This window comes from Chelonoidis abingdonii, chromosome 1 (assembly GCF_003597395.2).
Source record: "Chelonoidis abingdonii isolate Lonesome George chromosome 1, CheloAbing_2.0, whole genome shotgun sequence".
Classification (NCBI taxonomy): Eukaryota; Metazoa; Chordata; order Testudines; family Testudinidae; genus Chelonoidis; species Chelonoidis abingdonii.
In genome coordinates this window covers 112,193,629-112,332,540 of record NC_133769.1, presented here as the reverse complement: position 1 = coordinate 112,332,540, position 138,912 = coordinate 112,193,629, and the positions used below count along the sequence as shown (strand labels likewise).

General features: G+C 41.5%; 1 protein-coding gene across 1 annotated transcript; it reads right to left on the bottom strand.

Annotated features, from left to right (window-relative positions):
* Positions 1-22,934: 22,934 nt before the first annotated feature.
* On the bottom strand, positions 22,935-87,802 carry MTPN (myotrophin). The gene is made up of 4 exons (XM_032796142.2): positions 87,472-87,802; positions 61,154-61,267; positions 59,776-59,859; positions 22,935-26,332 (listed from the first exon to the last, which is right to left on the bottom strand). The coding sequence occupies exons 1-4, from the start codon at positions 87,541-87,543 to the stop codon at positions 26,246-26,248; spliced, it is 357 nt and encodes a 118-aa protein (XP_032652033.1). The 5' UTR covers positions 87,544-87,802; the 3' UTR covers positions 22,935-26,245.
* Between the last annotated feature and the right edge of the window lie 51,110 nt (positions 87,803-138,912).

The window sequence follows — 138,912 nt, the reverse complement described above, 5'->3', positions numbered from 1 at the left end:
GCGGGAAGGGGGATGCCCAGAGCTGAGGCAGCAGGGGGTGCAGGTGGGGGGGGAGAGCCCAGGGCTGAGGCAGCAGGGGGGTGCAGGGGGGAGTCCAGAGCTGGGGTGGGGACAGCCACATTTTATTTTGCTTGGGGCGGCAAAAAACCTAGAGTCGGCCCTGCTTAGAGCAGCTGTGGAGAAGAACTGAATTCTAAGTTTTAACTGGAACAAGATGTATGCATAACAGCTCAGTAGCTACAGGTCCTTATCTTTGTAACCTTCACTAGCCTGTCCCTTACTGTCTCCACCTATTGCTGTAACTCTGAGTTGTTGCAGCATGCTTATCATTAGAGCGTAAGCTCTGTGGGACAGTGAGTGTGTTCTTCTATGTATCTGGAAAACTCCAAGCCTTAGTACGTTCCGTGGCTGACCCGTGCTAGCAGACTCAGGCTCAGGCTTGTGGGGCTGTCTAATTGTGGTGCAGACTCTCTGACTTGGGCTGTAGCCTGAGCTCTGGGACCCTCCCACCTAGCAGGGGCTTAGAACCTGGGCTTCAGCTCAGGCCCAAACCTCTGCACTGCAATTAAGCAGTGCCATAGCTTGAGCCCAAGTCAGTTGGTACAGGCCAGCCCCTGATGTCTAATTGCAATGTAGGGATACCTTCTGAGTGCTACCAAAATATTACTAATAAAGAGATATAGCAGAGATTATTCTTGTAGCAACAGATCATCACTGGGGTCACAATGCAGAGGAAATCCTTCTATATTTGCTACTGGTTTGAGCTCTTTAAGAAAATAATCAATAGATCTGGGATATAGAGGAGAGATCTGCAGAGGTTTATGAAACTGCTATCATCTTGTCACATCTGAAAGTTGCTCCAAAATATGTAAGGAGCATGAAACCTTTCAGGCACGGTCTCTGCGTATTGTCCATCCCATTAGGATTTTTCAACTTCTGCAGATAAGTCTTATAACCATTACTCTCACTTACACTGGAAAGCAATATGCAGAAAAAAGTGGGCTTATGATGGGCATGCACTTAAGAGATTTCAGGTAGTAAACCGAGCTATTAAGATATTTTCCCATGTACTTGTTCAACAAGTATTGTCCAAACTGTGAACATTTGAATTGAGATGACAAGAAAACTACAATACTTGTCTTCCTGAGCAAGTGAAAGTAGCAATGGAATTTGAAGTTGTCATCTAACCTCTGAACAAGAAGAGATCTGTATTAGCATTTCAAAAGGCCAAATGAAGCACAGATTGCAAAGACATTTCTTGAGCATATAGATATTTAATGTTATAGTGGGTTATGAGCCTGATTTTCTAAATCCTGGGAGCCGTGGGCAGCAAGCTTATATGAGCATATAGTTATCACCAACAGTTATGTTGTGCATATTAAGCAGGATTTTACATGCAGAGATAGTCTGCACACACAAGCTCAGTAGCTACACATATAAAATTAATCAAGCGACAGAACACATTTTACATTTTTTCATGATCCTGCATCGGTGCTAACACGAAGGGTAAGTGCCACAGAAGTGATGATGTAATTAAGGGGAAGGTATGCTAAGTCTCCAATGCTTGTAACTAGAGCCACTTTAACTCATAGATATTAAGGGCCAAATTCTGCCCTTACATACCATACAACCCCACTGAAGGGCATGTGTGCCTGCACCTCTTGTAAGTCAGGGCAGAAAATAAAGATTAGTTATTGCCAAGGAATAACTAGACAAACACTTCCCTGGGCCTTTCTGGAAACTTGACCATGATCTCTCTCTCTCTCTCCCCCCTGCCTCTCATGCTCGATTTAAGTACTATTCTCTGTGTGTTGACTTGCCACAACTCATGTCTGCCCTATGGTGCTCTTTATCTCATCTCTGATGTTTCCTTTTTCTGAAGTACAAAGCTTCCAAGGTTTCTTGGCTGTAGGTAGGAGACATTGATTTTGATAGCCTCCTTTTCAGTGAGGCTGTCATGTTGCTTTCCAGTACTGTAGGTAGATTAACTAAGTGGTGAGTATCAAGTATCATAAGTGGGTATTCACCCACGAAAGCTCACGCTCCAAAACCTCTGTTAGTCTATAAGGTGCCACAGGATTCTCTGCTGCTTTTGTTAAGTGGTGAGTGTCTTTCATTATTTAATGCCCAAATGTGTCTCTTTTAATGTTATTTACTTAGTATGTAAAGAGGACAAAAGGGGATAGCTCTGCTATTTTAGAAGAATGACACTGTGTGTTACTTTGAGAAGAAAGAGATTCTTATCCAGAAGACTCAGTGTGAGCAGCCTGTGCTCTTTCTATCCTCCTCAACATGGTCAGTTGTAAACATTTTCCTATTCTAACAGTTCTCAGTAGATTGGTTATGTTTTCCATTAGGAATACTGAGGGAGCCTGGACAAATTTACACGTATTACAAAAATGAGAACCATGTTGAGTAAAGTCTCAGCCACCTACAGAAAAACCTGAGAAAGGGGATAAATTTTAGAATGGATTCAGCAGAACAAAAGATTTAGAATGTGTCATGAATTAAGCATGCCTTAGCACAAGGCCCTCCTTTTTAAAAATCAAGGTGCTCTCAGATGTAGCCGCGCAGCTGCTCTTAATTGTTGCAATATAAAACAAGGAGAGAAACAGTCACTAAGATATTCACGATCCAAACAATTTGGGCTTTAGAGGTCAAAATCAAATCTACTGAATTGCACCCAGAAACAAGTTGTAAGCCTGTGCAGACCCACTGAGAACAGGTGCAATAGGATCCCTATGGCTAACACTTCTAGGTAAGCAGACTGCTACATTCTGCAGCAGCTGAAGTTTTGGTACTTTTCAGATATAGTCACAGGTGTAGCATATTACATTATTCTAGGATTGCTTCAGATAGGATTAATGAACCAGCATGCACATGAAAAGAGGAAAAAAATGTCAATAACGAAACAAAAATTTCTCAGCTATCTAAAAAAACTAGACAGGATAGAGCACTAGAAAATACATTGTATGAAACAATCCTGCAGCAGCAGGAAGATATGAATCGTAGACTATCAGGGTTGGAAGAGACTTCACGAGGTCATCTAGTTCAATCCCCTGCTCAAAACAGGACCAATCCCCAACTAAATCATGTCCCACCAGGACTATTTTCAAGCTCTACACCTTAAAACCTCTAAGGAAGGAGATTCCACCACCTCCCTAGGTAACGCATTCCAGTGCTTCACTACTCTCTGAGTGAAAAAGTTTTTTCCTAATATCCACCTAAACCTCCCTGCACTGCAACTTGAGACCCATTACTTCCTTGTTTCTGTCATCTGTACCACTGAGAACAGTCTAGATCCATCCTCTTTGGAACCCCCTTTCAGGTAGTTGAAAGCAGCTATCAAATCCCCCCTCATTCTTCTCTTCTGCAGACTAAACAATCCCCCAGCCTCTTGTCATAAGTCATGTGTTCCAGCCCCCTAATCATTTTTGCTGCTCTCCGCTGGACTCTTTCCAATTTTTCCACATCCTTCTTGTAGAGTGGGGCTCAAAACTGGACACAGTAGTCCAGATGAGGCCTCACCGATGTCGAATAGAGGGGAATGATCACATCCCTCGATCTCCTGGCAATGCCCCTACTTATACAGCCCAAAATGCCGTTACCCTTCTTGGCAACAAGGGCACACTGTCAACTCATATCCAGTTTCTCATCCGATGTAACTCAGGTCCTTTTCTGCAGAACTGCTGCCTAGCCATTCGGTCCCTAGTCTGTAGCAGTACATGGGATTCTTCCGTCCTAAGTGCAGGACTCTGCACTTGTCCCTATCTGTATTCCATACCTCCATATGCATGTATTCCATGCACCTGAGTCCAGAAATTCTAATATCAGTGTGGCTGGCTGGCACATGAACAGTAGATCTTGTGCTCCCACTCAGGAGCATATGAAGCAGTGCAGGCTGATGCCTCTCCAGTTCCTCTTCTTGCTATGAATCCAACAGGATCTGAAGCAGAAGTGACGGAGGGTGGATAGTGGAATACAGGTAGAGACCACACATCTCAAAAGAACTCTGCCAGTTACAGGTAAGTAATCTCCATTTTTAACTTCAAGTACTGGTCCCTATATGTACTCCACACATGAGCGATGGAAAAGCAGTGTTCAGACTGAAGGGGAGTGTGAGGAAGCCAACAGGAAAGATGCTTGTGACATTGCACTTTGCACTGCTGCATCTGCAGTAGTGGCCTGAACTTGCATGTAATGTCTAGGGAACATGTGGATGGAGCTCCAGGTGGCCTCTTTGCATATGTCTATTATTAGAATGTCCTGCAGGTATGCTGCAGAGGAGGCTTGTTCCCTGACTCCATCAGGAGGGAGTATGCCTGATAATCTATAGTGCTTGATGCACTTATAAATCCACTTAGAGATTCTTTGAGAGGATGTTGCTTGACCTCATGACCATTCTGCTATGGCATGAAAAACTCTCGATAATTTTCTCATTGATGAGGTCCTTTGCAGGTAGAATGCCAAGGGACATCTGACGCTGAGGGAATTAAGTCTTTCCCTTCAGCAAAAATGTGAAGTTTTAGAAAAAAGGGCAGGTAAGTGGATACTCTGGTTGATATGGAATTCAGAAAAAACCTTGTGGAGGAATTTAAGATGGAGGCAAAGGGATACCTTTTCCCTGTGAAAAAATGTATAAGAAGGATCTGCCATGAAGGCTCCCAGCTCACTCACTCTCCTGGCTGAAGTGATAGCAACTAAAAATGCAACTTTCTTGGATAGGTGAGACATGGAGTACATTGCTAAGAGTTCAAATGGTCATCTGGTGAGAAAAGTGTTGGCAGAATGAGATTGAGATTCCATTGAGGTGTAGGGTTTTACCACTGGTGGAACAGTCCTGACTAGGCCCCTCATGAATCTTACTGTAGTCGGATGTTCTGTTTCCACTCACCCATCTATGAAAGGGAGGAAGGCACTAATCGCTTTGAAGTGGACCCACAGTGAGTTAATTGAAAGGCCTGAGTTTTTTAGAGACAGGACAATCTAAAATGTCCAGAATACCTGCAGTGTCTGAAGACTGATTATGTTGCACCCAGGCAGAGAAATGTCTCCATTTAGCCAGGTTGCAGGTCCTAGTTGAATCTTTTCTACTTTGGGTAAAAATAGCTTCCATTGCTGCTGAACAGCAGCATGCTATTTCTGATGCCATCCAAATCCTAGGCTATAAGATGAAGCAAGTGTGGGTTGGGGTGTCTGATTCTGCCCTTCTCCTGAGTTAGGAGGTCCAGGAAGGGGTAGATCCTGATGGGAGGGAGGGCAAACACTTTCAGGAGTGCTGAGAAGCAAAACTGCCTGAGTCAGTTGGGTGCTAGGAGATTGACTATGGCCCCATCGTGATGGATCTTTCTCGGTAGCAGCAAAATGGGAGAAAAGGCATATCTGAGATAGTTTGTTCATGACAATAGGAAAGTGGCACCCTGGGACCTGTGGCCCATAGCTGATCTGGAGCACTACAGGGGAAGTTTTCTGTTTGTTTGAGATGCAAAGATATTCCATTGAAGTAGTATCACTGACAAGGTTGATGTCAAAAGATCTAGCAGCCACAGAAATACTAGTATTGGTTGTTGTGGGGATTGAGAAAGATTTATAGATATTTTTATCATTCCTTTAGAAGAAAAGAAGCGTTTGCCACAGTTGAATCTAGTTTTGCCCCAATAAATAGGATTCAACTCACTTCTCACAATTTATCTGTAATCCTGGACTGGCAAAAAGGAAACATTTGATTTACATGTATTCACCCACGAAAGCTTATGCTCCAATACATGTTAGTCTATAAGGTGCCACAGGACCCTGTCACTTTTTGCTGGCTTATGCATTTATTAAGTGATCATCCAGGTATGGGCACACAAACATCTCCTGCCTTCTTAGAATTTTGTAAATACCCTGGAGGTACTGTGGACAATGCAAAAGGGATGTCAAATCTGAGACATTGCTGCGTTCCCAGGTGACTAAATTGTAGAATTCTTCCTCTTATTACAAGGAAAGAATTATTATAAGGCTTCTTCCTCTGTTCTTGATACTGAAAGCATGATACTGAGGTTGATCATATTTCTCTTCTGGCACTGGTGAGGAAACAACATAGAAGGAACCAGATATTGTTTTTGATAGCTAGACATTGGAGCTGTAACTAATCTCTTATTCATACTAAAGAAGACTAGATAAATAGCTGTAAATCTAACAGTTTTCATCTTTTCTAATGTTTCATCCATCTCTACATTAAATAAACCTTCCCCTTCAAAAGGAAGGTCTTCTAATCCTTATCTTTGTCTCATAAGGTGCACCGACTGAGCCATGCATGCCTCCTTAGAAATGATGGCTCAAGCTATTTACCGTAGGTGAACCATCTGAGAAGTCAAATGCTGCTCTGAGTTAGTGTTTGGCAACATTCTGCCCTTCCATGAGTAGAGCATTCACTAATCTGTTTAGCTTCTGTGGTAGTGTATTTAGGAATAAAATCTTTCCCTACAGATGGTATTGGTATCTTGCTATGAGTACCTCATAATTTGAAATACATGTGGCTAAAGTAGTAGAAGAAAACATTTTCCTCTCAAAGGCATCTAGTCTTTTCCCTTTGTTGTCAGATGGACTGGAATGCAGCGGAGCACCTTTTGACATCTGTAAAGCTGCTTGTGCTACTAATTAATTTGGAGACAGGTGGATAAGGAACACCGCCAGACCATCCTCAGGAAATTAATACAATTTATCAGCCTTTTTCAATTAAGGTTAAGATGATGAAGAATTTTCCAGACTCTTTGCTGGTTGACACAATTCTTCCAATAATGGAAGTATAACCTTTTGTCCAGAAGCTGCTCCAAGAATATGAAAAATTGGATGAGATTTCTCAATTGAAACTGAGGGAATAGCCAGTCTCTTTCCTTTATGATCTATTAACTCATGAAATGCCACTGCATCTTCTGAAGGTGATGAAGCTGACTTACCTCCCACATTTTTATCTGGGGATGTCATTCCTACCCAGTCTGAATCCGACTCCTACAACCCCATTAATTCCTCCTCTTCTGCCAAAAAATCCTTTCCTGCTATAAGAGTTAGCAGGGCTCACACATTTTATCAGAGCCCTAGCCTTTTGTAGAAAAGTTACTCCAGAGGTAAGAAGCAGGAATGGGGACAAAATGGAGATGATGCAGCTGCCTTTTATAGTCTTTTGGCATGTGGCTTGTACTTCCTTTGTCCTGAACACAGGCTTTACACCACATGGCATGGAAGCCTTAGAGTCCTCTGTCCACAGGCATACTACATGCCTTGCTGACTCATAAGGTGTCTTCCCTGGTTCCTTTCAACGAGCCATCAAACAGGCTAGGCAATGTTGATGCCAATCAGTGTGGGGGTGTCACCCAGAAACACACCACAAGGTTGGAAATACAGATATACCCTACACATCTATAACTCATAATACAAAGGTGATACAAATGTATAAACAAGATCATAATACTTGGCAAATTATAACATTTTTGCAGATACCTCATATGGCATATCTGGTCAGATTTCTTGCAATTTTATAATATTGGCATTATGATATTGTTAACGTATCCCACATATTCCATATAGTGTAACACCTTTAAATTCAGTTGCTGTACCTTGTCTCTGTACCCACTTGAAGAAGCCCTTTTTCCATATGCTGGGAATTCTTGATAAAGAACGGGAGAAAGCCACTGAGGCCATTGCAGCCAATGTAGTATTTGCCAATCAGGCCAAGACCCCATGTTTAGATCTGGATGCATATATATCTTTGTATGAATCAGAGAAATGCAGATATCTCTGTCCATAATACTCCTTCTGCTGGTCCAATCTACAAATCAAATTTCTTTCTCTGATCCCAAGCTGTACTCAGTTCAGACAGAACCAGAGACGGCAGTACCCTTGGCTGAAAAGGGAAATTGGAGAAAAATTCTTCTCTGGGAATCCAGAAAGAGTTATTGGTGGTGGAGGAAGAGGAGAAATTTTAAAATCCTCTAAATGTCCTTTTCCTTCTGAAGACAAAAAAATTTTGTCTGTTGGAGTACATTCTCTTCTTGCTCCATTAATTCAACTGACTCATTGCCTGGCAGAACTGAGATCAGGTTCGATCTATGAATTTGTGCCTGAACTATTATCCACTGTGGTGCTATGCTATCAGTAACCAGTTCTGTAGTATTCTCTCATCTCACCAATTCCTTACATCTCTTTTCTGGAACTTGCTCATCCAGATCAGAGAAGAACCGATCTAAGGAAGAAGGTTTCCTCATCTTCCCAAGAGGATGTATATTGCGACTCGGCTCCTTAAACGTATCTTGTAAAGATACATTTTTCACCTGTAGATTGGCTGTTTTAAAAAGAGACCGACACCACAGAGGGATAATTACCCACATCTGTCTTGGCAGCAGCCTTTATTAAGAGGATTAACTCTAGACGGAGGCTGACACCTTAGAGGTTCTCTTTTTATAGACCTTGTCACTGGACCTCTTAGAATTTGATGAAGACAATTTATCTTTCTTCTCAGTGGACCTCTCTAGAGTATATGATGGTCTATGGATTGTCCTAGGACCTTGTCCTCTGCCAGTTCCAGATGATTTCACCAACAATGCCTCTTAACATAATTGCTTGGAATCTATTGTGTCTTTCTTTGCTCTCCATGTAAGTGTAGCACAAACTTGGAGGGCAAATGCACTTCACCTAAACATGATTGGCACCTGTCATGTGTATCATATCAGGACCACCACTGGACAAGATACACCTCTTTTGAAATCATGTTTCTTCTTTGGTTCCATTACATATTAGCTAATTATAATATTAAACAACCTATAATACTACAGACATCTCATAATTAAGATTTAAATCATGGATCTGGAAGGATTCCAGAGCTCCACACAAGAAGTTCATCTGATTGAATTTAGAAGAAACTGAAGCATCTGGAGTGCAATACCCCTTTTATACCCTTGCCCTGGAACGCTCCACGTTCTTGGAGGGGGAAAGAGATGAGGGAGGCGCAGGAGTGCTCCAATGGCTATTGCTAGTTAAAGCTCTACTATTCAAGCTGCACTAGTCTGGAGCATCCCATGAGTGGGAATATGCGGAGGACACTTGAAGGAGCCCAGTGGTGCTGCCTGTGGGGAGGGGGGGCGGCTTCCCCGCTCGTTCGTTCCCTCCCTTCTCCAGCCACCATCCCCCAACCCCCCCCCAGCAGCACTCCTCCGGCCGTGCCCCCAATGGCAGCTCCCAGAATTGTGGCCATGGGGGGTGGTGCTGTGCTGCACACAGCCACCTGCACACCCCCTGCATCAAACAGGAGCTGCCCTAGGTAAGTGCTCTGTACCTCCTGCCTGCCCCAACCCTGAGCCTCCTCCCGCACCCTCACCTTGAGTGCCTTCCCACACCCTAACTCCCTCCCAGACCCCACACCCCCACCCTGAGCCCCCTCCCAGACCCTAACTCCCTTCCAGACCCACACCCCACGCTGAGCATTCTCCTGGACCCTAACCCTAATCCAGACCTTCAAATCACTGTGTTAAACCAAGATTTTCAGAAATAATGAAGCATATTCAATCACATTGCTCTCATTAAAAAATATTAATAATTTTTGAGAGAGCAAAAAGGTTTTTTGTACCGTTAAATAAAATACAATAAACATTTTAAAAATATTGTTTCTTTCATCTCTATCTCATCCTTTTTTAATTTCTATTTTTTGTATGTTTTATAAGGTACATTATATGTTAGTATAGTACTACTGTACATGTATATAACTTATACAAAAATAAATATACATATATTGGGGGTGCCTGCTCAAAAAAATGTTACTGATAGGGGTGCGCGATCAAAAAAGTTTGGAGACCACTGCCCTAGAGACATAGGAGAATACTGTAGCTTTGCTTAGGAATCTTTCCAGTAATGGGAATGTTAGTGTTCATGTTCCTGCTTTAAGCTGGGCTTAGAACTGAGCCATCAGCCTGGTTAGACAACAACCAGTGAGTTCCAGGATTCAATTTGCTGTGGAATTGTACTATTTAATGATAGTTCTTGCAAGCCCCCATGGTTGTCAAGATAACCTTCAAACTGGACTGAAGGTGAACTGATGCAGAGCTGTCTTCCTGAGGCAGCCTGAAACAATGATTGCTCCATACACCTCAATGCGTCATTGACTCAGTTTGACATGTCAGCTCTGTCACTGTTGGTCATTTAAGCCAAAACATCCAGCTACAACCCCAAACTGCATCCTGTGCCTTTGCAGGTACCAGAACCCAATCTGCCAAATCCTCCTCCCAAAACTCCTACAGTCTAGTTCTCTTTTGTCTGTACAGACATCTGCAGTACTTAGAAAACTGCAAAGGTAGAGACTGAGATGGGTCACAAGGGAGCAGGCTCTGAGTCTCTGGCGATAAGGGCGAGGTTGGTTATTAAGAGTAGAAGGGTGCGTGTTATGAAGTGGACGGAAGCTTTTCAGCTGGGATGTATTCCTGGCAGGGATGTGACTGCCTTCTTTGGGTACCTTCCTTCAGGGTGCATTCAGCCCAGCCCCACTGGCACATACACGGAGGCTGGTGGGCTCTGTGGTGAGAAGGGTTACACTGTGTGCTCCTCCCCCAGGTTTGACTGGCCCTTGGTTTCTCGTTCCTCAAGCCACCTGAGGATGAGGGCTCAGCAGAGCCACCGTACTCCACACCAGAGGCCAGGGTTAGCCTGGCTGTGCTCCACTGGGACACCTGGCTGGCCTGTCAAGGCAACATGAACTAGGTCCTCCCACGTGGGAGGAGAATTGTAGCAATCTGGGGTCTGTGTAATGAGACGAGGAAGGGCAAAAGGAGGCCTCAGGAAGGTGCAGGTTGGGCTCCCCAGTATTGCCAGTAGCTGCATGGATCATTGAGGAGAACAAAACAATCAAGGACCGAGCAGTGTCCATCCAAGGCGAAAAGTGCCTGCTGCCGAAATGTTACTCTAGTGATGGACAAGGAGAACTGTGGGGGCAGCTCACGGACCGTGGACCAGACCAATCTGAACAGGAGTGGCCTCTAATGCACACCTGCCACAGTGAGCCTGCCCTTCACATACCGTAGCTGTTGTGCAAACGCAGTCTGATCCGGATTCAAATCCCCGAGCAGCATTGCTCCCCAATAGACCAGCCAGTGTTAGGAAATGGCAGGTACTGCGGCAAGCCGTGCTTGTTTTGAGAGTCTCCTAGCTGAAGCCTGTAAAAATCCATCTTCCTGGATTTAGTCTTATAGAAACTATTGAGTTATTTTTCTTCAGAATCTTGCAAATTAGGGAAACATAAACTGTGTTAATGACCTGATAAGGACGGATTTGGATGCTTTCCCAAGGAACAGCAACGCACATGAAGCGTATGTTTGAATTTGGATGTTCAATGTGGATCAGAGCAATCTCTTGCATGCACCTGCACCCCCATCCATCCCACCCCCATCGCTCTGGAAAGCAAATTGTTGCCTTTCAGGCTTTTCACAACTATGCAGAAATGAAGGACTGGAGAATGCTTGTAAATAAGGAGTGCAACAGGGGTGGAGTGCTGATGATTGCAGGCTGGGTTAACATGAGCATGCACTGCCATTCCTGGCTTCGAGGATTGACTGCTTCTGATACTGAGCCTGTTAGCCTGGCTCATTCACATCATAGGTGCATTTCCCAGTCCAGACTGGAGGTGGTGGGATCACACTGTGCAGCACTGATTGGGTTTGACTTTCAGCTCCTTTTTGCATTGAACAGATGGGAGTGCTCTCTGCTACACTGCCTCAAGCTATGAGACTGACAGCTCAAGGCCAGTGGAGTTATCATGTGCTGACAGTTCTTTAATCTGCCAAGAGAGAGAATGAGGCCTAGTGGTACAGAGCAGAGGAATGGGAATCAGGAGACCTGTTGCCTTTATGACCTAGGGCAGGTCATTCCCTGTTTGGTGCCTTGGTCTCCCCTGGACAATGGGGATGATAGCTCAGTGGTTTGAGCATTGGCCTGCTAAACCCAGGGTTGTGAGTTCAATCCCTGAAGGGGGGCCATTTGGGGATTGGTCCTGCCTTGAGCAGGGGGTTGGACTAGATGATCTCTTGAGGTCCCTTCCAACCCAAATATTTGCTTTCTTCTGGCACTTATCCAGAGTTCCAAGACTTATTGAAAAAAATCAACATTGATGTTCAAGAGAGCTCCTGAGCCAGCTTTTTAAAGTCTTGGATGGAAGTTAACTGGACTGGTTGATGTAAAAATGTGCTCTTGTCCATCTTCCAGTTTAGAGTAAAGGCTCACACAAGGACAGACTCATTCTGGATGTAATGCATGGCTGCGCAGATGGTGTTGACAGAAGGGCTTTGTCTTCCTCAACCATGGGACGCACATTCCATGAAGGAGGATTGCTGGGAAAAGGATGAGGTGTACCTGATGAAAGGGAAGGGCATCTTCCAGCTTTCCAACCGAGTGAGTGTTTTAACTAGGTTCAAAGGGGGAAGCTGACAAAAGCCCTGCAGATAAGTATAAAAAGGTGACCTTTACAGAGGGCTGGAATTTTTTGGGCGGGATTAGGGGGGTAGAGGAATGTAAAACTGTAAGGGTCATAGAAGCAACAAGAGAGAATATAGTGGGGAATCTGCTAAAATCTTCAATATCTATACACATGCTCAAAGGGTATGGGGAATAAAGAGGAAGAACAGGGAGTCTGGACAAAGCATTTATACAAGAAATATCCAAAACACAAGACCTGGTCGTAATGGGGGACTTTAACTATCCAAACATCTGTTGGAAATGTAATACAATAAAGCATAAGATGTACAATAAGTTCATGGAATATGTTGGGTAAGCTTCTTGTTTCAGAAGATGGAGAAAGTAACCACGGAGGCAAACATTTTAGATTTGATTCTGACTAACACAGAGGAATTAGTTGCAATTTGAGTGAAAGTGATCATGAAATGATGACTTTCATGATTCTAAGGAAAGGAAAGAATGAGAGCATCAGAATAAAGGACAATGGACTTCAAAAAAGCAGACTTACAACTGGTAGGTAGCCCCCATGTGAACGAAATCTAAGGAGAAAAGCAGATGAGGAGAGCTAGTAGTTTCTGGAAGAAACAATATAAAAAGGCACACAAGCAAACTATCTCAATATAAAGGAAAGATAAGAAGAAGAAGAAGAAGCCAGTGTGGCTGCATCAGAAACTTTTAAATTAAATGAAAATCAAACAGGAGTCCTACAAAAAGTGGACAAATTGCTAAAGGTGAATACAAATTGCTAAGATGAGTACAAAAGAATAGTGCAAGCATATAGAGGCAACATCAAAGACAGGCACAAAATGAGTGACACCTAGCAAGAGCCATAAAAGGCAATAAGAAGAGTTCCTATAAATACATTAGGAGCAAGAAGGATGAAGGAAAGTGTAGATCCACTACTTATTGGAGAAGAAGAGCTTATAATGGACACAAAGGAGGCTGAGGTGTTTCATGCCCATTTTGCTTCAGTGTTCATTAAATGTTAATTGTCACCAGATGTTTAACTTTATTAATATTGAAAACAAGAGAGAAGGGATGCAAGACAGAATAGGAAAAAACAAGTTAAAGAATATTTAGATAAAAGTTAGATGTATTCAAGTCAGCAGAACCTGACAAAGTTCTTTTTAAGGTGCTTAGGGGGCTAGCTGAAACTATCTCAGAACCACTAGCTATTATCTTTGAGAACTCATGGAGGATGGGTGAGATCCCAGAGGACTGGAGAAGAGCAAACACAGTACCTACCTTTAAAAGGGAGAACAAAGAGGAGCCAAGGAATTACAGACCAGTCAGTCTAACTTAGTTCTGGAAAGATACTAGAACAGATTATTAATCAATTTGTAAACCCAGGAAAATAAGGTTATAAGGAATAGCCAGCATGAACATCAAAAACATGTAATGCCAGACCAACCCAACTTCTCTCTTTGATAGAAGACATGATATATCTTGATTTAGAATCATAGGTTATTAGGTTTGGAAGAGATCTCAGAAGATCTAGTCCAACCCTCTGCTCAAAGCAGGACCAATCCTCAAATTGCTTCCTCAAGGATTGAGCTTGCAACCCTGGGGTTAACAAGCCAATGCTCAAACTGCTGAGCTATCCCTCCCCCCAAGGCTCTTGAAACAGGCCCACATGAGATCATGAGCAAACTAAGGAAATGTAGTCTAGATGAAAATAGTATAAAGGGGAATGCACACATGTTGAAAGACCATACTCAAAGCAGTTATCAATGGTTTACAGTCAAACTGGGAGGAAATATTTAGTGGGCTTTAGCTGAGGTATGTCCTGGGTCCAGCACTACAAAATGGGGAATAACTGATTAGACAACAGTAATATGCTAGGATGTATTAACAGGAGAATTGTACATAAGACACTGGAGGCAATTATTCTGCTCTATTTTACATTGATGAGGCCTCAGCTGGAAAAGTGTCCAGTTTTTGGTGCCACACTTTATTCTCCATGTCCACTGAAAGCAGAATAAGTAGTAGTAATCAGCTTGATCTGCAGCAAAGGAGATTTAGGTTAGATATTAAGAGGGCTGGGGGACTATAAGGATAGCTACATACTGGAACAGGATACCAAGAGAGATTGTAGAATTACTGTGATGGAGGATTTTTTAAGAACTAGTTAGGCAAACACCTGCCAGGGATGGTATATTTGGTCCTGCATCAGCACAAGGGGCTGGACTAGATGATCTCTTAAGGTTTCTTTTAGCCCTCTATTTCTATAATTTGGTTATTTCCCTCCTTAAAAAAAGCACATCCTCCTTTTAATACCATTTTATTTTATACTCACAGGCATTACAGAAGAGATTGTTTCAATGCTTTTGCTTTTACCCATTTCAAAGATATTGATTCCTCCCTGTCCATCTCCAAGGTTTTTTTTTTCCCTGCGTACAGTAACTCCTCACTTAAAGTCATCCTGGTTAATGTTGTTACGTTGCTGATCAACTAGAGAACATGCTCATTTAAAGTTGTGCAATGCTCTCTTATAACGTTGTTTGGCAGCTGCCTGCTTTGTCCACTGCTTGCAGAAAGAGCAGCCCGTTGCAGCTAGCTCCTGGGGAGTTGGAACCAGGGTGGACCAGCTGCCCCCATAGCAGCTCCCCGGTGCGGCAGATGGCCAGCAGGCTATCAATTGCTGGAAGTTCAGCTGTCCCTCCTCCCACTGCCATGTGCTGCTCCTGCCCTCTGCCTTGGAGCTGCTCTCAGAAGCCTCCTGCTTGCTGTGCTGGGGAGGGAAGAGGGCTAATGTCAGGATGTTCCCCTCTCCTCTGATCCTGCCCCTCTGCTTACCCCATCTCTATAGAGCGGTGGGGAGGCAGGGACCAACACAACAGGGCTCAGGACAGAGGGAGCTTGCATGCAGCAGCTGCTGTCTCAACTTGCTCATCTACTTGAAAGGGCAGTGTACTTAGAGTGGCGTCAGCGTATTTAAAGGAGAAATGTGCAACTCTCTCTCTCTCATACACAGCATGTCTCTGTCTGTGTGCCATGCTCTCTTCCCTCCCTCCATTTCTGCTGCCTTGTAGAGTGTGAGGCTACATTAACAATATGTTAACCCTTGAGGGCTCACCCAAGTAGTAGTTCATCATTTAGCAGTAAGGCATTCCATGGCAAATATCCCACCCTCTGACTCCACCACCTCAAGCAAGTTTCACAATCGTCATTGCTGTGTATAGTATTCAATTTTTTGTTTAAAACTTATATACACTCACACACACACCCTTTTCTACATTGATATAACGCTATCCTTGAGAGTCAAAAAATCTTACTGCTTTATAGGTGAAACATTGTTATATTGAACTTGCTTTGATCCACTGGAGTGTGCAGCCCCACCTCCCCGGAGCACTGCTTTACCGCGTTATATCCAAATTCATGTTATATTGGGCGGCATTATATCGAGGTAGTAGTGTGTGTGTGTGTGTATATATATCTTTAGTCTGGTGAAAAAAATTTCCCCGGACCCTAACCCCCCCCCCACCATTTACATTAATTCTTATGGGGAAATTGGATTTGCTTAACATCGTTTCACTTAAAGTTGCATTTTTCAGGAACATAACTACAACGTTAAGCAGGAGTTAGTGTAGTTTAATATCAGTATTTATTTGCTTGTACAATATTAACATCATTGTTTAAACATGCTATATCTAGAACTAGCTGCTGCTGCTAAATTAGAAGGTGTTTTTCTGAAGTCTTCTAGTGTACAGTATCTGGTCTGTCCAGTATCAATTCTACAAGCATGATTTAAATATTTTGTCCTGTCGTTAATCTATGCAACCAGTTAACCACCTGTGGAAGGGTCTACTATTTGCATAGTAATTAAAGTCTCAAAAAGAGATGGAAGCAAATAATGGACTCATGAAGTTTCATACAATCCTCTTACACCCAGATAAAGTTGCACCCTTAGACTGAAAACCACTTCCAAGAAATATTCACAAACTGTTTTAAGTGTTAATCCTTATTTTGAAGCCCTTCGTTAACACTGTGGTTTGCTTTATTTTAGTGTAAGTACCAATGAGTATGGTAGAATTGATTGTGTGTTAATTTTACTGGGCAATTTTATATGTAGGACAAGGCTGAACCTTATGTGAGCATCCTTTAACTTCAAAGGACATGAGAAAAATCCCAGACTGTCTGTAGAACAAGAAAGACAAACTTTCAAGGACAGATACATATTTCTAATACTAAAATCCAAAAAGTAGCAGTAAAACTGACCAGACACAACTCTAACAGAAACATTAATGATCAATTACCTCTGATCCATAATTCAAATGGTTTTCTACAGCAGCTGAACAAAATCTAATTGAGGCTTCAGAAAGTAAAAGCATCAGTATTGGTAAATATTTTCCCAGCCAGAAAAGCAAGCATTGTGCATTTATCAGATATAATTTTAGATGCAATTCTGAAATGATTTCTTCTAATTTCTCCCTCAAGGAGATGGAAAGGGGTGGGGGGAAGGCATAAAGGAGTGGTGCATCCCATATTATGAGGAATGCATCTTCCATGGAGCAGTGTCCCAGTCCTGCTCTGGAACAGAATTGAGGGAAGTGGGTGTTGTGCTGTGTGGCAAAAAAGTCTATGGTGGGGTATCCCCATCAACTGAAGAAGGGCTGAACTGCTCGCATAACCAGTTTTGTGATTATGGAAGAACCTCCTGATCATTGGGTCCATGGTGGTATTCTAGTGTCCAAGGAGAGAGACTGCTGAAATGACTGCGTCAGATACACCAGTTTCACAATTTGATTGCCTCTGAGCATAAAGAGTGGGACCTCACTCCACCCTGCCTGTTGATGTAATACATGCAGGCGAGATTGTCTGGTGTGTCTGTGATGGTACGATGTTTGAGTAGAGGGAAGAAATGCCAGGTGGTGTGGACCGCACGTAATTCTAGGGGATTGAGGTGGAGTGTGGATTTGGTGAATGATCATCTGCCGTGTATCATGTGATCATGGAGATGCGCTCCCCAACTGATTAGAGAAGCATTGGTTGTTAGAATCATGGTCAGTGTTGGTTGGAGGAAAGGAACTCCAATACAGATCTTGTTGGGCTGTGTCCACCAAAGTACTGAATCCTTGACTTTCACTGGCATAGATAAGAGCTTGTGGAGGCCGTGTTTGTGGGGGAGATAACTGTACAGAGTCATGCCTGAAGACATTGCATGTGTAGTCTTACATGCCTGACCATAAAAGTGGCTGCTGCGGCCTAGAAGTTGGAGGCACATTCTAGCAGAGATCTGGGGGTAGATCCATACATTGGATACCAAATCTACTATAACTGAGAATCTGTGAGGTGGTAGGAAGGCTCTGGCTTGTATAGCATCCAACTGTGAGCCGATGAATTCCAGTTGTACTGGCACTGAAGTAGACTTTTCTAGGTTCACAAGGAAGCCTAGCTTTGTGAACAGGTCTATTGTTATGTGGACAGCTTGGAAAGCATCAATCTTGGATGGGACCTTGAGGAAACAGTTGTCCGAGTACGAAAAAATGACTCCTTTTTTCCTAAGGTAGGCAACGACTACCACAAGGATCTTGGAGAACACCTGAGGTGCAGTGGATAGTCCAAAAGGCAGCACCTCGTACTGCTAATAGTTGTTGCTCATGACAAATTGGAGAAATCGCCTGTGGGCAGGGTGTACTTTAATAAGAAAATATGCTTCCAGTGCTGGGATACTAGCGGAGAGGGTGACCTTCTTGAAGCATTTCAGTTTGACAAACTTGTTTCAATTGCAAAGGTCCAGGATGTCACCAGCCACCAGAATTCTTATGGACCAAGAAATAGTGGCAGTAGAAGGCCTGTCCCATGTGCTGTGAAGGGACCAATTCTATAGCTCTCAGTCGCAGATGATGATTTATTTCTCCCATAGAATGCAACTGTAATAGGGGTCCCTGAAAAGGGATGGGGGGAGTGGCAGGGCAGGATGGATTATCCTTCCTTGATTATCTCTAGAACCCATCTGTCCAAGGTGATTAGTCTCCAAGATGAGAAAAACTGAGCTAGTCAGTCACCAAACGGGTGGAATGTTTAAAATGGAGGGAATGACTGGAATAAGGGGAAGCTTCTTGGGGCTTCCACCACACCTTCAAAATTGTTGCTTTGGTGGGGGTGCATAAGAGGTAGCGAGCTGTCTACGTTTGCTAGGAGGACTTTGCCTTCAGCCCTTGTACCGGTGGGGTTCAACCCTGATGGAGAAGGGAGAAGTGTAGGTCTCTGGCTTTCCTCCCTGGGAGGGTTCCCAAACTATGCACTGTACATGGCCCAAGGGTCCCAATATGGCCAGTGTGGAGGGAATGGAACATGTGGTTGCATCTATGGTGGCTCATGCCAAGATTATGGACCAGATGTGGAGTGTGAGGATGAGTGTGAGGATGATTTGCCTGGTAGATGAGGGAGCAATAGAGCCCCTCCTCTTCCTCCTCATTGCTAGGTAAGAAAGGTGCCATCCTTGGCGGAGAAAGGGAGGAGTGGTGAGAGTCCAAAGAGGAGTGTGAAAGCATGGGGAGGTTATGTCAAAGAAGTGGAGACTCAGGAGTGTCATATACCAGCCAGTCTTTAGGGTATCTATGGTTTTGTGGAGGGGAAAAAGCATTATCAGTGCCAGGGTATGACTCAATGTTGAAGGGAGGGTGCATTTCACTGAAGTATCTGTAGATGGCACCAGAGACTTGCAGATAACAGCCAGTAATGACAGTTTCGTCAGTTTTGGAAAAGACGCCTGTGCTCGCACCTTTATTGGTGCCATAGTTCCTGAAGTAAGCCTGTCTTGTTTCCCAGAGGTGGGAAACGGTGCCGATGATGACCAGTTAGGATCGCTAATTTCTTCATGCTGGTACCAGAGGTACCCAGACAGGCTCTAGAGCTGTAGTCCACTGGCAGACAATGCAACAGACCAACTCAGGGATAGTGTTCTGGTGGGCTGTGCCTCACAGTGTGAGGAAGGGGCCTGTTTGAGTAAGAAAGAGAAGACTCTCTCTCTTTGAGTGATGTTGGGACTGAGGATTGGCAGATGACCTGCAGAGTGTGAGGGCCTCTCTAGGGAAGAGTCTGGGCCCAGGTCTGTTGCCAGTCACAGCAATTTCTCCCCAAGTAGAAGTTTTAATCTCTGTCTTTTCTGGCTTTGGGTTTCAGGCCAAGGCAGTGGGAAAACTTTTGTGGGACATATCCCTCTTCCAGGCAGCAAATACACTGTGGGTGGCCTCCGTTACCGGGAGGGGGCCCTGTAAGAAACACACCTCTTAAACCCAGGGGCTCCAGGCATAAATGTGAAGGAAAAAGCTTCCTAAGCAGGAATGGTGGGAAATGGAAACCAAACCTATGAAATAACTGAAAGTAAAGTTAAAAAAATTATATAAAAAAATTATATACATATATACACATACATATAAATGTGTCTTCTTTGTTATCTAACTACACTATACTAACAGGTAAGGCATTTAGTAAAGGAATAGGAGAAGTGGGCTCTGCTGCGGATTCTGTCCCAGACCAAAGGCAGTAAAGAAGGAACTGGGGGCGGTCAGACCGCACAGTGTTTTTTATATGTCCCACTCACCGTGCAGGGCGGGGAGATGGGGTGGGGGGGAAGAGTTCACATGTGCCAACCGACGGGCACTGCTGATGAAGATCTCCTGTCCCCAGTGCAAGGGACGCTGCCATACCTATAAGTGGAGCACTCAGGGACATTGCTCTAAGAGCAGCTATGGTACTTCTTAATAAAATATTTTGTTCTTAAATCCACATGACCACATGGGGCTTCTTTTTTAACTCAAGTTCTGAGGTAAATTTAGCAAGTAAAGTGAGTTATATACCCCTTTATAAGGAATCCACATATGCTGCAGCTGAATTATAAGAATTTGCTTGGCACTAGTGGAAGGCCACTGAGGCTAAAAGTTAAATGTGGATTATGTACAAACTAACTCCTTTCTGCCCTCAACCCCATGCCAGACACTTTTTATCCTCCCATCTGCATATACCATACCCAATACTTTGTTCAAGGAAAAAAGCAGTTGGTGAAGGAAAAGTGGTCATATTAATCTGAAATATTCTACTATTAGTGCAAGAGTATTGAGGGAATGTTTTTAGAAGTTAAATATGCCATTGTACAAATTCTCTCCTTCCTCACATTGTGCCATAAAGGGACAACCAGGGATTCGTAGCGTGTGCACATGAGAGAGAGAGCAGGTTTCAGGGGGCTGCCAAGCAGGGCCAGTGTTAAGACTCACTGGGGCCCAGGGCAGAAAGCCAAAGCTGTACCACAGGGGGATGAAATCCCCAGGCTGCAGTTGAAATCTGAGCAATGTAGCTTCGTAGGGCCCCCTGGGCCATGATGCCCAGGCAATTCCCTACTTGCTATCCCTTAACACTGGCCCTGGCTTTTATATACAGAAAGACAGTTGTGGCACAGCTGGGCCATGGAGTTTTTATAGCATGTTGGAGGGGGCCCTCAAGGAAAAAGGTTGAGAAACTGCCGTATAATGAACAAGAGTACTTGTGGCACCTTAGAGACTAACAAATAAATAAATAAATTTGTTAGTCTCTAAGGTGCCACAAGTACTCCTGTTCATTACATAGATACAGACTAACACGGCTGCTACTCTGAAATCTGCCATAAAATATGGGCCAGTAACTTGGCTGCTGTCCTCCCCAAAGGTGGTTGTATTTTGCTAGTGTAGAGTAGAAAAGCACTTTGGGTTGACCAGCACTATACGTTAAAATTAACTTCCACTAACAGTGCCCTTTCAAAATATTAGTTACCAGCATAAAAATACCCTTTGTGTTATCCTCTTTGGATGTACTTATGTATGTTTATTCAGAAAATGAGGTTCTGTCTTCCTTAGCCAAGTGGAAATAGGCTGACGTGAGTTAAGCTTCTGCAAGTTATCTTATAAACATCATCTGAATGTCAAATGATTGCATATATACCCATACAATTATGAATTGTCACTGGCAGTTGCACCATTTGAACTTCTTTGGAACACTGACAATGTGTGATGAATAGGTCCCACGTGCATTTACCACTTTTTACGAAGCAAGCTGTGCATACAGAATTAGCAGATAAGTTTATGATTTCAAAATTGAAAACTACAAAAAAAATCCAAATCTAAGGGAAGCTTCTCATTTTGGAATACTAGTTTGTCCCTTATAATGAAATACAATATCGTTATAAAAAATATAAGAAATACCACTCTGTACCATAAGTTATTTCTTTTAAAATATGTGCATTTAAAAACTGAATTTGTTTTGGACAAAATTTAAATGAGACCTAGATTTCTCCTACTACAAGGAACAGTATTAACTACTAAAATTATGTGTGTTATCAGTGCTTTCTTATAAAGATATAGAAATCAATACTAAATGTGAAGTTATACGCAACATCTACATACATTCCAGCTATACCTAAATGAAGTCTTCACTCAAATGTTCCAGACAATAAAGTTGAGGAAGGAAGGAACTGCATTACTCTTGAAGGACAATTGAGGCAGGAAAAGTTTGTTTTTCTCCAAGGTCCTTTTAATCCACTCTAGAAGGCAATCTACAGTAAACGGATTTCAGGGACAGCAAGCCTTTAGTACCATGCATTACTATCTAACAGGGAAAGTACAGGCTCTGAGAGCAAAGGATTAATAAATAACATTTCTTTCAAAGTGGGCATTGATCTAGTTTGGAAAGTACACTTGCACTTTGTTTCCTTATCAGTCTCCAGTTCCGTGTATTTATTAACATTCCTTTTAATCTCTTAAATTCTGAGATGTTACAAAACGTGAAGTGGAATATATTTGCCTTTCAGGCAAATAAGAGTTGAAGACAGTGCAAATGTAAGCATTCCATTAAAGCAGCAAATTTCAATATGACAAATTGTTTATTGACCAGTGAAAGTCTATGGGAGTCTCCATGTTCATTCAGTCCCAAATTTTTTTTGGGGGGGGGGGGGGGGGGGAGTGGGATGGTGCTTTGGGGAGAGAAAGAGAAGGGGTAGAAGAGACAGCATTTATGTGCTCTAAATGATACATAGCTAATATTAAGACTAGTGGTCAGTCAAGAGCAAAACTGGTTTCTCAGGCCATGTCTACACTACCAGCTAAATTGGCTGCTGTGATCAATGCAGTGATGTCCATTTAGCAGGTCTGGTGAAAATGCTAAATTGATGGGAGAGGACTCTCCTCTGGAAGTCTGCACTCCACATCCTTGAGAGGTGGAAGCTGTGTCGATGGGAGAGAATCTCCCATTGACACAGTGCAGCGCAGACACCGCTGTAAATAGACTTAAGTTACATCAACTAGCGTAACTTAGATCGATTTACAGCATTCACGTAAACCAGCCTTCAGATTTGTCCACATTATTGTATTAATATCTGCACAGTGCCAGTTAAACTGAACTACTAGAGCTCAACAGCTATGTAGGTATGAGCAGAGATTAACAGAAAATACACATAGGAAGAGCGTGTAGGGAAATAAAGTTGCAGATTCTTCTGTAGCACAATTCAAGTTTATTTCATTCATTCATTCTTGCAACAAACTTAAAAACACAGTATCATTTAGCATTCTGATGTCCATGAACCATGATAACGATACACCCAACTGTGTCAAACTAACTACACTGGTGAAAAGAGGAAGTTAAATATCAAAATGCACAAAGCATTAATTTTCTTCCATCACTGCGTAGAAAGATATGATTGTTTCTTCATTTACAAAATATAATTAAGACAGTTTATTTTGCAATTTTGCATGCAACACTGCAATTGCTTGAACTAGGACACTCCACTCTTACCAGCCTCTTCTACAGACAAACTAATGCATTCAATATTGTATTAAAGGAGGAGGAAGCTCAATTTAAGTCTCAAGCATTTATTTTAAATAAGGAAGAGGAGCAGAGGATGTAAAATCCAAGATACATTTTAGTTTTAAAAAACATTCAAGCCAAATTTGAAAGGGAGAACAATAAAAACTATGTGGATTTCCAAATGTCAAAGCAAACTGGAAATGCATACAAGATAAAGTCTTTGTGTTTGACTGTTCTACAGTTTCCTGTGCGTAAAAGAATTTAAAGTTTGACAACTTCACCCATCGAAGGGCTAGAGAGAGAAACAGGTAGCCAGGCAGTTTCTCACATAATGTAGATGAAAAGGAAGTGAATGAACAAACCTATTGTCCATGCACAAAACAGAAAGATTAAAGTGTTTAATATTTCTTAAAACTTGGACAAAAATGACAACCCTTTATGTAGTGCAAAAAGCAAACAAGTTTTTCTTCTTTAGTAAAAACATACATTTAAATATCATCCTTTAACTATTCTGGCAAAGTGGCTTGGATTCATACTATAATCAAATTAAACACACTCTTGTCTTGTTAGAGTGTTTGCAGTTTTGTTTTTTTTTTAATGTGAAATAGGTCAAGAAAAATTCAAGTGTTTACATAATTGTAGGAAATGAAGGCTAAATAGCCTCCACTGTACCACCAGAAGAACTAGTACAAAGAAGGTTCAAATGATCCAGTGCTACAATTAGGATCACTTAGTAGGAGACGGAGAGGCTAAGGCAAAGAGAAAAGGACAACAGGAGGTTATCTTATGGTCAGATACACAATTTGTTGACACTACTCACTACAAACTTGAATTTTTTAAAAAAAGATTTCAAATTGCAGTTTTCTGGACTAGTTTATTTTAATATCATAAATAAAGACTAGTTTATGCCAACATAGAACTAATTACTTCAGTGATATCTTACAGAAAGTCAGAATTTGTATTCAGAGTCCACACTATCATAATAAGATGATAGTCCAGCATTGACTAGAGACAGATTACAGAGTTTTTATTTAAAGACTTAATAAAAAAGTTAGTCAAATGTGCTAATTTATTTACCAGTTACCTGGTGATTGATTACAGTTTTAAAAACATATTTAATCTTTCCACTCTTCTTTGCCATCCATACCTCCCATAAATCCAAGAAACCCATCAATAAATGGCTCATTAGTTTCTCATTGGCCAGAAGGACTGTTTCTGATTTTTTTATCCTGTGGGAATGCTGCATATAACTAACTTGGTTTGTTCTCATTTTACATTCTAAATACAGGGTTGTTTATAATTGAAGTACATTCAATTTTATGCAACATGGTTAAAACATGAACCCAAAATGTCTCACTATATATTTATCCAGATGGCAATCACCAAATACTATATTGCTCACCCTCCTGATATCACGTCAATTCCAGACATGAGAAATCAAGATTTGCTTGTTTTGTTTAAACATTCTGCATTAAACATGATGAACCTTTTTTGCATGTTACCATAATGCCTGAAAGCTGCATATACTGACATCCCAAAGGTAAATATATTTTTATATAATGTATGCCTTTTTAAAAAAAAGGTATTGTGAATTGTTTGAGTGAGCTGGTATGTGTCTAATGCAAATTAAAGATGAAAATCAAAAGCTCAGATTTTCATGGGAGGAATGGGGTGGGAATCCTTTGTTACAATCTTAAATCTGCTTCCATTAGTTATCCATTCTACTGCTGTAATATTTACTGGTATGTTAACTTCCAGATGAAAATTAAATATATTTGCAGAACATACATGCTTTAGGAATGTAGCAGGAGCTTCAGAAGCAGCCTATTGCTCTCCATGAACTCATGACATTAAAAAAGCCCCTTTTCAGCCAGTTGATGAGGAATCTTGGGAAATTCATTGGGGGGTGGGGGAGAACATCTTACCTTTTCTCTGGTGGTAGTTACAGATTTCAGTGAAACTGTATTTAAGTCTTCCTTTTCCTGACAGTAGAATATAGAAAGCTCTTCATATAACTATTTTTTGAAACTATAGCAAAAAACATTTAGCAACTTTGATATTTGTTTCTAGTGAGAATATCTAAATAATTACCAGCAGCACTAAGTTTAAATCATTTAAAGGTAGCAGAGAAATTCTTCTTGCGTACCAGAGGGCCTGGAGCTTTCACCATATGTGCCTATATCGTTTACATTGACATGGTAAATGAGGAAATTCCAACTGACAGCCCAAAAGGGTAAACTGCAGAGACATTTCTTATCAGACCCCAAAATATTACAAGTCAGATTGGTCAGCCCCGGACTGGAACACATGGGGGCGGGGGGGAGTGAGAGGGAAATCCCAAAGTTCAATCCTCCCAAGGTACCTTGGCAGGTCTTTTGGAATAGAACAAAGTCTTGCCTAAACTGATCTTTTCTGATTTACAAGGAGTCAAAAAAGGTTAGTGTGGCATCTGATTAGTCAAGGTGGAGATAGCTCCTTTAACTAGTATCAGAAGTCTTCAGAATTTCAACATATGCTTTAAAGCAGAAGGATATAGCTCTCAAGAGATAAGCAATCCAGCTACCTCAATTACTACATTTTAGATCATGGCAGACACTAAGAGCATTGGACTACTGCCTCTTAGTTAGCATTTTAGAGTACTTAATACAGTACTTTTGTCTAAATTGATCTTTCAACACAAAACTTAATAGAACTAACCAGGGAGGCATACAACCAAATTTTTAAGTGCATGTTCTTTCTTCCTCCTGCAGAAGTTTGTTTTTGCTAGAAATGGAAAAAAGATCGTGCATGAAACAAATCCTGGAGGACACTGATTATATAGATTTCCATTCTCTCCAAATGGATTATCTTTTTGATAGAGACCCTTAATTAGTTAGATTCATTGAGAATTCTCCTCATCCCAAAGTATTTAGCTGAAGAAGCTGGAAGATATAGAGTGACAGACAAGCAGCAGTGTGAGGCCACAGAAAAGACATTAGTTATATCAGTCCATCTGTCACTGAAGAAGAGCTTTGATTGCCTGGTTGTCAGTGGCTTCAAAGGCAGTTAGTCCATCTGGGCCTTTCACAGTCTTATCAGCACCCTGTAAAAACATGAGAAGATTTGTCACTTAATAAAGGAATTTGCATCTTGGTGTATCGGCAGCTTCTTGTGAAGGGGTTCTGGCATACTAGTAATTACTCACACTGGAGAACTGTTTTGAACAACTCACTAAAAACTGCTAACAAATTTCCTTTACATGCTGTATATTTCTCAGTTAGAAACCACAAGCCACTTAGTTTCATAGCTAAATATAGTCAGTCAATCTTTTCATTTTGAAGTACACTGAATTTGAGCTAGTACACAAAAATGGTTGCCACTCCACTTTGAATGATACAGAGTGCTGCAGAAAGTCACATTACAACTATTTTATGAATTACAGTACATACTATTTACTAACATAGCCCATTAGATATCAGAAATTGGATGAAAAACAGTGTATTTCATTATGCATTCTCTTTTTTTGTCTGTTCACATACTTGCTATGATGCAAAGTTCAATAAGTCACTATAGTTCCCCAATTTCTATGAGTTAGTAATGTTCTCCTACATTCTCAAAAATGATAAACATCTTCAAAAAGCCTACTAAGATACAATGCAGGGGAATCAATTAAACAAGATAAAAGTTAGTAAGAAATACCATCCACCATCATATCAAAATTCTCAAGAAGCCTGCTCACCAGTATGTTGCCCTAATTTTGATATATTAGGTCATTAATGATGGCCAAATGAGTTTTACACGACCCAATGCAGCTTACTATTTAAATAATGTAAAATTAAGTAAGTACTGAAATTTGGATGACAGAGGCTTTACTACCCAGCCTTCCACAATGTTCTAGGAAATGGAAACAAAGCTAATGAATGGCACTACGTGGTTTTGATGTATAAGACCCAAACGTATCACAGTTCAGAGTTTTCATCTAGTCAGTCCTAAACTAAGGAATATGAATAGGCTGTTCCACACTGCAATTCAGTGTTATTACTCATCTCACTCCCCCACCCCCTTTTCTTTTCAAGATTGTCCAATTTTCCGTCCCCTATGTCATGTCATGGCAGTAGGTGTTCATTCTATAGTTTGGCAGAGGAGGCGGCGGTGGGATGAGGTTAGGGCAGTATGGAAGATATGTTTGTTTCTAGACCTTTTAAAATGGCATTCTAAAAGCATGAAGCCATAAAAATTGGTAGAATAAAATGGGAATAACCAAAAGCAACGTTTCCAAGAAGGGAAGCAACAATACCTTTTCTTAACATATCAGGTTCACCTACACTTGCAATAGTGTGCACATCTAGCCACATCAGGACCAAAAAGAAATTAGAGGAAGCTCAAAAGAGAGCAAAAATCTCAGATCTGGAAGCAGAGATATCAGAAGAATTAGAAGTGGAATGGACCCATCTCCATTGCCTTGCACCTTGTGTAGTTAATTATACTGTACTCACTTTGCATTTTGTTTAGTCACATTGAACATGAGAGTGGACACTAAGGACAACTTATGGATAGCTTAGCTAAAATACTAAGATGACATGGTAAGTGAGCAGATTAATGGTGGAAATCCAAAAGGAAATGGAGGTGGAGTGAAAGAACTAATGGTATGAAAAGAAAAAAAAGTTATTCAGGAAAGATATTTCCTAAAAATGAGGTATGAGACTGTGAAAAAGACTCCCTTGCGAAGAGGAGGAAGACCCATTGGTAGTGACAAAGTTAGATTGGACAAGGTGCCAGGAAGTATGCTGAATGAATAGAATTACTCTGGAAATAAAAGGATTTCAGAGACTAACAGACCTTTTCCATCTTTAATTCTATTTACTAGCCCCATCTTTAATTTTAAAGACTATACTTTTTAAAATTTCATACTAAAACTATACTGATGGAAGAAAAGTATAGAAAAATACAGAATTATTGCTTCAGCTGTATCCTAGAGCAGCTATTATGCACTTGGAAACTTTTAGTTGTTTCTATTTTTTAAACAGACACAAAATCCATACATAAAACCTAAAATTCTAAAGTTCCACACTTTATTGGTATTGATGAATACAAAGACAAGTCCCAGCGCCTCATTAAGATCCTTTGTCATTAGACCACCTGTGATAATTTGGGAGTTTGTACGATTTATTAATGATATGTAAGATTATGAACTCTGCATATATTTCCACCACTCCCCTCATGTCACTAGTCACTCGAACCCTAATCTGCCACCTATACACTGGAACTTCCCCTCATCCCCCCACCCCCAGCCCTGCCTCCCCACTCTTTATGGGGCTGGCATCTCCACTTGTCCCCTGCATGTTCCTCCATACCAACCCCCCCCCTTTTTTTTTTTTTTTTTTTTTTGACAAAAGTGGGCACTTGTCCCTTTTGCTCTTGTCAGCTAATCAAGCTGGCTGGGACAGGGCTTAAAAAGGGACTGTCCTAGCCAAAACGGGACGTATGGTCATCCTACCCTTAAGTAAACTTGGATAATGGCACTCTTATTTTTGCTCTCAAATTATAATGCAACATTTTCAACTATAACACTGGCATTGTTCTGTTAATATGTTATATTCCATTGAAATTTACAGATTTCATCTCTATACTTCATAGTTCTCACTGAAGAATTTAGTTATGTGCTAATATTTTTCCTTATAACCCTCAACTGAATAGAATCGTAAGTACAGTGTTAGTTTGTTTTTATTTTTTGTTTTACATTCAGCAGGTTTGTGAAATTCATATAAAATACTCTATTACTTAAGACTAGTAGTGTTTTAAACAGCATTTTCAATTTAGCTCATACATTTTAATCTAAAACTGCAATAGCACACAATTTGCAAGACTCATTTCAATCAATCTCACACCAAGGATATGAATATCTCCGAGTGAGAACATAAAATAAGGCCCTTGCTAAAATGAAAACAAGGTTACTCACCTTTGTAACTGTTGTTCTTCGAGATGTGTTGCTCATATCCATTCTAGTAGGGTGTGCGCGCGCCGCGTGCATGTTCGTCGGATACTTTTTACCCTAGCAACACTAGGTGGGCCGGCTGGGCGCCCCCTGGAGTGGCGCCGCCAGGCGGCGATATATAGCCTGCCGGCCAACCGCTCCTTAGGTTTCCATTCTTGCCGGCTACTCCGACAGTAGGGGAAGGAGGGCGGGTTGGAATGGATATGAGCACACATCTCGAGAACAACCGTTCACAAAGGGGAGGAGTAACTTGTTTTCTCTTCCGAAGGTGTTGCTTCTATCCATTTTCTACGTAGGTGATTCCCAAGCCTTACCTAGGCGGGGGTTCGGGAGTGAGACCGTATTGCCGAAGCAAAGGACTGCTGCTACCGAATGCGGGCATCGTCTCGAGACTTGGTCAACCAGCGCATTAGTGCGAGTGTAAAAGTGTGCACGGACGACCAGGTAGCCGCCCGGATATGTCTTGGATGGGACTTGGGCCAGGAAAGCAAGACCGAGATGCCTGAGCCCGAGTAGAATGGGCGGTGATTGCGACAAGCGGGCGTGAGCCAATTCGTAGCACTCAGTCCGGATACACGAGGTACCCATGAGAAATCCTCTGGGAAGTTACGGAGACCTTTCATCGCTCTGCCACTGCTATGATAACTGAGTGCGAGCTTTTTGAAGGCTTTATCTGCTGATGTAGGAATCCAGGGGCCCGGCGGACATCTAAGGGTCAGCTGCTGGTTCCCGGCGGCAGGTGTGCCGCTTCGGAAAGAAGACCGGCAGGCAATTCTTGGTAAGATGGAATGGTGAGACGACCTTCGGAAGGAAGGCGGGTGTGGTCGTAGCTGCCCTTATCTTGTGAAAGATGGTGTACGGGTGCGGGTCTACGACCAGCCGCAGGAGTCGGATATCGTCTGGCAGAGTGAATAGCTACCGGCAAGGCGTCTTCCATGACAGTATAGTTAAGGAGCAGGTCGCTAACGGCTCAAAAGGGGCCATGAGTCTAGAGAGTTACCAGGGTCAGATCACGTAGGGAAGGAGGCTTAACCGGAGGGTAAATGTCTCTCTCCTTAAGGACCTTTGGAAACGATGGGGTGTGAAAACGTGGAGTACCAGAACTTCTCCAGGATGAAGGTGGAGATTGCGGCCAGGATGTACCCTATGAAGAGAGGGCTATGGCCCTGGCCTTGAGACTAGTAGCAAGTTAGTCCAAGACTTACAGAGACTGGACGGCAGTCGGCGACCATGGAACTCCGTGCCACACCAGATGAGAATTGCTTTCCACTTCGCGAAGATAAGTGGGCCCGCGGTAGAGGGTTTTTCCTGTACCTTAAAGGACTTGTTGGACCTCAGCTGAGGCACGCGCTCGACTCGTTCAACCGACAGGAGCATGGCTGTCAGGTGTAGGGGGCGAGGAGGTCTGGGTGACGAAGCCTGCCGAAGTCCTGTTTTATAAGTCGGGTAGAGAGGTAGTGATATTGGAGGCGCGGGAAGGTCGAAGCAGCATGGTGTACAATTACTGCCTCGGCATTGCGGGAGCGATCAGAATCATCCTGGCCTTTCCTGCGTCAGTTTGAGCAGGACCTGTGGACTAACGGGAACGGGGAACGATTACAGGAAGGCCCTTCGTCCATAGGAATGAGAAAGGCGTCCGAGAGGGAGCCCGGGGGCGGCCCTGTAGGAGCAGAAATCTGAATTTCCTGTTTTGTCCTTGAGCCGAACAGTCTATCTGGGGAAAGCCCCACCTTCGGAAGACAGAAAAAGGACGTCGGACGGATGGACACATTTTCGTGTGTCAGGAACGATACTGCTAGTGGTCCGCTGAGTATTCCGACCCCTGTGAGGAAAGAGGCTATTCAAGTCGATCGACTGGGCTATGCAAAATTCACACAGTTCTTCAGAGCTCTTGGCAAGGGGGGAAGATCGTGTTCTCCTTGTTTGTTTATATAATACCATGGCCGTGCTGTTGTCGTGAAAATGGCACACAACGGCCCTGTAGTTGCTCGCGAATGGCCTGCATGCCAAGGGACCGCCTTAGCTCCGGAACATTGATGTGGAGTTGGAGATTCTTGGAAGGACAAAGCCTTGGTTCTGCAGATGGCCCAGCGTGCGACGCCCCATCCAGGAGCAGAAGCATCCGTCGTCAGGGATACGAGGGATGAAGTCAGATGACACGTTTCGACCGGCGCACACTAGGGCGGGGGTCCAGGCACCGATTGGGGAGCCCAGCACGTGGAGACGGTATTGTGACTACCGTTTCCAGGGCATCCTTCGTGCCGAAAGCCTGACGAGCCAGAGTTGTTAGAGGCGCATGCGTAGCTCGCGTGCTTCGTGGACAAAGGTGCACGCAGCCATGGGCCAAGGAGCCGGGACGTACGGGGCAGTGGTAGTGGGGAAGGCATGAACCCTGAACGAAGAACCTTCGCTCTGAACTGTTGAGGAGGCAAGCTGGCTGTTGTCGATTCGAGTCAGCACTGCTCTATGAATTCTATTCCTGTGTTGGGAGTAGGACGGATTTTCTCGAGATTGATGATCAATTCCAGACGAGGGAAAGATCTCGATGGAACGTACATGCCCGGCTATCTTGCCTCGGAAGGGCCCCGGAATCACAGGTCGTCGAGGTAGGGAAACATGGATGTTGACGACGACGGAGGTAGGCCGCTACTCTGCCCATACACTTGCGTAAAACTCGAGGGGCTGAGGGAGGCCGAAGGTCAGAACTGCAAACTTGTAGTGACACTGTGTTCACTATGAAACGAGAAACCTCCTGTGCGGTCGGTAGATCGCAATAGTGAAATATGGTCCCTCTGTCGAGAGCAGCGTACCAATCTCCGGCGGATCGAGGGAAGGAGGGGGATGAATTGTTTTCCCAGGCTACCATGCGGAACTGAGCTTCCTGAGATACTTGTTCCAGAGCTCGCAGGTCCAAGATGGGACGGAAGGCCCTTTCGCCTTGGGAATCAGGAGTACCTGGAATAGACTTGCTCTCATGGCCTTCTGGAACCTCCTCTTGGCTCTAATGCCAGGGAGCTTTGAAAAACTTCCTGTAGGAGGGTTGGTCGTGAGAGGGGTCCCTGAAGAGGACGAGGAGGGAGGGTGGGAAGCGGAGTCGAAAGAAACTGAAGACGGTAGCCACCTTCACCGGTTGTGAGGACCCAGCGGTCTGATGTTAGCTGGGACAAGCAGGAAGGAAACGCGACGGGCGGTTGCGAAAACTGAGGTATGATCCTGGGGGAATCGGTACGGTGCTCTCGAGTGCACCTTCAAAAGCTGGTTTCGGTCCGCGGTGGTTTGGCGGGACCGGAGTGTTACCCCCTTGAGGGCCAGGACTGGGTTCTACGAGAGGTCTGCCTCTGCGCCTGGAGAAGTCTTGTCCGGCCGAGGTGGGGCGGTTTAGAAACGTTCGGGGGCTGGGGACGGAGGGCCGTCTTTGCGTTCTGCGGCGTGTGCATCCCCAGCGAGCGCATTATGAGCGATTGTCTTTAGACTTTGGAGGCGAGGGTCCGGTCTTTTGAGAAGAGAGGACCCTGGCCGTCAAAGGGGATGTGCTGTATCTTAGTGTATTGGGGACCTTGGGCGTAAGCCGGACGCTTGCAGCCCTTAAATGCGCCTCATGCGACCCTGATGCGAGAGTTCTTAGCTTCCAGAGCTCTGCCGCATCTATAGAGGCTGAGGGAGTTGCGCGCACTTCTTACCCTCCTGCATGAGCGCGAGAAACTCTTTGCGAGAGTTCCTGTGGGGCAGGTCAGTAAATTTCTCCACTGACTCAAGTGTTAAACTTAACGGCTCCGTAGGCCTGTTGATGAGCGATTCGGGCTGGAGGCCCCCCAGCGAGTAAATCGTCCTGCCCAGGAGGTCCATTTGCCTTAGCCTCTCTATACTTGGGCGCAGGTGCTTTGCTGACGGCCGCTCTCGCTCGTTGAATGATGGATCACAACAAGCAGGCGGAGGATGAACATACAGGTATTCGTCCTGTGGGGGGACATGTATTTGCGCTCACCCCTTTTTGCGTGGGGCAGCACCGAAGCCGGGGTCTGCCAGATGGTATTGGCTTGTGCCTGGAGTGGTTCCAAATAAAGGAGCGCTACCGGGTCGGGGCTCCGTGAGAGGATAGTGACCACCGAGGTCGTCACTCGGGGATTCCTCCACTGGGGTTTATGTTCAGAGCAACCGCCGTAGAAGGTCCTGGTGTTTGCCCTGAGGTCGATAAGGCGGTGGCCTGATGTGGTGTTCCGCCACAGCCTCGTCCGGGGAAGAAGAGGCGGGACTCCCGGACAGGGTCTTGAAGGGACTCTGGTCCGGTGGGATTGCGGCTTTGATCAGGGTGAAGGTGCGCCCTGTTCCTTAGTGTCGCCGGTGGTTCTGCTCCCGTGGACTCGGGTCGGTGCTCCGGTCAGAGGCAACGGAGCGAGCGAGAGGCTGGTGGTGCCCCTGTCGATGTTACGCCACGGAGTCAAAGGCCCTGCTGAGGGCTTTAGCATCCGAATCCCATTTAGACGGCCGAGTCGCCATGGGAGGGAACGGATGGCTGCGGGTTGCCGGATTTGGAGCCAAGAGGTGGGAACTTAGTATTACGGCAGGGAGTCACGTGCACGGGGTGCGGGAACGGCAGTTGGAGTCCCGCGGTGCGTGGAATGAGACCGGGATCTGCACCAGTTGTGCCGGGAGATCACCAGTGCGGGAGCCGCAGTGCGAGATCGCTACAGAACCTGCGGTGCCTGGATGGTTATATCGGTGCGGAACGCTCCATTGCGGGTGGCTCCGTGAGTGCGGTTGCCCGAGATCGGAGAACGGCGCCGTGTAAAGCCGCGACGGCGATCGGGACCGTGAGCGGTTTACCGCGAGACGTCCAGTACCGTGAGGGAACGACCGGGACTGCGAGCGGCCGCGGGTCCGGTAGCGATGGTGAGGACCGAGAGCGTCTGGGAGACCTCGATCTGGACGAAGTCCCACGGTGCCGGTGAAAAGGTCTCACGGAGAGCCGGTCTTTGCCTTAGAGATGTGGGCCCCACCGTCCGGGGGTCGAGCAGCTCGGGCTCCGTCATCGAATAAGCTGTCCGTGCGGCCGAGCAAATATCTCCGGGGGTTGAAGGCACAATGAGTCAACACGGCACGCGCGGGAGCCAAATAGCACCGGACTCGACGGCCGTCCGGGGCGGAATCACGGTTGACAGACCCTCGATGCACGGCAGGAGTCGGTGCGGGGGCTCTGTGACGGCAAGCGCTTGCTGGGGTGGCTGGTGTAGTGGTCGCAGGAGCTTACGTTCTTGCTTTCGGAGAACGGGAGCGGTGCGCAGGAGTTGGAGCCGGGAGACTGGTGGGAGGTCGTTCCTTTTAGCGGCGGAGCGCCTGTCCAGGTGCCGAGGACGGTGCTTGTTCCGGATGCGCTTTGCGGTGCTGAGGCGGTGGAAGTGAGTGCTGCCTCCAGTGAGTAACTGTTTAAGGCGAACGTCCTCTCTTTCCGGGTTCGGGGCCTTGAACGCCTTGCAAATTTTACATCGTCATGTCAGGTGGGTCGCCCAGCAACTCTTAGACAGGAATCGTGCGGATCGCTCGCTGTGGGCATCGGGTGAAACAGGCCACGCAACGATTTGAAGCACGGCGCCGGGCATTGGCCCGGTGCCGGAGGGACGGGCTAACCCAACGATCCTACACAACTAATTTACAACAACTACAACAAAAAACTATCTACTAAACTATTATTTTAAGATAAACTATATACAATTCAGAGGAAACGAGTGACATTGCTAGGGAGTGTGGAGAACAGATAAGCTGAGCTCCACAGTTCAACGGACCGACACGGGCGTAAGAAGGAACTGAGGAGCGGTTGGGCCGGCAGGGCTATATATCGGCCGCCATGGCGGCGCCACTCCAGGGGGCGCCCAGCCGGCCCACCTAGTGTTGCTAGGGTAAAAAGTATCCGACGAACGTGCACGCGGCGCGCGCACACCCTACTAGAATGGATATGAGCAAGCACTTCTTCTCGAAGAAGAAACCATGTTATAAGTTTCACACAAGCCCACACTTAGATGATTAAGAATAAGGAACATATGGCACTTGGAAGCAAACTCCTGAAGGCCTTCAATATAAATTGTACATGTTTCTTTAAACCTCCTTCCCCCCACAAAAAAATCCCAACAAGTCTAATCTCAAGATACAAAGATAACCTCTCACATACTACTTAGTGGTCTACAGTGTAGGATTTCTCCTAAAAAGGCACTTCTTAGCCCTATTCCTAGTATCATCAACTTGATGCAAAATGCCAAATAGAGAGAGGAGTGCTACATGAATTTCCAAAAGAGACAAATTTAACACTTATTTCCAATAGAAGAGGAACTGTTTAAAAGGTTTAGCTTGTGGATAGGGGCCAAGAACTCGAGTTCTAACTAATTCTGACACTAAATTGCTATGTGACATTCAGCAAACTACATTTTGTGGAACCTGAGTCTGAGGTTTAGTACTATGTCTCCAGGACAGGCAGCATAGTTAACATTTGTACATTCTTGTACTTCATTTTTAAAGCAATGTAAATTTTCCCTACCAATTGTAATTTGTGTACTGAAACAGCATGAGCAGGCCCCTCTTTCTGAGATGGACACATTTCCTAGTGAGCTGGAGTTGAAATGCTTCTTTTTTTATTTTAAATCACCACCACCAGGTCAAAGCTTTGTGAGAAGTCTGGGTCCTCTCTGACATTTTGCACCAGTTTGATAAATGGTGTTGCATGCCTTCAATGGAAGATGGGGACAATATTTGCTAGTTCTTCAAATCATTTTCCCCTCTAACCAGCATCAATGCTGTTGCCTTGGTGCAACTTGAACCAGCTACTTTTCATCCACACAGTGATCCCTAGTAGACCCTGTGACATCTTAGCTGTGGCAGTGGCTGCGTGAGTGGTGAATGAAGCACAGTTGAGTGTCATGTCATGTTGTTGGCAGCTGACTTCGTGGCATCTCACATACGATATTAAACAATGAGGGATGGCATGAATCCCTCTGAGACTCCACAAGTAAGTGCATCTAAAGTTCTCCTGGAAAGGAACTACTGGAGCCACTGCAGTGCTATGCCTACATCAGGTAGCTGGATTAGCGACACCTTGCTGTTCACTGTCGGAGGTCCAGCAAAATGAGCATGGAAATTCTGCCTATGTCCATAGCCATAAGGTCATCTTTTAGTGCCATTAGGACAGGCTGTCGTGACTCAGTCAACCCTGATTATGTTCCCAAGATATTGGCAGATGACATGCCGTAAGAGCTTGCAAGCTGTTAATTAGGTAAAGGATTAATCAGAGATATCCTCATTTTAAAAAAAGGTCAAAGTACTGGTGTGTTCAAACAATTGGGAGAATCTGACCAGTGTTTATATACATTCTGAATAAGTTATTAAAATGGTTAGTAAATATAAGCATCATTTAGCAAAATTAATTTTGCATTTGCTATAGTACACTACGTCAATACTAAAAAAGCAAACATTTACTGTATACAGAATAGACAAGAAACTGATCTGAGTTATAAAATTGTTTAATCACATGTAGGATAAAACCAACTGTGAATTACTTATGATACTACAGTCTAACAAAGGACTAGGTTGCCTAAAACAAATGCTCTGGTTTTAAGAATGGTCTCTCCACTTGACGGAAAGATTCCTGTTGTGCATTTCTGCACAATGCAAAACAGTCATAAGTTTAGGTCAAAATGCCTAAAGAAGCCAAGTTTTCAATTTTCAAAAGCCCAAAACATTTTGAAAATGAGGGCAAGGTGATTCTACAGTTTTCATTTCTTTCCCCATCTGAAGCTAACAGGTTAAAAATTTTAAGCCAGTTTTTCTGCCCTTTGGTCTATTTCACTTTTCCCTCTTTTTGAAGAAGACATTCATTCCTCACCTTCCTACTCTAACATGCTAGCAACATTAAACAAGGAGAGCATCTGTGCGCTTGTGCCCCCCAAAGATGTGCACCGCATGCCCCTTAGGGCAACAAAATGCATCTGCTGTGTACCAAAGAAGTGTTGGGGTTCCTCAAGACCTTTTCCACTCAGATCCCCATGAATTCAGTTGGACTCCAGTCTCGCAATTCAAGTTAATTTATTTGGCATACAGCACTGCGATGCTGAGTTGATAAAACCCAAGCAGAGGGGGTGGTTGTAGGGTGTACCAGACACCCAAAATTACACAGCAGATCTCTTTCTTTATATACACACTTACACATTACACTGAAAGTACTATATACATTGTAGTACATGTTATGGGATTGGCTTGGTTACTTAGTAGAAACCAATCCCTAAACAGCATGCTCTGTCCACAACACTGTCCATATATAACTTACTGTTTACCTCATCTTTATGTTCCAAACTTATTTCAATCGTTACCAGATTGTCCCACTGGGTGGTCCCTTCATCTTAGCTGGTTCAGATGTGTCCCTTAGCTCACTTACCCATTTACCTATCATAGTTAACAGAAACATTCTGTTTTCAGCCTGCTGATCTATTTACCTTCCTAATCCTGTCTTCTAAGAAATGAAGCCTCTCCCATACTTACTCACCTTAACCCAGCCTATAAGAAGTTATCTTTAGCTTGCAGCACCCAGAGACCCCAGTGGGCTAGGTGCCAACACAATGGGCAGAGTTAATATCATTTTGAAAGATTCTAGTGAAAAGTTGTGTCATTACTAGGGAACTCCACTATAAACATTCAGAATGGCAAAAAGTTTAAGTGTGCCCAACATAGTGAGACAACTGAATGATAAGTTAGAGAGGTGTCAAGCCCAAATGGTAACTAAAGTGAAGTCTGTATACATTCTGCTACTTTCCAACACATGGGACAGACATTCTGCAAAAGGTGAGAGCCAAATGGAGTGCTTTTTGAAAACGCACAACACACTTTCCTGAGATATTGGACTAAGGAAGTTCATGTTACAATAAAGCTAAGTTACTACTTCACACCACCTCAATCAGGCCAAGAACACACTTCTAGAGAAGATGAACATGACAAAACTTCAAATATAAAACACACATTTTGGAAGTGAGTAAAGTGCTAAGATTCTTTACACTATCCAGGTTCTGTACACAGTCTGGTTTTAGCAATGGAAGTAACTAGTAGATAAGGATTAATTTTACTCCAAAGTTACAATATTCAACAACTGAAGGTATTGCTATAGTTCAGTTCCCCTTTGAGGAAACGGCAGCAGGTGGCATTGAAAGATAATGCTGTTTTTAACATCCTAAGCCCTTTAATTGTACAACAGCTGGAAAATGTGCCTATTAAATGTAAGAATAAAACAAGAGTGAAGTCGTTAAAGCAATAGTAAGACCAAATGCATTTGTCTTTTATACTTTAGTTTTGGTACAGAAGTGCAGTTGCTTTGTAATTATTTTTATGTAGAACAATAAAACTGAAGTAAAGTGTGGTAAACAGACACAAGACTGACAGTGCAGTTTTCAGGACTGGATAGTATCTGAAAGGCTCTGTTGGACTCCCTGAACCCTTTGTAGAGTTTAGAATATTGTCGGGGAAAAGGGGGGGTTATTTTCCCTAACAATATGAATCCCTACAAATCTGCATGAATTTTGTCACCTGAAAAGTACATGGTCTTAGACAAATCTAAGTTGGAGCTTCTGGATGTACAAATATGAAAATATTTGACATTTTAAGACTAATTAAATTTGAACTGAATCTGATTTGATAACTTGAAATATGACAACTTGAAAAACAAGTTATAAAAATTGCAAAATAAATCCCTCAAAGAATACCCTTTTCTAATAAAAAGTACTTTTAGAAAAGTGTCATACCAGTGGGACTAGAGACTGAAATTTTCTTGTGTGACTATGGAGAGGGCTGCTTGCAGGAGAGATTAATCTGTTTTGTACTGAATGCACAACAGCTGAAGATAATGCCCTTGCTTCCCCCAGCAAATGGGAAAGTGCTATTGGGTAGAGGAACAAAGGGTATGTCTACATGGTGAAAAAACAACCCATGACAGAAGTCTCAGAGCCTGGGTCACCTGACCTGGGCTCGCTGCTAAAATTTGCAGTGTAGATATTTGGGCTCAGACTGAAGCCCAGGCTCTGAGAGCTTGTGAGGGCAAATGATCTCATAGCGCGGGATCCAGCCCAAGCCCAAGCCCAAAATGTCTACATTGCAGTTTTATAACCGGGAGCTGGAGTCCCCTGAGCCAGAGTCAGCTGACCCAGGGCAGATATGCTGTGGGTCTTTTAGCGCAGTGTAGTTGTACCCCAAAAGAATACAGTTACCAAGACCGCAGCCATTCTGTTTGTATGTTGGAAGGAAGCATTAGGGCAGTAATGGTAGCACATATGCATGTCTAAGAGGGAATTTTTAAATATGTTCAAGGGCAGTAGACTTTCAGGATTCCCATGATGCCATACCAAATTACACTTGTGGTTTGGATGTTAAAACCTGTGGATTAGGAATTGGAATACTATCAATTCATTTCACACATTTGAGAGTTTTGTCACAATTAATCTGGGCAAGATTAAAGGGATTTAGCAGTGTGCTTTTATGGCTATCTACATTGACAGTGACACTGACTAAAATGTTTCCTGCACATATAATGTTCTGAGTTAATTTTGCTTAGATTTCAAACAGTTAAATGTTCTTCAGAACTGGAAGGTTAGAATTTTTGGCAAGGAAATCAAACTTTTAAATTCTGGACGAGACCAAGTCCTGAGCTCTTGTTTCTAACTGTGCAGCACCTAAGTAGTGTAAAAGACAATAAAATAAGTTTTCAGGGAAGAAACATTTAGTTTTGTATGTGGGCATACAAGTATTACTACAATGGAAAGAACACAAATAAAGGATGCCATTTGCTTCCAACAGTAAAGTAGGTTCTGAATATATTAATTTGTATTCCAGACTGAAAACAAGATGTTATATGTAAACAAGCTGAGTCAGAGTTTTAGGTTAGAAGAACCACCAGATCATCTAGCCTGACCTCCTGTCTACCACAAACCACCAACACCATCCCAACACCTGCACACTAAACCCAACCGAAACACTAGAATACACTAGAGATTAACCAAAAGGAACGACAAAACAGGGAAGTTTCTGTTAGTTTTCTCCATCGGATCTTCTGCACCAATTTCAGATGTTCCATCCCTGCTCAACAGATGGAGATTTGATTCAGAGTCGGAGATTTGCTTCCACCGACTTAAGAGGGGCAGTGAACGGGGCTGCTCTCACCCAGCTCCCTGCCGATAGCCCAGCAGCTGCCCGGGATCTGTCTGGACTCTGGATGCGGAACTCCACACCAGCCGCCCAGCTATGGGGAGCTGAGAGCGGGGTCGGAGGACAATACCAGGGCTCCCCGCAGCAAGCCTCCATGCACAGCACCACAGATCCCCGCGGGGAACCTCCAGGCAGCAGCCCAGTTGGAAGCATGGAGTGGGATGGGGAGCCTGGGGGCAGCCAGGCTCTAGCTGGAGACACCCGCCCATCCTGGTGACAACCTGGCTTTCTTGTCAATTTCACAGCTCCAGCACACAGCCATTAAATTGACAAGAATGACAGCCAAGAGTCGATGTAAGTAACGCAGTGCCTACACGGACACTGTCATCCTAACTACACCAACATAAGCCCTACGCCTTTGGTGAAGGTTTTATGTCACTGTAGTAGGGCACTTGCAATCGGCAGGAGCAAGGCTGTAGTGTGTATACAGACATAATAGCTGCCTTACATCGACCTAACTCTATAGTGCAGGCCAAGCCCCAGGAGTTGAGACTTTTCCTTCTGAGGAAAAGCACTGCCTCCTCATGCATTAAATTTTAAAATGACAAAATAAAGTTCAGGATCCAGTTGGATGAAAGAAGCTGAATCAAAAATCTTAATTGTTATTCTTATCAAGAATTCTTTCATGTCTAAATCGCATGTGAATACCTGGAACCTACAAGACAAAGGGATCTGGGCAATGCTATGTTCTGTGATGCTACAAGAGTGACCTACTGGAGCTGTCCACAAGCTGAAAGGCAGATTTGCAAAGCAGTACTCCTTCCCCACTCCCTCTGAGTCAGAGTGCAGAGTGTCATTTGTTAACTGTGAAGGAAACTTTTATTTAGAGCACTAATATTGTTTGGTATTTATTAACTGCTTTGTAACTTAGTAGTCACCTAGAACAATTACAAACCTGCAAATTCTTTAAGAGCTCTATGAAAAGACTTGCAGTAAGTCCCTTAATTTTAAATATATACGTTCTTGGGGAAATGATTTTTTTAAAGTAATAATCCAAATGGCAGTTCAAAAAGATTTAACTTGGCAGCAGCAGAACATGTTGCCCCATAAGACTCACTTTGGTACTGAGTCCCAAGACAGATTACATGAAATGCATCAGAGATGATCTGCTGGAACTCTCAAGGTCTGAGAATACTTCTTCACCTTCTGGTTAAATCATGGAGTAGCACTGAAGAAAATCAACCTCTTAAAATCTCAGAAGAAGCTATTATAGTCCCTCAGATGTTATCTTTTCTTCTGGTTAGATTAAGTGGAGTGGGGAAGAAAAAACAGGTGCTGTCTAACAAGCCTTGAAGAATTTACAGTATTTAATCCTGTTTCATTTCATCCTTAGACTTTTTTGGGGTCAGTACAGTGTTTTCATGACATGTATACTGTGCCTAGCACAATCCCTAATTGTATTTTAGTAGCTCAGAGGCCTGAAACATTTCAGACTGTGCTTCCTAATTCTCCACTGATTTTAAAACAAAATACACAAAAACTGCACTGCTGTTATCAAAAATTTTGCGCCAATTCCGATTCCCCGAACAACTGCAGTATAGTTTTAATCCATTTTTTCCTTTAATTTTCCGAACTGAAGTCAAACATTAGTTCTACATCAAATTTCTTTCTGCATTCAACAGAAATTAAATGGGTGATTTACAGTACTTCAGTTTTATCCCAATTCCATACAACTGAAGAAACATGTCTTTTTTTTTTTAAAAAAAAAAACACAAAAAACGTGGACAAGTTTACTGCTCACAAGTAAGGGATTTTTGGTGATAGTCTGAACCAAGATTAACTCAAGAAACTGCATAGGGATTGTTCATACACTTTTGCAAAGGCACTTCAACCTTACAAAGCTGCCGTTATTTGAGCCCTAAGACTTTTTGGAGTAGAAAGATCTTTGAAAAACTGGGATTCAGCCACATGCCCACATAGAAGAAAAAGGCCAAACTAATTTTCAGTTGAGACCCAACTAGGATTTAAAACTAAGCTTTGATAAGTAAACCTACTGGCTATTAATGAACTTTTTTGGACTTCAAAACAAGAGATTTTCTGTTAAATATATGTCAAAGTAGTCAGAAACAGCATTAGGGAGACAAAAGTTGCTTGCTAGGGAGTTCTTAAGTGTGCATGTCATGACTAGTGTAACTTTATTTATATGCAAATCTAGAGATTTACCACACACTTCCTGGCAAAGAAGTACAAAAAAAATTACCCTCTATTGTAGTGATACTCAGACTGAGGCTCATGAGCCTCAAGTGGTGCTTTAATGTGTCTCCTGTATCTCTTTGCAGCTCATAATATTAAAACACTGATTTAATTATTAACCAATCAAGATGCTTTTACTATGTTATTAACTGATTGTAGTTGATAAAATAATAATACCTGGTCATTTTGCTGTGAGAATATATAATTATTCTCACAGCAAGATGACTAAGTATTTTAGTATTACTGTATATTCTATATAAAAATTACTAAATATTTCCCATCATACTGCTAAATACAGTACTACAGTAAATTAAACCATGAATTTACACTACTGTGGTTCTTTTGGGTAACACTGATCACTAATTTTGCTCCTGAACGTCTGAGGTTTGAGTATCACTGCTCTGTTGGAAGGTTATTTTTAAAATTGCATCTCCGGTCATGTCTCAAACTCATTTGAAAATGCAGTCTCACAGTTAATGTTAGTTGCATACTCTGTCACAAAGGTCTTGCTGTGCCACAAAAGAGGATTATTTCAGAAGCCCAACTTTCCTTCTAAATGGGTATGACAAAGTGATAATTTATTGTGAAAACCCAAGTATGTTGACCCCCAAATTATGCACTGCAGAATGTCAAAATTGCACACTCCTACTTTAAAACTTCACATCAGTTATACTACTATCCATTGTTTAGGTATTGGACAGTATAAGACCACAATTGCCTTTTGTTAAAATAGGCAAATACAGTTCTATTTTTCCCTAGATACAACTTTTTCATATCAAAACACTAATTTAGAACATTTCTAGGAGCCTGGCATGAACCAGTGGGACTTGTATCTACTACTCTGATTAGTATTTCCTAGCCAGCTATGCTTTGCTAACAGTTTTGATGGGAAATAACCAGTGTATTAAAGAAATAAAAGAAGTGATTTTGGTAACCCACCATTTTGGTTTTGTACCAGAGAAATTGGCATTCTCCCTCAAACTCTTTTACTTTTGTAATGGACAGAAAGGAGTTTGCATACATTTAAATGTCCCCCACCACAAAGTCTAATTTTTGCCACTTAAATCTGTTTTCAAATTGCACAACTAGTTGCAAACCGAGGGGCTAGAAACACTAAAGAGTTAGTGAGTTTTGACCCTTAAAGGTTTTAGGGTTAACACAATTCAGAAGGGTTCTCAGCCCTATCTACCAGTAACCTGAAAGAAAATGTTACTTTTTTCCCTCAAGTTCAGCTTGGCAACTTCCTGAAGGTTTATCAGTGCTTGTGTTTCAAGTGATATCAGACAGGCCTGAACCATCAGAAAAAGACAACTGATCCAAAAACATTTAATGAACCCAATCTGTCAAAATCATGCCTGTTAATAGACTGCAGCCAATCACTATGATTAGTGTGACAGCAATGCCTGAGAACACTCAATCACCTGCAATCTCATAATTTTCAAAATATACCTCACATTGTTGCAAGTAATCAAACTGAGCAAATCAATTTCTACTTTGAGGAAAAACCAGTCTGAATAGAAACACAGTAAAGTGTTTCCACTGACACAAGTTCTGAAGGGCTAAGACTATGAGAAACAGACACCCCTAACTTTTACAGAAGCATGTGGCGTAGGGAAACCATGTAGAAAGGGAACAGAAACCATGCACTTCAGACTAAGTGTCTCAGTGTCATAAGCCTTACACAAGAGTTTTATCAGATTTATACTGAATCACTTTCAAATCTCACACTAAATATCAATAGGTTCTTTTGCATTTTATTTTGCACATTAAAGGAATGTAAATGTCTTGCCTCTTGTATAGATTACATATTACTTAATTGATTACATTTGACTTTCATATTACATGAAAATGCTTGTACTTATATCTTAAGATGGTGATATTATACATTGATGTATTAAACCAAAAGTTCAAAAACTTTAACCATAAGACCATGCTTCCATAACACATGAAAAACATTTTTGTTCTTCTTAAAAGGTAAGTCCAAAACTACTATAGTAAATTTTGTTCTACATTTTCATTCCCCCAGGAACTTCAGTGCAACTACATTAATAGGTCAAAGCCTGACAGAGAATGCTCCCTCAGAAGCAATGTCAGTACTGTTAAAGAATTGACCAGAAGTTACTCCTGAGGGAATTCTGCACCACTGCACATGTGAGGAATTTATGCCGCCCGCAAATTTCTTTATTTTTCTGCATAAAAATGACTTTCTGACAGAGAAGCCACAAGAGTGGTCATGGGACCCTCTCCAGCGGCATGTTTCAAGGGCTCAGGGCAGCTGGCAGAGAGGTAAGTCAGAGAGTGGGTCAGACCCAGATTTCTCCCCCTGCTGAAGGAAGCTCTGCAAACTCCCCCTCCACCCTGCTTCCTGCACCCATTGCCCCTCAGCTGCAGTGGGAGGGATCCCAGCACAGGGAGCTGCTACCCCATTCACCCAACCCCCGTCCATCCAGACCCTCTCATACCCAGACCCTCCCGCCAAGCCTCACCAACCTGCACTCAGACACCGCCCCCCAATGAGCCCCACTCCCCCTGCACCACCCAGAGAAACCATCCGCAGCCAGATCCCCACACCGCTGCATCTGGACCCCCCACTAAGTCCCCCAAACTCAAATACCCCTGCCAAGCTCTATGCCCCCTACACCCAGACCCCCCTGCTGAGCCCTAACCACCTTCACCTGAACCCCCCTCAGAGTCCCATTACCAACTGCCCTCAGACTCCCCCCTCGTCCCCCCAACAAGCCCCTCGGCATCTAGGATCCCCCTGCACCTAGACTGCCCCACAGAGAACCCTCTCAACCCACACCTAGATCCCCCAACACTAAGTCCCTCCACACTTGGATCCTGCCTTTCTGAGCCTACCTGCCCACACCTGGTGCATCTGGCATAAAGGGGAGGACCCTGGGGTGTTTCTGGGGCAGGTCCAGTCCTTGTGCTGTGTCAGCGGTGACCCTAAGTCCCTGTCCCAGGGGGAAGTGAACAGTGATCTCCTGCCTCTGTGCAACCAGTGGCCTGTGCTCCCCAATGCCATGATGAAGCCTCCATATTTATTTGATAAAAGAAATTCACAAAATTTTTCAGAATTTTAAAATATTGTGTGCATAATTTATTTTTTTGGCACAGAATGCCTCAGGAATAAGCAGCAGCAACCATAGCAGCATTAAAAGCAGCATACTTGACTAATTTCAGGCTACATCTTTTTGCTCCCAGAAAGTTCTACTTATACTCCATTTGAAATTCCACTGAGCATTTCAAGTCCATAAAGACATAAGTTCACCAACATTTCAAGCGTGTAGTTTACTGATGGTTATTCTCCAAGGCCAATCAAATGCTGCAAAATTGCTTTTCCATTCTTACCAGGGCCAACACACAATTCCAGAGATGGCTTAAACTTTATGCATATGAATAGATTCTAATAAGAAACAATGTAGAGTTAAGGCTGTATGCACTCAATACTCTATTCTCTTTGTATCTTTCCTGAATACGGGAATTCAACACCCAATGCTTAAACGTTAGAAACCAAGAAATGCAAAGTTAAGACACCATTTTCCCCACACCAACTGGCAACCTGAACTCTGTTTACAAAGTTTCTTGGTGAATTTTACAGATGATCAGAAGGCAATTCCCCACCTGTCCTGGCCCTGGAAGTAACTCTCCTCCTGAAGGTAGGGTCTGTCTGAGGAGCCTGTCAGACACGTAATTCCACTACTGGTAATCTTCAGATAGATCATAGTCAGGGGACTCAAGAGAAGCTAGATTTGGCACTTCAGCTCCTGATACAGTTTTAAGTAAACTGGAAGGGGAGTAGAAGGTGAGGACTTCCTGTTAACTGCCTCAGAAACAGCTATTATTGTGACTCAGGAAGCGTGCCAAGCCTGGTGAATCACAGGTGGTTAGCTAGTTGGAGCTGCTGCAAATGCAGCCAGAATTGCCAGAAATCAGCTCTGCCTCCCTGCCACCTCTCCCTTCCCATAACACATCAGGGACCAGGAGTGCTGGTAGGGAAAGAGTTTTCAGTTCTGTTCCTCTTGCAGAAGCTCAGGGTGCGGTTCATCAACTAAGATTTTTCCTATAAAGGAAAATATAAATAATTAAATATGTAATTTAAGGGATAAGACATTTACTTTGCTTGAATTTTAACAAAAGAATCCAAAAGGATCTAGTGATTTTGTAGTGTCTAAAATCGATAGAGCCCTTCACAGATATCCATGGATTTGCAGGGCTCTATGGGATTCTGATAAGGGCAATGGATCTTCTGAGGCCCTTCACATCTCAAATCTGATGAGGATGACTGCCTTCTAATCTTGCTTAGAATCTCCACCTCCACCAACAGTTGCAGCAAGGAGATTACTGAAGACTCAGGGCTAAAGGAGCCAAGTTCCAGGAACACTACAGAAGGGGCCCCTTGACTGCACCTCCAATATTGCTTACCCATCTGTCCTCTCCCCTCTTTCCTCCAACCACTTCCCCCAGTCAGATGAACCAACTCTGGTACATCAAACAGGGACTTAACTCAACTACAGAAAGTCTGTTAACTTGGGCAGCTGAACTGTTAACTACTCTCCTGTCAAGAGTTTCAAGGCCAGAACCCCTTTCTGTACCTACGTACCCTGGTAGGTTTGGAGCAGGCAGGGAGTTGTGAATGAAGCTACAGTTCAGCTGAGAAGGAACTGCCAGTGATCCACGGGTGAATAACTAGTAATCCATTGTTCCAAAGGTAACAAATTATTGACTTTTACAGTACCATGTACTATAGAGTCAAATGAAGTCTTCCTTCAATTGTCATTTTTATCTCTAGAATCTTACAAAAGTTTCCAGCTATTAAACATTTAAAATGTGAAAGCAGCAAAGAGTCCTGTGGCACCTCATAAACTAACAGATGTATTGGAGCATGAGCTTTCATGGGTGAATATCCACTTCGCCAGATGCGTGTCATGACACGAAAGTTCATGCTCCAATAAGTCTGTTAGTCTAGTCTATAAGGTGCCACAGAACTCTTTGCTGCTTTTACAGATCCAGACTAACACGGCTACCCCTCTGATACTTGATTTAAAATGTGCTTTATCGCACAAATGACTGTTTAAATTACTTGGAATTTCCCCCGTAAATTCTACCCTAGCTCTTAACTTACACAGCTCTTGGGGCAGATTTTTTTTTTTTTTTTGGGGGGGGGGGAAGGTGAGAGGGATTGGAGGTGGATTTTAGAGAGTAGAAAATTCTGCTTTTAATGGAAACTTAGCCACAATCTTTTCCTGTGGCTCTGCCACCAGCCACTCCATAAAACACAGCTTCTTAAGATAACCGTACCTATCTGCAAGTCTTATGACAGTTCTAGTATTTTCTGGGATGTAGTACTGTGGTTTCAGCTGTCAGCACTACCTCCAATTTATTATTATTATTAGGAAGTCAGTCTCCTCAGCAAGTGATACACAAAATAGTTGTACTATGGGCTTATAAAACAAACTAAAAATCTAGTCTGCAGGCTGCAGCTCTACACACTGTCAAGTTTCTTCTGTTGTCTCCCAGGGGACACGTTCTTATACAAGGAATAGGTATTACTTATTGAGTGGTTAACTGTCTAGTTTTTTAAAAAGAGAATCCTATAGAACATTAAGTTAAAACCAATTAAATAAAGTTTTAAATAAACTTTCGTTCTTCCTCTCCTTCATGGGCCCAGAAAAAAAAAAAATAGTTCACTAACTGATCACCTATCATATTGAGTTTCAGAGTTTTAAAGTTCAGTCAGGTTCCCAGATGCTTTAGGATTTAGGTCCATCACTGACTTTCATAACTGAAAAACAAAAACATTTAACATTAAAAACTCTTATGTCACTGACTTTACAGACTTTTTTCAGAGCAACATTTTAGTTTCCTCTTGGGTATTTACTCCTTCATCCTTTGTAGGAACAATTTAGTAAAATATCGTATTTAATCAAGATGCTCTTTTGGAAAAAAAAATTTGTTTTTCTTCTCATGACTGAAACTGGACCAGAGTACAGAACAGTTTAAGTCAGCAATTTGCTCAATTCAATCTGGAATCAGAAATCATGTTACAACCATGTAGCATTAAGTTACAGGCGTAGCAAGCAGACTTCTGCCTATGTACAAAGGCGGTATACCAGATTTCTGACCACAGGACCAGTGCTGTCCTTAGAATTTTAGGGAGGGCCAGGAAAATGTTTCTCTTGCAGCAGATGAGAGGCAAAGAAATGGAGCCCCTTATTTAACTGGAAGAGAGGACAAAGCAGAGCCAGCAGTGGGCCTCTAGGTACGTAAATGTCCGATAGCTAGAAATTTTTAATCAGGGTTAGCCATCTTTCAAACTTGGTACACTATTATATTGCCCTTGCCACCTAAAGTATGTGAGGTGAGCCAAGAGCTACATCATTAGCATTTAGCACAGTGAATCCGGTAAGCTTTTTTTAAAAAAAACTAAAATACTTGTTACTGCAAAAACCAAACACTTATGTTGTCTTGCACCTCTGTTAACCCTACTTACATTCAGCTCATCGTAATATTTTGTACATCTAACAATAGGAGCTGATAGTACTGGACAGTTGCTGTGTAAATTTCACACACAGCAGTATAACTCAATTCTGATTTACAGCTTCTGTAGATTATTCTCATCTATTTTGTCCCTCCAGAGGTTATACTGAGTTTTCCCAAGATACATGATGGCTTTAAAGAGTACACCATGTCTAATCAGGCAAAGTTTAAACTGCAGACTCTCATATATTACCCTCTAAAGAAATTGTCCGTCACAGAATATTTTCATTTAAAGAAATGCATGAAAGTTTTAAAGGGGTGGGTTGAAAAACAGCAAGAGGTAGGAAATTCAGAGGGAAGAATTAAGTTTCACTTATAATCCACCATCTTCCCCCTTGTGTCCAGGTACTGAATGCAATACAAACAATTATTTGTACGTGTCTTTTTTACTCCAACAAGGCAGGTGAAGGATCAACATTCAGCCTCAAGTCAGTTTCCCTGATTTTTAAATCAATTAATGCCAGATGCCTCCAGAAGATGAATTAATGGACAGATGTCCATGTTGTAAGTGTTCAAAAGGGACTAGATCCAAAAACTAAGTCAGCATTCATCTGATTGTAGGATTGAAAAAAGAAACAATCCACTCACAATGATTGCTAGTGAGAGAGCCAACACGAACTGGACAATTTGGAGAAAGCCTGTTTTAACAGAGGCCAAATAAAAATTCTATTGGAATGTATTGGAAGCAGTCAGCTATGATGTCCAGGAATTTTTACATCTGTGTATGCCACAGACAAGCTCAGATACTTAGCTAAATATTACAGGTAAACCCCAATTAGACATCAAGAGTTATGTATGCACATGTAGGTCGCAGTACAAATTTTACAGAAGTTTCAATTATGAGGGACAAGATAGTTTTGGATAACCCTATGTCAAGGTTCCTTCCCCACTCTGAACTTTAGAGTACAGATGTGGGGACCTGCATAGACACTTAAGCTTAATTACTAGCTTAGATCTGGTATCACTGCCACCATCCAGAATTTTCAGTGTCTGGATCACTCCCTGTCCCCCCGCAAAACCTTCCCCTCCCTGGGTAGCCTGGAGAGACTCCTTCACCGATTCCCTGGTGAGTCCAGATCCAATCCCTTGGATCTTAAAACAAGGAGAAATCAATCAATCAGGTATAAAGAAAAAGGCTTTAAATTAAAGAAAAGAAAAGTAAAAGAAAACCCTCTGGGAGAGATTAGCATACCAGCTACTCTCACAGACAACAGATTCAAAACACAGAGGATGTTCCCCTGGGCACAATTTAGTTACACAAAAAAAAACAACCCTCAAATACTCAATTTGATTCTACCTCAATTTGCATAAGACAAGTTACAAAGAAATAAACATAAACCTATTTATTTCTTTCTAAAACTTTCTACTCTGATAAGAGGCTGGTTACTTGATCTTTTCACTCCGGGTGAAACTGAAAACTCTAAACAAAGGAACAACTTCCCTTCTTCCTTTTGAAACATCTTGTTTCCCCACTGGTCCCTCTGGTCAGGTGTTAGCTAGGCTAGGTGAACTTTTTAACCCTTTACAGGTAAAAGAGGCATTAACCCTTAACCAACTGTTTATGACATCCTGCATTTGATACAATTGGGATTTTACCTGTATACACCAACTACAAACTTTGCAAGGCTCAAGGCTTCTTTTGATGTCTCCCAATGTTGCCACACTGTACTTTGATTAAAGGTGAAGTATTAAAAACCAATCGGTCCAGAATTTTTTGTCCTGCAATTTCAAGAGGCTGTCAACATTTTTGCAGTTAATCTCATCTTGATGGATCACAGTTTGAAAGCTTCTTGCTTCAATGGACCTTAACTTCTTTATACATTTAGTAGCCTATGTGAATAAGATGTGCCTAAATGCTTTTACTGCTTCCAAATAGAGTAATCTTTAAAACTGTGTTTTTATGCTCTGTGTAAGAGTTAAATCCTGCATGAGTTGAATCATTCTCCAGAATTTTAAAAGCTTTCGATTACCGTAGGTCACCTTGACTAAGCTTAACTTTCTTCTTTATAACTGCATTTTCATACTAGCATACATTTTGCACTCACTCTTTGAACAGTTCTTGGTGCACAGAATGTACTCTAAACTAGGTCTCCTCAGAATCTTATATAAAAAGTAATGTATTGACACAGTAAAAATCTCAGGTTTTAAATCAAATCTTTAGTATCCATATACTGCAGCAAGTGGTAGGAAATTAATTGGTATGGGAGCATTTATGGTTCACATGCTTCAGCACCTTTTCACTTATAAGATACTTCTTAGTTATTATTCACTTGGATTCCTTATTCTGCTTTAATTACCATAATTCAGTCACAGGTATGAAAGTGATCTATATTCTTGCTTCACTAAACTGTTAAGTCCCTTTACTTATATCAACTATCCACTTAGACACATTATTAAATGCAAAAATATTAAAGTTATGCAATGTTAAGGTAGCACAGCTCAGAGCAAAGAAGTCATTAAGAGCGTAAGTGAACATTTTAGAATGTTCACATCTTGAATAAAAATAAATATTATTTAACAAGGTAGTTAAGTTCTGATCCTTTCCCCTCCAATTTTGTATTTGACAATAGGGCTGACATTGAATGTGTGTGGAGAAAGGGGTAGGGCATATCAAGTTCTAGGAATTGAATCAACTGGGTTTCAAAAAAATCAAGCAAAAGGAGAGAGATTTTCAATCTGAATAGGCAACAGTGGCCAGGTCTACACGACGAGATAAAATCAATTTTAGATACGCAATTTCAGCTACGAGAATAGCGTAGCTGAAATCGAATATCTAAAATCGATTTACTCACCCGTCTTCACCGTGCGGGATCGATGTCCGCGGCTTGCCATGTCAAATCCGGAAATCCGTCCGTCTTGGTGGAGTTCCGGAATCGATATAAGCGCGCTCAGGGATCGATATACCCCGTCTAGATCAGATGCGATATATCGATCCCCGAGCAATCGATTGTAACGCGCCGATACGGCGCGTAGTCTAGACGTGGCCAGTAACTGAAATGTAGCATGCTGAGACAGTGAAGGGTGCAGTTAAAATACTATCTTTCCTAGCAGTAGGGTTACTAAATTTATGGAGAACTGGTCCAGAAGGCAAATCTGTCACTGTTGTTTACCTGTCCTGCTACAAGTTTACTGGTCTTCCAGCTGACATGTATACTATTCTGGAAGAAATCACCACCCATTAGGGTTATCTGGGACAGTATCAATTCTACCCCGTGTCTTCCAAGGTCTTCAAGTTTTATCCCTTTTGTAAAGTAGTGGTAAATAGGAGGTCAAAAATCCTATTTTGTGATAATATATTCAGTATTAGAAATTACTTAGAAGAAAAAGATAGAAACACTGAGTACTGCTGCTGTTTCATCCCAGCCTTGATGCATGAAAGCAGGGCTGCCCAGAGGATTCAGGGGGCTTGGGGCAAAGCAATTTTGGGGGCCCTTTCCATTAAAAAATGTTGCAATACTATAGAATACTATATTCTTGTGGGGGCCCCCGTGGGGCCCAGGGAAAATTGCCCCACTTGCCCCTCCCCACCCCCATCTGGGCAGCCCTTCATGAAAGTCTATACTTGAGCAACTGGGAAATAAATCTTTCAGCTGGGACTTAACTGCCTTCAGCTCACCCAAGGAAAAGGAATCAATTACATAGGTTTACCAGACATTTCATTTTTTGTGAAAACGTTCCCCTATGTTCAAGCTGACAGCTGAAAAAGGCCCTTCACCTCAAAAGCTAACCTTATTTCTATTTCCCACAGAACAACAACAGGTTCTGAATGCTACCTATCGGCCACTTGTATCAAAAGTTCTGTCAAAGCTATGAAGACAGGGTAGAATGGATTTCCTCCCCTCGTAAAAGAAACCACACAACAACAACAAAAAACAAAAACACAAACACACACACTCTAAATCTATGTCTTTACTATATTTGGAATTATGAAAGCTCTTTTACTTTCTTTCTGCAACATTACTTCCCTATATTTGCAGAGGCAGTTAAATACAACTCCAGCTCAGAATCCTGAATGGTTTGATGGTAGGGACACAGGGGAATCAATATCAAAGGATCTCTTTTGCAGGAGGAAATATTACACAAACCAAAATAAAAGTTGATTTTGTAATGAATGTGACAGTCTTGTTTAGCCACATACAAAAGTATAAAGCTAAGCAGACAGTCCTCTGTGGGCTCTGATGTGAAGTCTTTTAAAAGTGTTTCAAAATAAACTTAAAGCACACAGTGTCAGATCCAGCCATCATTAAGCTGGAAACTCTGCTTTGCACACTCTAAACCCCATTATGAAGGAGTCTCTCCCATTTCACAACTCCTATATATTCTTGATTCTCTGCCTGATCTATATATAGCCTGTTAAATGGCCTTCCATCCTCCAGTCATTTTTCAAAATATAAATTATTTAGCTTTAAGTTAGTCACATGCAGACTTTACTACATTAAGATTGTTTCACAGTTTAAGTAACTACACTTCAAGATCATGTGCAATTCAGACCATGGAACAGACAAAGCATGGCAATGTCACTTGGATGAGGGTCCTAAGGTGTTTAATACATTGAACAGGTCTGTCTTATCACAGAGAATACCACCTCAGACATTTAACTGATCTGGGTCAGAAAATTCAACTACAGCTGAGTCCCAATAAATGCAATATTTGAATAGATTGGTATTGGCTAATTGATGGAAGTGGGAACAGTGGCAACACTAAATTCTGCCTGAGGAACTAGAAAACTGGTGCTACTTTCCCTGAATTACTCAATTGCCTTGGGCTCGTTTATTAGAATGTAAGCATTTCAAACAGAAACAGCCAGAAAAATCTGAGGCGTATTCTGTGTATTGGAAAGCACACTATTTAAGACATTTGATCATAAAATATTAAGTTTTTTTAAGTTGTGAGCTAACACTGGCTGATGAAAACCAGTGTCTGCATAGTGTTAGGCAAAACACAGCACAGTAAGCTTTGATGAATGAGTTTCACGGTAAACTTGCTGTTTACACAAAGGTGGTATTGCAGATTTGTAATTAATCTGGAGGTACACATACAAGGTTGTAACAGCATTATGGTCATATCCAGCTTTTAGGTTATCTGTCACTGTGTAAGAACTGGTTGACATCTGCCCTCAGGACTCTAAGCATATAGTCAGAACTCTACCATACACCAGGTGGACAGTGATATAATTTATGAAAAAGCCTGACTCGGACAACAGCGAGGGTCAATGTTTAACTTGGATAAAATGCACCTGAAACTTTTGGCTAAATAAGGAAAATCTCACAGCCCATTCAGAATCATAGTAATGCAGGGCTGGAAGGGACCTCAAGAAGTCAGCATGATTCCTGCCTCAGCTCAGGCTGGATAAGTAAATCTAGACCATCCCTGACAGGTTTTTGTCCAACCTGTTCTTAAAATCCCCACTGATGAAGCTTCCACAACCTACTTTGAAAGTCTATTTCAGAGACCACCTACCCTTTAGTCAGAAAGTTTTCCTAATATCTAACCTTGCTGAAGATTAAGCTGAGTACTTCTTGTCCTATTGTTAGAGGACATGGAGATCAACCAATCACAATCCTCTTTATAACAGCCCTTAACATATTTGAAGACTTATCAGATTTCCCCCTCATTCTCCTTTTCTCAAAAAGGAACATCCCCAGCTTTTAATTTTCTCTCATAGGTCAAGTTTTTGAAATTTTATTACTCTCCTCTGGACTGGACACAATACTCCAGCTGAGATCTCATCTGTGCCAAGTAGAGTGGGACAATTACTTTCCACGTCTCATATACAACATTCCTGTCAATACACTTCAGAATAATATGAGCCTTTTTCACAGCTGCATCATACTAATGGCTCAAATTGCAAATGACTATAAACCATGAGATCCTTTCTGGCAGTACTGCCCCCTAGCAAGTTACTCCCCATTTTGCAGTTGGGTATTTGATTTTTCCTTCCTAAGTACAGTATTTTGCACTTGTTTTTAATGAATTTCATCTTGTTGAATTCAAACTAATCCTCCAATCTGTCACAGTTGTTTTGAATTCTAATCCTGTCCTCTGAAGTGCTTGCAGCCCCTCCCAGATTTGTGTCTTCTGAAGATTTTAAGGATACTCTCCACTCCGTGATCCAAGTCTAAGGAAAATATTGAATAGTAGCAGACCCAGGACTGCATCCTGCAGAACCCCAATAGAGATGCTCTCCCAGTTTGACAGCGAACCACTGATAACTACTCTGAGTACTATCTTTCAACCTGTTGTACACCCACCTTATAAAAATTGACAGAGTCCTGTGGTACCTTATAGACTAACAGAAGTATTGGGTATTCTGATGAAGTGAGTATTCACCACGAAAGCTTATGCTCCAATACTTGTTAGTCTATAAGGTCTGCCACAGGACTTTTGCTTTTCACAGATCCAGATTAACACAACTATCCCTCTGATACCCACTTTATAGTAATTTCATCTAGACTGCATTTCCCTAAGTTGTATATGAGAAGTGCTATAGTACTTCACATCAGAACAGTTTAAAAAGGAAATTAACTTGGCAGAACTACTGTGATAAAAACCAAAGACATGTAGTCTTAATATTCATGTACTCTTTTAGAATTCATATTGCATGAGCCATGATCATACTAAATTTTTTCGTTTACAGTAGTTACTTTACCTTTTCTTGGAAATAAAACAGTTGGTAATCTAAATTAGAAGCAATATATATTCCAAGCAGAATCCTTTAACACTTGTTTTTAATTAGTTTGTGAATAACCCATTAAGAGTTTTACTGCCTGGGCCAGGAAAGTCCTAACCATAATAGTTTTACCTATATACACACTCATGGAGAATTTACAATGTTAAATTGAAATTTACTTCTGAGGGCATTCTGCACCAAAAAAATTACAAATTCCACAAGCTTTAATTGTCAATGAATAAATGCACAGGCTCCAGCATGGCAGTGGGGAGCAGAGGCCACTGGTTGTACAAAGGTGGGAGATCACCCTGCAGCCTCCCCACCCCCACAACACAGACTCAGTGGTGAGACTGCACCCAACCCTGACACAGCACAAGGCCTGGGCTTACCTCAGGAACACCCTGGGGCCCTGTCCCTCGTGCACCAACTGTGGGGTAGGCGGGATCCAAGTGCGCAGGGGCTCAGTGGGAGGGATCCAGGTGTGGGGTGAGAGGATTCTGTGTGGGATAATCTGGGTGCAAGTGGCTCAGTAGAGGGAGGTCTAAGTGGGCGGGGGGGAAATGTGGATGCACAGAGGCGTGGGGGGACGAGGAGTTCCAGGTGTAGGGGCAATGGACTCTACTGGGGCTTCCAGGTGAAAAAGGTTGGGTATCAGCAGAGGGGACACTTGGTGGGATGGGGGTCAGGGTGCAGCTATTTGGGGATGAGTGGTGTGAGGATCTGGATATGGGGGCTCAGGGTGCTGCAAGGGCTGAGGTTTGTCAGGGTGAGGGTATGAGTGCAGAGAGCTCAGTGCGGGTGGTGGTCTAGGTGCAGGGGTGGGGTCTGGGTATAGAGGGGCTCTAGATGCAGAGGTTGAGATTTAGTAAGGTGAGTTTGGGTATGAAGGGCTGGGGGATTCTGGATTTACGAGGTGATCCTTGGCAGGGGTATCTGGGTATGAGGGGGTCTAGATGCATGGGGCAGCAGCTCCCTGTAAAGTGAGTCCTACCCCCACAGCAGAGAAGCAATGGAGGCAGGATGCAGGAGAGGATGCTGAGCTTCCTGAAGTTGGGGGGAGGTTGGGTCTGACATAGTCACTCTTGCAGGGGAAGAGGAAATTCTGTCCGCCCCCGGCTCCAGCCCAGCAGGGACTGGCAGCTGAACCTGGCTCAGGGTAGGAGCCACTGGGTGGGATGTCCCTAGCCTTACGGTGATTTACCTCTCTGCTGGCTGTCCTGGGTGCCTGAAACGATGTACCTGCACAGCATGGGAGTGGTGCATAACTGCTCTTGCAGCTTTCCTATGCTTCCCTGTCATAAAGTCATTTTTCTGCAGGAAAGCAAAGAAATCTGTGGGGGACATGAATTCTGTGCACAAGCAGTGGCGCAGATTTCCCCCCCCAAGAGTAGAAATTTTATAGTGAGATTCTGCAGATAAGCATTAAGCAAAATTCTAAACCAGGGTATGTGGTGGGATAAAGATTAAAAAAAAGAATATATGCTGCTGGGTGCACAGAAACACAGGAGCTTGGATTCCTGAATGGAAGGTCCATCCAGATTGCCTGTTTGGAAATCTGGGGGTTTTGAATTTGAAGGATTGTCAGTTGGTTCCTGAAAAAGATGGATCACAGAGCGGGTGGGGAGCTGGACTGTGATCAGGAAAGAAAGCACTAGGCTGGGCTCTTATAAGAGTAGGCTTTCCCTAGTGGAGTAAATAGTAGAAGGGTTAGTGAAAGCTATTGTGTTTAATCAAAGAAATTACAAATCCAGAAGCTGAAGGTGGAATTAACTGGTGGGGTTTTGAAGAGATCTGCAGGGCCTTCAAAGTAGAGTTAGGAAAAGCAGCTAAGACCCCCTGATATTTTACAGGCATGTGTCCTGAAAGGAAGCTAAAGGGTAAAAGGTTGAACAAGTTGTCATAGTATATTTTCCTCAATCTGAACCTTATAGTCCAAAATCAGGTACTAGCATGAAATCCTCTAAGCTTAATTACCAGCTTAGATCTGATACGCTGCCACCAATCAGAACTGAGTGTCTGATAACTCTGGTCTCCCCAAACCTTCCCTGGGGGGGCCCCCCCAAGACCCAGATTCCTTGAGCCTTACAACACAGGGGAATAAACCATTTCCCTTCCCTCTCCTTTCTTCCTCCCAGATCTTTCCCGCCCTGGGTACACTAGGAGAGAGAGACTGATTCAAACTCCGTGAATCTAAACAAAGGATTCCTCCTTCCCCCTCCCTTCTTTCCCTCACCCAGAGGCAACACAGATTCAAGCTCCGTGAATCTAACACAAAGAGGAATTTATCCTTCCCTTCTCCCCACCAATTCCCTGGTGAGTACAGACTCAATTCCCTTGAGCCTCAACTAGGGAAAAAATCAATCAGGTCTTAAAAAGCAAACTTTTAATAAAGAAAGAAAAAAAAAGTAAGTTCTCTCTGTAACCTAGATGTAAATATTACAGGGTCTTTCAGCTTATATAGACAATAGAAAAAAGGCTTTCTCCAGCAGAAATACAATTTAAAATACTTTTAGCCAAAACACAAAAAACTCTACCAGCCAGATACACAGTTACAAATACAGAAAAACAATTAAGACTAAACTGTCTTTCTACCTTTTTACTTACAAAACTGGGACAGAAGATTAGAGAGCCTGAAGGTATGTGTGGTCACTCTCAGAGCCTAGAGAGAACAAAGCAAAAACCCAAAAACCACAAACAAAGGCTTCCCTCCCTTGAGATTTGAAAGTATCTTGTTTCCTGATTGGTCCTCTGGTCAGGTGTTGTTTGTTAACCCTTTCCAGGTGAAAGAGACATTAACCCTTAGCTATCTGTTTATGACACAAGTGTTGAGCAAGGTATTCACCAGGAAGGGGGAGATCATAATAGCACTGTATTTTGAGACTTCATTCATTAAGTTAGTATCAGGAATAAACTTAAATGCATAAATTAAGGTTGCTCTAATAGTTTCTGAAAGTGCATCAGTTCTGTAATAATAAAATTACAGAAACTATAGGATGTCAGCAAAAAGACTGAGGGCTGGTCTACACTACAGGGGAAAATCGATCTTAGATACGCAACTTCAGCTACGTGAATAACGTAGCTGAAGTTGAAGTATCTAAGATCGAATTACTCACCGTCCTCACGGTGCAGGATCAATGTCCGCGGCTCCCCCTGTTGATTTCGCAACTCCGTTCGGGTTGGTTGAGTTCCGGAATCGTTATAAGCACATTTGGGGATCGATATATCGCGTCTCATCTAGACGCGATATATCGATCCCCAAGCAATCGATTGCTACCCGCCGATACGGCGGGTAGTGAAGACGTAGCCTGAGCCTGACAGTACATCTACATGTACAAGTCATTCAACTGAGAAAGTTGTACTCCATTTTGACAGTGATCTTAAAGGTTCAGTAAAATCACTTCTCATAATAACTAAATTCTACTGACTAAACAGATTTTCTATTTCTATTGTTACTAACACAGACTGTGGGGCTCTGGGTTCTGGATAATAATGCCCACATAAGAGTAGGGAGATCAAAAGACATTTCACAATTAAAAATATTTAGAGAAGGGAAATTTTAAACAGGACTTTTCCCCGGTCACCCTTCTAACAACTATGCTGGACTCTGAAAAAGCAACCTAGTGTTACATCTACCAAAATATGGAATGCCAAATGGTAGTCTTACAGAAAATGAGCAAACATAAGCACTCCTTTTTTTTACCTGTTCCCTTGGCCCACGTGCAGCAAGTAAGCAGCAGCAGCACCAAATGTTGGTTTCTGCATAATGAAGTGCCAGGCACTGGCCTGATGACATGAATGACTATCCTGTTCAGTTATTCTGAACGTACTTGGTCCACCTTATGATTGTTAAAGTCAGAGTACTGATCTTCATCAATGGGCAAGTTTAAGAGTTAGTACTGGGTAAACATTTAAGTCTCACCTTTGACAGAAGCAATTTCACACAAGTGACATGACCCTCATAGACTGCTGATAAGAGTGGTGTGATATGATGTTTATCCGGAGCCTGTAAAGACAGGAACGAAGACAATTATTGAAACACAAGTTCACACTTGTATTTAAAAAGGTTACACTTCAGCCTTTATGGTATGCACATTGATTTTTACTACACCGCTACCTCGATATAACGCCACCTGATATAACATGAATTTGGATATAACGCGGTAGAGCAGTGCTCCGGGATTGATGGGGGGTGCGCACTCTGGTGGATCAAAGCAAGTTCAATATAACATGGTTTCACCTATAACGCATTAAGATTTTTTGGCTCCCAAGGATAGCGTTATATTGAGGTAGAGGTGTATAATGAAAAAAGTTAACAAAAAACTAAGCCCATTTTTCAATACACCCACCCTCCTGAACAAAACAAACCAAAAAAAAAAAAAAAAGCCAGAAATTTCAAAGTTACTGTTTTAAAGAGATTTTCCTGTTGTAGATTGATAACTTTCTGGAAAGCTTTCTTGGCTCATATCTCCACAACAGCTTGGCAACAAAACATCAAGTTTGTTTTATTTGCTTTGCTGGAAAGTCCATTTAGTTTAGTTTTGTTTTTTTCTGGGGTGGAAGGGGAATAGTTAAAGCTATACTAATTCCATATTATACAGAATAGCTACAGGTTCAGAGCAAGATTTAACAGAATGAAAAGGAAAGCAGAAGAGAGAACACAAGTGAAAAGGAAGTGTCCACCTCTCCCCAATGCAAGGAAGCAAAGAAGAGAGACTTGTTTTGTAATTAACCAGTTAAGGACGTAACTTACAACTTCCTAAAGTTTGGGGGTTTTAAAGTGTGCAGAATAATTGAAGTGTACTGTTTACAGGTGCTAGCTGTAGTCCTCACAAACCTCTGGGTGAATAGGAGAGAAAAGTTTGCCTTAGCTACCACACTGTCATAACTTAAGTTTAAACAAGAATCTTCTCAAAATATAGCAATGTATAACAACTTCACAATATCTTAAACTCTCAAAAAGGCCAGATGTGACTGCTGAATCCTGGTTTTCACTGACCAAACTTAATCTGTATTTTTAATGGAAACTAGGAAACAGAACTTGATTTCTGCAGTGTGTGTAATTTACATGCTACAAAATGAATATGTAAATGTCAGTTTAAGCTTCAAGCCTGATTTGTTCTTAAAACCTTTCACTAAGTGATCTCTCAATTACATGAAATTGATATACTTCATTTGATACATTTGCCTCAGTCTTTCACAATGAGTCTTTCACAAAATGCTCTTTACACATCTAACCCAAACAATTACATGAGGCACACAACATAAGTCAAAGTCTTTCTACAATTTCCTAAACATACATTAATATCAGCTCCTTTTAATAGCAGAAATTCCAGAATCTCAAGCTGCCCACAATCTGCTGCATAGTGAAGAGGTTTCCTCCCACCTTCCAGTGTCCGGTTGACATCTTCACCCTTATAAAAACAAAGTAAAACGTGTTAGATTTCCTTATTTATGCAACATCCTTTAAAATAGAAACAGAAGGTCCAACATCTCAGAGACACTGAACAATTCACCTGCCCCCAACTCCGCAAAACATTAAGTTACTACTCAAGAAAAAACCCAAGAGACTGGAGTCCTTCCACTTTTTCAGATGTAGACAACATTCCAGAGATTAAATTGCCTTGCAGTCTATCTCCCCTCTTGTGATTGAACAACATCTATATGTCAAATACAGCAATTACTTACTTGGGGAGTTAAGTATTGAGTATTTTTAGACAAACTTAATCCAATAAATATTTGTTCTCTGAAGAAAGATAGTCTCACATTTTATCTCCCCCATCTCCCTTTGCTCTCCTCCCTCTGCATATATTTTCATGCAGCTCGATTCCCTTTTCCTATAAACCAACTGTGTAGCCTTCTAACCCTACTGCACATGCTGCTTAGCTGCCTCATTCTTTCCTCCTCTGGGCATTCTTCTGTTGGGAGATGGCAGCTCCAGTAACAGCCAAGAATGGCTCTTATTTTCACCCCCTTTTCCTTTCATATGGGCAGCTGCCATACCAATCACCCCCACTAACCAACAGAGATAGTGAGGCTAACTTGTTCTGCTTGCTTTCAGCAGCTTTTACAGGTCTCTTTACAATGAGGAGCCTGGACTCCTTTAGAAGAGTCAGCATGATATGATCAGCACCAATCTAAAATCTGAATGGCAGTTTTTGAAGTATCTTTCATTTTCTGTAAACTTAAGGATGTACTGAAAACGGCCAACCAAACCAGGATTAATCAAGGTCCTGTTAAAGGAGGGGCAAAGGTAAGTATTCACCCGTGAATTCACTAGATAAACACAAAAACTAATTATTGCAATATACCAGCTGTATTTCCCTCAGTCAATATACACCATCCAAAATAAAACCAGGTCATTGTCACCTAGCAACAACTGAAAACTTTAGACTCTAAACACTGACAGGTACCATGTGTTAAGTGAATCAGCGTGCAAATGAATTTAGCACTTGAGGGAAGATGCTGGTTTTTACAGCCTTTCTACAAATGTCCCTCAGGTGTTCACAAAAAGATACTTCAAAAGCAGCAGCAATTCAAGGTTCCATCAAAATTCCCTGCCAGTCTCTACTCCCACCATGCAAATCTCATGAAGTTCACAAAAGCATGCCCCAACTTGCTCCGCTTCCAGCAGAAGGCTGCTGAACCTCATCACCACCACCACACTGGCCTGGGAGTTCCAGAGGTCAAGTTAAACATTGCTTTGTCACTACTTTGAAGCTGTATTTAAATGCACGAACGCACATATTAACTAAAACGTTGGTTCTGTACATTGACTTCCATTTATGGGGAGTCCAGCAAACAAAATTCTCACTCTTGGGCAGTTTTGGTTACAGAGTGGCAAACAAAAGAGTTGTCTGAAACAAACTATTTTTAGAGAGTTATTTCTGAACCCTTTTACCAAATTCCAAGCAAATTTGGCAAGACAAGTTCTACTTCTGTCCCAGTTTGCCCATTTTAAGGCCAACAGAATTTGTAAATTTTAAAAGGCGGCCAAATTGGGCTTGTAATGGAACCAGTTGCAACCTCACCTGATGCTGTGCCATAATTACAGCTGGAGTATTCTGGACACATGTATCTTCAGGCACTCTAAACTGATTATTGAGTATAAAGTGCACTCTTACTTTATCCATAAACAAAGTACAAGACAAGAATATTTTCTCCTCCCTTATCTTTCCCTTGGAAAGTTTAGGCAACTAGCTTCATGGATAATCATTACACTGGATATGTCAAGGGCTTAGTAAGTTCTATAGTTAATACAAATTAGCCACACTGCTGCCAGTTTTGTCTAGCTCAGCATAAATATTCATGGTCAAAGGTATGCAAATAACTAGGATCCTCCAAAACAGAGAAAGTTAAGTTCTCCCCATTCACCTCTCTCTCTCTCTCCCCCATTCCCTTATAAAACAATGTAGTGAATGCCTTTGTATTTTTGGTAGTAACTTTGTATTTGGAGTAACTCTGGAAGAGGCTAATTTGGGATAAGACACTTCTACTGGAATGAAAACTTCTACCCATGTAGTTAACCAGGAACAAATAATTCAATAACTCCACTTCGTGGGCGAACACTAGATTAGAGCTGATATTACCCACATCAATTTAACTATCAATGGTAGCACAAATTGTATATTGTTGTACCACACCCTCAATTTGTAACAACCTGCTGCATATTGACGCGTCTCTACCTTCATATTTATTGATGATTTATACACAAGTATAACCAACTCAAATGCACTACACAATTTTGTTGATGCACAAAAAATAGAAATAAAACCACTCACCAATGTCAACACATTACTCACCTTAATCAGATCTGCTCCTTTTATATATTCATACACTTTTCAGAGAAATTGGTAAACCCACTGGAAAAAGTTCTGAGTAAAACTGTTCTTCTGATACAAGAATTAGGAGAACTTCATAAGCAACTTGTCAAAATAAGGTTATTAAAACCTTGGTAACCTTTTAAAATTATATTAATATTGAACATTTTTTATAGGTGAAGTCCTCTGTCCTTCATTGTGCCCCTCCTTTCCCCGACAGGACTCCTGAAAGCCTCAGTTCAAAACTTAACCACAAATCAAGTTCTTTCAACAATCATTCCCATTTTTCAAAATTAACAGGCCTCATTTTAGAGTTCTCCATTCTTTGAGAACAACAGTCAGCAGGTTTCTGGAATGTGGCAATCATCAAAATATATTTCAGATTGTTTATTCATTGACAAAAATGTGGCCAACAGTTTGGTTATTAAAACCGTTTAATAATACATCCCTGAGGGGGAAAATAAGTCAGGTTAGGCTGAGATTTTAGCTTTGGACAAAGTTCTGAACTGTACTAGGCAGTTCGGGAATTTATTATTCCAGCCCCCATTATTTTCATTTGAAAAGCTCCCAGGACACGCTTGTAGTATCTGCGCTTGAATAATTTTCTGATTAAGTCCAATCATTTAATTTAACTCTTCAATTCTTTTGCAGCTCAAATTGTAGAAGTGAATTAGATTTTACTGTCTTTGTCCCTACAATTCACTATGACATCAGCCTATTAAGAAGGCACAATGAGTAAGTTTAGTGATAAATTATAAATTCCAAGTCACACAAGTAAGTGATAATTTAAAAGCTCATTATTTTCCTGTTAGCCTACTAAACCACACTAGACTAATATCTTTCCATTTTGGCTCAGTGCCCTTTAAAAGTCACCAAGATGCAACTAAAAGACTGTTTATTTGGAAGCTGTGATCTTGAATAAAACTGTAAAGAAATGTTTTAACACCAACATCCAACCCCACCTGAAGTAATTAAAGGATATATTTTTTGGATTCTGGATTGCCTGTTCAAATCCTAAAAAGCAGTGTAACTTCACCTCCACATACCACCTCTTCCATTTCTCACTAATACCATCAGATGCAACAAGATGCCTGGTGACAGGAAGGGCATGATTTAGATTACTGGATAGACTAGTCCCTTCAAGGAAAGTAATATGACTTCACTGATTTACACTCAGTAAGAACAGGTTTTTTTTTTCTTAATTTAAACGACTTCCCTACAGAAAGGAATTTGAGAGGAAATAAACTGGGTAATAAATTCCAATTTATACTTCTCCCAAAAATTCCCAATCAAGATTAGAGAATTTATTTTAAATCTTCTCCACAGATCTCTGTTTAATCAGTTAGATATTCCCTGAAGTAAAATTTCAAGGAAAGCTTTCAGTGCTAAACACTGCAATTGAAATGTATTTCCAACTCCAACTCCTTTTCCACTCAACTGGTGACTGTATCAAGAAGGCCAAGGGGCAGTAATATTTGGTAAATATTGGATGAACTTTGGACATTTGATTTTAAAATTGGCACCTAAAACCTTTGAGATCTCTAATGTAAAAGCTAAGAAACCCCAAGTATTTTAAACCTTTGATTAGGGTGCACTTGTCCAACAGGAACTATAAGAAATAAATTAAAGCTACAGGTGATATCAAAATGTTTTTCTTCTGCCATTTCTCTGAATTACTAGTTATACATTAGTTGGTTTTATGCAATATATTATGTGTGGCAAATTGCCGGCACTATTATGATGGGTCTCACTCTCTCTCTTCTTTGGGGGGGGGGGGGTCAAGGCACCATTTTTTGCCCCTGAATTGGAATATTAATTGCCCCACTAGTGTCCTTGAGGAGGAGAGTGGAGAGGGAGGGACCTGGGCTCGCCCTCTACTCCAGGTCCCAGCCCTGAGGATAGTGGTGAACCACTTGAACTGGTGGTTCCTTTCCTGGGCTACTTCCCTCTCCTGCCCTTCAGCTTGTGGGGGAGCTTCCTGCCCTCCCTCTGCACAAGCAAGGTGCCCCTTACCTAGGGTCTTGGACTTCTTGGCCCACTGCAGCACTCCTCCAAACTTTCCTCTCTTTCCCTTCAAACTGTTCTCTGTTCCAACACCAATCTTCTCTGCTCCAATACAATCCTTTCTGCGCCAGCTCCCACACTGTCTGATTGAAGCAGGAGGTTTTATCATGTGACTGACTGCAGGTGCTCTAATTGGCTTCAGGTGCTCTAGTTAATCTATAGCAAACTTTCTCCCCCTTACAGGGAATAAGGCTCCCTTCTAACCCTCTCCTGCTGCCCTCTGGCCATGCTGTATCACATACGGTATATATACACATCTTATGATCGTTTCTATTAGCATTTCAAAGAACTACAAATCATATATTCCCCCTTGACCGAGCATGAGTGAAACAAAGACATTTACTGATGACAAATTTAGACTTTGAGTGGAGTAGCAGCAAATGTGGAATTTTGTATGTTGAAAATGTGGTGCAGCCAGTCTGCAGTGTACAGCGGGTGCAGGAATGGTGAAGCGTGGATGAGAGTAGAGGGTACATCTGGTGTCTTAGCTTTGTTTTATTGTAGGATATTGGTAGGCTCCTCGCCCCATACCAAGGGGGTCACACATGCCAGCTACAAAAGAATAAATCAATTTTGTCTAAAAATGGGATCTGTCACCTACACAGCATTCACAAATGTGAATAAAAAACTCATGTCCTGTGGGTGTCAGAATAGGGAGTTTGCTAAAGAATTTTCATGGATTAAGTGGCCTCTTTAATAGGCAGAGCCACTCTAGTATGTCCCGCAGAATGCAAAATATCCACTAATATGCATGGATTATCCTGGACCAGTTCAATCTGAATATGTATAGAAGTGGCTACCTTTTCATAAATTCCTGGTACATTTTATAACATCCAGTACTGGGGAGGATGGTTCCAAGACAGTGCCCTCATCTGGTGTAGAGTAAGTGTTGAGAGGAGGTACTGAGCTGGGGAGGGCTAGCTCAGTGGTTTGAGCATTGGCCTGCTAAACCCAGGGTTGCGAGTTCAATCCTTGAGGGGGCCACTTAGGGATCTGGGGCAAAAATCAGTACTTGTCCTGCTAGTGAAGGCAGGGGGCTGGACTCGATGACCTTTCAAGGTCTCTTCCAGTTCTAGGAGATAGGTATATCTCCAGTTATTATAGAGTCCATCCGCTCCGTTTCTGCTGAACATCTGTAAGAGGAGGGTCAGATTCTGGAGGGATAAGATGCCTCCGTTACTGGTGTCAGCACTCTGATAGGGATTCAGAGTAGAGTGATGTCTAGGAAAAGATGACCTTGAGTCATGGGAACAAATCCACACCCCTAAGCACCAGTGCCAACCTGACCTAAACTTGCAGTTTAAGTGCAGCTAAGTCAATGGAATAATATTTCCATCAACCTAGCTACCATCATTCAGGAACATAGACTTACTACAGTTACAGAAAAAACTTTTCTATTACAGTAGTGTGTATCTACACCAGTGGTCCCCAAATTGTGATGCATGCCCCCCTAAAACCTGCAGTGGGGCCTGGGCCACTCACATGGGGGATGGAGAAGGAGCACCATGCTTCCAGCCCTACTCCGCCCTCAGACCACCTCTGCCCCCAGCCTTGATCCTCCTCCAACCCCATTCAGCCCCCAGGCCTGCTCTGCCTCCAGGCCTGGGCCAGCACCCTTGGGGGGTGAGGGGGGTGGAAAAACATGGGGAGGGAGCACCATGCTTCCAGCCCCACTCCTAGATCAGCTCCTCCCCCAACCCCGTTAAGGCCCCAGTCCCGCTCTCTCTCAGTAGCAGAGCTGGGGGCAGCCTTGACTGTGCAGTAATAGAGAGGGGCATGGACAGATTTGGTTTATGGTATGGAGTGGCGGCACAACTGGAAAAGTTCGCGTACCACTGATCTACACTATCGTACAACACCAGCATAGCTATGATGCTATAGTTGTACTGCTGTAGCACCTGTAGTTGTAGATATGGTTTAAGTCTGCATTTTAAAAATATCTATTGTTTGTGTTGCTGCTCAGTGGTTCCACAAGCTACAACAGAATAGAAACTCGCTAGTCTAGTCAATTTTCATTGATCTCTGATTCTTGTGTCTTGTGGGTGGAGTGGAGCAAGGCAAGGAAGGAAGCAATGATACTGACAAGATCAACTCAGTTTTTAGTTGGAGTAGAAAGAAAGAACTACAAGTAATACAGGAGGTCGGTCCCCTCCACCCCTGCTTACTTCCTCTTCTACCCAGGTGCTCCTTCCCTCCTCCACCTATGGCTTGAGACATACTTTTACTCCCTAGTGGATTCTGTGCCAAAAAAATTCAAGTTTTGTCAATAAATAAATGTGGAGGCTCCAGCATGGCAGTGGGGAGCTCAGGCCACTGGCTACATGGAGGTGGAAGATCACCCTAGACATGGACTCAGCAGTAAGGCTGCACCCAACCCTGACACAGCACAGAGAGAGGGGATAGTTGGGGGAGGGGGTTCTGGACGCAGAGGCTTGTCGTGGGCAGGTTCCAGGTGCAGAGCCTTCCAGGTTCAAGTGGTTGGGGGTGTCTGGGTTCTTGGAGAGTGGGGCTTGGTGGGGTGGGGGTCTGTGTGAAGCTAGTTGAGGGTCAGTGGCATGGGGGGCTCAGAGTGGCGGGGCTCTGCAAGATGGAGGTTTGATTGCAGGGAGCTCAGTGGGGGGTGATCTGGGTGTGGGTCCGAAGGCAGGGGGGTTCCAGGTGCAGGGGTTGAGGTTCAGTGGGATGGGGTTCGGATATGGAGAGCTATGGAGGTTCTGGGTGTATCAGGTGAGGCTTGGTAGGGGTGTCTGGGTATGGGAAGTCTGGATGCACCAAGGCTGGGCAGATGGTGGAGCAGCTACCCATACAGTGATCCCCTACCCCCGCAGTAAGGAGCAATTGGAGCAAGAAGGGGAGGATGCTCAGCTTCCTGCAGCTGGGGGAAGGTTTCTGGGGGTGAGTCTGACACAACCCCAGCCACTCCTTGCAGGGGAAGAAGTTGTCCAGTGTTCTCCCATCTCTAGCCAAGACTCACAGCTGATCCTGGCGCAGGATAGGAGCAACTGGCTGGGGTGTCCCCAGCCCCATGGTGATTTCTCTCTCCACTGGCTGCTCCAGGTGCCTGAAATGATGTACCTGCACTACTGGGGGGTGGGGGGAGGTGACACTGCTCTTGCAGCTTCCCCTTTCTTCCCTGTCAGAAAGTCATTTTTCTTCAGGAAGCAAAGAAATCTGCAGGGGACATGAATTCTGCACATGCACAGTGGTGCAGAATTCCCCCAGAAGTAATAGTTTATATAGACTCTCTAATTTCTATTCCTTCTTCCTACAGAAGTGAAAGTAGTAGCAGCCTCTACCACAAGAGACAGAGTTCCGGAGGGCAGGCTCAAGAGATTAGCTGAGCAGGCAGACAAGGGGTGAGAGGAGACTGTTCAGATATGGAGAGTCAAGAAATTTATTTTTGGCAGTGAGAAGGTGAATACAAACAAGTGTTTATTGGGGTAGATTCAGAGCCTGTTTTCTCCAATTAGTTTCACTAGGCAGTACAGTTGAGGTGACTGAGGACTGAGCTGGTAGCCAGGAACTCCTAGAGTAAATCCACACCGGAAGATTGCATACCTATTTGCAAACAACCACCACCCAGATGTTCACATAGTGTAGCAACAGTATAAGTGCTAGTACTCAGGTCTAAGGCATTTTTATTATGTCAGAAGCAGGTAAGACCCACACTATCCTCACACTTATGCCTGGACTGAAAAACAGGCATGGTATTTTCTTGGTTAATACAAGGCCTTGAATTCCCAAGAAAATGGACAAGTTAAAATACTTGGCCTATCTCTGTGAATCTTGCCTGCCTTCCAAAAGCATTGCCTAATAAATAAAAATTCAACTTTAAATTAAAAAAAAAAAGAAAAAAGAAAAGAGCATTGTAAAGGCTTTGAAAGTGCTATACAAGCACTAAGCACTATTATACCACTGTTAGCTTATGACAACAAAAGGTAAGGTATAGTATAGAGATCTACTTTGGTGGCTGTAATGTCAATGGCAAACAAATAACCAATTTGCCCAAATCTAATCAAATGCAATCTGAAGTATTTTGTCTCAATTTAAAGAACATAATTCCAGAAACAAACTGCCAAACTGAACCACTGAGCCATCTGTGTTTTGGCTGTTGTATCAGCATTTTTAGACAAAAAACCCTGCAAAGCATTTGAGTATTTCTACAGAACAAGGATGAACTCTACATTTTCTAGTGAGAGCTTCTAGAAGGTTGTCTCTCTCTGACTTCAGAAAACTAAATAGAAATTTTACACACATATAATCCAAAAATGAAAACACCCCCCATACACTTTAAGCACTGGTATTGAGTTCAAAGGGTAGAAACTCACCTAGTTAGAATATTTAGTGACATATTTCCAAGGGAATGAATCTTAAATATACACCTAATAGACTGAGTGGTACAAATTCACAACATTTTACTGATAAATAAAGAGCCACAAAATATAGACTCAAAGTTCACAGTATTGGCTGGAATAGCAACATAAATCTGTTATGCGTGTCTGATTAGCCGATAACAAGATTGTTCAAAGTAAAGTGTGAAATTAAGTCCTCCAGTAAGTTTCCTTTGTGGCAACATTCTCAGCCTCTCACCAGCACTGAATACACTACATTTGCAAGCCAGAAGAGTAAGGCCTGGTATACAGTTAAAATTTAGGTTGATATATCTATGGAATGCCGGGGTGTGAAAAATCCATCCCCGAGCCCCATAGCTATATTGGCCTAAGCCCTGGCATAGGCACAGCTAGGTCAATGGAAGAATGCTTCCATCAACCTAGCTATCATCATTCAGAGGAAAGGTGTTACTGACACAACAAAAAAACCTTTCAATTGCTGTAGGCTACATCTACACTATGGGGTTATGTCAGTATGGCTACAGTACAATGCACCACCTTTAGATCACCAAGTGGTATAAAGATTTGGTAAGTGTGGGATATCAAATTAGTAGAGGATAATTTGTTTTTTGCATGTTACTATGCAAGTGACTGGCACCCATCTTGAACTACAGTGAAAACACTTCAGTTTGCAAGAGATTGTGTGTGTATGACTAATATATGGGTAAGGGTTTAAATTGTTTGCAACACTACAGACATCATGCATTTTCGTCCTTACCGACAATTTTGAGTCCCCACTCAAGTCCATTCCTACATATAATATTTTTCCCTGCAATGCAGTTATAGATTGAAATACTAACTTGGTCAATTTTACATTTTTCACTCCAGCTAGGAAACAATATGCAACAAGAAAATGTGATTTGGAGGAAAAATGAAATCTGACAAAAGTAAAATATCTTTGTACCTCTCCTGCACATGGTGCTTCCTCTGTGGCACAGCAGGACCAGGGTGAGACTGATTGGGTTAGCGTAGATTTCATTCTGGCATTTCTAGGGAAGTATTGTGTACAGGAACAGAAAAAGCAGCAAGCCAAAAGAGGAGGCCTAGTGATAACAGTTAAGCCCAAACATGGTCTCATTCCCTGAGCCATATCGAAGAGAAGCATCAATAGATTGAGGACTGAAATACTGGCAGAAAGAGGGAGAGAAAGGCACAAAATTCAAGGGGTAAAGGAGAAAGAGAAAAAAAGGAATAACTTAATACTGTTGGGAAAAACCTTTCAAGAAGTCTGATGACCAATTAAATAGTTTGCTGAATTGGGAGCTGAAGTCTCAAAACAGCCCATCCCCAGCAATTGTACAGTGGGGGACAAGAATGACAGCCAGTTACCCCATTTCTTCCTTTGATTCCCTGTTCCATGTGACAGAAGATCACCTGGAACTTAAATATCTGGGTAAGACATGGGAATCCATGGACCAGTGGCCTAGCTTCTCTCAAGTTAGTTAAAGACCTCTCTTAAACTCAAGGATTCCCATTTAATCCTTTGCCCAATAAACCTTGTATCAGACTTTCCTCTGAGTTAGAGAGGAGATTAGTTCTACTGAACTCTCGAAGTATCACCCTTTGGGTGAAACAGGAAGAGCAACAGAAAGCAGAATAGAAACAAGCTAAAATAATTCTGAGTATCAGAAGTAGAACAACAAATAAGATTCTAGTGCAGTTAGTACAGGTGGCTACATGTAAACTTTCTGTAAGCCATGTATTTTTTTCTGAATCTAAACAGTATCATGACTGAACATCGAGAGATGGGGAAGAAAATCTTCACACCTGACATAACATCAACTGAGCATACTGCTGTTCCCAATCTCTTTGACAACCTTGAACTGCCCATCTGGTAATTTTATATTCTAGTGATGTGGCTGTCCAAAGTCAGCATAGAATTTGACCAAAAACCCAAGCACTGTTGCCGCTTTGTACTGTTTATCCCTCTGGGGACATACTAAGTGGAAAATATTTCAGTCCACCTGGGTGCCAGATGACAACTTAGTAAAATCCTTCAAGCCCACAGGGTAACAGACATATCTGAGGCAGGAAACAGTTGAGGTCTGAGCAAGCTAGCTTCAATATCAGTGTTATTGATCTGCTCCAAACCTACTGGTATGGAAAAGTAGCCTTGTTGTCTACAGAAAGTTAATCCCCCTTTCATTTTCACAAAAATATATGGGAAACTACACCAAATAGTGGTATGGCAAACAAATGTCTGGTTATAAGAAGAAACAGGAAATGCATGCCTTTTAATTGTCCAAAGACATATCACTATGGCCCCAGACAAAGCTAAGGATTTCACTTTCCAGTATTGTCAATGATATCTTTGGATTTTGTTTCTTCTTAAAAAACACTTAAGTGTCTATTTAAGAGTAACGTCAGACTTCTTGAAAAGAAATTCTGTACTGTATGGGAAACACGTAAATATACATTACTACATCAATAGCAAATTTCTCAACATGATTTAGTAAATTAACAAATCTGAGCAATTTGAAAAATACAGTATTTTAATATTCTAGAATATAATCCCTTATAAAACCTTCTCAGCTCTTCACTTCTCCATTCTCTGGGAATTTACTCCTAGAGTGATAATATGTTCAATTTATGACTTTTCCTTGCTATCCAAAATGTACCCGAGTCAAGACTTACTCACCCTTTAAAATATTACACTGCTACCTCAAATCCAAACAACAGGTAAAAGAGTTAGAGAACAGTGTGATCCAAAAGTAAATTATACTGTTTTTTAGTTCTTATGCATATTATTCTCCTCTACATTTATCAAGAGATTATTTTGGGATTTTTTGTTTTTGTTTTTAAATCTCATGTGGGTATTCCCTGGTGTTACCAGTAACAAAGGGATTATTCACAGTATTGAATTATCACTATTCCTCAGCGAGATTAACAAGCACAGATGTGGAATTAAATTTCAGTGTGACTACATGCATGGAATCATATGAAGACAGAATGAAATAAAAAAGCTATTCACAAAAACAAAATTCCTGGGTCTACACAGTCAATGTTGAACCCCATTCCAGTTTAGGAAACAAACAAGGTGGGACGTACAGACAGTAATATCCGAACAATACTAGGTTTTTATCCAAAGTAGACATTTGATGTAAACAATTAGAGAATTCAGTTTTATAGGAATGACTCACGCATGTTTAAGTAGTTTACAAAGTTTATCATCTTATCACATCTTAATAGTAATAGATAGATAGAAAATCCACAAAAAGCTGCTTGAGCTTCATTAGAGTTCGGTACTGAAAACAGGTGCCCAGGTGTGAATATCAGAAAGGGTTTGACTATGGACTTTACTACCATTTACAAAAAATGAAAGAGTACAACTTTCAGTTAGGAACTCATACGGGAAACTTTAAGAAAAGGTCATTTCCTTGTTTAATATATTTGTTGTATGTATGATATCAATTTTCCAATAAAAACTTGCAATCAAGTTTGTTTACTGTTAATAAGAACTTCCTATCTCCATCACATGACTATAAGTGAAATGGTTAATGGTTTATTACAACCCCCATTCAAGGCTCTAAAAGATTACATCCTCTAGCCAAGGAGGGGTGAATGTTTTACAAGAAGGGCTAGCTGTATAGTAACGCAGTACACTTCCAAATATCCCAATTTTGGTCAGGTATGAAGGATCCTACAAGGCTTTCAAGGTAGAAGCACATAAGCAGGAACCGTGAACAAGGTGAATTAAAAAAAAAAAAAAATAGTAAAAATTGTTTAAATGCAACTACATTTTTCTTTTTAAAAATAAATCTATATTAAAAACCTAATCTATTGAAGTAATTTAAATAAAATAAAAATATTAAGCAGTACATGCTTGCTGCCAAGGTTTTAAAGAAAGTCAAATCACCGAACTGGTATAAATCGCCAGCTAAGCACCTAGAAAAGAGTTTGTTGAAGACTATACCATCTTTTGACTGCAATCGTTTCTTCTTCAAGAGCAAAGAGAACATTCCTCATTTCAGTTTATTCAGGTAGTTCAGTTCAATGACTAGTGTGACGCTGCACTCCATAACGTTTTATGGAAATACGATTCTGAGTGTAAATATGATGCAATTTGATTATGCCTCATGCAAAAGGTCTCTCGTAAGGTATCATTACAAAGCTTATAATCTACTGAAAGTGATCATCCTATTTGTATGTATGTACCATTCTTGTATTTGAAGCTAGAAATATAAAGTATAAGTGAGGTTCTATTGTAATTATGCAAAGTGTGGGCCATTGATGATGGTTTAGAATCTTGATGGCTCCTATTGACTAGGACATTTGCTAGTAAATGGCTCTGCTTACTTGCACACCTTCTGTGTTCCTGTAAGCCAGCCCAGGAAGAATGGTGGAATCAATCTTAAACCTGGTGCTTTTCCTTCTAAATCTAGGGGTGGAGGTCCAGAGAAAGAAGATTCCTGACTTGTGCCAAACCTATAGAAGGAGGTGAGAAAGAACAAAGAGGGTTCCCAGTCATGAGAAAGCCCCTACTTTTCACCCAAGATGCCTGCTGGAACCAACAAGGACTGTACTGAGGAAAAGATGGGCCCAGACTAGGAAGGAGTCTAATCTGTGAAAAAAGCTTATTGGAACATTTCTGGGAGTGAGATTTATTAGTATTTGGTCTCTTAATGTACTAGGCTTCAACTTGCGTGTTTTGTTTGATTTTGCTTGGTAACTTACTTTGTTCACTCTATTACTACTTAAAAACCACTCAAATCCTACTTTTTATACTTAATAAAATCACTTTTGTTCATTAATTAACCCAGAGTAAGTGATTAATACCTGAGGGAGCAAACAGCTGTGCATCTCTCTCTATCAGTGTTACAGAGGGTGGACAATTTATGAGTTTACCTTGTATAAGCTTTATACAAAGTATAACAGATTTACTCGGGGTTTGGATCCCATTAAGAACTGGGTGCTGGAAGCAGGTAACCTGCTGGGCAGTTTTTGATTAAAGTCTGCAGCTTTGGGTGCATGGACCAGGCCTGAGTCTGTGTTGCAGCAGGCTAGCGTGTCTGGCTCAACAAGGCAGGGTTCTGGAGTCCCAAGCTGGCAGGGAAAATGGGCTCAGAGGTAATTCCAGCACATCAGGTGACAGTCCCAAGGGGGTCTCTGTGACCGAACCCATCACAACTAGTTTATTCAAGATTAAGGAACTGACTGGAAGCTGAAAAAGAAGGAAAGTGTATTTTTCTCCTCAATCCAAATATAAATAAAAAAAAACTTAGTATGAAGTGAGATATACTAGTTCTAAAATCTTGAAAGAAATGATAATCAGAAACAATCAGCTCAGTTCACTAACTACAGATAATACATCCTTTGTTTAATAAACCAGTTTTAAGTGCAAAACATGCTTTGATAAACTTATGTATCCAGCACGTTTAACGTAACCTTTAACTGTTTCAAAATGTTCATTTTGTCCATTTAATTAAATGTCAATTTAAAATCCAAATACAGCCGAACTGTACTAGTAAGAAAATAATGTAGCATACAAGAAATGAATCATCCATCATTTTCTCAATGAATGTAAAATTTAAAAAAAATCCAAACAACTATCTTAAACTATACAATGGCTCAAATAAATGTAAAGATACTGTGTATACTCCTGCTTAGCAAATAGTACCAGCTTTTGTGTATAGATTAGTTGCGAATGTTTTAATGGTTACTAACCAAAGAGAATCAACCTCTCGAGGGAAAAAAAGGTACAAATGCAAAACAATATTAAAATAAATTTAAATTTAGGTTTCCTGCTTGCTGATTTACATCATGATTAAGATTAGTGATTAAAGTCACTTTGATTTAAATCAATCCACTCTGATTCCCAGTAACTGCAGCCAGACCTAAAGAGCAGCTCTGTGTGGCTCAGAAGCTTGTCTCTCTCAGCAAAGAAGCTGGTCCAATCAAAGATATTACCTCACCATTTTCTGTCTGAGTAACTGCATCGTGCAAGTATGGCCACAAAGGGCACCACCCCTGGAAGAACTTTCCCCACTTTCAGCTTTAGACACACAGGATAAGTCTGCACCACAATAAAAAAAATTTGCAGCACAGAGTCTTAGGCTACGTCTTCACTACCCGCCGTATCAGTGAGTAGCAATCAATGCTCGGGGATCGATATATCGCATCTCATCTAGACGCGATATAGCAATCCCCGAACGCGCTTATATCGATTCTGGAACTCCACCAACCCGAACGGAGTTGTGGAATCGACAGAGGGAGCCGCGGACATCGATCCCACCCCGTGAGGACGATGAGTAATGCAATCTTAGATACTTTGACTTCAGCTACATTATTCACGTAGCTGAAGTTGTGTATCTAAGATGGATTTTCCCCCGTAGTGTAGACCAGCCCTCAGAGCCCAGATCAACTCACTTGGGCTTGCAGGGCTCGGGCTGTGGAGGTATAAAACTGTAGCACAGACATTTGGGTATGAGTTGGGTCCAAAAGCCTATACTGATATTTTTAGCCCTACAGCCTCAGCCAGCTGATGAGGGCCAGCCACATGTATTTTATTGCATTTTAGATGTAACTCAAAGGGCCCAGTAGCTATGAAAGATAACCAGGATATAACTTGGAAATATTAAAAGTACTTGCTATAAACGGGGATTCCAGTTAATAGCCTGATCAACACCGATATACAATCTTTAACTCATTTCAAACATAAATGGCCTCCAATAAAAGCCCTGTGTGGATATGTTTGCATCTGTATCTGATCTGCAATCCACAAAAATAGTCCACAGATGTGAATATCTATGGATTTGCAGGGCTCTAATGATAAAAGAATTGAAGAAACATATTACACTGATGTTTCCACTGGTATCCAATAGATGACAAAGAAACAGAACTGAAATCAGAACACTGCCCCAACCAGAGGAGTCCAATAGAAAATAAGAAGAGTGCTCCTCTGCAATGGACCTGAAGCAGAGTATATAAACTTGAGACCACTGTGTGGACCCCATAGTTGATGAACCCCCGAAGCTGCAGCAAAACTAGAAATGCAGCAGAGAATCCTGTGGCACCTTATAGACTAACAGACGTTTTGGAGCGTGAGCTTTCGTGGGTGAATACCCACTTCGTCAGACGCAGGTAGTAGAAATTTCCAGGGGTAGGTATATATATGCTAGCAAGCAAGCTAGAGATGTTACTGGACACCTGGAGCAGCGGTGAGGTCCAAATCTCTCCCCTGCAAGAGTTACCAGGACTGAGAAGTAGTGGTGAGATTTAATTTCAGAGATTCTCTTTCATTTACTTATTTTAAACACCACAAGTTCTTGGTGAGTATACATGCAGTCCAATGAGACTCCAATGAATCATATTTTGACTGTTTTTGTAACTAATGTTATATCCATTAATAACCTTTTATAAGCCTAAGTAAATTGTTGCAAGAATCACAAAACACAGCTTTAAGCAGTTATTCTTAATACTTAAAATTTCTCCCATTCACATCAAACAATTCAAACAGGGACTATTCCTAAGAGTGTCGTAAAATAGCATTACTGCTCGGAGAAGTACTGGAAGGGTGATAAATGTATTAAAGGTACTAAAGAACTGAAAAGCAATCAGACATTTTGGTGATTTGTTACATGGTGTAACTACTGTACTTCAACCCTAGTCTAGGACTACTGCTCACAAGACTATTATATATTCAGTACATGCTTAGAACATTTGGTGTACCTAAACTTCAACTATAAACTGCTGAGTCTATAATTAAGTGTATCTGGGAGAATTAATAAACTGTTGATTGGTTAAGAGCATCAAACACTCAGTCTGAGAAATACTGTTCAAGACCTGATCTAAAAGGAACCTAGCATCATTATGATCAGAATGCTAATACTTCTTCAGCTTGCAAAGAGGGGTCTACCCTAATTAAATTAGATTCAAATATTGACTAACACTTATCAAATTGGCAGATTCAACTTCTTAGATTTCAGCTTTAAAAATATTTAGCTATAAATTAAATAAATTCATAAAATTGATGTCCATTCATGCTTACTTCGAGCACTTGAATGGAGCAAGTGCTAGAATTTAGGTTGCCCATGCAACCTTAAATTTGTCCCCTTATGCACATGCATTATGACAATCTTTACAGGATCAATACCCCTACTCCCCACCCCCACCCCGGAACCTAGATCTTCCTACAAGATGCTTCTTCCCACGCAAGGACTGTAACCTGATTGACCTCAAATTGCTGATTTTTCTTAATTATTAAAAGTTACAAGTGAAATAAACTTCAATAGCGTGTTAGTGTTCTCTGAGTTTCTTTCAAAATCTGAGCTATGAGAGGTGCTAAGCACATGTTACTAAAATGCTCAAGACTCATGTTCTTCATGGCTGGTGAAGGCCATCAGGATATTATTTAGACATCCTTGATTAAGGACATCCTTGACTATGATGACAGCCAGCTACCTGGTTTAATCATCACATACGTAGATACTGCACAAGAAAGTCACTTGATGCTGACAATCTGTCCAATTATCACCTTGTATCTAGTCTTCCACTCTTAGTTAACGTTACTGAAAAGGATGTGTCAAAACTATTCTCAAACATCACCAACCTTGTCAGTTTGAGAACAGATATGGGGCATAGACAATGAATTGGATACATCTTATGACGACAGATGAAGATCAGGTGTCCATGCTGATACTGTGTCAAAGACAACGAGTTGATCAAATGTATTGATTCATCTGCAGTTCTAGCAGGACTGTACAGGGCTACCCTTTAGTAGCTCTGTTCTTTTTTGCCAAGCACTCAAAACGTAGTGACATGTAAGTGCTTCTCTCCAAGAATTCTCATGTGGGGTTCTGCAGGGTTCCATGTTGTCTACTCTGTGCATGAAGCTATTGGGAGTGTTAGCAAGGAGACCTGGAATGTGGCATGTTCATAAATATCTTCATCACACTCAAAGCAGTCAATTACCTTTGTTCTTTGCTTAGCTGAGGACTAGCTGACCAATAACAGATCCAGAAAAGATCACAGTGAGATTGACTGGTTTAGAAGTACTAGAAAATTAGAGAAGGTCTTCTCCTTTCATTGTGGATATCCACTCCTTGTTGTAAGTGCTGCAGTTCTGAGGTCCAGATAGAGTACCAGCTGCAACTAGACAAGTGGCAGCAAAGGCCAACACTAACCTTTGTATTACCAGAAAGTTGAAACATTTTATTTTGGATATGGATCATGCTATTTTATGCCTTTTGGTGCTGTGTGCTCTACACGAGTTAGAACAGATCTTAAGCCCTTCCTGAAACTGAAGTTGATGCAGAATTCAGCTAAACTGTTACTATGTGCATATTATATTGCTATGATATACATCAGTCACCTATTGGTTTCTGGTTGGTATTTAAGATATTGGCTTTTACCTATAATAAAGAACTCAGCTACAGAGAGAACAGGCACTTGACCTATAATTCTTCTGCTGTGGTGTGGGGGGGGGGAAGGGGGAGAATGTCTCCAGCAGGGCATTATCTATGAGGGCCTTTCAACTATGGAACTTGCTTTGACCTGAATTAAGTCAAACCTGTTGACCTAAGGACATGCTTGGAAGCCCATCTGGGCACTATTGTGGCAACTGGGCCTACAGATTTACCCTAATTGTGGGTTTTAACTGTAAAAAATGAGTACATTCATAAAATGCCACAATAACCTATAACAGCTAGTGTGGATGAGACCAGGTACAGGAAAACCAGACAGACAAACTGAAAAAAGGCAACACTGATATATTCCAAGGACTGTGGAAATTATGCATGTTAAAAACAAAAGCTATGGAGCCAGAAGTTAATAAAATAAAACTGATGTCAGATAGTAGGCACAATAGGTGGACAAAAATAATGAGGGGATGGTCTATTACAATCATCACATCCTTTTGGGGGCCTTAAAAGAAAGATTTTGTGGGTCAAATACAAAAGAATAAAAACGAACAGCAGAGGGGAAGGACAGACAGACTACTGGAACAAGCTTCACTATCATGGCCAACACCATCACCATTTCCAGAGACCTCGGGCCTTCATCAACCTGATCCTGAGAAATATCCTGAACAGACCAGGCCAGAGAAAGGGAGCCAGATAACATCACCATCCTGATCACCTTCAGCTGAATCATAACCACCAACTGGGATGAAAAGACTGCAACAGCTCCAGCTCATACCAACTGATTTATTTTCTTTTCCCAAAAAGGACAGTTACCATCATTTAAGAGACTGTCAACAAGGTTTCCCCATCTCCCTTTTAAAAAACTCTCTCCAGCTAAAAGAAAGGTAACAAGAGATGCTATTAAAATGAAAGCATTATTTAATACTTGATATTTCAAAGGCTTTACCTATTTTTCCTTCTTTTCTAACATCTTTTTATTAAAGATACATGATGTGTATGCCATGGTACTGAGCAGGCTGTGGTTAAACTGGGTTTGGTATACAATGTTTATTGTTGGACAGTGACAGGGCTGTGTTATTATCTTTAGCTTATATATTTTATCTAAATTAATATATCTCCACCTGGGCTTTGGAGGTATTTACATTTTGTCAGGGCTCTTCTGGTTAGTATTAACTGTTCTGTAGTCCATTCTTATACTCATTTGCAGGGCTTTGCTTGATGCTCCCTTACTGCTGCATTCATGTCCTACTCCGAGTTTGCCATCCACAACCAAACAGATTTAAGAAAAAAGTGAATGATTTGACTGACAATGTTTGAGTGTCTTTGTTTTTCTCATGTTATAACCAAGTTTACATGTACTTCTCCAAATCATACCAGTTGTTGCTGGACCTGTCATTATGCACTATGATCAACGTCGTGTACTACGGAAAATTGTTTTACATTGGCCCAGTACAACTATATTTTAATATTAAAAGCTACAAAACACCACATTAGAATCCAGCATGATTACACAATAGCAAAAAGGTTTCTCAACCCCTACCCCCTTAGAAAACTGGGATGGTACAGACGTAACTGAGTGTACTACTGAACACAAGAAAAACTTGGCTCATGTTACAGACCACAAAGTGTTGAAACTTGGGGCCGAATGTAACAAGTATGTGGCATTAAGAAAACAGACAGTATCTTGTATGATATTTAGTTCTGTTTGTCCTGGGAACGAAGAGGGAGATACATTGAGCAGAAACTCAAAAGAATTGAAAATATAATTTAAAATTAAGCAATTAATTTCATTCACATTTTTTGTCCTTTATCCTTGACTTTTTTAAATTTAAAAAATCCTGCCATCCCTTTCCACCTACTTCCCACTCCCCTCTACCCTATCCCTTCTTTCTGCTGCTCTTTTTCTATTAAATTTACTTTCAAATCATGCCCTTTTCTTCAGTCTTTCCAATTTGTTTTTGGAGAAGCTGTCTGCCAAGATACCTTCTCTCTCAAGTGGCCCCTTATGAGACTTTACTTCCTCCCTCTGTTCAAGTGTTGACATTGCTCCCTCTGAAGCCTGTCAACAATATTCTGTCAGTCAACTAAAGGGAAGTTAAGGAGAGCAATATAAGACTATGTCTATACTGCATTTTCACCATTAAAACTTGTGCTGCTCAGGGATGTGAAAAAGACACTCCCTTGAACAATAAAAGTTTTAAGGATGAAAAGTGTCAGTGTGGACAGCATTTCATTGGCAGGAGCTGCTCTCCTGTTGACGAAGCTACTGCCCCTCGTTCGGGGTGGTTTTATTTTATCGCCGGGAAAGCTCTCTCCCAGAGATAAAGAGCGGCTACACACTTACATCGTAAGGTGCACAGTGTAGCCATAGCCTAAAGTAATGCAGAATAGAGATAACTCTCACACCTGCCAACTTTGGCTGTTTTCCCCAGAAAAGACATGCCCTACCATCGCCCCTCTTGAAAAAAAGAAATCTAACTTGGTTTAAACCAGGTATAACAAGGTTCTGGAGGCTGGTACTGTTCTTCTAACTGGGTTAGAAGTTTAAATATACCAGTTAGAATAGATCCAGCCACCAGTGCCTTAGAATTTTATTGTTTTTTGTTAATTTGCATCACACTGAGACAACCTTAGCAATCAAGATCCAAGTTCTCTCCCATTCTAAGACCTAATAGTTTATGCTCCAAACAATTGTCATATGGGTGGAAGCAATGTTCCACACAAGTCAGTGAACTTGTTTTAGTTTTGTCTTGTGTCCTCACTAGCACTATCTTAATTCAATCCAAGGCCCTCTTTGTACCCATGCCTATCACAAGGGAGGAAGCATAGCTACTAGTTGCACTCCACAGTAGCCTGAGCCACTGAGCTTCCTTTGTTCATTAACCAAGAATCCCCCACCAGCCATGCCCACCAGTTGAATGCCACTTAGAAATATTGCCCATTTCCAACCTTCCCATTTCACTACTCAGTCAGTGAGCCAACTCTAGTTTGCTGGCTGAGCATTCCAGTTTCACAAACTACCTGCTGATCTCTCCTATAGCTGGTAAACTAGATGGTTTGCCAAATGAGGATACAAACTGCAGCACTGTTAGGGGGGAAACAACATGGGTGATGTTCTAGGCCAGCCTGGAGAGGATGTCCATCTCAGCCATCAGAGTACAGAAGCTTTGATAAGTATAGTGCAAAAGATAATAAAATGTTTGCACTAGTACTTCCATTCATCCATCCAGTGATTAAGCCTGGAATAACAAACTGACTCAACAACTTTATCTAAATCCTTTACTAAACCAACAGGAGTACTTGTGTGTGGACACAAGGTTTATTTCAAAAGTCAGGGGGAAGTAAGAGTTATCTAGCCCTGCAAAATTCTTCAGTATATTCAAGGCTGTATATTGCTCTGTCACAAAGCTAACTCCCACCCTTCACTTCTTCTGAATAGTCATATTTAATTCCCCGTGTATGCCTTCCACTTCCTCATTCTGTTTGGGTTCCTTTCTGCCCAGGCAGAATCATTTCTACCCTAGTGCACATAGGACCACCTCCAACAGAATAGTAGTGATCTTATTCCATGAGGCCTTCCTACAATGGAATTTTAAGAATTTGAGTGGGTAAAGCAGGGGTCGGCAACCTTTCAGAAGCGGTGTGCCAAGTCTTCATTTATTCACTCTAATTTAAGGCTTCACGCGCCAGTAATATATTTTAACATTTTTAGAATGTCTTTCTCTATACGTCTATAAACTATTGTTGCATGTAAAGTAAACAAGTTTTTTTAAAAAATGTTTAAGAAGCTTCATTTAAAATTAAAATGCAGATCTTATCACTTTAGTGCAGTGGTTCTTAACCTGGGGTGCATGCACTCCCTGAGGGAGAGCCAGTGCAAGGATATTTTGTGCCCTAGGTGAAACTTCCACTTTGTGCGCCCCCCCGCACCCCCCCCCCGCACATCGGTTCATTGAGGGGCAAATCCCAATGAGCCTTTATAGACCCCAGGGGCCAGCCATGCCTAAGGGCTGCTCCCCAAACCAGGTTCCCCCCTCCCCGCCCTCTGAACTACCCTGGAGGGTGCACAGCCCCACCGCGAGCCCTCCCCACCCCACCCAGGTGGCCCTCGCCCCGAGTCCACTCACTGGGTATGGCTACACTTGAAATTTCAAAGCGCTGCAGCAGCAGCGCTGCCGCAGCGCTTTGAAGTATGAGTGTGGTCGGAGCGGCAGTGCTGGGAGCTCTCCCAGCACTGCATGTAAACCACATCCTCTATGGGTGTAGCGTGCAGCGCTGCCACCCTGATTACACTGAGGCTTTACAGGACTGTATCTTGCAGCGCTAAGAGGGGTGTTTTTTCACACCCCTGAGCGCGAGAGTTGCAGCGCTGTAAAGTGCCAGTGAAGCCATACCCACTGGCTTTGCCGAGCTTGGGCCGCTGCAGCAGCAGTGGGGAGGAGCTGCCTTCTGGAGGCACCGGAGAGCCAGAGCGTCCCTCTTGCGGCAGCATTGCGCCCCAGCTGTGGAGGAGCCGGTGCGGTGAAGGGGGCCAGCAACCTTGCAAAGGAGCTAACGCAGAGCAGCTGCACCCCCCTGCCCTGGTTGCAGCCCGGCGCCCCCGCCAGGGGCTCCTGTAGGCTGCAGTGGATGTACGCGGGCGCCAGCCCCCATGCACTCCCTGGCTCCCCCCTCACCTAGGGTTACTATATTTCAACAATCAAAAAAAGAGGGGAGAGCCCTACCCTAGCCCTGCCCCCATCCACTCCCTCCCACTTCCCACCCCGACTGCCCCTGTCAGAACACCCAATCCCCCGCTGCTCCTTGTCCCCTGATTGCCCCCTCTGAGACCCCCCCCCAACCCTAACTGCCCGCCCCAGGACCTTACCCTACTACCTGTCCCCGGACTGCCCCAACTCTTATCCACGCTCCCACCCCAAAACCGACCCCCAGGGACTCCCACGCCCCATCCAACCACTCCCCACCCCAACAGGACCCCCAGAACTCCCAACCCATCCAACCCTCCCCCTGCTCCCTGACTGCGCCCCGGGACTCCCCTTACCATGCCCATGCCGGTCAGATGCTGGCTCCATGTGGAAGCAAAACTCCACGTGGAGTGCTGAGGCAGTGGTGGGGGGAAGCTGCGGAAGGGGCAGCAGCCGCAACTCTCACTTCCAGGAGCTGCAGAACCCGAGCGCGGTGAGGAGGGAGCCAGAGGCGCACCTGCCCCGGCTGTGGGGCACGCCTGCCGCCAGTCTGGGGTCCCAGCCGCTGGCCCCACTCAGCCTCCTGCCGTCCTGGGGTTCCATTCACTCAGCTGTGCGCTGAGCGGGGCCTGCGGCCGGGACCCCAGCTGGCAGCCACTTGCCAGGCAAAAATCGGCTCACATGCCAAAAGTGGCACGCGTGCCATAGGTTGCGGATCCCTGGGGTAAAGAAAGAGGGGGGGATAACACAGAATTAACGTCCCACCTAACCTCCAGTAAAGGCATATCTGAAGCTAATAGACACTATTCATTTTCAAAAAGAAAAGGAAAATGACTAGCCATAGACAGCCAAGGAACAAAGCTTCAACAAATTAAAAATTTGCTGTTGCTTGTTATCGAATGGTCTATACGATAAAGCACAAAAACTCCATCTCTAGTAAAAATGAGTCAGCCAAAATAGAAGAGTCAAAATAAAAGACTGCAACTGTTGAACATAATGTTAAGCATACAGGAAACACTAAGGAAGGCCTGAAAAATTTACTTGCCAATGGGAAGCTTTCACTGGCGCAAACAGGGTCTAAGCCCACAATTTCTGCAGAATTTAAGTATTCATTTTAAATAATGAGAATTTCTGATCTTTATAGTTACACCAATAACCTTCCAAATATTAACTGTACATAAGCCAATGCAGTGCTGTCTCTCCGAGTATGCAGACAGATGTTCTCCTGCTGCTACACTTCAGCTAAACAGCAGCAATGACAATATTGGCCTATGGATCCTTCTCACTTCTAAGCAGAAAATGAAAGTGTGTTGTTTAAGATATATTGAAGTTTAAGATATATAGCCAGCCCAGTGGCTGATGTGAAAGAGAACAGCACATCCAGCGTACAGAATCTTTAAAACCTACAGGCCATGTGTGGAGAGGAGCCTGAGCTGCTCAACAAGGTTTTGTTTCTGTACCTCACTGGTGAAGCCTACCCTGACTCTTGTCTTTCATGATTATTTGTAGTTTTCTGTCAGGGCATGAAAACAGTTACCAATCAGTTATTAACATGGTAGAAGACTGAACTCTTTACATGAAAAGAAAGGACATGACTGCAACATTGGAGGTAACGTGCAAAAGATAAGATTAGAACAACAACAAACTGGAACAAAGGATGGTTTTCTTTAGGGCAACTGGAAGTATTTCAGAAGTGCTGATGGGAGTCACTAGGATTGAGATTAAGGGGAGAAACTGGAGCAGTACTCAGTATTCTGAGTGCACTGCCAGTAAAAAGCACTCTCTCATGCAGAGTGGGAATCTCTGCTACAGCAATATGAAGTTTATGCAATTCTGAGGGCTACACTACGCTAACAGTGGGAAAGCAATGGGCCACAGCAGATAGAAGTTCGATAAGCAGGGTGAAGAGAACCAAAGAGGCAGAATGTGTGTCGGGGGAGAGAGGAGAAGAAAACAGAATACCTCACAACAATCTGGTGGACACACCTAATAGGGAGGGGAGAAAAAAGAAATCATTACATCTATTAAGCTTTTCTGTCACTAGCCAGTATGCTCTATCAGAAGCACTCAACACAGAAAATAAAGGTGACTGCAAACTGAGGTGAAATACACCATTTTCAAAAAAAAAATCAAAATAAAATAAAACAGATCTCCCCCATGTTAGTTACTTTCCATTTCAAGATTGCTCCTAATGTTGGAGATGGCTAAAGTATCTTGTAGCATCAGTTTATATCTGACATTCTTCACAGGTGTTCAAATAGTGGTCCATGGAGAGTTATCTTTTCAAACAGTGCTGGCTCCTTTCTACAGCTTTTGCAGGTATCCTGGATGTTCAATGAAAAGAAGAACCTGGAGGCCTACAAAAGCTACTAGAAACAAAGAAATCAAACTGACCTAGTGTCCAACTACTTCTAGCAGAGAGCAGATAAATCAGCAAAAGATAATTACCTTTTTCAAATAAATTAAAAACTGACTGACAGTAATACAATAAAGAATTATGTAATATGAGGGAAGTATTCAGTGTAAGCAATTATCAGGATGAAAGATAGCCTGCAAGACAGTAAGATGCAGCTCCATGCTATGAGTTTGAGAAACTCTGCTAGAATCATCTCTACCAACATGGAAGAGAGCATATCCACCTCCCACAGCATCCTGAACATTTGTCAAGGCAGAATTCTCCCCACCCCAATGTGAGCAACTCCCAATCCTGGATGGTAGCTGCAACATAGTGAGGGAAGAGTTCATCCCCTGCAGTGCTCAGAGCAGAAAGACCTTACAGTAACTACACAGATGTTTACGACCCTGTCGTAATAATCTTTTGCCCTTCTCCTGGATCTAAGAGACATGCCCAGCAGATCAGAATTGCCCCCGCTATACTGCTGGGGCCCCAATACTCAGAAAGAGAGCGAGACCAGCCCAAGGCCGTAGAGACAGTCCTGGTAAGTCAGGGGAGCCCAGCACCGAGCTAGCCCTCAGCTCCCTGTGCAGGACTTACCGCCACTACCCGGGGGGGCGGGGAGCCCTCAGGCACTGGCACCTCCCCACCCGCGCGTGTGCCCCGATGCTCCCTCCCGCCTCCCGGCCTCTGGGCGCGGCTGCAAACAACTCCCAGCACGGCTCGATCCACGCCGCCACCGCCTGGCCCGTTACACCCCCGCCCCCCACAGCGCGATCACCCCTGCAAGCGCCCGGTCCAGCCCTTGCAACGTGGGGCTAGAGGGGGCCAATTCTCTCTCGCGCGCACACACCGCTCTACCCAAGCGCGCAGCGCCCCCATCACGGCCCCGCCCGGCTCTTACCTTGGCCACATAATCCTTCACCTCATCCAGGTCTCCATTTTTGAGGGCCCACATAAACTCCTTGTCGGACATAGCGGCCGCCTGGCAGAGACACGGGAAGGCAGGAGCGGCGAGGGCCCAGCACCCACACGGAGAGGGGCGGGGGTAGGGAGCCTTCTCTGGCCGGGTCTCGCTGTCCTGGAGGAGGGGACACAGGCGAGCGGCAGTTAGGGCGGTTACACTACAACGTTCGGGGCCTCCGGCTCCCGCTTTACGCCGGGAACAGAGAAGGGGGAGGGGAATCCGCCTAACCGAAGGGAAAAGCGGTTTTACATGCAGCGTTTCCGCTTCCGGTTTTCATTCGGTCAGCTCGAGCCCGGCCCACTCCACTCCGGCAGAGAAAGGCCACTAAACTACGCATGCGCCTCCGGGCAACTCTGTCTTGTCTAACTGAGCATGCGCTTCCGGAGCCTGATTGAATGAGCGGCTGCCGCAGTGCTGTGCCTGGAGCGGGAATTGTCAAACTCCGCGGGCTTCCCGCGCACGGTCTTGCTTCCGGCAACTCTGTCTCAGTGGTTTCCCCAGGAATTGAAATGGGGTAGGGGTGTCAGGGCTGATGAGTGGTGAGACTGTGAGTGCACAGGTGGGCTGTAAGGCACCATAATAAAAACAAAAATGTTTCATGACCATTTTATTAGATTTAACTCATGTTTTAAAATCACAATTTAAAGTTGGCTACTCAACTCTTCTATGAAGTACTACGTCTACATCTCTCTGGTTAGAATTTTTTTAACTCTGTTACTGAACTTCTTGAATGTAATGTGTTCATCTTCGGTGGCTTCTTGTGTGTCGGGTACTTTCATTCCTTCAATTGGTATGCTCGTTAGTTAATTCACATGATCAGGCAGAAGGAGACTTCGTTCAGAACACAAAATTCTATTCAGTGGTGAAAAAAAATGGTCAACTGTAGCTGTTGTGACTGGGAGTAGCAAGAGATGAATTCCTACTTCTTTCATCCCAGGAAATAGAATACAAAGATCGGGTTGAGCCACTAGTGATGATAAAAAAGAAGTTGAAGTCAAATCTTCATTCATTTGTTGCATGATAGTCTACTCTGTGTTCAAATTCTCTATTGTCCTGAGCACATGGCAGCCCCATTGCTAGTAGTGCCTCACACCACTCAACTGTTGGTGTTTTATAAGACAGGCATCTGTAAAAGCTAGGTAGAGGTTGAGTAGAATCTAGAAGCTGCTGTTGTAGATTTTTAAGAATCACGTCTGTGTGCTTTTTCAGTTGTCTTAACAAACACTTCTTGTCTTCTTCACTTAAGGATTCAATATAAATGCCTTAATTAGTCAACTTCTGGACTGAAGGCTTTCTTCTTGCAGTACTTTTTCAATGGATAGCTCTCTGATTGATCCAAATGTAGCTTCTGTTGCTGGACAAACATCTACTACTGTTGTAACAGATGCCAGGATGGCATTGTTTAATGACCCTAGTGCTTTCAACAGTAGACTTGCGAGAGAGAGAATGGCAACAGTCTTCTCTGAACATAGTAGCAAAAGTAATTCACCAGCCTCACTACTTAGATCCATCCCATCTTGGTAGATACTTTCAAAGCCGGTAGTAATGGCTGGAGTAATTTTAAGACAACAGTCAAGGATCGCTTATGAGAAAGCCAGCGGGTTTTCCCAGGTTGGACTAATTTGAACTTCAGTCCCAGTGTTATCTTCTATATTTTCCAAGATTTTCAGTCTTTTTGGACTCTTTCTGAAAAAAGAGAATAATGAAGACATTACATTTATAGCTTTTAAAATGTCTTTTGAAGATTCTGCAGCTTGTAGTGCTAGTTGGAGTAGATGTCCTCTGCAGTGTGTATAGGAGAGAGAAGGGTTACACTTTTCTCTGAGCAAAGCTTGTATTCCACCATGTCTTCTAGAGAAGTTTGCAGCTCCATCAGATGCACAAGCAGCCACCTGTTTGGGGTCCAACTGACAAGCATTTAACTCTTCTAAGATGTGGGTTGTCACAGATGCCCATGTGTCTTCTATAACTTCAACATCTAGAAATTCATCTACTGGCCTACCACTCACATCAAGATAACGTACACAATGACTTGATGTCCATTTGCATCGGTGCATTCATCAGCCATGTATGCAAATTTTTTGAATATGGTGAGAGAGTTCTTCACTTTTTCAACTGTTGAGGCTTTCACTGTTGCACCACATGCTTCTAGCCAGTCAGTTGAGTTTCTTGCAGAAAGATAGTGAGCATTTGCTGATCTTGTTCTGAACCAGTGTTCAACTTGAGGATGAACAAGTGACAATGCACTTAACATTGGCCTCTCAGTTTGTAGTGTGTGGTATCTCTTGCTTAAATAGAAAGTAGGATGCCACAGCCATGTTTGTTTGCATGAACTATGTTGTGTCTCCACTATTCTTAGCAGCCTCATTAAGTACTTCTAAAATTGGCTTTGAAAGTGGGCTTATAAGGCTTTTTTCATGTTGATGCACTCCAGAGGTCCGGTGTTTTGCAGCCTTTTCACATAATTTGTCAGCACTGGCTTTACTGATCGGTTTGACAAACCAAGCTCCTCCACTTTTACCAATTATAGAATTGGGATGCTTTCCTTCTTCGTAAGCTTTTTCGCAAGAGGTGCACCAGTAGCCATCTTTATAACTTCAATAAATGGGAACACTGACCGACAAACATCAGGAACTGCCTTTAGATTTTGGAGACACTGTTTCTTCAGTAGGAAGCTGTATTTGTGCTTTGGGCTGGTTGGTTGTAGATATTGTTGGGATTTGGGGGTTCCCAGTGAGTCTGATGCTGGGTAGAAATGAGGGGACTTTGATCCAATGCGATTCAATTCAATTCAATAAAGCTTTATTCAACATGTGCACAAAAGAGAGCCCCTGGTACAAAGAATCAGGCAGAGTCCCTCCAGCCAGGAGCCCCTCCCCTTGCTACTTTATAGCACATGGTGCTTATATAACAAGTTATATAACAAGATTTCTAAAAAAAATATAAAAAAAAAATTTTTTAAAAAAAATGTATTAATTTAAATTGACTTTTGAAAAGTAAGCCATCATGGATAAAGAGGGGAAGTCCTCTCATGGATCAGTAACTGGTTAAAAGATGGGAAACAAAGGGTAGGAAAGATAATTATCAGTTTTCAGAATGGAAGAGAGATAAATAGTGGTATTCAATCCCTGAGGGGTCTAGGTACTGGGACCATTACTGTTCAAACATACTCATAAATGATCTGGAAAAATGGGTAAACAGTGAGGTGGCAAAATTTGCAGATGATTACAAAACTATTCAAGATAGTTAAGTCCCAGGCAGACTGCGAAGAGTTACAAAGGGATCTCACAAAACTGGGTGACTGGGCAACAAAATGGCAGATGAAATTCAATGTTGATAAATGCAAAGTAATGCACATTGGAAAACATAATCTCAACTATACATACAAAATGATGGAGTCCTAAATTAGCTGTTAACACTCAAGAAAGAGATCTTGGAGTCATTGTAGATAGTTCTCTGAAAACATCCACTCAATGTGCAGCGACAGTCAAAAAAGCTAAAACAGAATGTTGGAATCATTAAGAAAGGGATAGATAATAAGACAGAAAATATCATATTGCCTCTATATATAAATCCATGGTATGTGCCCCACACCTGAATACTGTGTGCAGATCTGGTCACCCCATCTCAAAAAAGATATATTGGAATTGGAAAAGGTACAGAGATGGGCAACTAAAAATGATTAGGGGTATGAAACAGGAGGAGAGATTAAAAACTGGGACTTTTCAGCTTAGAAAAGAGACAACTAAGAGGGATATGATAGAGGTCTATAAAATCTTGACTGGTGTGAGAAAGTGAATAAGGAAAATGTTATTTAATCCTTCACATAACACAAGAACTAGGGGTCACCAATGAAATTTAATAGGCAGCAGGGTTTAAAAAAAACAAAAGGAAGTACTTCTTCACACAACATAAAAGTCAACCGTGGAACTCTTTGCCAGGGGATGTGAAGACCAAACTATAACAGGATTAAAAAAGAAACTAGATAAATTCCTGGAGAATAGGTCCATCAGTGGCTATTAGGCCAGGATGGGAGGGGATGTAACATCATTCTCTGAGTGTCCCCTGAGTACAGAAGCTGGGTATGGGGCAACACAAGAACGTAGCCCCCTCCCAAACATATTCCGGGGCCCCTTGCCTCTGAAAAAGTCAAATGGCCATATTTTCGATGACTTTGCCGCGTCTGAGATCACAAGATTCCAAGTGTGAGCTCCACATGGTACATACAAGGCACGGTCATTTATTTCTAGCATGCGGGCTTGAACTCCTTTATTCTTTCCTCTCATATTTGCGCCGTTATCATAAGCTTGGCCTCTCATGTCAGCAATGTCTATTCTAGGAAGTTGTTTGCCTTTTCAAGAAACGCTTCCAATAAGCCCTCGCCAGTTGTATCATGAACATTAAGAAAACAACAAACGCTTCACGAATATTGACACCATCTTCACCGTTGCATTCAACAAAGCGTAACACCACAGACATCTGTTCTTCATGTGACACGTTGGGAGTACAGTCCAAAATAACTGAATAATATTTTGCTTTTTTAAGCTGCGCTATGTTGGCACTCTTGAATGTTAATTGGCAACAAGTGTTGAATCAGCTTGTTTTGGATCTGTGGACTGAGGTACTGAACATGTGTCTCTGCCTTCTTAATCCTCTGTAAAAGTTCGCTGAGGACAGTATCATACTTCGCAAGCAATTCAAAACAGTTGCCCAAAAAGTTTGCCATCGAAAGGCTCACCGAGCTTTTTTCATTACTTCTCGAAATGCAAGTTTCTTTCGACAAGAAAATAACGACAATCAACCATGCGTTTGACCAACATTTCTCAGCAGAAATCTCTTTCTTTCAGAAAAGCCTGCAATTCGAGTTGGTCAATAGATGTATCGGTTTACTATGCCTGACCGAAGGTCAACCATTTCACCATACAGTCTTGATTACCTTTGGCCTGTTTCATGCTGCTGAAGTCTTTTTGACAGTGCTTTCCAAAGCAGATGTTCCAAGACGTAGCGGATATGTCGCCAGTGCCAAATAATTTACAACAAAAACAAAAAATGGGCATCTTTCTGAACTGAGTACATTAACCATGCAACGTCTTATTTTCTCGCCATTTGCCATGGTTCATAGAAATGAGTACTTGTGAACCTCCGTCTTGTCCTCGTTAAATGGAAATTCCCGTAACTTTCATTCTGCTGCGGTGGGCCACGTGCAAACAATGTCACACACTTGCCTGTCCGATATTATAGGACAGCCAGTCTCCGGATCATCAATCAGTGCTTCAGATTCAGATACTTCTTTCCCGCAGCATCTGGAATATCAGTCACAGTTTTGTTTGTAGAACCAACTGGCTTCACCTTCAACCTCACTTGAGCACTCTGGATACTTTCTGGATACGATTCGTCACTGCTAGCACTGTCCGTTTCATGTGCTGTATCTGTACAGTTGGATTGCAGCGCAAAATACCCCGTTGACAACTTTGGAATTTATCTCAAGTTTCTTCTCGCATCTTTTGCTGCCTTTCGTTTACTAGCTCCGCTCTCTTATACATTCTCTAGACATCACAAAGCACGCTTCTGCGTTGGAAATGATAAAAAGCTAAACTAAATTAATAACATTTATCCACGACCCGCCATTATTGAAACACAAATATACATTCTTTGAATGGGTCCAACTAAAATTCAAAACTGACCGACAGACAACTGATGTTAGCCAATAGCATTATGATGTATCATAATGACTTCACGGTTTTGTCAGTAAAAACACATTGATTGTGCAATAGCGTCAATAAATGTCACTTACCTAGTTATACCTTACATTTTTTGCCACTTTTAGGGGCCCCCTTCCAATTTGCGGGGCACCCTCCGGTCGGAGGGTACGGAGGGCGCTCTCTACACTCTGCCCTAGTAAGTGACCATTCTTATGAAAAATTAATATAATAATAGAAATGTTTAGTACAGATACTCACCCAACATAATGATGCTCTCAAGATAGCAACGATGTTGAGATAACAAACCTCTAAGCACTTAGACCTGATTATCAGTGATTTCAGCTGCAGTGGTCACTTAATAGAACAAAAGACTATCTATGGAGCCTAATCAGCTCTGTCTTTAAACAGCGCAGACGAATAGGTCGCCACCCTCTCTCTTGAGGCCCTCAATCAGCACAGGCTAAGTACAGTTCTACTGCCCTTTACTCATTTAATAAGGACAACAACATTTCATCCCCCTCACCCTGCATTCAAGTGATTTGTAACCCAACCCCAGCCAAAATCTATCACTTGGGCAACACAGCTCTGTTTGCTGGATACCTAGGTGGATTAGGTGTGAATGTAAATACAATCTGGTCCTGAAGCCTTTCCCACCAGACCCAGCTCATCACTAGCTGTCAGGGAGATCTCATTTAGGGCTTGTCTACACTGGGGGGTTCGATCTAAGATACACAACTTCAGCTACTCTATTCGCGTAGCTGAAGTCAAAGTATTTTAGTTCTACTTACCTGGCCATCCTCATGGGAGCAAGTCGACCGCCGTGGCTCCCCCATCGACTCTGCTTACTCCTTCTGCCGAGGTGGAGTACGGGTGTCAATTTGGGGATCGATTTATCGCATCTAGATAAGATGCGATAAATCGAGCCCCGATAGATAGATTACTACCCACCAATCTGGCGAGTAGCATAGATATGGCCTTAGACTTTGCTTACAAATCGTCATTTGAAATTATTAGGTTGGCCAACATCACCAAAATGAATGCACTGACATTGTCATAAAAAACAACAGCTGTATAAGGAAGCTAGTCTATGTTCATATTTTTCAAATCTATTATACTTTTTCAGATACACATATTTTATCATACACTGTATATGCTTTTAAAGTGTGTATTAATGTTTCAATTTCAATTCAAATTTCCAAACAGTCACTAAATTGGCACCTAACTAGTTCACAAAATTCAGGGAGGGGGTTGGGGAAATTCAGGGGTGGTGTAGGGAAATCACTGCTCTGTCTTCATTTGCTGACAGAGGTTGTTCCCTGAGCAAAATGAGGAGGACTTAAAATCAAGGGTAGAGATGGATGCAGATGCGGGTACAGACTGGTAAAATAGGGGAATGTTCAGAAATGGGGACAAGAGCTTTTGCCCCTCTTTGCAGAGGATGGCTTCATGCTACAAGGGGAAAGGGTTTTGTACCCCCTTTCCTGATTACTAGAACACTCAGACTTATATGTCCGATTTCCCTAAAGAGACTCTGTGGACAACTGAAGTTTATAAAATCCAAATAGTAGCAAATGAAACCCAGTTCTCTCTTTTCTATGCTGCCCCTGGTATCTGGAACAGACTCAAAAAACCTGCTTAACCCAGCCACTGTCCTAAACCTCATCCAAGAGACTCCTAGATACTTGTTACAAAGCCTACAAAAGTGAACCATTTAAAATGTAAACTAAAAAAAAACTTTGCTATAATTGTGCACAGAGTGACACCAACATCATATTTACATCTTTGTCCAGTTCCCCTCTAATTTCTTTTGTCCCTCAATTGTTGCTTCCAGTCTAAAATTTAGGGCAGGATCCTGCAAGTGAACCCATGACAGAGTATGGGGGTCAGCCCAGATCTACAGAGTCTGACTCTTAGATTTTAAACTCTTTATAGACTGGGATTATGTCTACCTATTACAGAAACCAACTTTTACACCTCTGAACACAGTATAAGTGCTTGTGTTTTAGAAATGATGTGACAAGTTGTCACTTTGTAAATTTAACTGATTATTGAAACCAAGTAGTTTATATGTACAGTATGAGGTGGTGTCTGTGTATGTATTTCAGGTTGATAAGAATTGGGGAGCACTGATTAGAGGGACTGTAGCAGATTGACTATGTGGAAGAAGCATGGGAAATGCTCTTTTATCCCCCATGAGATTAGAGGAGGCAGCAGAAAGGTGCTGAGGCTAGGCATAAGAAAGTTGGTAAGTGGGTGTGCCAGAAGTTAATGCTGCTTTGCCTCCAGCCCCATTACTTCTGATGTTATTAAATTCATACTTGTGCTATGTCCCACTTACACCCTTTTTTGAGGGCTTCAGTGGTTATTTAAATGGTGCAAAGGCCTCTGCACATGCGTGAATTTCACTTCTGTTGAATATAAATATCTAGCTTAATAACTTTTTTATTTATATTGTCATGAGCTGGGTGGCACATTGTTATGAGTTGAGTGAAAATTCCCACCTAAGACAAAAGGAGTTTGTGAACCTGCCCAAGAGCATTGGCTGAGTATTATTTTGGACAGAAGCGGGTATGTGGGGTGGAAAGGAAGATAGAACAGAACAACTGAGAGAGAGAGAGACAACCTAAAGAAGCAGGTAAAAGCACAATGAGTGACCCTGGAAGAAACCTGGGAAGGTGTTTTTGGTGCTTTAAGCAACTGAAACTGTTTTCTGCTATTTGATTCCTTCTGTGTTCAGAGACAGGACTTTGCACATTCTTTGTAAATAAAACTACATCAAAGAAAATACCAGATTCCATCAATTTCTACTTCCAACCAGACACCCCAAGGGCCCTGAAACGTTGACTCATTGATCAGGTCAAAAAAGAGCAATAATATGGTTCAACAAATAAATAAATCATAAAGGTAGGAAGGAATAAAATAAGCACAATAAATTATTCACATTTTCTAGAATAAAAGAGTATCCAACTGTTTTAATTATCCAATTAAAAAAAACAAAACAAGCAGGAGACACAGTACCTATTTGTACCCCTCCATGCTTTATTTTAAAAATCCTATTTGTTCAAGGGAGAACTATCTGTTTGGTCAAGGAAGAAACGTACCATATACTAGCTCGAGCCATAGCACCATAAAATTCATTAAAGACAATATTTATATTAGAGGTAATAAGCAAACATAAATACAAAATACAATCTCATGTAAAAGCAGCAGAGAATCCTGTGGCACCTTATAGACTAACAGAGGTTTTGGAGCGTGAGCTTTCGTGGGTGAATACCCACTTCGTCAGACGCAGGTAGTGGAAATTTCCAGGGGCAGGTATATATATGCTAGCAAGCAAGCTAGAGATAACGAGGTTAGTTCAGTCAGGGAGGGTGAGGCCCTGTTCTAGCAGTAGAGGTGTGAAAACCAAGGGAGGTAAATTCTTTTCTCGAGAGAGAAATCAAACCATCTCAGGAAATAATACACTGAACTCTTAACACCACTCTAAATTCAGTATGGTTATTAAAATGTTACCGGAGTTCTAGGATAGACCAGTGTGAAAACTGGGGAACATAATTATTTTCTTCTGGTAGTTTGCTATGTTTCAAACGGATTTGATAAACTTTGTCCCCCATTAAAATTACTGGAGAGGAAACGCTGAAGTATTCTCTGGCTGTGCATCCAGCAATTGTTTCACCTCATAATGGTCAGAACAAAGATTTTTTTTTCTCCCACCAATTTGAACCCATAATTTAGCAGCATAGAAGATGGACATAGCTCCTGTCTCCGTAAATTCTTTCTTCAGCTACATGAATCTTTGATGACATGATTGAATAGAGTTTGTTGCTGTTGGAAATAAATTTATTCTTATCCTTTGGAAATTCACACTCCTCATCTAAATCACTTTAGAAATAAACTCATAGGATCCAATTTTGTTTGGCCCTAATATAATATGCATAGAGAGAGGAAGGAGGGAGGTATAAAATGTTCTTCTCTCCTCCCTTTTCTGAGGGCAGAATTGCATTTCAAAGGTCAAGAACTGTTCACTCTATTCCCACAAGGGTGTTTGGCACAACAAAGGGGACCAGGATGAGATGAGGCCATGGCTCCACCCTCTCTCCACTGGCCCATGAATCCCTAAGTAGGGGGCTGCACCCTATAAAGAAGTATAGAGTAGTTGTGCTCCCCTCCTGCAGCAGAGAAGGATGGTATTCTGCTTCCTTGAAATAGAAATGAATATGTCTTTGTGCTTCCCTGGGCTGGTGCAGCTTCTCACTGCCTGTAATCCTGGGCAATGCCTCATAACTTATCACTTAAGGGTACGTCTTCACTACTCAGCAGATCAGTGGGTAGTGATTGATCTATCAGGGATCGATTTATTGCGTCTAGTGGAGACGCAATAAATCATCAACTTCTGTACTCCACCGTAGGGAGAGGCAGAAGTGGAGTCGACAGAGGAGTGGCGGCAATCGACCCCACTCCGTGAGGACGCGAGGTAAGTCAACCTAAGATACATTGACTTCAGCTACACTATTCTTGTAGCTGAAGTTGCATATCTTAGGTCGATCCTCCCCCACTCCCCCAGTGTAGACCAGGCCTTAGTGAGCAGTTACTAAATAAGACCCTGATTCTGCAAACTGAATGTATCAATACTCACATAATTAGTCTCAGTAAGATCAATGACACTATTCACATGAGTAAGGGTTTGCAGGATCAAACTATAAATCAGTATGGTGGACTTACACATCATCTCATGAAACAAGTATTCTTGCAGCCTTGCATTCTCTTCTATATCAATATCATTTGTAGATGCCAATATGCTCTATAGACTGCTTTGACAATCTCAGGTTTACAAAAGCACAGGTTCAAATCATCCCCTTCATCTCTGTGGGTAGAAAGGGCTAAAACCACTTAGGCCTTCACCCAAGGAGTCTGGAAGAAGAAGTCCTGCTTCTGTGACATAATTTTCCATTTCTCCAACACCTTATGGAAGCCCCTCCAAGGAGTTGGGGATCTGCACATGGAAGGTTTGGGGAACCAAGGTTCCAAATTAAAATTAATAATGACAGAGCAGTATTAACTTTTGTGTCTCACCTCCCTGTGCTGTGGAAACCACAATATAGTGAGGGAAGTTTCAGGCACAGCAGCCAGTATAACATTCCTGGATGAAGTCTTTGAAGGAGACAGGGTTTCCCAGGAACCAATGTGGCACAGAGCCTCTGTGTGAATGGCTCTTTCTTCCAGTGGATTCCTTGAGACGTGCATTTTTGGGGAAGGTTGCATCAAGGAAACTTACCCCTTCTCAAAACCAAGATGAGCTCAACTAGTGCAAATTATGCACTAAGGGTTTGCACCAGTGCATCTATATTAGTAATTATTTACCAACTGGTGGAATCAGGACAAATGCCTAAGGTAGATAAAACCTAAGTGTTTAAAATCTGAGGCTTAGTCCACTGAGCTACCTCTCTGAAATGGAAAAGGGAAGTAAGTACAATACATTCTCCAGTATAATTTCTCTAAATATAACACTGTTGTTATTAAGTTAAACATCAGGTAGCCTCAGGCTTGCATGAGAGAGATGGAGGTCTGTATCCGAAAGTGTGTGATTGCTCAGTGTAGCTGAAAGTAACAATCAGAACTTAGCTCATAGTTTTACTGATAATGAATGAGTTGGAATAGAATGCAGCTCTCTTCTTTCACAACTCTGTTGGCTTTGCCATTCTGACTATGGTCAAATCCCTAGCCAATAAGCAAATAAGACTTGGACACATAGGGAATGTAACAAGATGATACACGTGTAAAGTAACAAGATATTTTCACAATAAGCCTTTTCACCATCACCACACTTAAAGCAATATATGGATCAACATCTAACTGCTAACCTAAGACACTATCCAGATGTGGGTTTTTTAAAAAACTAAAATACACTTTATAGTACGGACATTGCCCAGTAGGAATTCCAAATTCTAAAATATTATGGCTGAAATTCTGCCCTTCTGTAGAAAAAAATGCTGAAGAGAAAAATGTTGACACATCCTTGTGCACTTTAGTCAGAGGAAGCATAAATGGTGGTGAAAGTTGCACTTTGAAAAGTGAGTGCAAGTTGGTGTAACTTACATGATAAAGAGAGTGGAAGGGTGGGTTTTAGCAGGAAAAAAAATTGAACAAAGGATGTAAAGAAGTGCAAGATAAGCCAGTGTCAAGCTTGCTTTCTCCAACATCATCTAATATACTGCTTCTGGTTGTGTTTCCTGCCAGATGGCCCCCACTTCCATGCACTCAGAGTGTGAGAGGCTTATTAACTTATGTGTTACACACAACATTTATGTCACCCCTGAATTTGACCCTATAGAGCAGAGAAATTTATATTGTTTTCTGCCTTTTGAGTTTTCTGAAACTATAGTTAGAGATCTAGCTGTGAGCATTTCTGGCAAATACAGTCACCTGGCCTATGCTTTTACAAGTTTGAATGTCTGCTGTGTATTTTGATTGTCCTAGTAAGCACAGACTTCTGAGTAATTTATAAGGAACATTTTTTGGCAAAACTATAGGGGCCTCACATCCTCTGCCCACTCCCATGCCCCCTCTCACCCCCCAGAAAAGAGTGACTAGGCAACAGATATATTTATTACAGTACATTCAAAGAACTATAGACATACAATGTTAACGGTGAGAATTCAAATTCACTAATGTTAAGAAATTTCTATGTTAAAGCGCTCATCACAACTATACCTCAGTCTTGGTCCCTGATTCTGCATCCAAAGCTGATAGCAGGGATTCTTACACCTCTGGCTTCAATGGGACGCTATATGTTCAGGGGATCTGTAGTAGTAGAATCTCATGCAGAATTAGGTCCCAATCCTGCTTTGCATTTAAGCATATGAATAACTTTGCTTACTTGAACAGTCTACCTGTGTGAGCAATCCACAGGATTGGATCTTTGACTATAAGTGCCTCAAGGCAGGGACCATATCTTCCTTTGTGTTTTTGACACTGAAGATCACACTGTTGGCATTTAACAATCAATACATAATAACAAGCAGTCATAATGCCACAGTGAGACAGTGTTCTCCAACCTCACCTTTCCATGCCTTAGTTTCCCCATTAGCAATCTGAGGACGATGATACTTCCCCACTGTTGTAAAATGCTTTGAGAGTCTCAGATGAAAGGTGCTATGTAAGTGAAAAGTAATATTAATGCAGGGATGACATGGGAGATCCTGGCAGTCATATGCCAAGATACTTGAGATCTAGGTGTGTGGAATCAAATGTTATTACTACTACTGATCTTTGGAGAAAAAGTTTTATAGAAATGTGTCAGAACATGTTTGCGAAAGGAGCAGTAGCTTCCAAAATAGAAATTCATGTCTAAGGACCAATATATATGGAGATATACAAGTCAAGAAAGTTCTTAGCCAAACTCATAGATGTCTTTTTGCTATTGATAGAGTATTTAGAAATTTTTTTCTATTCTAACAGATTTTCATCCAGTGCTTTCACAACTATTGTCCCCGAGTCTGCATGATTTTTTATTACAAACCTTTCTGTTTATATTTCTCTCTTTGTAGTATGAATGTGGACAGGAGTTGGAATCTAAATTGTTGCTATAACATTCATTTCTCTCAGCATAAAGTTTCTATCCTAATATATTGCAAGTACAAGTGTCACTTTAAGTAGCAAATGTTAGTTTTTAATCAGCAACTTTCGCTGGCTTCAAATGCTATCCTGTTTATTTTTGTGTTCCTTGATATGTTTTCCTCCTTTCTTTATTTTTCCCACTCTTCTAGGCTGCTTGTTATTAAATGCATTGTCTGTACTTCCTGTTAGCTGAGACAGAGCTGTTATATCTATATATATATACGGCATAGGCTGGGTTTGCCTTTCACACTCTTGAAGAGAGGAATAGCTTTTCTGAGTAGGTGTACATCTGTGCTCATGACGTGGGCTGTGCAGATTACACAGGCAATGCTCTACATTTGGTGATGGTCTCCAGTCATAGACCTTTCTGGGGCTGTTTCACATTCTAGCCAAATATGGTCATGCTGTAGCTCAGTGATTCTCAGTTTTTGTTTTTTTTTCATGGACCACTTGAAAATTGCTGAGGGTCTTGGTGAACCACTTAATGATCTTTCCAAATGTTGTTTGTACCGTTAGCTAACTATTGTAAAGCACTTTGGCTAAAAGCGCTATATAAAAACAACTTAATAATAATTAACTTTTTTTGTTCTACTAATGAAAACACACAACTCATATTTTAATATCAGTAGTCTTACCTTTCTGATGCGATGGATGTGACCTGTCTGCCCCAGAGCAGCAGCCCCTGAGCTGGGTCTGGGAAGGAGGGGGGTCTCTCCTCTCTCCCCCACCAGAGCAGCCACAGAGCTGAGGCTGGAAAGAAGGGCCATCTCTCCCCAGCATTTGCAGCCCTGGAGCTGGGGAAAGTCACCTCTTTCTCTGGCCACCGCAGCCTTGCACATCCCAAATTTTCCCCATCACCTCTTCTCACCCCACTGCCCCCTCCCACCTACTCTATATTCCCCCCAAGGCCATCACCTCACCTTACATATGCATCTTCTCCAGGGTCCAGGCATCTAATTAGGTGGGTGGCCCTTCATTCTCTTGTGTGTGGCTGCCCAGGCACGCACCTTAGAGGGAACTATCCGCGGATCACCTGAATGGAGTTCACAGACCACTGGTCATCCACAGACCACAGTTTGAGAACCTCTGTGGTACCCTATACAGTCTTGGGGCTAAATAAATTATTCTCTAGTTTACACCTCTTGGTGAAATGATATCTTGGGAACGCCATTGCAGAGCCTCACACAATAATAATGTCCATCATTCTAATATTCTATATGAGAGTAGGTCAAAAGCCTTGCAACAATAACAACAGAATGGCCAAAGAATGTGCAATGTGTTCTGTCAGATCACTTATGGCCTCAACATGGATGCTGCCCAACAAGCTGGGGTCGTAGTGTTTGTGGCAGTAAGTACAGTACCATACAAGAAAGAGCCATTTGTACAGTTAACATATTCTGCCTTTTCTTACTATTTCTAAATATTTAGGAATATGCCCATAATAGTTAACTAACACCATTTTTTTAAATTTCTCAGCACAGCTTTGAGATATTGAGGGCTCAGTGGAGACTAGAGCGGGTTGCGTATCCAGATCTCCTCTAGAAGGATGACTATTTACAATACTGGCTGCTCATCCACAATGAAGTGATGAAGGTTCCTGTCATTCATGCTTGGCTCACATAGATCAAAATGGTAAGTTACTGTGTCACTATAGTTGTATGAGTTTACTTTAAAAATAAACAACCTACTTCTCTCTGGATGATAGCGTACAGAAGTGGCGTGGCTATGCCATAAAAGGGTAAATAGACACATACTGACCACTTGTGCATGTCTTATTGCATATCCATTCTTTTGCTGTTGTTGTATCTTCTGTTATTTTGCAGGAGCCTAGAGCAGCAGACTGACTGTTAAGAGTATTAATCACAGTTCACTTTTAAAATTTGATTTCAGATCACATTTGTATATGCTAACAAGTAATCTTGAATTTTCCTATGCAAAACTTTGTAATACTTGCTTCTCTTTCTATCCACCAGGTGTTACTCTCCAACTAGAAACTGCTGTGCAGTGTCATACTCAACATTGTTTCACAGTGGAGGTGGTGACAAAGGCAAATGACAAACTGTGCATTTCACTATGGCTTGACATCTGCTTGCATCTCTCCATAGAAACTGCCAATCATTTGGCCTTACCTGGTATTTTCCTTGGAGGAATTCAAGGAGGATTAAGATTACAGAGACATTTGCCTGTGTACATGACTTGGCTTTGATAAAACTGCAATGCAGTGTATGTGAAACATCTACAAAAGAATACAAGAATAAGAGAATACCTGAACAGAACAGATGCATATTCTGCAGCATTTCAGAACAAGATTTTTACTGTAAACGCTGGGCCTAATTCTGCAATCCTTATTCACAGTGACTATAACAGAACTATTCATACAAGTAACTACTATTCAGGTTGCAGGGGCAGGCCTACAGCATTTACATTTATAATTGTTGGGTCTTGTGATTCCCCTGCTACAGTTAATGCTATTTCTAACACCTAGAGCAGCCATATGGAATATGTAAGGCTTACACTTTTGAAGATATTAGAAATGATTAAGGAGAAACAAGATTATGAAGGCTAGCTCACAAGTGTTAATAAGTCACTAACCTGTCTTATTGTTGAGGCCACTAAGTGTCACTAAGCATTATTCTAAGTAATTTTAAAAGGTAAAGGCTATAAGAATATGGAGTTTTCCCTTAGGCCTCTCATGAGCAAGAGTCCATCCATGTTAAACTCTAATTGGCCTAACAGGCCAATAAATAAACAAAAGGCCAGGTGTCCTCAGCCTTATCTGTTATAAGGCTGCTCAGACTGGTATGGAGCAGACATAATGAAGCCTGCATACTTTTGGTCAAGGGAGGGAAGATAATGGTTTACAAAGACAAGGTCGTAATTCACGCCAGCTTTAATCAACTGTTCAATGTAACTCTACAAGGGGAAGAGGGAGGGGAAACGGGGGCTTGCTTGTCAGCGAGAAAAGTTCTCATGGATATAAAGGAACAGACTGCTTGTTTTAGGTGTGCTGGATTTGAGGCATGTCAAGTCTCCCAGCACCACTTTGAGATCTCAAATAAACCTTGCTGTTTTCTCCCACTCGGTGTGTTTATTGGAGCTGAAGCACTCCGGGCAACGGACTACTACCACTGTTGTTGTTTGCCTCAGCAGTTTATCTGTCCACAACATTATCACTGGTAATATATGTATGTGAACTGAGCATTTGTACACAGGTCTTTTGTTTATTATTTTACGTCTTGCATAATTGTAGGTAAACCTAAATGTCCTTTGTAATACATTGGTGTGCTTAATAACTGCTAAAGTTAAAACGTGGTTAAAACATAACTGATTCATTACACAGTGGATAGAGAACCCTTACAATGGTCTGCCTTAACTAAAACCATACATCACCTTCATAGCAGACAAATCTATCTGCTGTGTTTTGGCAGAGTTATCAGCAATATTCAAGAACCAGAGACCAAGGATCCCACAGGCAACTGTGCATACTAAGAAGTTGGTACCAAATTTAAAAAAAAAATATTTCCCTTCTTCTCACTTTGTGTGCAGTGTATGATAATATGTAACCTAAGAATGTATTTCAGGGAAGTAGCTGTTCACCAGTTCAGATATTATTAGAATTTGATATCTTCTGTACGTATACCCCAAGGTTGGGGCTGCGTTTCTCATTGAGACAAAAAAGTCAGAAGGTTTTGTTTTCTTGCGCTAAATGTATAAGGAAGATATTCCAGTAAAATATTACCTCAATTGGGATGGCAACCCATGAGTGGTTAATTCTTTCTATTTTGGATAGATTTGAGGCACTGTGAGGATTGGGACCTTAGCTGTGCTAGTTTATACTTTCAAAGAAGGTCCATACTCAACTGCACATAGGCTTTATATTTTATAGAATTGTGTTTGTCTAACCACTATATTGGTATCCAATGTTATGAGGTTTCAAGATTACAATTTTGTTTTTTGATGGGAAAAGGAAGGCCTTTTCTTCTTATATATGTATGACACCTGTAATACACTTTTATTGCTAGATGTATTTGGAGTTATAGTCCTGTTAGACATACTACATCTCATCGTGCTATATTGTCTGATGTCTAGGGTAATACAGGTAAATTATATATGATTCTGTTGTGGGGCATTGTGTGATATAAGTATCCTTTTATGGTTGACAGGAACCTTGTTCAGAACATCTAGTTGATAGTTAAGGAAAATAGGTGGCTAAAGACATAAGATCAGTTCAATCATAATGTAAAGAGATTCCATAAGGCCTGAATGAGGAGAAGGGATCTGGATGTAATGGATCTCATACAAACAGGTTAATCTATTCTGTGCAGACTGTAAGAAGCCACATCTGTAGATGCAGGAGCAGAACATCACTTCCTATTCTGTCAAATGTGTTTCCAACCCCAAAAAGTGTATGTGAAACATATGCTAAACACATTGTTCTGGGAGTTAGCATATATGGTTTATTTGAAGAGGGTTTTTTTAAAAAAAATATACATGTAGTTGCAAATATACGAGACTTTGAAGGATATCCGGAAGTGCAAGTGAGCTACACATTTACAGACTATGGTACATGCATTCTTGAGAGTACTAAAATGAGTGATTAGACCCCACCAGTTGGGAGGCAATATGATATGGTAGATAAGGGAGCAGACTAGGAGTCAGGATTCTTGACCAGATCCTCAATCTGGGCCAAATTGATGTTGCCCCATTAACATAAATGGTACTATGCTGATTTACAATAGGGGAAGATCTTGCCTTATATTCCATTTTAGCCACTGACTCACTGTGTGAGCTTAGGCACATCATTTAACTTCTTTCTGCCTCCATTCACCCTTCTGTAAAATGGGGACAGTAATGCTTACTCATCTGTGAAAAGTGCTTTGAGATTGATGGATAAGTGCTATATGAAATATTTTATATTACCGACTAATATACAGGTAGGGCACATAATTGAGAAGATATTTTGACCTGAAATTATAGGCAGTAATGGCATCCTCTAAATCCATATATGTATAAACTGAGTGAGATTCTTGCATGACATAATCCAATTTCTGTAAGTGTAAAGTTGATATGTTCTGAAACTTAACTGTTATCAATATATTAGTTATTATACATTCCTAAACAGAGAATTGTGTGCAGTTACATTTGAGTGCTTCATAACTATCTGCATACTTAACAATTACAAGTGCTGTACGGAATGTGGACGAGGGACATACATTTTGATCCAACAAGGACAGACACAGTGACCTACAGTTACCTGATAGGGCCAGGGAGCATACGTTTATATCGCAGTACCTAGTGATTTGTGCCTTACCAAATCCCAGTGACCTTCTAGACACTGCTGCAATCATCTGTCTAGAATCTATTTTGGTATAGTGGCTTCATCAATAGAACAAATATCTTGAATACAGTATATCGGCAAAGGTATAACTGCTTCCAAGTGGGTACACTCTGAAAAAGAGCCTTTTTTTGTATCTGTTCTTTTCTGTGAGTGAGCTATGACAGCAGATCATTAAATGTCAGCACATGCTATTTTTCCATCTGCTGCTAATCACTGCTGGGGTTTTTGAGGTTATAGTAAAGGTAGACCAGCTTCACAGCCGTGCCTTTTGTGCTATTACAGCCTACCTTAGCAGAAGAATTTTATTTCTCTGGTGTACCCTAGGCACTGCAGTTGGTGAAAAAGGACATTCTTCTGGTTAAAGCACTCAGCAGGGGCTCAGGATATCTGGATTCTGTTCCTGGATGCCCTGCAGCCTTCCTGTGTGACTTTGGGCAAATCATGTAAATGCTCAGTGCCTCAGTTTCCTCATATATAAAATGGAGCTAATGCTTCCTAGGTGTGTTATGTGGGAACATTCATAAAATGTCTGTGGGGCGCTTAGATATTCTGGTAATAATAAATACATGGGTGATTCAGGAAGATCTTTTGATGTTAGGTTTTCTATAAAGCCCCTCACTCTAATACCTAACTGCTGCACAGGTAAACTAAATCCTAAATGGTTTATTCTGCTCTTTTATGCTGTGAAACTGATGGTACAGCTCTGATACTGGCTGCGTTAGCTTTGTCTATAAACTGCAGTTTTGGAGCAGAGAAGAAGCTTCCACATAACACTTCCCAGTGATCTCAGCAAAATGGAGCCAAATTGCATATGGGCCAAGGCTGGGAGAAACATTCTGTGGTTATCAGAGAGAAGATAAAGGAGGCACATTTATGCTCCACATGAATACTATGGAAAACAAAGAGAGCAAAATCTGATTTAAGAATTGCATTTAATAGAAAGGCATGTTCTAGTGGATTGAGCATGAGGCTGGGAATCTGGGATTTCTGAGTCCTAATGCTTCTAGCAGTCTTGAATAAGTTACTTAACATCTCTGGCTCAGTTCCTCCAATCTGGAAGTTGTGATATTTAATTAGATAATGTTTTGATTCTGAGGAGTAGTAAACATGCAATACTTTATTAATTATGGAAAGAACCCAAACCATTACATTAAAAGGATGATAAGGTTGCAAAGTTAAATGCTCAAAAGTTAAGAAATGCTAAGTCAAGGTTGCCCAGGTAACAGGGGTGCTGGAACAATTTGTATAGTGGGAATACTGAGAGGCATTGAACCAAATTGTAAACCCTGAATATAATGGAAACCACTTCAAGCCAGAGGGTGCAGCAGCACCCCCAACACTCCTAGTTCCAGCACCTATGCCAGGCAACCAATGATTAAACCACTAGTTTCACCAGTGGTTAAAGCTTGGCAAAGTTACAAGCAATTGAAAACAGGATTTATAATGGAAGTATCAGGCAACCTTAACTATAGGCTGTGCTACCAGCTCTATCTATAATAAGAAGGAGATGACCAAGAGTAGATTAAATTCACTTTTGGTCTTTTCAACAGAGCCTTGGTTTTGATGATGCTGTGAATTCATTTTCTAATTTATAGTCTAGGGGGGAAAAAAACCCAATGTAAGAACTGAAATGTATATTGGATGCAATGAGCACTGTGTTCAAAACAAAATGTGAATAGTTCATAGTGTGTAGTCCTAATGCAGTATATTACTTGAAATAGTATTTATTAGCATGCGGGTTTAATTATGTTCTTCAGATACAAACTTTTTTTCCTTGCTATTGATTACTTATTTACCCCAAAAAGATACAGACCATGGAAGCATTATTTATTATTTATTTATTTATGTATATGTATTTGTTGCCCTTAGTGGAGTGGACCAGAGGGCAATATTTTCAGTTTTGATTCAAAGCAACAGAAAGGGTTAATCCATCCCTGTTACCAAAGCACATATAATGTTGCTCACATGAAGGGGTCTTTCTGTTGCTTCTTTTGCCAGCCCAAACAATATGCATGCAATGAAATATCTGTATTGTTAGACTGAATGGACTCAACATTGTGTTTTTCGTTTTTTTTTGACAGCATCTGAATGATGTAATATTTAGTCATGTGCCCATCAGTGATTCAACCTTAAACTAAGCATTCTGTGGAGTTGTACAATTGTTGGGGGTGGGGAAGAGGAGAAGAACATGTGGATATATATTTTGAGGTTAGGATGCTGACTCGGTACCCTACTTAATTGATGAAAGGACATTAGACACTGGTGTCAAACTTCCATTTACCCCACATTTGTGAAAAATGAATTGTGTGTGTGGGGGTGGGGGGTGAAGCTCCCTTTGATGGGCATCCAGCCAGCCAGTTATCTGTAAAATCCAATTTAGGAGCTGTTTTCTGCTTGCTTTTACCTGTGGGCTTGTTAACCCTTTACAGGTAAAGAAAAGGAGTGGGCACCTGACCAAAAGAGCCAGTGAGAAGGCTAGAACTTTTAAATTTGAGAAGGAAACTTTCCTTTGTCTGTTGTTCTCCAGAGATGGAGACACGGAGCAGCAATGTTGTGTAAGGCTTGAACCAGGTATGAAAATTCATCTTCCATACCTAGAGGAAATGATTTGGTTAGGGAACATTTAGTTAGACACAATCAGGTTTATTTTTTATTTTGGCTTGTGGATTTTCTCTGTGCTAACCCCTGATACTTTTGTTTGCTTGTAACCTTTAAGCTGAACCCTCAAGAAAGTTAGTTTGGGTGCTTAATTTTTGGAATTGCTTTTTTAAAATCTAGCAAAAGCCTAAATTCCAGATGTATTTTTTTTCCTTTTTTGTTTTTAATAAAATTTACCTTTTTTTAAGATTAGGATTGGATTTCTAGTATCCTAAGAGGTTTGTGCATATGCTGTTTGATTAGCTGGTGGCAATAGCTAATTTCCTTTTTTCCTTTCTCAACTCTTCCCTGGAGGGTGTGTGTGAAAGCGCTTGAGGGTATCCCACACAGAAGAATTCCCAAGTGTTCCTTCCTCAGTCTAAGGGTTGAGGGTTTTTTGCATTGGGTGGTGGCAGCGTTTACCAAGCCAAGGTCAGAGAAAAGCTGTAACCTTGGGAGTTTAATACAAGCCTGAAGTGGAAAGTATTAATTTTTAGAATCCTTGAGTGCCCCCACTTTCTGCACTTGGAGTGACAGAGTGGGGCTTAAGCCTTGACAGCATTCCAAAGAGAAAAAAAGGAAGAATGAAAATATCATTGCGAGAGCTCCCTGCCCAACTTATATCCAGGTGAACTGATGATGCAGAAAAATTAACATGACTTCAATCACAGTTTTGCCTGCATGAAGACGGCAAGATCAGACCCTAAGAATTCTCATTTCTTTCTCTGGATTTCTCCTGGCATTTCTCTGAGTAATACTTCTTCCACTTCAGATTTAAATTTGTGTTTTCTCCTGCTGATTGCTTTTGCTTTATTAGTAGTTACTCTGTGAACTGTGGCTGAAACATGTTTTACTGACTGGGAATTGGTTGGGCCTTTCAGATGCAAGAGACAATGCCAAGATCTATAAACACAGTGCATTTGCATAAAACCCTTTTGTATATAATTTTGATCTTTGTTATTTCCAGATCAGACACTCAGATTTCACATCATACAAGTGATCTCTAACAAAACATCAGTAATGAGATGTTAAATGGACAGAACATTTAAAATATTATCTGTAATACTGTAATGTCAAAGGAATGAAACATACTTAGAAATTAAATGAAAATGCATTAATACTGGATTTTTAAAAAACTATAATAAAATAACGTTAAGGGTTATTCAAATGCTATCAGATGAACTGTGGAAATGGACTAGTTTGACAACTACATATCACCTGTATTATCCAAAGTATCCTCTTCTCCTAACTTTCCATTAATTTCAGTGGCACATGAATTTAAAGTGTCTGTACAGGAGTTGGAAGGAGGTGAAACATCCAGCAGTGAAGAATATAAATTAAGGAAATTTAGAATAATGGATGATATGTCATCCTTAAAAGGAGACTTTTACTTTGCAGAGAATTTTACGTAACATCAAAACTAAAAATAAATCTGTTTACCATTAAGAGGCCAGATTCATCAAAATTGGAACAGTTAGATGTAAATTAATCTTCCTCTAATCATCTTAAACCGTTATGTCTCAAGATTTGCATTGAGGGAGGGTAGAAAGGGCTACTAACACTCTTTATCTGGATCTCTGGACTGGGGATGAAGAGGGAGTGATTTATCTCAACAGCAGGGGCTGCTGCAGAAATATATTGAATCCAGTGTTCCAGGTTGAATCCATTTTATAAAAGATGGACAGGCCTATGCTGCAAAACTGGGATCTGGATTCAGACTGTTAGAATAGATGGGTTTCAGATCCAGTCTCTGGGTTTGAGCCTATCTATATATATTTTTTTCAAAATTCTCCCAAAGACTGTAGATTGGAGTTCTCAAACTGGGGATCGGCACCCCTCAGAGGGTTGCAAGGTCATTACTTGGGGGGTTGCGAGCTGTCAAGCTCCACCCTAAACCCTGCTTGCCTCCAGCATTTATAATGGTGTTAAATATATTAAAAAGGGTGTTAAATTTATTAGGGAGGCTTGCGATGTGAAAGGGGTTGCCAGTAAAAAAGTTTAAGACCCACTGCTGTAGGTCCCCATTATAGATATTAAGTTTCAGTCTAGAAAAAAAAGCTCAGTTTCTAAATAATCAGAATTGTCACAAGCCTACCAATGCACATAGATATTTTGTGATTTAATACAATGTTATAGATACTGGTTAACTTCCTTCAGTCAATATTTACTATCTTGTCACTTGTCTTGAAATGAAAAATGACACCACTTTGATAAGTGGATTTGAAAAGTTATCTATTTTCACAGTAGCTTCCACAACTTAGCATTGTATACTAACTTTCTCTCTCTTGCTAGGTATAGAGGGGGGTGGGTGAAGATGTTTATTCCTCCTTTTTATCCACAGATGATTGTGAACAAGTTCTAGTGCTCTGTGCACTCATATGTGGGTCTCACATTTAAAGTTTCTACTTTGGACCTAAAAATACCCTAGCCAATTTTCTTTACATTTGACGAAAATTATTTACTCTTCGACTGGGATCCATGATGCTTAATTTCAGTCTAGGATAAAAGTATCAGTCAAGAGATAAACATACTCTTTTGTACCTTTGTTTATAGATGTTGCATCTCATTTTTGTTTTTTTTTAAATAAATTTGAGTTAGATTGTAGAGCTACTGAATGCATCAGGCAGGGTGAATCAAGCTATAGACAGGTGAATGAATAGCTGGGTCATAGGTTCAATCATAGAATCATAGGGTGGGAAGGGACCTTGAGAGGTCATCTAGTCCAGTCCCCTGCACTCATGGCAGGACTAAGTATTATCTAGACCATCCCTGACAAGTGTTTATCTAACCTGCTCTTAAAAATCCCCAGTGATGGAGATTCCACAAGCTTTCTAGGCAATTTATTCCAGTACTTAACCACCCTGACAGTTAGGAAGTTTTTCCTAATATCCAACCTAAACCTCCCTTGCCGCAATTTAAGCCCACTGCTTCTTGTCTTAGCCTCAGAGGTTAAGAAGAACAATTTTTCTCCCTCCTCCTTGTAACAACCTTTTTATATACTTGAAAATTATTAACATGTCCCCTCTCAGTCTTCTCTTTTCCAGACTAAACAAACCCAATTTTTAAAATCTTCTCTCATAGGTCATGTTTTCTAGACCTTTAATCATTTTTGTTGCTCTTCTCTGGATTTTCTCCAAATTGTCCACATCTTTCCTGAAATGTGGCAGCAAGAACTCGACACAATACACAGTTGAGGCCTAATCAGTGTGGAGTAGAGGGGAAGAATTACTTCTTATGTCTTACTTACAACACTCCTGCTAATACATCCCAGAATTATGTTCACTTTTTTTGCAACAGTGTTACACTGTTGACTCATATTTAGCTCATGGTCCATTATGACCAGATCCCTTTCCCCAGTACTTCTCCTTTGGCAGTCATTTCCAATTTTGTATGTGTGCAATTGATTTTTCCTTCCTAAGTGGAGTATTCTGCATTTGTCCTTATTGAATGTCATCCTATTTACTTCAGACCATTTCTCCAGTTTGTCCAGATCATTCTGAATTTTAATCCTATCCTCCAAAGCAGTTGCAACCCCTCCCAGCTTTGTATCATCCACAAACTTTATGCAAGAATCTGTTGCAGCTGGGTTGGTAAACTTCAATTTATAACAGTTTTTAATTGGAAGTTTGTTTTTTTTCCAGACTTTGTGGACCAAGCTAATATTTGGTGTAAAACCATTTACTTCAATGTGCTTACATGAGAGATGAATTGATCTATAGTTCCAATGATAGGTAGGGGAAAAAGAAATTAATGAATGGGGCAATTGCCCTTTAAGTACTTGAATCTGCCTTACTGAAATCAATAGGAGCTTCAACGTTGACTTCAGTGGGTGCAGGATCAAGCCTGATGAGCCTGCTCAAAAGCCTACTGAACTTCATGGGAGTCTTTTCATTGACTTCAACAAGCTTTGGATCAGGGCCAATGAGAGAACTAACTTGTATGCAGGATTCCAAGCTAATCAAAAATATTGTAAAGCTAAAGAATCCCACATTATAACTGTTATGGGTTACAGCATAAGCCAGGCAATTTATTTGTATTACATCAGTATGACTCACCAAAACACTGTTGTTCCCTGCCAACATCCTACCAGGACACCGAGAGAGTCAGAAAAAAGTGGTACTTATCTGAGGAAACAGTCAAAAAAAATACATGAGGACATTTTAGATATTTTGTTATGGCTGATGGCACACTGTGCTCTGGCTGATTGTTTAGAAAATATTGTCCTGCTCACTCACTGTTCAAATTACTTTCTCTAACTTTGACTCACCCATTTATCTTAACATATCAACCAACATTTGAATATGTATAGCAATTTTTATCTGTACAATTTCTTCTTCGCCGTAGCTTCTTGAAAATCTTTTTCTTCTCCTTGTTATGGACAATGGTGGATTCTCCATCACTGACAAGTTTTTCTAAAAGAACTGCTCTGAGAATTATTTTGAGGGAAGTTCTATGTCCTATGTTATACAGGAGGTCAGACTAGATAACCACAATAGTTCCTTCTGCCCTTGGAATTCATGAATCTTTGATGGCCCTTGTATAATCACTTGCTTAAAATGCCTATATGTATTAATCACAGTTCATTTTGTAGATTTATAGTGGATCAGATGCAAATGCTTTCTGCTGCCAGCTTTGTGCTTGAATTTTCCTCTCAAGAAAAAATAACTGTAAGTGTTGATTGCCAGTCAAAATAATAATAAAGTATCATTCTAAGCACGGTGCAACTTTGACTATCTTCCTGTTTGTTAAGGAGATTGGAAAGGATATGGAAATGGTATCTAAATTCATTATTCATCATAAAACAATCATTTGAAAGAGAACTTCCTTGTGTGAGTAGATTTGTATGTAATAGAGATAAGAACAAACCAACCTCCCCACAGTGTGAACTTGGGGGGTGAGTAGGAGGGAAGGGCTCAAAATCTGGATCCATACTTCAGGCTTGGACCCATTTCTAATGCACTCCTCTGCATGTATGCTTTCTCTCTGCTCCCACTTCTTTGTCCAGCAGTGAGAATACTGTTTTATAGTTATCTCCCTAATTTACATACATTTTTTTTCAAAGGCTAGTTGCTATGCCTCTTGTATATATTACTCCACATTTTCACATGAGAAGAAAGGACTACTCTCTAGAAGACTGAAAAGTTATTGCAGTCCCTATGCCAACTGTAAGCAACAGGCGCTTTCTTGAATATTGATAGTTCTTCTTAGTCTGACAAAAAGCCTTTGGGGTAAAACACAGACCAATTAACAAAGTTGCCTGTCATCCTGATTCAGCAAAGGACTTAAGCACACTCTAGAATTTAAGATTTTTCTCCAATATGCGCTCCATTTTAAGATCTTTCTTCAGCTCATATTTAGCTTTGCTGAATCTGAGTCTATATGTGAAAATAGATAAAGTAGTAATATGGATATGTAAGAAGATAATTAAAAAAAAACTACAAATAAAGAGATAACATTCTTTTGTTACTGTTATATTGCTACCTGTCATAAGAAGCCTGTTACCTCAGATCAGTGAATGAGACATAACATAAGTTCTCACCTGATGGCAGGGGCTCAGCTTTTCATTGGCTTTGCCTGAAGCACTAGTAATTAGTCACAAGTGACTCATTTGCAGCAAACAGTTTATCTGATGATTTTTGGCATCTTTCTCTGATCACAGAATATCCATGAGCAAATTGTAGTTTTCTGCAATGTGTTAATTATTTGAATTTATTTGATGAATAGCTCTGCATTTTTCTTTTTTACTCTTGTGATTGACAGGAAATATTCTAAATTCAAGCTCTGTGGCTTTGTTGAGACTGGTCAAATAAGTCACATTTCCATTTTTTGATTGGATGAACACACACAAAGGGTATGTTGTTGACCTGAATTTTATGAGTTAGTTGTTATGGCTCACCACTGATCACATCCGACCAGAAGATTTATAGGTTCATGTACAATTTAGACTACAGGGTCTGAGAACTCAGAGAGTTCTATATTGGGAAAGGACTCTCAGGGTACTTGGCAAAAACACTTACTGTGAGGACAATACCAAATTGATAAAAACTTTATTGAGATTAACAAAAGAATAATCAATGCTATGAAACGTATCACTGCAAAACAGTAAAAGAATTCCAAAACTCCTGGTGGCAACATTCCTATTTTAAGTACCTTAACCTAACATACTCACACCCTTCCTTGAGTACCCAGTAATAGGAGGTGAGGACCAGCCTCACTCCTGGCATGCCCGATAACACAATGATGCTGTCTTACCCTATAGTTAGGAACGTTGAATAGTTCTACTATACTACACACGCTGAGCTGATAGTGTGATCAACGATAGAATGGCAGGTAGATAAAAATATAGTTTATAGAATATAGGAGAACAAAGAAAAGAAAAAAGCTCCATAAGATACCCTGACATGGTATTTTATAAGATCCTGACGCTATGTAATTCAGGCCCAACCTACTATACCCAAATCTTGTTTCCATACCCTAAGAAATGTATGGGTATCCTTATCCTATAGGTTAGTGGATTATCTCTCTACATATTAATAAGGATTATCTCACTCCAAAAACTGCCAACCTAGGCTCTCTCGGCGACTTTCAGGCTTGTGGTATACCCTGCGGTTACCAACTGGGTGAAGACTCTGGGTAAACCTATTCAGTGTTGTCTGTAGTTCCTCCCTTCAGTTCACCAAAGTTCAGAGAATATTTCTATCTGTGCCAGAGCTTGCCAGCCTTTATGCTGACTTACTCGTAACTGATCATACTTTTAGCTATTTAGCTGATCTTACCGGATACAGGCCAGTAGGCTTCTTGCATTTCAGCAAAACTTATTCTATGTATAATTATTAGGAAAAACATATCATATGTCTCAACACATCCTAATTTCATAGGAATTAATACCGATAAAATAGAAGAATGACATGGATTAATTCAGAAAGAGAAACACATTGTTTGTTATGGCTGGCTGGATTAGTAGGATGTAATAGCTAGTAAAATAATCCTGTGGGCTACAATGTCTTGAAGCAGCTGCGGGAGGGTGCATCCCAGCCTGAGTACACAGACCTGTGCTAGCTCTGCTGGAGCTACTGCACTACAGATAGTAGTGTAGCCGCAGCAGCATGGGCAGTGGCTTGGTCTAGGCTCCCAAGGACATACTCAGGATGAGGTGGGAATGTACTCAGGCAGCTAGCCCAAGCCATCACCATGCTGCCTTAGTGACAGTGCACTAAGTACACTATCTTAAGCAGAGCTAGAGTGTGTCTTTCTACCTGTGCTGGGAAGCATCCTTCCAGCTGCTGTGTGGATGTATCCTTACTTCCAACATGAGAGTATCAATGAGAGGGGGCTACTGGCAGTGGAATTCTATGTAAGGGCCCTGCAGCTTTGGAATCAGTTCAGCTTTTGATCTGAAACAGCCTGAATTTGCAGATCGTCAGGGCACACGGCAAAGCTTGTCATTTCCCCACATGAGAAGGAGAATTGAAAATGAGAAGGGGAATTATAAGGTTGGCGACTTACTGGAGAGGTAGAGAGATTTGCATTTTCAGCTGCCTGGCTTGTTGGGGGTGGATTATATTTAATTGTACTGCTGCACTTAGCTTTAAAATACAGCACAAATAATACCCTATATCATAGGTGCCTAATATCTTATGGACAGGTATACTTCCTAAGCATTTCTATATACTGAATCTAAATACATACATGCTTTGAATATCATTTTCTGCAATTGCTGGTGCCAGCAATCTGAATATCTAGATTCTTCATGTAACACAAATACAAAACAAGGTGCAAACATAACCAAATTTGTGCTGGCAGAATGTGAAAAAATGTCAATAGAAATTTTTTCTTGTGTTATTTGCTCAATTCCACGTGTAACATAAAAGAAAAGGGACAGATCTATAGGTCTGCTGAGAAGGTCTTGGGAAGACGCTGGCTATTTAAAAGCTTTTTGTATAAAGTGATAGTCAATGGTAGTACCTGTAATATTTTTCCCTGTCAGCTAATCCTTGGAGGTAGAACGATGACGCTGATGTACTAAAGGAAGAAATTGCCAATTACTGAAGAAAACAAGAAAAGGCCAAAGGGAGGGAAAGGAAAATAGAAAGATTATTTTATAACTAAGGTACTTAGATGCAGCTGAGTATATGCTGTGATTTTTAACCCAGCCTAATAATTTAGCCAGCTGGGTTTATATCTGTCTAAATGTGAAGGTACTACTATTAAGAGAAAAGATGGAGCTGTGCTTCAGGGACTGGAATGGGACTCAGGAAAACTGAATTCAACTTGCAGTTCTGGAATGGATTTCCTCTGTCACCTTGAACAAAACACTTAATCACTCTTTGCTTCAGTTCCTCATCTGCAAAATGGGATCATTTGCTTGTCTCCCACCCTTTGTCTGTCTTGTCTATTTATATTATAAGCTCTTTGGAGCAAGAACTTTGACTGTGTTTGTTCAGTGCTGAGTACCCTAGGGTCCTGATCTCAGTTGGAGCCTTTAGATACTAGGGTAATTATAATAGCTACATACAAATATATGGATCATATTTTCAAAGCCCAGTACAATGTGTCCATTCAGAAAAATGTACATGTATCCGTTATGAGTTCATCTGTATTTCCTCACTGTGTCACTCTAGCTTGGTGGGTTCTGTCTTTATTGGCGGATTTGCTCGCCTCAGAGATTTACCACGTGAGTCAGGAAAACAGCCCAGAGACCTTCCCCTCTGGTAGAAGCCACAGTCCAGGTCAGTTCCTCCTGTGTCTGATCAGGAGTTGGGAGGTTGGGGGGAAGATGGGAGAGTCCAGTCCCACCCTCTACTCCAGGTTCCAGCCCAGGGCCCTGTGGACTGCAGGTGTCCAGAGTGCCTCCTGGTACAGCTGCACAACAGCTACAACTTCCTGGGATACTTTCCCATGGTCTCCTCCCAACACCTTCTTTATCCTCACCACAGGACCTTTCGCCTGGTGTCTGATAATGCTCATAGTCCTCAGTCCTCCAGCAATATGCCTTCTCACTCTCAGCTCCTCATACTTCTTGCTCTCATCTCCTCACATGCACACCACAAGCTGAAGTGAGGTCCTTTTAAACTCAGGTGCCCTGATTAGCCAGCCTGTCCTAACTGATTCTAGCAGTTTCTTCTTAATTGGCTGCAGGTGTCCTAATTAGCCTGCCTGCCTTAGTTGGTTCCAGCAAGTTCCTGCAAGTTCTGGAACTGCCCCTGTTACCTTACCCAGGGAAAAGGGAACTGCTTAATCTGGGACTAATATATCTGCCTTTGAACAGTCTCCTGTAGCCATCTGGCCTGACCCTGTCACATCACACAAGTCATGTAATTGCAAGAGCAAATTGGCAGTTGTATGTGCATTCCCTTGGTGAGTCCACCCTTGATACCGGGCTTTGAAAATGTGCCCTTAATTGTTTAATTTAAACCCACTACTGCAGGGAAATTAGATTAAAAACCACTACAATTTCATCCTTAACTCATTCCACTGAGCCTAAGCATTGTAGCATGTGTACAGGATATTATACCAGTTCTAGTGCTTTACGGTAGCACAGAAACTAAGTGTGATATGATAGTGTGAAGAAGAGAATTCCAGTCCTTACTCTGAATTCAGTTGTTCTCTGGATTTAATTTATACTTTTAGTGTTACTATAATTCAGTTTTTGCAGCTTCACTCCCTCTTTTTATTGTCGTTTAAAAAACGAATAAGAAAGAATAAAAATGAAGAAAAGTTTTCTCTCTCCCTCTTTTTATACAAGACCATCTGTTAAATTATGGTTCTTCCATTGGGATCCCAGTGAAGTAAAATTTTATGAGCCTCAAGGTGTGCAGTCCACAGTGCCATTTCAATTCCATAGTAAGGTTTCTACATGTATATGTATTTCAGTTACTGGAATAAGTGGTGCAATTCATCAAGCTACCTTGCCACTCTCCCAGGCAACACCAGATGATGTAGTGTGAACATATTTTGGTGCAATTCACAATGGTTTTTGTCAAGGTTAGCACAAGTCATCTCTGCCTTCTTGCTGTGAATGAAGGACACTGGTGATCAGCACCCTGGGGGAAATTTCTATAACATTTGCCATGTTCAATAATTCATCAGCATGTTTTAGTGGCTCTTTAAAAACCCCCGATGGCTTGCATAGAAATTGTGAGTCATGCCCTATGCATAAATACTGTACTATATGATAAGTTATCCTAATTTTTTTTGCAATCAGCAGAAACTGCAACTTTATACACCATGATGGAATTCAATATACGCACGAAGGTAATGAGTGCATTTCTGATTACATTTTTCTTTGATGACCCTCCAGCAGTGTAGTTCAAGATGACTTTTGTTCAGAAGTCCTAATTTATTATAACATGCTACAGTCCAGTACTTTAAAATTAGCAGGAGGAGATATTCAGAATCACAAGTGGCAGATAGACGTCTAGCTGCTACAGAAAGTCAATGGGAGTTAGCTGCCTACTTTCCATTTGTGCCTTTGAAAAGCTTCCCCACACTTTATGGGTGGCATCAACTCGTTGTGTCTGACCCTTGCCCCATTCGTTATTCCTTTGTCATAAACACTTGTCAGCGAAGACTGATTTTAAAAAGAAGCACGCTTGGGAGTCTGGAGATAAAGCGCTATAATATGAAACATCTTTAAAGGTAAATCAATTTTGTGGCTTAATCAACTGGAAAGTATCCCTTCAGCATCACAAATGCTGCAGTATATATTATTTTTTTATTCCCAGGGACAACATGTACTTGACTATTATTTCAGCAGCATACAAGACATATAAATAACACAGGTATATATACATACTTGTGCATAAAGTGACAATTTCTAATAAAATGTAATTTATTTTAAAGGATATCCAGACATTCTTTGTCTGTCTGTCTACATAAATGAAAGAATAAAGCTTTAAATCTAGAAACGGAAGATGGATGTGGCTGCAATTATTAAAGATACTTTTCTACTCTAAATTGAATCAAACAGTAAGAGGAATAAAAAAGAAGAGTCAAAGAGAGAGTAAGAAGAATGAGTTGAACATTCACTTTTTCTGGATCCAGTTTATGTGCACATAATTTGAGGATGCAGAAAAATATGTCCAAGAGATGTGGGATTTGCTATAACTTAGGGAATTTGGTTGCTTTTGTGGATTTCAGTGGGGGTAAAGCAAATGTCAGCTAAAAGGCTAAATGCCTGATCCAACTTCTCCTGAAGTCAATAAGGGTATGTCTACAGTGCAAAAAACGACCCTCGGCAGTGAGTCTCAGTGTCCTGGTCAACTGACTCAAGGTCGTGCTATGGGACTACAACTAGCAGTGCAGACTTTCCTGCTTGGGCTGGAATGCAGGCTCTGAGACCCACCTGCCTTCCCAGCACACTTCCACTGCTATTAGCCCTGTAGTACAAACCCGAGTCAGTTGACCCAGGCTCTGAGATTTGCTGCTGCAGGGGTTCTTTTGCAGTGTAGATGTACCTTAAGAGTCTGTCCAAGCCCCAAGGAATCAATTGCCTTGCTCGGAAATGCCCCTATTTAGCAAAGCATGTGTTATTACTTTAAACACATGCTTAAGTCCCATTAAAGTCAATGATACTTAAATGTATGCTCAAGTGCTTCGCTGAATAGATGTGGTTGCCTGAATTGAAGACTAAAAATGGTCCTGATCAGGGTAACTAAAACCTTTAGTGAATTAAGGACATTTTGGTTAGAAATAAATTAAGGAAACCTAGGCTGAGATTGCTTTTCTAGAAGCACAGCGCAGGACTTGCAGTGCAGGGAAAGAGAGGCTTTCAGCCCTCTTTGCATTATCCCAAACTTGGGCTTTCTGTGGCTCCTGGAGTAATTTAGTCAAACACAGTTACAGCAGCCTCCTTGGGCTGCCCTACAGACCATAGCGCTTTCCTGAATTTCTGCAGCACTGCATACTGTTGTCCCACCCAACATACGCCTTCCACCACAGCCTTACTCTATGCACTATTGCAATACAAATAAACAATAATATAAACAAATGTGCTTCTGCCCTCTGAATCCAGTTTTACAGAAAATTGCCTTCAGCTAAGTAATAGCAGTGGTAAAGGTGGGAACACATGCCCTCCTCAATGCAGTGTGAACACTGAAGCCTCTTTATGATTACATCACTGTTCAAATAATTAACCATAGCATAGTTGTTTTCTTCTCTTTTTGAGGGAAAAAAAAGACATGAAATGCGCAGCACTAAGTTACTGCAATATTAAGGTGGCACAGTTACAGTCACAATATACCAGAGAATGAAAAAGTTCTAGCAGCAAATTTTACAGAGCCACATAAGCAGTATTTTGTATTCTTGGTTGTTGGTTAAATATGTATTAATATAATTATTGTTTAAGATGGGAAATGCATACTACAAATCACAGAGGAAACCAAAGTCACAGGGCCAGCTTCTGCCTCTGCAAAAACAGGCCCCAGTCACAGACAGGTTGTCCACTCCAAGTTTGTAACTGCCTGCCAAAGAGCCTGCTGCATATTAGGAATACAATCTAAATTCCATTAAGGTCAATGGAAGGGCTCCCACTGACTTCAGAGCAGTCCCAAACAAGGGCATTGCTGGCCAGGGAGGGAATGTGACAAGTGCAATTGGGACACTCAGTAGTTCAGTACAAATTCTAGGCAGCCTAACTGAAAAATTTCCTATAGAGCTCCCCACAGAGATTAAAGATCCACTCTTTGGGCAACAGCCCAAGTACTGGGTAGTAGATGAATGACCCTGAGGTGTTGCCAGGCAGGCAAAGGGAAATGCAATGCACCTCATTCAAAGCTTTGTGCGAGTCTTTCCCTTAAAATCAATGAGTTTTGGATCAGGCTCAATTTTCAGGGATAAATTTGCACCCAGGATTTGCAATGCAGCCAAATTAACATTGCTGGTGGAAACAGTTCCCAAATTTCCTGGGTTTTTGTTATTTTAACCATGCAACCTTAATTTTGCATTAACTTAGATGTTTCATATTTAATATAGAAGAAAGTGGCCTACCACAATTTAAGAAAGATTTTAATACTTTATTTCTCCCTGAGCCATAATAAGATCTTAAAGTTGTCATTTGCAATTGTAAAGCACTCCATTCTGACTTACGTGATATTTTCATGAAACATTAAAAAAAGGAAATTTAAAATTCAGAATTAAGTCACTCATCAAAAATGTTAAAGATCATTTTCAAGTATCAGGCCAAATTCTTCACTGCTTTCAATGGGATTGCACGTATGGATTTGGCCCATTGTGTTTATATTACACCTTCTTTTGCAAAAGTGTGCAGCAGCTTGTGAAGTTATAGAAGAAGGCACCTATGCACAAGTGTACACTTATATCACGATGGGTGAAATTCACCTTGTGTGGAGGATAGGGTGAATTTAGTCCCACTAAAACACTCAAAGTAGAACTTAAATGTGTCTTTAGTGGTCCATTGCATGGAAGGGGGGGGGGAGGAGAGCTTAAATCACCACCCTGCAGAGGGCCAGCAAAGACCTGATGATGAAGACATACCTGCACATTACTGAGGGAGAGCACTTCCTTCCCTTTTAAGACTTCTTTATGCTATCAGAGCAGTATCAAAGGATTTTACCATAAGTGAGATTCAGGCTCTTTGTTCCTAAATTGACCCAAATACGGAAAGCTAGGAAGATGCCCACAATAATAATAGGCTGTGCATGTGTGGAAGAGGGTCCATGCCTGTCATAATCCTGTATCAGATACTGGCTACAGAACTTGCTTATAGGGACCAGATGTATTCATCATAAGATCCTTTGATTCTCTGCCGCCTCTGGATGTTTTGTTTAAATAAGGTATTTTACACACAGTGTCACCTAGTGGCTGAACTGTATAATACAGTTTACCATTCTATTATTTTTCCTCCTTTAAGTGCTACATTCCTACCATTTACAATATTTACTGTCACACTTCTTTACAATTCAATACATATCAACCTGTTAAGTGTCTCTGAATCATCCCGGTTTCCTAATTACATGACATGGATGTGCAACAACTTAGTCATCTGGCAGTCCATTAGTTGCAACCACTGGTTGTGATCAGTTTGGAATCCTTGCATCTCCTTATTGTTCCGCATCTGCCACTAGTAGAGTTTGCTCTGTTGATTGGTATTTCTGAGGAACAAACTATAGATGTCAACAGTTTTTGGTGAACTCTTCACGGTCAGTCTCAGTCACATATGATCTGAACACTGAGTTATTTTTCTTGATGACAGCTAGAATTGTCCATTCCTTTTCTCCATCCAATTTGACATGAACATGATCACCAGATGTGAGATCTGGCAGTTCTCTAAATGAGTGAAATCTGTTGTAAAAGTGTTCATGAGCTCTTTTAGCCTTTTTATCTGATTTAGCCATTCTCTTCATGTCTGGCCACTTTGGAAATAGGCTGTTTTCCGAAACTGGAAAAATAGTTCTGAGTTGTTTTCTCATCAGGAGTTGTGCTGGCCTATATAGCCACTGTTTATGTTGATCTGTTACTCAGAAGAGCAAGGAATGGATCTTTGTGCTGTAGGATTTTCTTGGCTGTCTGCACAGCTCTCTCCATTCATTTGTGGGTAAAGTGGGCTGCTACTAATATGATCACAATCCTATTTTGTTTGGAATGACTTAAATTCTGCTGCGGTGAATTGTGGCCCATTGTTTGTCACTAGTTGTTTTGTAATACTGAAGTGAACAAAAATGCACTTCAGTTTCTTTATAACACTGCAATATGTTATATCTTTCAAGTACATTATTTCCATATACCTGGAAAAATAGTCCACTATGACCCAGTAATGATATCCTCTGAATTTGCATAAATCTGCAGCAAGTCTCTTCCAAGTTCCCTCTGGTAGGGGTGTTTGTATACTGTATGATTCAGCATTGTCTCTTAAGTTGATGTGTACTGGATCTCCTCTCAAAAGTCCAACATGAAATATTCCATCGAGTTCTTCCACCTATCTCACTTGGCTCATCCTCGCTGCCATGCTGTGGTTGATCTTTGATCCTTTCATCACATACACTCTGAAGTCAGAGCTTTCATCTTTGTAAGTTGTTTCTGTGGCGACCTGGCCCATGCAGTTCAGAATCACTCCAAGGCTAGTCTGGGGCAATGTCAGGTCAATTCAGCTCTGCGGGGGGGTTGAAGGTGATTGTAAGTCCCTTCTGAGATGACTGGGACATCAGCCCCTAAGTCAATTTTAAAGTTAATAGTTTCACTCTCCAGGCAGGGTCTGTGATATCAAAAGTGATATATCCTAGAAACAATGGCTTTTGATTGTCTGTAATGAGTCAACTCCCTGACAACTTTGGTGTGGCAAACGGCAGCAAAATGTCCATATTTCATGCATGTATTATAGATGTTCTTCTAGCTAGACATGCATTATCTCTTGGGATATGACTTTTTTTCCATATGTCGTGCATGTAGGCTGGAATTTGTCCCTCTTAGCCTGCAAATTGTCTCTCCTTGCCTCAGGGGTTTTATGATAATGACTGTTAACACTGATGTGTCCATTTATAGTTTCTAAGCTAGTTTCAGGTTTTCAAGTTGCTTCTGCCTTCTGTTCTGTTTGACTAATTCCGACTGCTTCGCTATTTGGATAGCTGTACCTAGTGTTAAATTTCTCTTCAGCTGTAGTTGCTGTGAAAGGTTTTAACTGTTAACTCAATTACCAGCCTGTCTCTGATATTTTCATATTTTGTATCCCAAAATCACAATTTTCAGCCAATGTATGCAGATTTCTTGTAAAAAACAGTCAGTGTTTTTTGCTGGTCGTTGAATTTTTGGGTGAAAGCTGCTTTTTCATACCCTGCATTTCTCTGAGGTATAAAATATGCATCAGACATAGTCTTTCATAGCCATCTTTGGGACGGTCTCCAGCAAAGTCAGGATTTAAAGATATGGTCCACTTCAGTGGTTCCTAATCTTTTTTGTCTTGCAGGCGCCAGATGATGAGCCACGGAGGACCAAGGCAGTTGACGAGCATCCACTGAAATGCTGCCAACAAGCGGCAACATCAGTAGGCATCGCCGCCGAAATGCCACCGACAAGCATCATCATCCAGAGGTGTCGTTGCTGAAATACCCAGCAGCATTTCAGCAGCAACACCTCTGGATGACACTGCTTGTCGGTGGCATTTCAGCAGATGCTCATCTGCTGGCCACTATGCAGGTACACTTAGATGCCCTGTCGGGCGCCATGACACCCACAGCCACCTGTGTTGGGGACCCCTGGTCCACTTGGTTCCTCATATCATGAATTAAAGAAGATACCTGTATATTTCCAGTTTCTTTGTGCAGCTTGGTAGCAATGCAAAATATTGTTTCCAGTCTGTCCATTCTGAAGATTTGTCAAAGCTCAAATTCTCTGGGGCATTGAAGAGTGGCATGTTGATGATATCCTGCAAACTTTGCTGTTGGTCCTTCTGTCTGCAATCTTTGTTGCTGCTTTCCTTCTGTTTTCCTTCTTAGTTTACTCCTGACACCATGTCATGCTCCTGTATCAGATATGGACTGGTCACAGATTTTCTTAAACACACCAGACATGTTCATCTTCAGATCCTTTCATGCTCTGCCAGATGTGGCTGAAGTTTGCTTAAAGTATTTTACACACAGTGCTACCTACTGGCTGAACAGTATAATGCATCTTAGCATCCATTACAAGCACATCCCCATGAAACAGCACACAGATGTTCCCTCCCATCATGCCTCAACACCAGGGCTGCCCAGAGGATTCAGAGGGCCTGGGGCAAAGCAATTTCAGGGGCTCCTTCCATTAAAAAAAGTTGTAATACTATAGAATACTATATTCTCAGGGGGCCCCATGCGGGGCCTGGGGCAAATTGCTCCACTTCCCTCCACCCCTGCCCCGGGCGGTCCTGCTCATCACTATGATTCCAGTTCTTTTTTGTGTACCATCTAACCAGTAACTCAAAGACAATCATCTCCACACCTTTCCACCACATTGTTGTACTGTTCTTCTATTGTTAAGCTTCTGCTCTAAATGTTTTTACTAAATGATGCTGCTGTGGTTGTATTGCACTGTAGCGGCCCTTAAATTAAGGAACAAATCCTGCCTTCCTATTTCACGAGAATAGTATGTACGGGTCCAAAAGCAAAATATGGCCCTATACCCTGGTCCAACATCCATGGAGGTTTTTCCATGGACTTTAACAGGAGTTAGATCAAGTCCGATAATTATCAGTTCTCCAGGGCCATGGGTCAGGAATCAGCCTGTGATTGGTCATACCTAGTTGTCAGAGCAGGAGCCAGGAGCTGCAAAATGGAACCAAAGCTCAGAAACAGTGTCAAACTGGAGGCCAGAGCCCAGGCTTAAACCAGAGTCAGAACCAGGAATCAACGCTGAGGGTCAGAACCGGGTTATCCAGTCTGGAGACAAGGATAACAAGGGTAGGGCTGAGTCAGAGGCAGGAGCGAAGCTGAGACAGAACTGGAACAAGGCGAGGAAACAGGAACAATACAAAGTCTGTCTCAGCAGTGGGCCAGGAATCTACCTTGTTAAACAGACAGCCTCTGGGTGTTTCTCCAAGGCCTTAAATAGTGTACCAGTGAGGGAACATGGTTAGCTCTAGCAGTCAGCGCCCCTGTGGGTGGGACATCCAGTGATGCTTGGTCCCACAAGGCTCACAACACAACAACTGTTGCTCTGTCGGAGCTGTTCGGGGGTGTCATGGATGCGGCGGTTGCTCAGGGACCTACTAGCCCTATAGATCCCCACACAAGAAAGATTTTATCTTTGAAACTGTATATTCAGTGCTATTCACGTCTAAGCACTTAATAAATAATGAATGACAATGATTCCAGTCACTTGCCTCTGTTTTGCTCATAGGCTACAAGAATACACACTAACGGAGACTTTTTAAGTACAGCAGCAAACTACTTTATAATGTCTGGTTTTCATGTCATGTAATATATCACTACTTTACATAAAGATGAACAATCATCACCCTAAGCTACTTTCAAAAAGGAGATTTATTTACTTACCTTCAATGGGAACTGACAATTATTGAAATTTTAATAGTGAAATCCCCAGTTTGCCAATTAACAAGCCTTCTATTACAGGGGACAACAGTAGCTAAGCTTAAACTGGCTTTTCTGTACTGTCATTTCTCTTGAAAGAGAAATATAAGAGAAAATAGACAAGAATTAATAGTTTTTGAAGAGAGATTATTCCAGCTGCATTAATACTAAAATTAAACATCATAGTCTAGCAATTTATAGTCTCTTAGTCTCTCTCTCTCTCTGTATATATATGATATCTTGCAGATATGCCAAATGATATATACTTTATAGATTAAAGAGGGTCTGTCAGCCCTCCCAAGTCTGTTACAATTTTGCTTAGAACAGGAAAAGAAAATGCAAAAAGCATTTTAGAGATTAATTGATTTCTTATGGACATTCAAAGTACATTAAGGTTACAAAGTCAAGCACTCAAAAGTTAGGGAACAGTAGAATTAAAGTTGCTTGTGCAATTTTAATTTGGCCTCTTTGCATATCTGCAATATTATACAGTCTTTAATTACATACTCACATGCTATTTATCCCACAAGACCCAGTGAATGGGTAGCTATTCACTATTTATTGTTATGCTCCTCATTCAGTGTGTAACCCCATTCAATATATACTACATACCATCCAAACCATGCAATACAGAATTATTAATTTCCTTATGGTGCTTTCATCATGGTATATTAGTTCTTTACAAATATTAATGATTTTATCTTCACAGCATCCAAGTGAAGTTTTATTATTATTTTCATTTTGAAGATGCATAATGGAGACACTGGAAACCAAAATTGTCAGCTAATTTCGGTTGCCAAATTTGAGATATTAGGGCCTGATTTCTCAGAGTATTACACATTTGATAGCACTGTAGATGTTCAAAGCACAGCTCCCATTGACTTTAGTCACAATTATGAGTGTTCAGCATTTTTGCAAATCAGACTCCAGGATCCCAAATCAGGCACCCAGAAAATGAGGAACACACGTTGGTCACCTGTGAAAAGTTTGGTTTAAGTGACTTGCCCAGCATCACGTAGAAATTCAATGGTAGAGACATGGATAGAATCCAGTTCTCCAGGGTTGCATTCAAATTGCCTTAAGCACAAGATCTGATTTTCTTTTTCTGAAATCCCCTGTCTAATTCACTACACACTTTCTAACTTCTGCAACAAACAATGCTGGGGTCCTACAGACAACAGCTTCATTCACTACAGCATCTTGATTCAGCCACAGAGCACATCCTGTACTTGCAAGTTCTAGAAGACTGAATTCTAGAACCCAAGATGTTCTAAAAGGTTTTCAGTTAGGAGGTCCAGATACTCCCTTCTTTACTTTCAAAGCAATAATCTTGTAGCAGTAAACTTCATGCCCCAATAACATCTGAGATTAACAATAGAAAAAAGAAAAGCTCTGTTCATTGGAAGTATTACATCCACTTCTCTCTCATTTGAAAATCCTGATTTTCCACTATTAGCATATTTAAAACGTCACTAAGAAAATGAAAAGGTGCAAGGAACTGGAACCTGAGTTATTTCCACTTTTAAATAATAATGGAGCCTTGTGTGAACATTCTACCATAGGTTCTTCTTCTTCTTCCCTCTTTTGAAGCTTTGGAAGAGATCTTGTTGCGTTTATGACTCTTTGGCCAAATGATATATACTTTATAGATTAAAGAGGGTCTGTCAGCCCTCCCAAGTCTATTACGTTTTTGCTTACAACGGGAAAAGAAAATGCCAAACACATTTTACAGATTAATTGATTTCTTCCTTGTTTAATCTTGACTATCTTCTTCCTACACGCACACAGATTCAAGAACATCCCTCTCCTATTCTCCATAGTGTTCCTGTTCCCTCCAAACTTCACCCTTCACTCAGAGTTCACACTAAAACTATGTTTTTGCAAAACGAGTGTATTTTTACATCTCCTTCACTAACTCAAGACATCTATGTCACTGTAATATCCTCATAGATAAAAGGCAAACGTAGTTTGTACATTGATGTAGGAGGTTGAGGTCAAACCTATGTGCTGCACCTGAGGTTTACTTCAATTAGCTACGCTGAGGGAAAAACTACTGTGCCTTGTCTTCCCCAGGATTTTACATTGCGTTAGCTATCTCCAGTAAAAACCCACCTATTTTTTTACAATGAAAAGCTGCCCTGTTTAAGAAATCCACCATCAGTCTTAGGTCCAGGTTCAGTAAAGCAGTTAAGCACATGCTTAACTTGAACTATGTGCTTTCCTGAATTAATTTGGTAGCCATTGCAGTGGTGGGCCTTGCCAGGCTGAATTGGACCTCACTGAAATTCTTGATGTTATATCTCTTTCCCACTTTTAAAAATAATCTTTAAATGTTTATATCTCAGAGCTGTAATTTTTAGTTGGATCACTATTGGCTTCCTTATGACTTTTTCCTCTTTTAAGTCCCCTCTCCCCTCATTCATTTTGGACAGCCTCTTCCCATCTTTACTGACTTTTATTAAAGGGGCAGAATGTAGCCTTCCGTAGTCATGAAGCAATTGGGAAGGAATGAGGGGGAAGTTCTGTGTGTGGCCCATACCAGAGTTGATAGAATTGCAGTCTCTCTGTTCAGGGGAGTGCAGGGGTTGTTACTACTGGGAACAACCTACCCAAAAGGAGTTGGGGAGGGACAGGGAGTAGGCTGGGCTATAGGTTTGTCCCCTCATACTTTGATCAACTAGCAGAGCTGACCAGAGGCATTGGGGTAGAGTGGAGTATGATGCACCCCTTAAAGAGGTGTTGCAGAATGCTCTTCCCCTGTGCAGCCCAGCTGGTGGGCTTTCGGAATGCTTCCAAAGATGCCCTGGGGTGCTTCATTCAGGGATCCGGCAAGCAGGCAGAGTTGCTAACAAGAGAGCTATTAGATGTGCTGAAGGTCAGTCTTGACTGCACCCTGGCTTACATTCCTCAGCCCCTGGCTCTACCCGACTAGGTCCCTCCTGTAACCTATCCGTTTCTCTTTAGTTCCCTTCATTATACTACATGGGCACTCGCCCTTATTATGGGCTGTGGTGAAATGCCACAATCTAGCCCCAAGTACTCAGAAGTGGGTTTTTTTGTTTTTTTTTAATGTATTTTAAATTGTTTTACCTCAAGTGCCTTGGTAGGTGTGAAGGCTGAGGTAGCGAGCAGGAGCATTTTATAAATAAAACTGCCATTAGATTTTAGTCATTATAATTTTTTATGATAGTTTTATTAGCAAATAAAAGGTTGTGTTTCCACTGCCCCTCTTTGGTTTGCATCCACAAAGATTGAGATTGCCCAAGAGCATTCACTCTATCTGCACCCAATTGGATCCCTGCATGGAGAGCGTTCCCTCATGCATTTGCCCAAGTCTCAGCTTGATGTCTATGTCCTGGAGAGTAAAAATGAAGAAATAAGATACTATTTCAGTGTAGTCCCTGCCTTGGGTTTCTTTTCATTGACTTTTTAGAGAACAAACACATATTCTGGACCAAAAGAGGCCAAATTCTGCTCTCCAACAGCCAATGGAACTGTTGTTTTTTAAAAGGAAAGTAAAACAAATGCCTCCCTTTGGTAACCTGAGCACTCTGCAGGGGAGGTCTGAAAAGAACATAGTCAAAGTGTCTCACAGAGAATGAAATACTTTGAGGAAGAGAGTGCTTTGTTCCTTCCTACAACAGCTAAACTGCGCCTATCCTTATTTCAAGTGGGCAAATGGGAATGGGGAAAGAAACATAGCCAAAGGATAGAGAGGGTTGGTTTTGAGAAAGGAAAGACATGCTGGGAAGGATCACAAACCTTGTTCTGCCCAAATTCCTCAAATAACTGGATAGCAGTGGTTCCCAAACATAACTGAGTCACACACCAATTTCTTTACAAAACTGTTGTGAAGTGAATTGATGGAACATAAAGCTCATGTACCTCCAGTGGTAAAGTGCCATTGTTTGGAAACCCCTGAATTACAAAGACTGCTTACAGACACCTTTTTCTTGAATCCATGGGAAAGTGTTTTCTAATGGTTATAGCTGTGGCAGTTAGAATCATCAGTCTGGAGTGACTGTGATGCAAGAGCTAAACCCACGAGTCCTGACTGCCAGTCCCACTTCTCTCACCACTAGACCATAATCCCAACCAGAACTGAGACTAAAAGTCAGAAGGTCTGACTCTAGTCCATGAGCTCTAAATGCTAGATCACACAGCCCAAGAGCCAGGAATAGGGTGTGCATAGGGAGCATGTGTTTAGACATCTTTTGTGTGGATAGCACCCAAATTCTCTCTTATACTGGCTGCTGTATTTCTGGTGTCTTTCTCTCTTGCCAAAGCATAGAGGGGACTTGTCAAGGAATGTTTAGAATTTTCTGATTCCCATGGTGGTTCTCTCTGACAGGCATATGGGTCCATGCATGCAGCAGAGTTTGCAGGATTGTGGCTGAAGAGAGGCTGGACTGAAAATGTAGACTTAAAGTCACTCATAATTCTCATGTCAGATAAAGAGAGAGAGAGAGAATTCCAGGTTCAAAGAGTGGGCATTGGTTATGTTGTACATAGATGACAATTAGGAGGGGTTAGTTTGATTTCATTCTTCTTTTTTCCTTACCATAGTTCAAACCGAATACTATGACAGGTTCTTGATGAAAACTTTAAAGATTCAGGAAAGGGGAATGGCCGATGTCTCCCACCACAGCTTGCAGGCATTATCATGTTATTATTTATTGTTATCTCTATTATTTATACTATGACAATGGCTACAGGCAGTAAATGAGATCAGGGCCCCATTGTGCCAGGAAATATACAGACACATAGTGAAAGACTGTCCTTGCCTGGAAGGGCTTATAATCTAAAAAGAAAGGACAGGCAAAGAGTGGAAAGGAAGCCATAGTGCAGTCAGGAGAATCAGCTGGTCAGGTTTTCATATTATAGAGGTCTCACTCTGATTTCACACCTGTTTTACACGAGTGTAATTAAATAGATTGTAATAGAATTGCTCTGGTTTACACTGGTCTAAACGGGAGAAGACCAAGACCCAGCTGCCCTCAAAATAGCTAAAACAACAACAACAAAACACCAATCAAAATTATGTAGCAAAGGTAGAAGCTAAAAGAGAAAGAAAAAGTGTCCAAGCCCTAATTTATTTAAATTATATATTCATCCACTCCTGTTTAAACATCACATACTGAACTGTAAAAGAATTCTCTTCAATATGCTTACCTCCCACACCTTTGTTTTTGTAATTTTACAGCTGCAGGGAGCCCCAGGTGCTGTTTTCAAAGAAGATTAAGGTACTGAATCATAAAGACTCCATTTCTAATCAACCAAATCCATTGTAGCTATGGATTTCAATTTAAATATCATTACATGTTTCAGAGGAAGTTTTGAAAAATGAAGAGAGAAGAAGAAAAAATATTAACGGTAGTCTGAATGAAAAATTGCAGCAAAACATTTATAAATTGGGATGAAATCTTAGCACACCAATTGCTGGAGTTTTTCTCCAGCACAGAGTGGAGGGAGGCACAAATTTTGTAGTTCTGGATGTTGTTTGGTGGGGATTTCCTAGCAGCCAGCTCCAGCTAATGCCAAATCCCAAAAGCTCTTGAATACCTTCAACTTCTTGTGTCTTCAGTAGAAGCTAGTGATGGACAGAACCTCTTAGGAATTAGCCTACATTGTACAGTGAAAGAGATTAATTTGAGAAAGTATCATGTTACTACCAACACACAACATTCCCGTGACATTTGTGTCATGCAACAGTGTATGGAGGCTAAACTAGGAGACATCTGGGAGAGAGAGAATTAAAGTTAGGTATGAAAAGATGACATAAGAACATGTGATCCATTCCCTGTCACTTATTTCCAGCTTATGGCAAACAGAGGCTAGGGACACCACCCCTGCCCATCCTGGCTAATAGCCATTGATGGACCTATCCTCCATGAACTTATCTAATTCTTTTTTTGAACTCTGTTATAGTCTTGGCCTTCACAACATCCTCTGGCAAGGAGTTCCACTGGTTCACTGTGCATTGTGTGAAATAATACTTTCTTTTGTTTATTTTAAACCTGCTGCCTTTTAATTTCATTGGGTGACCTTTAGTTCTTGTGTTATGAGAGGGAGTATATAACAGTTCCTTTTTTACTTTCTCCACACCAGTCATGATTTTATAGCCTTCAATCATATCCCCCCTTAGTCGACTCTTTTCCGAGATGAAAAGTCCAAGTTCTATTAATCTCTCCTAATATGTAAGCTGTTCCATACCCCTAATAATTTCTGTTGCCCTTTTCTGGACCTTTCCAATTCCAATATATCTTTTGTGAGATAGGGCCACCACATCTGCACACAGTATTCAAAATGTGAGCATATCATGGATTTATACAGAGGCAATATGATATTTTCTGCCTTATTATCTATCCCTTTCTTAATGATTCCCAACATTCTGTTAGCTTTTTTGACTGCCACTGCACATTTAGTGGATGTTTTCAGAGAACTATCCACAATGACTCCAAGATCCCTTTTTTGAGTGGTAACAGCTAATTTAGACCTTATCATTTTATATGGCTAGTTGGTATGATGTTTTCCAATGTGTATTACTTTGCACTTATCAACATTGAATTTCATCTGCCATTTTGTTGCCCAGTCACCCAGTTTTGAGAGAGCCTTTTGTAGCGCTTCACAGTGTGCCTAGGACTTAACTATCTTGACTAGTTTTGTAGTGTCTGCAAATTTTGTCACCTCACTGTTTACCCCTTTTTTCAGATCATTTATGAATACATTGAATAGGACTGGTCCCAGTACAGACTCCTGGGGGACACCACTATTTATCTCTATCCATTCTGAAAACTGGCCATTTATTCCTACCCTTTGTTTCCTCTATTTTAATCAGTTACTGATCCATGAGAGAACCTTCCCTCTTATTCCATGACCGCTTACTTTGCTTAAGAGCCTTTGGAGAAGGACCTTGTCAAAGACTTTGTGAAAATCTAAAAGTACACTATATCCACTGGATCCTCCTTGTCCACATGCTTGTTGACCCCCCTCAAATGATTCTAGCACATTGGTGAGGCATGATTTCCCTTTACAAAAACCATTTACCCTTTACAAAATGCTTGTTTTGCTTATTGTTTAGTTTAGTGCCAATAGGTGGCACAGGGGTGAGTGGAAAGTATTTTCTATGCAGAACATCCTAGCTATATAGCCAGAGACTGGAAACTGATGGCATATTTGAAAAATGGACTAGTTCCTACAGGTTTTTTTGTTTTGTTTTGTGTTTTAAATCTTGGCAATGCAATAATAGGATCATAAAAGAATAAAAATGACGTTTATATGAAGAAATAAATCACCATGTATGAAGAAAAATTAAAAAAAAACTATCTCATTTCTTAATGAAAAATGCACACAATAGTAGAGAACACTTTTGAAAAGGAGAGAGAAAATATTAATAAGGATGGCTGACTGCAGTGCAGCCTATTGTGAAATTTCTGCTTCCGCAGAATCCACTGAATAGGAATGCAGATTAAACTGATTTGCTGCATGGCAGGGAACTTTCCAGTTGGTCTTCACTCTCTTTAGAACTGCATTTAAACAGTATCTTGATGGCTGTGACATGCTTTAAACATCTCTGATCATGGACTATATTAATTTCAAATTTCACCCATAAGGATCAGAATTTTTTTTTAAAGAAAGCTGATATAGTTGTGGGAGGTTAATTGTATCTGCTAAATGTTTGAGTAGCCCAAATAGATGGCAGCATGTAAGATGCATTTACAGTGGGAAAGACATGGTTAATATCCTGAAAAAAGAGTTGTGGGGCTTGATCCTGCTCTCATTGAAGTCAGTGGAACTTTTGCCATTGACTTTGATCAGAGCAGGAACAGACCGAAGTGAATACACAATTAGTTCTCAGGAAAAAAAAAAGTCAGCTGAGGCTGTAATGTTCACACCCATGCTATGGAGTTACCTAGGGTGTGAAGCTTGCCTACTTCATAGCTGCTCTAGTTAGATCAAGCATATTGCACACACCAAGGGCTCTTTGCATGCCTCCATTCTACCCCACATGCTTCCTTTGTACCACCCTCCCATCCTCCTCTATTTCAGGGACTAATTCCCCCCTGCCAGGGTTTCTCGGTATCCCCCAGTCTCCCCTCCCATACCAGAGTTTCCCATTCTCCCCACACGCCAGCAGCTGTGTGTGCATCCCCATGCCCCCTCCCCCATGCCCTCCATTCCCTTTTCTCCTTATGGCAGGGGCTCTATGTGCCCCCCATTCTTTTCTTCCTCCCCTTACCAGCAGCTCTGTATGCAACCCTAGTCACATGTTGTCCCCCGTCAAGGGCTCTATATGCCCTGTCTTCCTCTCATACCAGGGTCCCCCAAACCTTCCCCCGCCAGGCATTCTGTGTGTTCTCATTTTCCCCATAGCAGGGCCCTTTCTTGCCCCACATGTCAGGGGCTCTGTCTGCCCTAGTCCCCCTTTTCCTGCATGCTAGGGATTCTGTGTGCCCCTCCCACACACCAGGGTCCCCAGATTTCCTCTTTCCAGGAGTTCTGTGTGCCCTTCCATATCCCCCCATATCAGGGTACCCCATTCTCCATCCCCATGCCAACGTCTTTGTGCTTTCCTCCACATCCCCCTCCCTGCCCCCAAACATTATTATTTGTATGGGATATAAGTCATCCAGGGTGTTAATGTGTTAAACTCTGTTGGGAGGATGAAAAGAGATAAGATGGGAGTATTGTTATGCTGGATGGATCCCATCAACCAGTTTGATCTATAAACAATTTCAGAGGCACTTGAAGATGCAACTGTGCTAAAAAGATGACAGGTGCTTCATATGTCCTCCATTTTCTCTCTTTTGGTTTTTCAGTTTCCATCAAAATCAATTGGTTCTGGCCACTGAGGCTAGAACATTCCCTGACAATTTGGAATTGATCAGATGTGGCAATCAAAAGTTGTTGGATTACATACATATAGACAGACAGACACAGAAATATTGAGTATAAGGCCTTTTCAGGGTCAGCCAATCACATGCAAGCTGGACATAGGTTTTATTTTTGTTTTTAATGGAAGTGGTTTGAATGCTATTAGTCTATGAATAGCTCAGGGCAGGTGAAGTGTATTTTAACAAGGATAATCAGAATCAAAATGCAAACTAGATGCACAAAATAATCTCAGCTGTACCTATTTGACCACTGGGTGCAGCCTAAGGGGGTGAAGGGCTTAAAGGAACCTGTTTCAGTTCCCTGATCTTAGGGTCTATTCTACACCCTCCTGGCATGTTTTAGAGCAGCTTTCAGGAAAGATTCTCATTAAGTTCAACAGGCTTTGGATCAGGATTTGTAAGTTCAACTACTACTGTATGGAAGTGCGAACTCACAGGTTAGTGCTAGTTATTGTTTAATTTCTGTGTGTCTCCTTTTTCAATGTGGCAGGATAAAAATAAAGGATCTTTCTCACCCTGGCTGCCTAAAATTCTTAAAAGACTAATTCAGATCAATCCATTAATCTGAGATTCCATTTTGGTTCAAGGAAGTTTTGGAAAATACCATGATGGTTAAAGAAGAATCAATAACAACAAGTTCCCACTCTTTATGTTCTTGGCATATTATGTTTCTTTTGAGATACTAGGTCTCTTCTGCAACTTTTGAAAACTGAAATATGCATAACTCCAGTTCCTGTGGACATTTTTTTCCATGATGATTGAAGTCCAAGGCCCAGTACCTAGAAATATTTAAGTGTGTGCTTACTTTTATACTTTTGAAATCATTCAGCTGAGATGTATGCATAAAGGTAAGCAAGTACATGAAAGTGTTTGCAAGAGAGAAGCTTCAGGAATGTCATACTCCTGTATATATGAATACAATATAGGGCAAAATGTTATCTTTTTCCCTCAGGAAGAGCTGCTGTTGATTGAGGATTATTGTACAGATCAGTATTAGTTTAGAGAAAGAGGGAAGCATTTTATATACACACTAGATGAAATATATTAATTCCTTTGTGAGTAAGAGCATTGGAAGTCTGGAATATGGAAATAAGCCTTCCCTGGAGAATTACTATAGTACCTGAAAATTCCTGGAGAAAAATTCATCCAAGAAACTTCACTCTCCTTGGGACTCACTATTAACTAGGTTCACTCTATAGAAAAGAAATATGAAGTCTGAAATATTTTTGCTAATGGTATTTTAATCAAGTAAGAGACATCCCTCATGGATCCTTAACTTGAGACTTAAAAATCTGCATTTAAATTGAGATTCTAAAATATATAACCCAAGAGCCTATGAATACCTTTTCTCAGATGTACTGTATATAGCAAGTGTGATGGCTTTTCTTCACTTTTATTTGTCATAACATACTAGTTATCAAGAAGTTAATGTTGAAGATTTAGCTAAAAGGAGAAAGATGAAGATTGGAAAATAATTGAAAAAAATGGGAAGGGAATTGGTATCTTGCTGGCTTGCATAACAATAGCATTTTACAGCTAACTGCAAAGGCTGTGGTCCTGATTCTCTTTTGCTATAGACCTTGTTTTTTGCACTGGTGCAAAGTCGGTGTAAAATGCTACCATTACAATTGGAACGCACTTGGCATTCCGTTTATACTGGACTACATGACTACACATTTGGTGCAGGAAAATGGTGAACTGGGTCTTGTAGATGTAATTATCTAGCCTGATATATATCACAGCATGATGATAAAATACTTAAGTTATTCTGAAGCTGCACGACCAGATCCTCATCTGGTCTAAACTGGCATAGCTCCATCGACTTCAGTGAAGATACCCTGATTAACACCTTCTGAAGATCTGGCCCATAAGAGTTTTTTTTTATTTGGATTGTTTTCTCTTATTGTCCAAAACTGTATTTGTTTTGTGGATGTAGATGGTTTCCATGTGCAATGGCAGCAGAGTAGGGTGGGAAGTGCTGCACCCTACAGCCTTGCAATAGCACTGGTCTCTGTGGGGGGAACAGTACTTGATCTGGAAATGGGGAGGGGAGTTAGTAGATGGTTATATCACATACATCAAGGCTTTTCAGTTGAAAAAGGTGCATTGGAGGGAGGTTATAAACACTGAGGGAGAGGGATTAGAACATTTAGATCATACCTTCACTTTTTGTAGGGTAATCTGTGACTTTTGAGAACTTGTGTCCAGGGCTTCTGCCCATTTCCTCTGCCACTTTAGACACAGAAGGGTCATGGCATGGTGGTGGTGCTTCAGGTGACTCTGTCCCAATAGAAGCTACTTCTCCATCTCAACACCCACATACCTTGGCTCTCCTCCCCAGCCAGGATACCTAACTCCCTCATGTCCTTCCAAGAATCTTCTTCCCCAGCCCCTTGAATACATAAGCCCCAAATACTCCCTCCATGGAAAAGCAGCTTCCTGTGGTCAGAGACAATTAGAAGAGAGATAGGGCAACTGGGAGACTGTCAGAGCATCCCTTGCTAAGGCAAGAAGCAGGTCTAGCAGAGGTGTAACAGCTCCAGTTCTCCAGTAGAGGAGATCAGGAATTGGGGCATTTGCTCTCTTCTCCTTCAGGAAGACCGATGAGACTTCATTTGTAGCAGCAGCCAGTTACACAGGAAGTCTGTGGAAGAGCTGTGACTAGAATCCACGTCTCCTGATTCCTTTCATTCTTACACATTTATATTAAAGCTGGATGGAAAACAAGGGGGAAAATGGCAATTAAAATACTTTTTGCCCTGTTTTTTTCACTTATGTCATATTTTTTTTAATGTTGATGTTTCATTTGGCTCCTGTATTGACAGATGGCCTGAAATAATAAAAGTAAAACTGGATAGAGTCTGAAAGCAGAAGCAGTCTCTGGTCTTCTCTTCTGATGGCTTAGTTGCTTGGACTTGGATTTTTTTTTCTTTAAGTCTTGTCAGCTTTTGTTATAGACTCATAGACTCAAAGACTCATAGGTCAGAAGGGACCAATATGATCATCTAGTCTGACCTCCTGCGCAAAGCAGGCCACAGAACCCTACCCATCCACTTCTATAACAACCGCTAACCTATGTCCGAGTTATTGAATTCTTCAAATTGTGGTTTGAAGACCTCAAGCTGCAGAGAATCCACCAGCAAGCGACCCATGCCCCATGCTGCAGAGGAAGG

Excerpts from the sequence above, each read along its gene's own strand:
- MTPN (XM_032796142.2), bottom strand. The coding sequence starts at position 87,543 with ATGTCCGACAAGGAGTTTATGTGGGCCCTCAAAAATGGAGACCTGGAT. Across the intron at positions 59,860-61,153 it reads TAAAAGGAGCTGATATTAAT|GCTCCGGATAAACATCATAT; the intron begins GTATGTTTAGGA and ends CTGTCTTTACAG. Across the intron at positions 26,333-59,775 it reads TGAAATTGCTTCTGTCAAAG|GGTGCTGATAAGACTGTGAA; the intron begins GTGAGACTTAAA and ends ATGTTTTTACAG.